Source organism: Saimiri boliviensis, chromosome 6, assembly GCF_048565385.1.
Source record: "Saimiri boliviensis isolate mSaiBol1 chromosome 6, mSaiBol1.pri, whole genome shotgun sequence".
NCBI lineage: Eukaryota > Metazoa > Chordata > Mammalia > Primates > Cebidae > Saimiri > Saimiri boliviensis.
In genome coordinates, this window is record NC_133454.1 from 54,630,918 (window position 1) to 54,753,100 (window position 122,183).

Below are 122,183 nucleotides of genomic sequence, written 5' to 3' on the forward strand. Positions count from 1 at the left end.
ATTACAGGCGTGAGCCACTGCGCCTGGTCCTAATTTTGGTATTTTTTTTGTAGAGATGGGATTTTGCCATGTTTCCCAGGCTGGTCTTGAACTCCAGAGCTCAAGCAATATGTCCATTTTGGCTTCCCAAAGTGATATATTTATATATACTTATAATTTTTCCCATTAAATTGAAACTGTTAATTTACTTATCCTCCCAACTACATAAATTCCCTGAGGAAGGACTATGTCCCCTTTACCACTGTACCCAGCTAGTGTTCGGTACAGAACAAATACTGTGATGCTGGCATGGTGGCTTATGCCTGTAATCCCAGCACTTTGGGAGGCTAAGGCAGGTGGATCACCTGAGGTCAGGGATTTGAGACCAGCATGGCAAACTTGGTGAAAACGCATTTCTACTAAAAATACAAAAATTAGCTGGACGTGGTGGTGCAGCCTGTAACCCCAGCTACTTGGGATTCTGAGGCAGGAGAATTGTTTGAACTGAGTAGGTGGAGGTTGCAGTGAGCCAAGACCACACCATTGGACTCCAGCCTGGGCAACAAGAGCAAAACTCTTGTCTTTTTTTTTTTTTTTTTTTTGAGACGGAGTTTTGCTCTTGTTACCCAGGCTGGAGTGCAATGGTGCGATCTCTGCTCACCACAACCTCCGCCTCCTGGGTTCAGGCAATTCTCCTGCCTCAGCCTCCTGAGTAGCTGGGATTACAGGCACGCGCCACCATGCCCAGCTAATTTTTTTGTATTTTTAGTAGAGACAGGGTTTCACCATGTTGACCATGATGGTCTCGATCTCTTGACCTCGTGATTCACACGCCTCGGCCTCCCAAAGTGCTGGGATTACAGGCTTGAGCCAGCACGCCTGGCTTTTTTTTTTTTTTTTTTTTTAAGATGGGGTTTCACCATGATGACCAGGCTGGTCTTGAACTCCTGACCTCAGGTGATCCACCCACGTCAGCCTCCCAAAGTACTAGGATTACCGGTGTGAGCCACTGCGCCCGGCCAAAACTCTGTCTTAAATAAATAAATAAATAAACAAATACTGTGGTGCTGTGCAAATTACTAGATGAACAATCATTCACACCTTCTAAACATTTTTACCTCTTGATTTTTTTTTTTTTGAGACAGAGTTTTGCTCTTGTTACCCAGGCTGGAGTGCAATGGCGCGATCTCGGCTCACCGCAACCTCCGCCTCCTGAGTTCAAGCAATTCTCTTGCCTCAGCCTCCTGAGTAGCTGGGATTACAGGCACGTGCCACCATGCCCAGCTAATTTTTTGTATTTTTAGTAGAGACGGGGTTTCACCATGTTGACCAGGATGGTCTCGATCTCTCGACCTCGTGATCCACCCGCCTCGGCCTCCCAAAGTGCTGGGATTACAGGCTTGAGCCACCGCGCCCAGCTGCATCTTGATTTTTTTTTTCTTGAGATGGAGTTTCACTCTTGTCACCCAGGCAGGAGTGCAGTGGTGTGATCTCTGCTCACTGCAACCTCCGCCTCCAGGTTTCAAATCGATTCTCCTGCCTTATCCTCCCGAGTAGCTAGGATTACAGACACCTACCACCATGCCTGGCTAATATTTTATGTTTTTAGTAGAGACAGGGTTTCACCATGTTGGGCAGGCTGGTCTCAAACTCCTGACCTCAGGTGATCTGCCCTCCTCAGCCTCCCAAAGTTTTAGGATTACAGGCATGAGCCTAATTTCTTTTTTGAGACGGAATTTCGCTCTTGTTGCCCAGGCTGCCATGCAATGGCATGATCTTGGCTCACCGCAACCTCTGCCTCCCAAGTTCAAGCAATTCTCCTGCCTCAGCCTCCAGGTAGTTGGGATTATAGGCATGTGCCATCACGCCTGGCTAATTATAATTTTGTATTTTTAGTAGAGATGGGATTTCTCCCCGTTGGTCAGGCTGATTTCAGACACTCGAGCTCAGGTGATCCACCCGCCTCGGTCTCCCGAAGTGCTGGGATTACAGGCATGAGCCCAGCCTATTCTTGTTTTTTGTACAGATAGGGTCTCACTATGTTGCCCAGGCTGGTCTTGAAGTCCTGGCCTCAATCAATCCTCTCCTCAGCCTCCCAAAGTGTCGTGATAACAGGCATGAGCCACTGCACCCATATGATTATTTTTTATTAAGGCATAAACTTTTTTTTTTTTTTTTTTTTTGAGACGGAGTTTTGCTCTTGTTACCCAGGCTGGAGTGCAATGGCTCGATCTCGGCTCACCGCAACCTCCGCCTCCTGGGTTCAGGCAATTCTCCTGCCTCAGCCTCCTGAGTGGCTGGGATTACAGGCACGCGCCACCATGCCCAGCTAATTTTTTGTATTTTTAGTTGAGACGGGGTTTCACTATGTTGACCGGGATGGTCTCGATCTCTTGACCTCGTGATCCACCCGCCTCAGCCCCCCAAAGTGCTGGGATTACAGGCTTGAGCCACCGCGCCCGGCTGGCATAAACGTTTTTTACCGAGTTAACAACTTGAAGTTCAGGGGAGTGAAACACTCGGAACGCTGTTTGCTAAGAATTTCTTTGCCATAGAGGAGGATTAGATGGAAGGGACAGAAACTAGACAGAACTGAAGCTCCATTGTGCAGTGCTAAGTGTTCCAACTGGAGGAGAAACAGTGGGAATATGTTGGCAGAGGTAGGTCACTGAGATCCTGCCTCAGCCACCAGTGATGTAGCTAGCTGGTTAGAAGGGGAAGGGCCTGCATCTCAGAGATCAGCCAGAGATAAAAGTCTGGGGAAGGTTTGCTCAGCCACATATATGAGGGCAAAGATACCTGCCGAAAGCCCTGAAAACATCCCAGAAATATAGTTCAACAGGGTTTCAGCACATGCAGCAGCTACTTAGGTGCAATCCTCAAACCCTTTCAGCCACAGCCATGCTGTTATTTCCCTATCTTGTCTCATTGCAGTTTTCTCAAAATGTGGACAATATAACCTACCTCAGTATGACTGCGGGAGTAATTTATTTATTTTTTGACAGAGTCTCGCTCTGTTGCCCCCAGGCTAGAGTGCAGTGGCCAGATTTCGCCTCAGTGAAGCTTCTGCCTCCCAGGTTCAAGTGATTCTCCTGTCTCAGCTTCCCAAGTAACTGGGATTATAGGTGCCCACAATCACGCCTGGCTAATTTTTTAATTTTAATTTTTAATTTATTTAATTTATTTATCTTCTTGTCTTCCTGCATTTTTATTTTTATTTTTTTTGAGACAGAGTCTCGTTCTTTTGCCCAGGCTGGAGTGCAGTGGTGCGATCCACCAAGAGGTGGAGCTGCAGGGGTGCACCTTCGCTCCTGGGTTCAAGCAATTCTCCTGCCTCAGCCTCCAGAGTAGCTGGGATTATAGGCGTGCACCACCATGCTCAGCTAATTTTTGTATTTTTAGTAGAGACGGGTTTTCAACATGTTATTTAGGCTGGTCTCAAATTCCTGGCCTCGTGATCCGCCTGCCTCAGCCTCCCAAAGTGCTGGGATTATAGGCATGAGCCACCACGGCCAGCCAATTTTTCTATTTTTAGTAGAGTTGGGGTTTCACCACGTTGGCCAGAATAGTCTCAAATTCCTGACCTTAGATGATCCATCTGCCTCAGCCTCCCAAAGTGCTGAGATTACAAGTTTGATCCACTGCACCAGCCAATGGGAATTAAATGAAAAATCATTTTAAAGTACTTTTTTTTTTTTTTTTTTTTGAGATGGAGTCTTGCCCTGTCACCAGGCTGGAGTGCAGTGGTGCAATCTCAGCTCTCTGCAACCTCTGTCTCCTGGGTTCAAGTGATTCTTCTGCCTTAGCCTCCCAAGTAGCTGGGACCACAGGGGCGTGCCACCACGCCCAGCTAATTTTTGTATTTTTAGTAGAGGTGGGATTTCACCATGTTGGCCATGATGGTCTCGATCTCTTGACCTTGTGGTCCACTCACCTCAGCCTCCCAAAGTGCTGGGATTACAGGTGTGAGCCACTGAGCCCGGCCCATTTTAAAGCACTTTATGATCAGGAGATAGCAGCGATTTAAATTATTGTTCACTCACTCTATTTCCCAAAAATGTTAAGAAATGAGAGATGACATCCCAATAAAGCACAAAGACTTTACTAAGGGATAATATAAGCTAATTTGAACAAACATAAATCATGCTACATGCCTGAGAAAAAGCTCTGATTTTGATACTGTCAAAATGTCAATCCATTCAAAATTCATTTGGCGGCCGGGCGCGGTGGCTCAAGCCTGTAATCCCAGCACTTTGGGAGGCCGAGGCGGGTGGATCACGAGGTCAAGAGATCGAGACCATCCTGGTCAACATGGTGAAACCCCGTCTCTACTAAAAATACAAAAAATTAGCTGGGCATGGTGGCGCGTGCCTGTAATCCCAGCTACTCAGGAGGCTGAGGCAGGAGAATTGCCTGAGCCCAGGAGGCGGAGGTTGCGGTGAGCCGAGATCGTGCCATTGCACTCCAGCCTGGGTAACAAGAGCGAAAATCCGATTTTTTTTTTTTTTTTTTTGAGACGGAGTTTCACTCTTGTTACCCAGGCTGGAGTGCAATGGCGCGATCTCGGCTCACCGCAACCTCCGCCTCCTGGGCTCAGGCAATTCTCCTGCCTCAGGCTCCTGAGTAGCTGGGATTACAGGCACGCGCCACCATGCCCAGCTAATTTTTTGTATTTTTAGTAGAGACGGGGTTTCACCATGTTGACCAGGATGGTCTCGATCTCTTGACCTCGTGATCCACCGGCCTCGGCCTCCCAAAGTGCTGGGATTACAGGCTTGAGCCACCGCGCCCGGCCTGCATGTACGATTTTAACTACGATAAAGAAGACATCCTGCCCAGATGCAGTGGCTCATGCCTATAATCCAACCACTTTGGGAGGCTGAGGGAGAGGGTTGATTGCGTCCAGCAGTTCAAGACCAGCCTGGGCAACATAGGGAGGCCCTCGTCTCTATAAAAATATAAAAAATTAGCCAGGGCCAGCCACGGTGGCTCACGCCTGTGAAGTGGATCACCTGAGGTCAGGAGTTTGAGGCCAACATGGTGAAACCTGTCTCTACTAACAATACAAAAATTAGCTGGGTGTGGTGACTCATGCCTGTAATCCCAGCTACTCCGGAGGCTGATGTAGAATTGCTTGAACCCTAAAGGCGGCGGTTGCAGTGAGCCGAGATTGCACCCCTGCACTCCAGCTTGGGCCACAGAGCAAGACTCCATCTCAAAAATAAATAAATAAATAAATAAATACATAAAGTATTAGCCAGGCGTAGTTGCATGCACCTGGTCCCAGATCCTTGAGAGACTAAGGTGGGAGGGTTGCTCAAGGCAAGGTGGTCAAGGCTGCGATAAACTGTGATTGCACCACTCTACTGTAGCCTGGGTGATAGCAAGACTCTGTCTCAAAAAAAAAACACTTTTTTTAAAATGACACCCCATCTCTACATAACATTTTTTTGGCCAGGCATGGTGGCTCATGCCTGTAATCCCAGCACTTTGGGAGGCTGAGGCAAGTGGATCACGAGGTCAGGAGTTCAAGACCAAGCTGGCTAACATCGTGAAACCCACATCTCTACCAAAGATACAAAAGATTAGCTGGGCATGGTGGTGGGCACCTATAATCAATCCCAAGTGCTCAGGAGGCTGAGGCAAAAGAATTGCTTGAACTGGGGATGCGGAAGTTGCAATGAGCTGAGATCATATCATTGCACTCCAGCCTGGGCAACAGGGCAAGATTCCATCTCAAAAAGAAAAAAAAATTAGCCAGGCTTGGTGGCTTACACCTGTAATGCCAGCTACTAGGGAAGCTGAGACAGGAGAATTGCTTGAACTGGGGATGTGGAGGTTGTAGTGAGCCAAGATTGTGCACTCCAGCCTGTGAGACAGAGCAAGATTCCATCTCAAAATTAAAAAAAAAAAAAAAAAATTTAATTAACCGGATGTGGTGGCTCCTGCTGATAGTCCCAACTACTCACGATGCTGAAGTGGGAAGCCTGGGTGGTCAAGGTTGCAGTCAGCAGTGATCATGCCACTGCACTCCTGCCTGGGCAACAGAGTGAGACCTTGTCTCAAAAAAAGAAAAAAAAAAAAAAGGAAGACATCCCAAATCAATTAAGTGGAATGGATTAACTAATAAATGAGGCCAGGCACTGTGGCTTATGCCTGTAATTTATTTACTTATTTTTATTTTATTTTATTTATTTATTTATTTTTGAGACAGAGTCTTGCTCTGTCACCTAGGCTGGAGTGCAATGTTGTGATCTTGGCTCACTGCAACCTCTGCCTCCCAGTTCAAACGATTCTCCTGCCTCAGCCTCCTGAGTAGCTGGGACTACAGGCACGTGCCACCACGCCCGGCTAATTTGTGTGTCTTTGTGTGTGTGTGTGTGTGTGTGTGTGTGTAGTTTTAGTAGAAACAGGATTTCACTGTGTTAGCCAGGACGGTCTTGATTTACTGACCTTGTGATCCGCCCACCTCAGCCTCCCAAAGTGCTGAGCTTACAGACGTGAGCCACGGCACCCGGCCTCATGGTCTGTACTTTAACACTTTGGGAAGTCAAGGCAGGAGGATTGCTTGAGTCCAGGAGGTTGAGGCTGCAATGAGCTGTGATCGTGCCCCTGCACTCCCACCTAGGAGACTGCCTCAAAATAAATAAATAAATAAATATTTCTAGCTGTTTACAAAACAATCAATTTATATCTCTAGATGGCGCCATTGCACTCCAGTCTGGGCAACAGAGTGCGGCTCCATCTTAAAAAAAAAAAAAAAAAAAAAAAGATGGGCTGGGCGTAGTGGCTCACACATGTAATCCAAACACTTTGGAGGCCAAGGCGGGCAGATCACCTGAGATCGGGAGTTCAAGACCAGCCTGACCAACATGGTGAAACCCCGTCTTTAAAAAAAAAAAAAAAGATGTTAAATAGCGTTGACTGGCGGCTTCTATCCCCAACCCAAGCCCGGAGTCATAAGTCGTAGGGAGGGTGATGAACCTGTCAAATTAATATCGAAATATGCAAGCACCACGTGCGGTGTCTCATCTGTAATCCCAGCACTTTGGGAGCCCGAGGCAAGTGAATCATGAGGTCAGGAGTTCGAGAAAAGCCTGGCTAACATGGTCTCTACTAAAAATACAAAAAATTAGCTGGATATGGCGGTGCATGCCTGTAATCCCAGCTATTCGGGAGGCTGAGGCAGCAGAATCGATTGAACCCAGGAGGTGGAGGTTGCAGCAAGCGGAGATCGCACCACTGCACAACAGCCTGGGTAACAAGGTGAGACTCCATCTCAAAAAAAAAAAAAAAAAAAAAAGCCAGGTGAGGTGGCTCACACCTGTAATCCCAGCACTTTGGGAGGCAGAGGTGGGCAGATCACAAGGTCAGGAGTTCAAGACCAACCTCACCGACATGATGAAACCCCATTTCTACTAAAAATACATTTTAAAAAATTAGGCTGGCGTGGTGGCATGTGCCTGTAATCCCAGCTACTCAGGAGGCTGAGGCAGGAGAATTGCTCGAACCTGGGAGGCAGAGGTTGAAGTGAGCTGAGATCACATCACTGCACTCCAGCCTGGGAGACAGAGTGAGACCTCATCTCAAAACAACAGCAACAACAACAACAACAAAAATCATGCAAGCATTCCTGGGAAACAGGTGATAGGTCCTGGCATGTGTTAGAGTAGTGGTGGAGGGTCATGGAAGGCAGCTTAGAGTGAGAAGGAACCATGGCCTGTGGGTAGGAGATAGGGCAGGGAAGAATGTTCAGGTCTGCAACTCATTCTCAGTGCTGCCTTGGACGTCTACCGCTTGCCCTTGTTACGACATCAGGGAAGAAAACAGCAGCCAACTGAATGGCAACAGATTGGGCTATAAGGATAACACAGGTATAACAAGCTGGCTGGATCCCAGTATTTACCGCACTACCTCAAAACTTGGAAGGCAAAGTGTTTCTAAGTGTGGAAGTGTTACAGGGCAGGGAAGCCCCCAAACTGGAGTTCAGCCCAGAAAGTTTCTTGGCTTCTCTCGGGAAATAATTCAAGAGTGAGCTGATGGTAGAAGAAAACAGCTTTATTGAGGTAGCAGTGTTACAGCTCGGTGCAGGCTTGTGCCTACTCCTGCACAGCAGGGCCACTCCACAGGCAGTGTGTTGAGAGGAGAAGCTCAGGGGCAGTTTTGTTTCTGTTTTTGTTTTTGTTTTAAGACGGAGTTTCGCTTTGTCACCCAGACTGGAATGCAGTGGTGCGATCTTAGCTCACTGCAACCTCTGTCTCCCAGGTTCAAGTGATCATCCAGCCTCAGCCTCCCAAGAAGCTGGGATTACAGGCATCCACCACCAAGCCCAGCTAATTTTTGTATTTTTAGTAGAGATGGGTTTTTGCTATGTTGGCCAGGCTGGTTTCGAACTCCTGACCTCAGGTGATCCACCTGCCTGGGCCTTCCAGGGTGCTGGGATTACAGGCGTGAACCACTGTGCCTGGCCTCAGGGGTGGTTTTGCAGTCATATTTATGCGCACTTAATTACATGCAAATTTTTTTTTTTTTTTTTTTTTGAGACAGAGTTTCGCTCTCGTTACCCAGGCTGGAGTGCAATGGCGCGATCTCGGCTCACCGCAACCTCTGCCTCCTGGGTTCAGGCAATTCTCCTGCCTCAGCCTCCTGAGTAGCTGGGATTACAGGCACATGCCACCATGCCCAGCTAATTTTTTTTTTTTTTTTGAGACGGAGTTTCGCTCTTGTTACCCAGGCTGGAGTGCAATGGCGCGTCTCGGCTCACCGCAACCTCCGCCTCCTGGGTTCAAGCAATTCTCCTGCCCCAGCCTCCTGAGTAGCTGGGATTACAGGCACGCACCACCATGCCCAGCTAATTTTTTTGTATTTTTAGTAGAGACGGGGTTTCACCATGTTGACCAGGATGGTCTCGATCTCTCAACCTTGTGATCCACCCGCCTCGGCCTCCCAAAGTGCTGGGATTACAGGCTTGAGCCACCGCGCCCGGCAATTACATGCAAATTAAGAGATAGGTTATTCAAAATTTTTAGTGAAGGGGTAGTAACTTCCGGATCAATGAGATGAAAAGGGGTGGCAATTTCTGGGTATTGCCATGGCAATGGTAAACTGTCTTGGCACTGGCAGTCATATCTTAGGGAGAGGTGCTTTCCGTGCCTCCTTCCTGTTTCAGTCAGTCTTCAATCCGGTCCAAAGGCGAGTCCCACCGCTTACCTCGGAAGACAGCTCCCCAAATGGGAGCCTGTGCTACCTTGAAGGATTTTAACATCAAAAAAAATCTCTGCTCACATATACTCAATGGAGTACTACTCAACCATGAAAAAAAGAGTGAGCTCCTGTCATTTGCAACAAAATGATACCCCAAAATAAAGGTGATATGGTTTAGATATTTGTCCCCTCCAAATTTCATACTGAAATGTGAACCTCAGTGCTGGAGGTGGGTGTAATGGGAGGTGTTTGGGTCATGGGGCCAGATCCCTCATGAATGCCTTGGTGCCATGTCCCAGTAATGAATGAGTTCTCACTCTATTAGTTCATGCAAGAGCTGGTTGTTTAAAGGAGCCTGGCAAGACATGCCTGCTCTCCCTTCACTTTCCACCGTGAATAAAAGCTTTTTTTTTTTTTTTTTTAAAGACAGAGTCTTCTTCTGTCCTTTAGGTTGGGGTGCAGTGGTGTGATCTTGGCTCACCGCAACCTCCGCCTCCCGGGTTCAGGCGATTCTCCTGCCTCAGCCTCCTGAGTAGCTAGGATTACAGGCACATGCCACCACGCCCAAATTTTTTTGTATTTTTAGTAGAGACAGAGTTTTACCATGTTAGCCAGGTTGGTCTTGAACTTCTGACCTCAGGTGATCCTCCTGCCTTAGCCTCCCAAAGTGCTGGGATTACAGTCATGAGCAGCCTTGCCTGGACGAATAAAACCTCCTTCTTTTTTTTTTAATTTTTATTTTTTTTTTTGAGATGGAGTCTTACTCTCTTGTCCAGCACCGTGGCCTGATCTTGGCTCACTGCAACCTTCACCTCCCAGGTTCAAGTGATTCTCCTGCCTCAGTCTCCCAAGTAGCTGGGACTACAGGTTTGTGCCACCATGCCTGGCTAATTTTGTATTTTTAGTAGAGACAGGGTTTCACCATGTTGGCCAGCTGGTCTTGAGCTCCTGACCTCATGATCTGCCCACCTTGGTCTCCCAAAGTGTTGGGATTACAGGTGCGAGCCACTGTGCCCGGCCTGAGTAAAAGCTTCTTGAAGCCTTACCAGAAGTCAAGCAGATGCTGGTGCTAAGCTTGTACAGCCTGCAAAACCACGAACCAAATAAATCCCTTTTCTTTATAAATTGCCCAGTCTCAAGTATTCCTTAATAGCAACACAAAACAGACAACCCAAAAGGCCTCAGAAGCAGCCTCAGATGCAAAGTCTGTCTCTGACCCTGCCCTGCCCTCCTACTTGTTGCTTCTCATTCTCCTCCAAAGCCAATCACAGAAACTAAAATCCTTCTTCCACAAGAAGGGCCATAAAAGCTAGAACTCCTTTCTGCTTTTTTTTCTTTCTTTTTTTTTTTTTTTGTTGAGACGGAGTTTTGCTCTTGTTACCCAGGCTGGAGTGCAATGGCGCAATCTCAGCTCACCCACCGCAACCTCCGCCTCCTGGGTTCAGGCAATTCTCCTGCCTCAGCCTCCTGAGTAGCTGAGATTACAGGCATGTGCCACCATGCCCAGCTAATTTTTTGTATTTTCAGTAGAGACGGGGTTTCACAGGATGGTCTCGATCTCTTGACCTCATGATCCACGTGCCTCGGCCTCCCAAAGCGCTGGGATTATATGCGTGAGCCACCGCTCCTGGTCTCCTTTCTGCTTTTTTAGAGTAAAAATATTACTCTTTCTTCCCACCCTTCTGTGTAACAGCTGGCCATAAAGGAATTAAGGCCTTCATTCCAGAGGGGTTCTACCCCATACCTGGGAGAAATAAATGCTGCAACAGAGAAGCCAAGAAGACTGAACAGACAGGTTTTGCTAGATTTCCCCACTCAGTCTGTTTCCATTAGCTTGCACCATTTTTGTCCAATTACATTTCTATGATGCTGTTCATTCTTCATTGAATCTAAGCATAAATATTGACAGTTTTCTCTAGATTTGGGGGCTCTCATTCTGAATGCTGTCATAAATTTAATTAAATAAATTTGTTATGCCTTAGTGTTGTGAACCAGTCTTTTGTTCTAGAAGTGTTAGCCATGATGCTTATGATGGGTGAGGAAAAGTATGACTCCATCCTTCCCTTGCATATCCATTCAAAGCGATTTTTACTTAACAGAATATTTAATTTCAGCGCTTTGGAAGGCCGAGGCGAGTGGATCACCTGAGGTTGGGAATTCGAGACCAACCTGACCAACATGGTGAAAACCCCGTCTCTATTAAAAATACAAAATTAACCGGACATGGTGGCGCAAGCCTGTAATCCCAGCTACTCAGGAGGCTGAGGCAGGAGAATCGCTTAAACCCAGAAGGCAGAGGTTGCAGTGAGCCAAGATCGTGCCATTGCACTCCAGCCTCGGCCACAGAGCAAAACTCTGTCTCAAAAAAGAAGAAGACAGCTGTATTTTTCATATCTGCTTCTGCATTCAAGCTGTTGCGTATGTTGTTTTGGCTGAAGTGTATGTGAACTTCCAGGCTCACACAGATCTGTAGTTGAACAAGAGTAGTTGGAAGGAGTAGTTTAGTAGTCTTTCAGATTTTTTTTTTTTTTCTTTTTGAGACAGAGTCCCTCTCTGTTGCTCAGGCTGGAGTGCAGTGGTACAATTTTGGCTCGCTGCAACCTCCATCTCCTGGGTTCAAGCAATTCTCCTGCTTCAGCCACCCAAGTAGCTGGGACTACAGGTGTGTGCCATCACGCCTGGCTAATTTTTGAATTTTTACTTGAGATGGGTTTTCACTATGCTGGCCAGGCTGGTCTCAAACTCCTGGCCTCAAGCGATCCTCCTGCTTCTGCCTCCCAAAGTGCTGGGATTACAGGCCTGAGCCATCGTGCCTGGCCTTAGAGCTGAATAGATTTTAAAATAACTGTAATTGAGGCCAGGAGTTAGAGACCAGCCTGGGCAATAAAACGTGATCTCATGTCTACAAAAAATTTTTAAAAATTGAATGGGTGTGGTGGCACATGCCTGTAGTCCCGGGAAGGTAGGAATCAGACTTGTTTTCCCAACACTAGTCATGACCCTGGCCAAGACCCTGCTGGCTGGAGCATGATCTGGCAGAAACAAGGTGCAGTGAAGAAACCCACCCAAACCAGCAGATGGTGACAAAAGCGATCTCTAGTTGCCCTCACCATTCATTAACATAAAGACACTCCCACCCGTGCCACAACAGTTTACAAATTCCATGGCAACACTCCATGGCAATGACTTGAAAGTTACTATATACGGTTTCACAAACTTCCTGCCCCTTTTCTAGAAAGCTCTAAATAACCCACCCCTAATTTACAAGTAATTAAACGTGGGTGTATATTAAACACACACACACACACACACACACACACACACACACACAGAGTGGGTAGAAATATAGCTGCCAACAGCCCATATGCTGCTACTCTGGACACACTGCCTATGGGTTAATTTTGCTCTGCCAGGAACAGCACCTCTGTTGCTGTTGTATTCTGCTGCTTTGATGAAGTTGCAAATTGCTTTCTTTTACCACCATATTGCCCTTGGATTCTTTCCTGGGAGAAACCAAGATTTCTTCTGGGCTAAGCTCCAATTTTGAGACTTGCCAGCTACTTAGTATCACCAGCTACTTGGAAGGCTGAGGCAGGAGGGTCACTTGAACTCAGGAGTTTGAGGCTGCAGTCAGCCATGATTGCAATTTTGCACTCCAGCCAGGCTACAGAGCAAGACACTGTCTTAAAAAAACCCCAAAAGGTGCAGTGGTTTATGCTGTAATCCCAGCACTTTGGGAGTCCTAGGCAGGTGTATCATCTGAGGTCAAGAGTTCAAAACCAGCCTGGTCAACATGGTGAAATCCCCTCTCTACTAAAAAAGTACAAAATTAGCTGAGCATTGTGTTACATGCCTGTAATCCCAGCTACTCAAGAGGCTGAGGCAGGAGAATCACTTGAACACGGGAGGCACAGGTTGCAGTGAGATGAGATTGTGCCATTGCACTCCAGCCTGGGCAACAAGAGTGAAACTCCATTAAAAAAAAAAAAAAATAGTCCGGGCTCGGTGGCTCATACCTGTAATCCTAGCACTTTGGGAGGCCGAGGCAGGTGAATCACAAGGTCAGGAGAACATCTTGGCTAACGTGGTGAAACCCTGTTTCTACTAAAAGTACAAAAATTAGCCTGTGTGGTGGTTACCCACCTGTTATCCCAGCTACTCTGGAGGCTGAGGCAGGAGAATCGCTTGAACTTGGGAGGTGGAGGTTGCGGTGAGCCGAGATCAAGCCGCTACACTCCAGCCTGGGCCACAAGAGCAAAACTCTGTCTCAAAAAACAAACAAACAAACAAACAAACAAAAAAAATAGGCCAGATGTGGTGGTTCATACCTGCAATTAGAATTTAATAGAAAATTAGCCGGGCGCGGTGGCTCAAGCCTGTAATCCCAGCACTTTGGGAGGCCGAGGTGGGTGGATCACAAGGTCAAGGGATCGAGACCATCCTGGTCAACATGGTGAAACCCCGTCTCTACTAAAAATACAAAAAATTAGCTGGGCATGGTGGCGTGTGCCTGTAATCCCAGCTACTCAGGAGGCTGAGGCAGGAGAATTGCCTGAACCCGGGAGGCGGAGGTTGCGGTGAGCCGAGATCACGCCATTGCACTCCAGCCTGGGTAACAAGAGCGAAAACTCCGTCTCAAAAAAAAAAAAAAAAAAAAGAATTTAATAGAAAATTAGAATTTAATAGATCAAACACAGATGAGGAAAGATTAGAAAATGGTTTACTTTTGTCTAGAAAAGCAGAGTCCCCAGAAAACTATATTCATAGTTGTGATGATTAATTTTTTGTTTTGTTTTATTTTTTTGTTTTCGGAGATGGGAGTCTTGCTCTGTCGCTCAGCCTGGAGTGCACTGGTGCAATCTCGGCTCACTGCAACCTCAGCCTCCCAGGTTCAAGCAATTCTCCTGCCTCAGCCTCCCAAGTAGCTGGGATTACTGGAGACTGCCACCACACCCAGCTAATTTTCTTCTTCTTCTTCTTTTTTTGAGATGGAGTCTCACTCTGTACCCAGGCTGGAGTGCAATGGCACAGTCTTGGCTCACTGCAACTTCCACCCCCTGGGTTCAAGCGATTCTCCTGCCTCAGCCTCCAGAGTAGCTGGGATCACAGGTGTACGCCACCACAGCCAGTTAATTTTTGTATTTTTTTTTTCAGTAGAGACAGGGTTTCACTATGTTGTCCAGACTGGTCTCAAACTCCTGACCTTGTGATATACCTACCTCAGCCTCCCAAAGTGCTGGGATTACAGGCATGAGCCACCACACCGGACTTTTTTTTTTGAGATGGAGTCTCACTCTGTCACCCAGGCTGGAGTGCAGTGGGCCAATCTCAGTTCACTGCAACCTCCCCTTCCCAGGTTCCAGTGATTCTCCTGCCTCAGCCTCCAAGCAGCTTCGACTACAGGCACACCACCATGCCCAGCTAATTTTCATATTTTTAGTAGAGACGGTGTTTCACCATATTGGTTGGCCAGGCTGGTCTTGAACTCCTGACCTCGTGATCCACCCACCTCAGCCAATCAAAGTGCTGAGATTACAGGCATGAGCCACCACGCCATTTTTAGTAGCGACAGGGTTTCACCATGTTGGCCAGGCTTGTCTTGAACTCCTGACCTTGTGATCCTCCTGCTTCGGCCTTTTAAAGTGCTGGAATTACAGGCGTGAGCTATCACATTTAGACATGTGAGAGTTTTAATTCCTCTACAGCTTAATCAACACTAGTTTTCTTTTTCTTTTTTTTTTGAGATGGAGTTTCGCTCTTGTTACCCAGGCTGGAGTGCAATGGCACGATCTCAGCTCACCCCAATCTCCGCCTCCTGGGTTCAGGCAATTCTCCTGTCTCAGTCTCCTGAGTAGCTGGGATTACAGGCACGCACCACCATGCCCAGCTAATTTTTTTGTATTTTTAGTAGAGATGGGGTTTCACCATGTTGAACGGAATGGTCTCGATCTCTTGACCTCGTGATCCACCCGCCTCGGCCTCCCAAAGTGCTGGAATTACAGGCTTGAGCCACCGCACCCGGCCCAACACTAGTTTTCTTTTCTTTTTCTTTTTCTTTTTCTTTTTTGTTTCTGAGATGCGGTCTCACTCTGTCACCCAGACTGGAGTGCAGTGGTGTAATCTTGGCTCACTGCAACCTCCACTCCCAGGTTCAGACGATTCTCCTGCTTCAGCCTCCCCACCAGCTGGGATTACAGGCCCATGCCCCCATGCCCTGCTAATTTTTGTATTTTTGGTAGAGACAGGGTTTCGCCATGTTGGCCAGGCTGGTCTCAAACTCCTGGCTTCAGGTGATCCACCCAGTTGGGATATGGCCAGACTTAATGCCTTTAAAAGACTGTTCTGGCCTTTGGGGCTCAGCAAAGGGATTTTAGAAGAAAAACTTGGTATGGAAAACATATGGGAGTGGTACAGGAGGGCATCTTTTAGTAGACTGTGTGTGTGTCTTGTTCTGATAGCTCTCTTGAGTCATTTCTTGCTGGGAAGCCCAGTCCGCATCATCTTGAATTTTACCTGGTGGTTTTGGATTAATTGTTCATGACTCCCTCTGAACAAGAGGATTTCGCCGGGCGCGGTGGCTCAAGCCTGTAATCCCAGCACTTTGGGAGGCTGAGGCGGGTGGATCACGAGGTCAAGAGATCGAGACCGTCCTGGTCTACATGGTGAAACCCCGTCTCTACTAAAAATACAAAAAATTAGCTGGGCATGGTGGCACGTGCCTGTAATCCCAGCTACTCCGGAGGCTGAGGCAGGAGAATTGCCTGAACCCTGGAGGCGGAGGTTTCGGTGAGCCGAGATGGCGCCGTTGCACTCCATCCTGGGTAACAAGAGCGAAACTCCATCTCAAAAAAAAACAAAAACAAAAACAAAAAAAACCAAGAGGATTTCGTAGCTGGGTCTTTATTCCTGGTTTGTTTCAAAATTAGCCCCTGGTGGAACAGGATGGCTCATGCTTGTAAATCCCAACACTGGGAGGCAGAGGTGGAAGGATTGCTTGAGCTCAGAAGTTTGAGACCAGCTTGGGCAGCATAGTGAGACCTTGTCTCTACTAAAAATTAAAAACATCAACTGGGCATGGTGGCACACATCTGTGGTTCCAGCTACTTTGGAGGCTGAGGTGGGAGGATTGCTTGAGCCCAGGAGGTCGAGGCTGCAGTGATGAGCACATCACTACACTCTAACCTGGGCGACAGTAAGACCTTAGTTCAAAAATAAATAAATAAATAAATAAAAGCCACTGGATTTTCTGAAGAAGCACATAATTAGAGAAGTGAGCACTGTGCTTGGGAGTGCCTGGTGGGAAAGGGAGGGAAACAAAGAGTTTTAAAGTATGTTTCCCATCTAAGTACTAACCAGGCCCGACCCTGCTCAGTGGCCCACGCCTGTAATCCCAGCACTTTAGGAAACTGAGGCAGGTGGCTCACGAGGTCAAGAAATCAAGACCATCCTGGCTAACATGGTGAAACCCTGTTTATACTAAAAATACAAAAATTAGCTGAGTGTGGTGGCAGGCTCCTATAATCCCAGCTACTCAGGAGGCTGAGGCAGGAGAATCACTTGAATCTGAGAGGTGAAAGTTGCAGTGAGTCGAGATCGTGCTACTGCACTCCAGCCTGGTCAACAGTGTCTCAAAAAAGAAATGAGTTTTAATTGGCTCACGGTTCTGCAGGCTTTACAGGAAGTTTGGTTCTGGCATCTGCTCCACTTCTGGTGAAGCCCCAGGGAACCTTCAATCACAGCAAAAGGCAAAGGGGGAATAGGTTTTTCACATGGCGAAAGTAGGAGCAAACAAGAGGTGAGAGGTTGGGATGGGGAGGCACGTCATATATTTTTAACCAGAATCTTGTGTGAACTCAGAGCAAGATCTCACTCATCACCAAGTGGATGGTGCCAAGCCATTCATGAGGGAGTCACTCTGATGATCCAAATACCTCCCACCAGGCCCCACCTCTAACCTTGGAGACTAGTTTTCAACATGAGATTTGGAAGGCACATGTATCCAAACCCATATCAATTGTCAAATCCAAATTCCCACATGGTTTCTTCTAAGAGTTTTATAGTTTAACTCTTAAATTTAGGTCTTTGATTAGTTTTGAGTTACTTTTTACATATCATGTAAGATAAAGGCCCAGGTTTATTTTATTTATTTTATTTATTTATTTATTTATTTATTTTTTTGAGACAGAGTTTCGCTCTTGTTACCCAGGCTGGAGTGCAATGGCGTGATCTCGGCTCACTGCAACCTCCACCTCCTGGGTTCAAGCAATTCTCCTGCCTCAGCCTCCCAAGTAGCTGGGACTACAGGCACGCGCCACCACAACCAGCTAATTTTTGTATTTTTAGTAGAGACGGGGTTTCACCTTGTTGACTAGGATGGTCTTGATCTCTTGACCTTGTGATCCACTGCCTCAGCCTCCGAAAGTGCTGGGATTATAGGCGTGAGCCACCGCGCCCGGCAGGCCCAGGTTTATTATTTTGCATGTGGATATAGTTTTCCCAGCAACATTTATTGAAAAGACTGTTCTTTCCCTTTGATACGTCTTGAACCCTTGTCAAAAATAAATTACTCATATATGTCAGGATTTATTTCTAGGCTCTCAGATCCTTTCCATTATCTTAATAGATATCTGTATGCCAGTACCATACTGGATTGATTACTATAGTTTTGTAGTAAGTTTTGAAATTGGGAAGTGTGAGTCATCCAACTTAGTTCTTTCTCAAGATTGCTTTGTCTATTTAGGATACCCTAAATTTCAACATGAATTTCAGGATCAGATAATTTCTGCAAAGGAGGCTGCTAGAATTTTGATAGGTATTGCATTAAATGTCTAAATCAATTTGGGGAATATTGTTATTTTAGCAATAAGTCTTCAAATCCATGAATATGGGGTGTCTTTCCATTTATTTAGGACTTCTTTAATTTTTTTTTTTTTTTTTAAGGTGAAGTCTCACTCTTGCCCAGGCCAGAGTGCAATGGTGCAACCTCAGCTCACTGCAATCTCCGCCTCCCAGGTTCAAGTGATTCTCCTGCCTCAGCCTCCTGAATAACTGGGATTACAGGCACACACTGCCATTCCTGGCTAATTTTTGTATTCTTAGTAGAGATGGGGGTTTCACCAAGTTGGCTAGGCTGGTCTTGAACTCCTGACCTTGTGATCCACCTACCTCAGCCTCCCAAAGTGCTGGGATTACAGGCATAAGCCACCACAACCCCTTTAATTTCTTTCAGCAATGTTGTTTTCTTTTGAGCAGGTGCATAGTGCTCACTTAATCTAATTATATGCTTGCTCATAAAGCCCAGGGGCTTTTTTTTTTTTTTTTTTTTTTTTTTTGAGTCAGGGTCTTGCTCTGTTGCCCAGGCTGGAGTGCAGTTGCAGAGTCAGAGTTCACTGCAGCCTTGACCTCCAGGGTTCAAACAATCCTTCCACCTCAGGCTCCTGAGTAATTGGGACTGCAGGTTACAACATCATGCTCAGCTAATTAACTTTTTTGAATTTTTTATTTTTTGAGACAGGTTCTCACTCTGTCACCCAGGCTGGAGTGCAGTGGTGTGATCTTGGCTCATTACAACCTCCGTTTCCTGGGTTCAAGCGACTTGTCTGCCTCAGCCTCCTAAGTATCTGAGATTAGTGGCATATGCCATCACAACTACTTTTATTTATTGTTTTATATTTTTAGTAGAGATGGGGTTTCACTATGTTGGCCAGGCTGGTTTCGAACTCCTGACCTCAAGTGATTCATGCTAATTTATTTTTATTTTTGTAGAGATGGGGTCTCACTATGTTGCCCAGGCTGATCTCTAACTCCTGGACTGAAGCAGTCCTCCCACCTCAGCTTTTCAAAGCTCTGGAATTACAGGCTGAGGCACTGTGGCTTGCCTCCTTCAGCAATGTTTTGTAGTTTTCAGTGCATGAGGCTTGTGTCTTCATGGTTGATTTTTTTTTCTATGTAGTTTATTCTTTTTGATGTTATTGTAAATAGAGTTCTTAATCTTTTTGGTTGTTCATACTACTATACAGAAATACAACTAATTTTTGGCTGGGTGTGGTGGCTCACATCTGTAATTCCAGCACATCGGTAGGCAAAGGCATGCGGATCACTTGAGATCAGGAGTTCAAGACCAGCCTGGCCAACACGGTGAATCCCTGTCTCTACTAAAAATATAAAAATTAGGCTGGGTGCAGTGGCTTACGCCTGTAATCTCAGCAGTTTGGGAGCCCGAGGCAGGCGGATCATGAGGTTAAGAGATCGAGACCATCCTGGCCAACATGATGAAACCCTGTCTCTACTAAAAAGTACAAAAATTAGCTGGCTGTGGTGGTACGTGCCTGTAGTCCCAGCTACTTGGGAGGCTGAGGCAGGAGAAAGGCTTGAACCTGGGAGGTGGAGGTTGCAGTGAGCCGAGATCATGCCACTGCACTCCAGCCTGGGGCCTGGCGACAAAATGAGACTGTCTCAAAAAAAAAAATAAACAAATAATAAAAATAAAAATTAGCTGAGCATAGTGGTGCACACCTGTAGTCCTAGCTACTCAGGAGGCTGAGGCAGAATTGTTTGAGTCAGGGAGGTGGAGGTCGCAGTGAGCCAAGATCCTGCCACTGCACTCCACCCTGAGCAACAGAGCAAGACTCTGTCTATAAATTAAAAAAAAAAACAAAACCCCACTAATTTTTGCATGTCAATTTTGTAACCTGCAACTTCATGCTGAGTTCATTTATTCGTTTTTTTTTTTTTTTTTTTTTTTTTTGAGACGGAGTTTCGCTCTTGTTACCCAGGCTGGAGTGCAATGGCGCGATCTTGGCTCACCGCAACCTCCGCCTCCTGGGTTCAGGCTATTCTCCTGTCTCAGCCTCCTGAGTAGCTGGGATTACAGGCACGCGCCACCATGCCAATTTTTTGTATTTTTAGTAGAGACGGGGTTTCACCATGTTGACCGGGATGGTCTCGATCTCTTGACCTCGTGATCCACCCGCCTCGGCCTCCCAAAGTGCTGGGATTACAGGCTTGAGCCACCGCGCCCGGCCATTTATTAGTTCTAATAATTTTTCATGGTTTTTAAAGGTTTCTACATATATCCAGTCATATGCAAACAGAGATAGTTGTACTTCTAATTTAGATGTATTTCTCTTGTCTAATTGATCTGGCTAGAACTTCCAGTACTATAATGAATATAACTGGTAAAAGTGACATCCTCCCTTATTTCTGATCTTAGAGGAAAAGTTTTCGGTATTTCACTACTGAGTATGATGTGAGCTGGTGGGGAGGGTTGTTTTGTTTTGTGAGGCAGGGTCTCACTCTGTCACCAGGCTGGAGTGCAGTGGTACAATTTGGGCTCACTTCAACCTCCGCTTCCTAGGTTCAAGCAATTCTCCTGCCTCAGCCTTTTCAGTAGCTGGGATTACAGATGCATGCCACCACACCCAGCTAATTTTTGATTTTTTTTTTTTTTTTTTTTTTAGGCGGAGTTTCACTTGTTACTCAGGCTGGAGTGCAATGGCTGAATCTTGGCTCACAGCAACCTCTGCCTCCAAGTTCAGGCAATTCTCCTGCCTCAGCCTCCTGAGTAGCTGGGATTACAGGCACGCACCACCATGCCCAGCTAATTTTTTGTATTTTCAGTAGAGACGGGGTCTCACCATGTTGACCAGAATGGTTTCCATCTCTTGACCTCGTGATCCACCCGCCTCGGCTTCCCCAAGTGCTGGGATTACAGGCTTGAGCCACCACGCCTGGCTGAAATTTTTTTTTTTTGAGATGGAGTTTCATTCTGTCACCCAGGCTGGAGTGCAACTGCGTGACACCATGCCCAACTAATTTCTGTATTTTTAGTAGTTACCGGTTTTCACTATATGTTGGCCAGGCTGGTCCTGAACTCCTGCAAGTGATCTGCCCACCTCGGCCTCCCAAAGTGCTGGGATTATGGGTGTGAGCCACCACACCCAGCCTGGTCTACGGTTTTCTTGCAGTGTCTGTCTGGCTTTGGTAACAGGGTAATTCTTGCTCATAGAGTTTTGAAGTACACCCTCTGTTCAGTTTTAGGGAAGAATTCAAGTACCAGTGTTAATTCTTTAAATAGCCTGGGTAAGGTCAGGTGTGGCTCATGCCTGTAATCCCAGCATTTTGGGAGGCCGAGGCAAGTGGATCGCTTGAGGTCAGGAGCTCAAGACCAGCTTGGCCAACGTGTTGAAACCCTCTCTCTACTAAAATATAAAAAAAACTTGGCCGGGCACGGTGGCTCAAGCCTGTAATCCCAGCACTTTGGGAGGCCAAGGCGGGTGGATCACGAGGTCAAGAGATCGAGACCATCCTGGTCAACATGATGAAACCCCGTCTCTACTAAAAATACAAAAAATCAGCTGGGCATGGTGGCGCGTGCCTGTAATCCCAGCTACTCAGGAGACTGAGGCAGGAGAATTGTCTGAACCCGGGAGGCGGAGGTTGCGGTGAACTGAGATCGTGCCATTGCACTCCAGCCTGGGTAACAAGAGCGAAACTCCGTCTCAAAAAAAAAAAAAAAACAAAAAAAAACTTAGCTGGGTGTGGTGGCGGTTGCCTGTAATCCCAGCTATTCAGGAGGCCGAGACAGTAGAATTGCTTGAACCCAGGAGGCAGAGATTGCAGTGAGCCTGGATTGCACCAGTCTGGATGACAGAGTAGGACTCCATCTAAAAAAAAAAGAAAAACCCGGGCATGGTGGCTCAAGCCTGTAATCCCAGCACTTTGGGAGGCTGAGGTGGGTGGATCACGAGGTCAAGAGATCGAGACCATCCTGGTCAACATGGTGAAACCCTGTCTCTACTAAAAATACAAAAAATTAGCTGGGCATGGTGGCATGTGCCTGTAATCCCAGCTACTCGGGAGGCTGAGGCAGGAGAATTGCCTGAACCCAGGAGGCGGAGGTTGCGGTGAGCCGAGATCGCGCCATTGCACTCCAGCCTGGGTAACAAGAGCGAAATTCCATCTCAAAAAAATTTCCTAAAAATGCCTGGGATATGGCCGGGCGCGGTGGCTCAAGCCTGTAATCCCAGCACTTTGGGAGGCCGAGGCGGGTGGATCACGAGGTCAAGAGATCGAGACCAGCCTGGTCAACATGGTGAAACCCCGTCTCTACTAAAAAAAAATACAAAAAATTAGCTGGGCATGGTGGCGTGTGCCTGTAATTCCAGCTACTCAGGAGGCTGAGGCAGGAGAATTGCCTGAACCCAGGAGGCGGAGGTTGCGGTGAGCCGAGATCGTGCCATTGCACTCCAGCCTGGGTTAACAAGAGCGAAACTCCGTATCAAAAAAAAAAAAAAAAAAAAAAAAAAAAATGCCTGGGATAAAGTCCAAATAATGTTAGCAGTAAAATAAAACCAATATTGTTTCCCATATGAAAAAAATACATATACAAATCTCAACTAAGTCCAGTGTTAATGTTTTGGTGATGTAATTATTCAACTTTTCTTTTTTTTTTTTTTGAGATTTTCATTGTCGCCCGTGCTGAAGTACAATGGCACAATCATAACTCACTGAACCATCAAAGTCCTGGGCCCAAGGGACACTCCAGCTTCAGTCTCCCAAGTAGCTGGGTCTACAGGCACATACCTCCACACTCAGCTTTTTTTTTTTTGAGACAGGGTCTCACTGTTGCCCAGGCTGTTCTGGCCTCAAGTGATTCTTCCATCTTGGCCTCCCAAAACGTTAAGATGACAGGTATGAGCCACCATGCCTGGCCCAAAGTTTCTATTTAAAAATTTTTCTATTTTTAAAAACTCACAACACAAAAAACTGTAGAAAAGAATATTTTATTGAAAGTTTCTCAATTAACAATGGAACGAAGTACAATCTGACTCAAACCTGTCCAATTAGCATCAACTGCTATTGAAAGAATTCAAACATACAGAAGAGGTGGGGGTGGGGCCCTTGGGTCCCATCTCTGCCAACGTGGGGAAGGGGAAAAAAAAGGAAAAGACAAAATGACTGCCTCAGCCAGGTTCGTTCTCGTCTTAGTGCTGGGGCAGCAGCCCTAGCTCCCGCTAGATGGAATACTGAGGACAGGCTCCCTAGGCGTCCTGGCCTTCCTCCTTCATCCACAGGCCTGCCTCAGAGAGAGGGAGGTGGCATCTCTACATTCACACCATGGTCTCTCCGTTCCCCAGGATATCTTGGGTAGGGGCTCACAGTAGAAAGCACATTTTGGTCAGCTCAGGGGAGGCAAGGGGTGAGAAAGGCTGTCTGGAAGGAGCAGAACAGGAGAGAGAAGGTGGCAGAGAGTCACAGGAACCTGGGGTACCAGGATCCTGGGAAGATTATGACAGAGCTTGCAGGATGCTGGCATCCCATACCAACCATTCTACCTGGCCTTCCTCCTTGGAGAGGTGGTGGGCTCCCTTCTTCACTATATCCCTGCCTCCTCTGGCCACTAGGAGTTGGAAATGCGAGTGACAATCCTAGATTTACTTTGGCCAATCTAGAGGTACGGGCTTTTAGGCAAGGGGCAGAGAACTGCCCAACTTGCAGCAGGAAGCCAAGGAAACCCAGGGGGACAGCTGGATGGGAATGGGGAAGGGGATTCAGGCAAAGAGAAGCCCAAAGAGGGAAGAAAGCACAGATACGCACTCAGAAACCAAACCTGGTAACTGAGGATCTGCAGACACTGGCCCAAAAGAACGCTGATCACATGGTGGGAGAGGGAGGTAGGGAAAGGATGACCAGAGAAGAGTGGAAACTCCCCAGTAACCCCAGATACCCCCTCCCCATCCCCAGGACCCATCAGCCACTGGCAACCATTCTCTCCTTACCCACAGGCAAAGAATTAAGACATAATAGTGATTTTTCCCAAATTTAGGGCCTATATGGGTAGGGAACAGAGAGTGGGACTGGGAAACTGAACAATTTCAGTTTTTAGTCACAGAGCTACTGCAGAAGGAACCAGTGAGCTGTCCCTCCCTTCTCCTTCTCCACATCTCCAATCACAGGTGTGAGAAAAGGAACTCTAGCCAAGGGCAGGACCAATCCCTCCCCTGACTCTCGATGTTTAATAAATAGAGGTGGTGGGAGAAGGGGGTAGAGATGAATGGGGAAAATGGAAGTGGGGGTTATAGTTCATCGTTCTTCAAAGGCCGCTTCTGTCCTGTCGATTGTTCTCTCTGCTCAGATTCTGCTGGGAGTTGAGGGGAGCAAAGGAATCACAGCAGGTGAAACAGAGGTAACCACCCCCAGTTCTTTGCAGGTTTTCCTGATACCCCACCAGGCTTCCCACTGTAGCCCCAGCTCCACCTTCACCTGCTCCACCCTTACCTGCTCCAGGACCTCCTAACTCCAGAGGCTCAGTGTCTCCTGGTTCAGATCCTGCTTTGGGAAGGAACAGGTTAGTCTCCTCAGAAGGGAGGAAGAGGCTAAGGGAGGGCTGGGCCACTTTTTCTATGAAGAGCCAGCCAGTAAATACTTTAGGATACATAAACCACATTTGGTCTCTTTGCCTACTGTTTATTTTTTTAAAACAACCCTTTTAAAATGCAGGCCGGGCGCGGTGGCTCAAGCCTGTAATCCCAGTACTTTGGGAGGCCGAGGCGGGTGGATCACGAGGTCGAGAGATCGAGACCATCCTGGTCAACATGGTGAAACCCCGTCTCTACTAAAAATACAAAAAACTAGCTGGGCGTGGTGGCGCGTGCCTGTAATCCCAGCTACTTAGGAGGCTGAGGCAGGAGAATTGCCTGAGCCCAGGAGGCGGAGGTTGCGGTGAGCCGAGATCGTGCCATTGCACTCCAGCCTGGGTAACAAGAGCGAAACTCCGTCTCAAAAAAAAAAAAAAAAAACAAAAACAAATAAAATGCAAAGGCCATTCAAACTCATGGGCTGTCTAGAAACAGGCTGTGCCTGCCAGTTTGCCTACCCCTGGGCTAATGCAACATCCACATGCCCAACCACAGTTGCCCCAACTCACCAGTCTCTACTTTCTCGGGTTCTGAAATGGGCTCTGCATCTTCAGTCTGGCCTGGAAGGAAATTAGGGGTGAGACATAGCCCCAGGAGGGAAAGGAGGCCATCTCCCTGTCCAGCAGAACATGCAGCCAGGTACCCTGCCCTCACCTGCTGGAGGGATGACCTTCTCCCCCTGGTCACTGGCACTGGCATTGAGGGTAGGCTCTGCCTGGGTCTCATTCTTGTCCTTGGGCCGGGGCCGGGGCTTAGTGAACTTGGCCTTATTGAGAAGATACTGCACCTCTCGGTCCAGGGCCATCATCTTGGCCTCAATGTCTTTTGAGAGCAACACAGGCTTCTCTGTGGCGGGTAGCTTGGCCTGCTCGGCCAGAGTTGCATTCTTCCAGGCCTGTGGGTGAGACCAGGAGAGGCTCCAAGCTAGCCATAGAGAGAGTAGACACCTCTGTCCCAGATGGAATCACACCCCCAACCAGCCTCTTCCCTCAGACTGCAAATCACTGCCACCCCTGGGCTCAGCCCCATGAGGCTAACATTAGAGGTTCTCCACAATGACCTGCATGTTTCTGGTTACATCCTACCACACTGGAGTGACTACAACTGAATAAACCCCTTGAATACTCTTTTTTTTTTTTTTTTTTTAAGATGGAGTCTGACTCTGTCACCAGGCTGGAGTACAGTGGCTTGATCTTGGCTCACTGCAACCTCTGCCTCCTGGGTTCAAGAGATTCTCCTGCCTCTTCCTCCAGAGTAGCTGGGACTATAGGCACATGAAACCATGCCCAGCTAATTTTTTGTATTTTTATTAGAGATGGGGTTTCACCATGTTGGCCAGGATAGTCTTGATCTCTTGACTTTGTGATCCGCCCACCTTGGCCTCCCAAAGTGCTGGGATTACAGGTGTGAACCACCGCACCTGGCCAAATACTCTCTTCTTGACTCTCCACTTCTGAGCTCTGGCTCAGGAGCCCCCACATATCCAAAAACAGTTTCTGCTTCATATGACGTCAGTTTCACAAAACCAAACCCTGGGACCATGTTCTGAATCTAGTTCAAATCCCAGCTCCTCAAAGCAGCTTTCTCTATCTTCATGGTTTTTTGCTCCTCCAGTCTGATGACTCTATGGCCATGGCCCTTGTTTGGGACTAATCAAATGTGGGCTCAAATACGGACATCTTTTGCCTTCAGATTAGATGGTAAGCCAGGTGGCAGGGGCTGCTGTGACTTCCTCTCTCCGCCTCTCCCACAGTACCTGGGATGGCAGCTAAGTATCTGGTTAAGTATTTACAAAGTGATTACCCAGGTCTCATTGATGACTTTCTCTAATGTTGTCATCTCCACCTCAGTGAAGATCTGGTCCATCTCTGGAATGAGCCGGGCCCCCCTGGAAGCCAAACAGGAGACCATTAGCCCCACAGGAAGAGGGGTTTGGGGTATAGGGAGTGGGAAACTGGTAGGAATGAAAACCAGTAGCCCTGGCAGGACTGCATAAAGAATTCAGGGGCTGCTCACTTGAGGAACATGCTGGAATGGTTGAGGAGATTATCGAGGGCAGACAGCCGTTCAGGCCACTTCTTGCGCTCTTCCACCCGAAAAAACAGCCCTTGGCACAGCTTCCTTAGCTCAGCCAGCTTCTCCTTCAACATCTGATGGATGTGGGATTGGGCAGAGGGGTGGAAGGGATGACAGCAGAGCTTGGAGTCAGCCCCATGTCCTTCTTTATGGGCTTAAGCCCCAGCTCTTCTCTCTCTCTGACCCTGGGAGAGGAAGGAGAGCTCCCATTCCACCTGCCATGTCCTGAGAGGCCCCTCACCACTGTGGTGGCTCCAAAACCCTCATCCTCCAGCCAGGTGGATGTGGCACTGAGTTTCCCAGAGATCTCCTCACGCTGCTCCTCTGTGGACACTTCTTGGTACTCGGGCTGGTACAGCTTGTCCTAGAGGGGACATGCAAACACATGCACCCACAAGCCCAGGGGCAAGTCCCACAGAGCCAGGTGTAACCCCGGGGGAGCTGCTGCCTCCTGCCTACTGACCTGGGTCTCAAAGATGAATGCTTCTAAGCTGTTGGCAGCTTTTTCTCGTTCCTGCTTCTCTAGGTCTCGGAGTGTCAAGTCCTGAAGTCTATGGGAAAAAGGAGGGGAAGGGATGAGGGAGAGGGTGGGTGAGAACCTGAGACTCTGGGTCAGATAGCCCTCCCTTAACCTGCCCACCCTGCGCACATGTATACACATACCAGCATCCTCACTTACTTCTGCACTGACCGAGCCAGCTTATCCTCTGGCAAGTCAGGCAGGTCCAGAACAACCAGCTCCACCCCGATCTCCTCTACCATTCGCTGCTTCCTGGCTGGCTTCTGCTTCTTCTCCCCTTCTGGGGCTGGAGGGGTGCCCTCAGGCCCTGCCTCTGCCTTCTCACTTGGCTTCTGGGTGGGAAGAGTAAGGGATGTCAGGAAAAGCCTCGGCCCTCCTACATTCTCCACGGGGCAGAAGCAAGGCAGGCACCCATTCCCTTAGCCTCTGGATCCACACTGGCCTCACTCTGCCACAGCTCACCTGGGCCTCAGACTTGTCTCCATTTTCTTTTTCTGTGGCCTTCTCTCCCTCAGGGGCTGCATCTCCCTTAGGTTCAGCGGGTGGGGGCTGAGAGGCATCCTTCACTGGGGCCTCAGCTTCCTCCTTGAACTCCACCTGCTCTCCAGGCTCGTCCTTGCTCCCCTCTGCAGGGCTCTCCTCCTCCTCCTAGAAACACCACAGGCGCCCCAGGGAATGATCAGGAACAGGGCCTCCAAGAAGGCCTAGCTCAGCACTGCCGACCTCCTGGGCTCTGCCTGGCAGGCGTTCACCACCAAAGATATAGCATGGGGGTGGACAGGTGACAGCTACATGGAAACGGTCAATGACCTGCTTGGACTGTGGCAATCTAGCTGGACAAAGGAAGAGCATCTGGAATGAGGGGAATGGGCCTTGGGAGCTCTGGTCAAGAAATAGCTCAGAGCTCAGAGGGTCCTGAGGAGTGAGTGGTTAATAGGGACAGAGGCAGCCCATCCTCAGCCCCTTCCCCTGCTGCTACTACTTGTACCCCGCATTGTCCTCCATGCTCCCTGGTTCCATCCTGAGCTCACCTGGACAGTATCAGTACCGTTCTCTTTGGCATCTGGTGTGGTACCACCTCCAAACAGGCTGGAAATGGTGTTGCCAAGTTCTAGGGGGAGGAAAACCCAAAGACTCAAAAGGGGCCCACAGCAGTAATTCCCAAGGGCCACGCCCTGTCCACCTCCCCAACCATCATGCAAATACATTCTCTCCCATACACACATGCATGCTCATCTTACTGGTGAGAGTAGATTCCTCTTCTGGGCTGTCCTCCACCAGTGTCTCAAATACAGACTCCACCTGAAAACAGTTTCAAAATGAAGAAACACACAGGTTAACCCACCCTTTCTCTGCAAACATCCTGCCAAATTGGGTGTCTGCTTATGCACACTCCATGCCGTTGCAGGTCTAGTCTCTCACTTGCCTTTTCTAAGGACTTGGAGATGGTCACCCAGCTCCTTTGATTAGGAGCCCTCCATGAACAGGGACCTAGTTCCTTTTTCCCCAAAAAGCCCCCCACTTAACAGTATGGGCTGTTACATCCATCTTACTCGCAGATTTGTTCTTCAAAAATGGATTCCTGGCCAGGCAGTGGCTCATGCCTGTAATCCTAACTCTTTAGAAGGCCAAGGTGGGTGGATCACTTGAGGTCAGGGGTTTGAAATCAGCCTGGCCAACATGGTGAAACTCCATCTCTATTCCAAATACAAAAATTAGTGGGGCGTGGTGGCAGGCACCTGTAATCCCAACTACTCAGGAGGCTGAGACAGGAGAATTGCTTGAAACCAGGAGGTGGAGGTTGCAGTGAGTGAAGATGCCACTGTACTCCAGCCTGGACAACACAGCGAGATTCTGTCTCAAAAAAGAAATAATAATAAGTGGATTCCTGAGGCCAGGCACAGTGGTCCCCACCTGTAATCCCTGTACTTTGGGAGGCTGAGGCAGGAGGATCACTTGATCCCAGGAGTTAGAGACCAGTCTGGACAAAATAGTGAGACCCTGTCTCTATAAAAAGTACAAAAAAAATCAGCAGGATGTGGTGGCACATGCCTATCCCAGCTACTCAGGAGGCTGAGGTGGGAGGATCATTTAAGCCCAGGTGTTCAAGGCTGGAATGAGCTATGACCATGCCACTATACTCCAGCCTAGGTGACAGAGCCAAGACCGTGTCTCCCCCCCCCAAAAAAAAAAAAAAAAAAAGTGTGGATTCTTCAAACCATTCAGTAGTTCCCTCTAAGAAATTTACAATTCCCATGAACATTTATAGGCTATAAAAGGGTCTGCACCAGATCACCGATTAGCTCTGTTTAAAGCCAACATTTTTCAGATTCCCAAATCTTTTTTTTTTTTCTTTTTTTTTTTGGGACGGAGTTTCGCTGTTGTTACCCAGGCTGGAGTGCAATGGCGCGATCTTGGCTCACCACAACCTCCGCCTCCTGGGTTCAAGCAATTCTCCTGCCTCAGCCTCCCGAGTAGCTGGGATTACAGGCACGCGCCACCAGGCCCAGCTAATTTTTGCATTTTTAGTAGAGACGGGGTTTCACCATATTGACCCGGATGGTCTCGATCTCTCGACCTCGTGATCCACCCGCCTTGGCCTCCCAAAGTGCTGGGATTACAGGCGTGAGCCACCGCGCCCGGCAAGATTCCCAAATCTTTTATGGTTATCATGTCCTAACACCATGTGGAACCTGCTTTGGAAATGGTAGGCACAGCTTGAGCCCCTGGCATGCACACGGGGTCTTCTTCAGCTCTCACCCTGTCTAGACTGAGCACACCACTCTCATCCAGGTTGAAGTGAGCCTTGATGCCCTTGGACTCATAGTCAGTATACTTCTTGAAGCTGTCACCCACCCCTTTTAGCTTCACCGTGGTCAGATTCTGGGAGCCGAATACCCTGGTTGGGGAGGAAAGAGGAGTTCAGGGGGACTCACCCCAGCCCACGTTTCCCATCTAGGCTACATGGCTTCCTGGCGCGAGGTGTCAGGGGCACTCCCCAAGGGCATATTCAGGAGGATGGATACATTCTCCAGAGGAGCGGCTTACAACCTAACCCCAACTCCACAGCCTGCTTCCCCTGCTTCAGCCCTGCAGGCCCACATTCTCTCACCCCCGTTCTCAGATTATCTAGCAGCCATGCCTCCTGCTCCCTGAAATTCCCATCTGGCACCCCCGCCTCTCACCGAAGATCTTCAGGCCCCAGGAAGCCCAGGTCACCGTAGTTGATGTGGAAGTTGAAATCATGGCTGTAGCGGTTAAAGGTGATGACTTTGCGTTGAGGGTAGGGCCCCATCCGAGAGAAGAGTATCCGTTTATTGTGCTTCAGGCTGTGAACCCCAGGCTCCTCTTCCACCTCTCTCGTGAACTCCACCTACAAATCATGCAGACAGAGGCACACTAGAGAACCCACGTAGGTTCTGGGCTAAGGATGGGGGTAGGGCGGGGGATACCTCTTAGTAGACAGATGAAGGGATGAGCTACAGCAGACAGAAGGGGGGATCACACTTGGGAGAGGTAAAGGGAACTTGTATCCTGCTCAGTCAGGCTCACTCACCAGGATGGGGTAGACCACTGCATCTCGGACAACAAATGGCTTCACCTTGAAGGCTTTACTGAGCACAGCTGCCTGGTACACTGCCCCCATGGCAGCTGCTTCATCTGCATTGATGTTCTTCCCCAGCTCATCCCTGTGAAAGTCCCAAGTCTCAGCATGGTCTAACCTGGAGCATGCAACTGGGACTTCCCTCCCCTCAGCCCTCCAGCTGCTCAGCCCAAAACCCTGCCACAGGCAGAACTCAGCCCAATGCCCTAGCCCCCACACTCACTTGCCCACGGCCTTCAGCAACACCTCCTGAACTTTGGGGACCCGAGTGGCCCCACCCACCAGGATCACCTGCTCAATTTCATCCTGCAGTGGGGAAGAATGAGGTGGAACAGCACGCAGTTAATGCTCCTCTTCAGCACTGACTCATCCCTTGATGTCCCAAGGATTTCCTATGCCCTTCCCTACGGGGCATTCCCGCCTTCCCCTATTCACTCACCAGACTCATCTCAGCACTCTGGAGGGCCTGCTGTACAGGCCCAGGCACTCGCTCAAACAAGTCTGCACACAACTCCTCAAATTCCACACGAGTCACTTTTGCCTTGAAGTCCACATCATCCATCAGGCCTTCGATCTGGGGGAGGACAGGCACTGTCAGGGGGTTCTTGCCCAGGTCCTGCTCTCTTGGTGAGTAGGACAGAAACAAAAAGAATAGGTCTTTGGGAAGATGGCAGAGGGAGGAACATGGGCGATGCCAGGCACAAGCAGCCCAGTTCAGTGGCAGGATCCCCCACTCTCAAAGTGGGATAAATACAGCCTCAACCAGCCACTTGTGGGTACCTGTGCCATGTGGTCAGCGTTGGCACTGAGGACAGTTTTGAGCCGATTAGCCTCACGCAGCAGCTTGGCCATGGCACGCGGGTTCTCCCGCACATCCTTTCCTCTCTGTCCCTTGCGCTGCTCATTGAAAAGCCCAGCCAGGTGTTCTCGAAGCCGGAGCTCCATCTCCAGGCCCCCCAGGGTACGGTCAAATCTGTTCAGAAAATGGAGCAGGGAAAAGAGTGAAGAACACAAGGGGTCCCTACATCTGCAGGGGGGCCTGACTCTCATCCCCACATGGCACCTTTCCTTCATCTCAGGGGACCTTGTTCATCTCCAGTGCCCCATGCGTGGACACACAGTCTGCCCTCAACTCTCTATATCACAGCTAACACCTCGCAGTGACACTTCTTCCACTCATTCATTTAACAGTGTTTACTGAGCATCACTTATGTACTTCACTCTGGGAATACAAAGTTGCAGAGGGGAGAGAGACATGGTTCCTGCTATGGAAAAGTTGAACAACCACATAAATATGAAATTATCATTACCCCACGTGTTGTAAAGGTCAGGGGACAATGCTCACAGAACATGCATGGGGCACATTCAAGCTAATGAGGGAGGCTCAAGGACCTGTCCCCTAAAAAGTGATGCTTGAACTGAAACCTGAAGGATGATGTCAGTGCAAGCATCACTTGAACTGAAGAGTTCAGAGTTCACTAGCTGGAGGGCAAAGAATGTTCTAGACAGAGGCAACAGTGTTCATAAAGACCCTGAAGCCGGGTGCGGTGGCTCAAGCCTGTAATCCCAGCACTTTGGGAGGCCAAGGCGGATGGATCACAAGGTCAAGAGATCGAGACCATCTCCTGGTCAACATGGTGAAACCCCGTCTCTACTCAAAATACAAAAGATTAGCTGGGCATGGTGGCACGTGCCTGTAATCCCAGCTACTCGGGAGGCTGAGGCAGGAGAATTGCCTGAACCCAGGAGGCGGAGGTTGCAGTGAGCTGAGATCGCACCATTGCACTCCAGCCTGGGTAACAAGAGCGAAACTCCGTCTCAAAAAAAAGAAAAAAAAAAAAAAGACCCTGAAGTGGGAGAGTGCATGGCAAGTTCCAGAGGAGGGCAAGCATCACTGGGGCTCAAAGTGCGAAAGGGCTCAGGGCTCAGACAGGCTGCGGAAAGCAGGGCTGAGACAGGCACAGGGAAAGTTTTGGAGCCAGTGACAGGTTTTTAAAGAAACAGGTGACAATCAGGTTGAATTTTAAGAGGAACCCTCTGGCTGCAATATGAAGAAAGAACTGAAAGAAGACATCACCAGAAACAGGGAGATTTTTTTTTTTTTTTTGAGACAGAGTTTCGTTCTTGTTACCCAGGCTGGAGTGCAATGGCGCAATCTCAGCTCACCGCAACCTCCGCCTCCTGGGTTCAGGCAATTCTCCTGCCTCAGCCTCCTGAGTAGCTGGGATTACAGGCACGCGCCACCATGCCCAGCTAATTTTTTGTATTTTGAGTAGAGACGGGGTTTCACCATGTTGACCAGGATGGTCTCGATCTCTTGACCTCGTGATCCACCCGCCTGGGCCTCCCAAAGTGCTGGGATTACAGGCTTGAGCCACCGTGCCCGGCCGGGAGATGTTTTAAATTCTGCAGATAAGAGGTGATGGTAACTTGGACTGGATGGTAATGGTCAAGACACAAAAAGATGGCTTCAAGAAATAAGACAACAGGGTACATGTTCTAAGGATCTCCTGTGGGCTATGTCACAGGCCATAAAAATAAAATTAAAAAAAAAAAAGAAATAATAAGAGTGGTAATTATTTAACTGGAAATGACAAAAGAACAAAAACAAGATTGAATCTGACACCCTACATATTGCCTGCAGCTCCGTGGAATTCCTCACAATGTCTAGAAAGTTCCATGTCTTCCAATTTTCCCAAACTGTCCTCCCCTGCTCCTCAGCTTCCCCTTACTCTTTGTGAGTGGTCCCCTACAATGACTCATGCCTCAGTCAGGAGAGCATTCCTGTAGTATGGAAGAAAGCAAAGCAGTTGCTCCTCCAAGAAGAAATCCCTGACTTGAAGGTCTTCACAAGAAGCCCCCTGCAAGCACCCACTTACCCTACTCCCCGGATCTGCAGCTGTGGCTGCATCCCAGCTTCCTTAGTCTTCACTGTCTGGTAGGTCACAATGGTACAGACGGTGCTGCCTGAGCCCATGTCATAGAACATGATATTCTGTAGAGATATCAAAGCAACTGTCACAGTAACCTTTTCAGACTCAGGGTACCTGCCCACCTGCCTGCTTCCAAGCAGCTGAGAGGAGGCTATAGGTGCATTTTGCCAAGGGCCAGCCCCACCATGCAAACAAGAAGCAAAAGGGGCCAAGTGGCCTCTATCCTTAGATTCAGCCACCCTGCTTGTCTGGTCAGGTCTCCCTGGCTCACCTGGGCAGTAGTGTTGATATCTTTCCGGCGGAAGACACCGTAGCTGAGGGCGGTGGCGGTGTTGTCATTGATGAGCTGCAGCACTTTGAGGCCAGCCATGCGAGCAGCCTGCAGCACAGCTCGGCGCTCAGCCTGGTTGAAGAAGACTGGCACGGTGATCACTGCATCCTTGATGGGCTGCTCTACAGATGACAACAGAAAAGGCTCCTGCTGGCTCCACACCTTAGATGAGGGCTTCTAACCTTGTCACTAGTGACATTTTGGAGTAGGTAATTATTTGTTGTGGGTGCTGTCCTGTGCATTGTAGGATGATTAGAGCATCCCTGACCTCTACCCACTAGATGTCAGTTGCACCCCTTAGATGTGACAACCAAAATCTAGCTTCAAATATTGCTAAATGTTCCCTGTTTGGCAAAACTGCCCCTTTTTTCGAGAATCACTGCCTTAGATCCTAGGGAGCCTGGCCACCATGGGCTACACCTGGACCACTCACCTGCAAAATCTTCAGCCAGAGAACGAGAGTAATTGAGAACCATGCCCAACACTTCCTCAGGTGAGAACTGCAGCTGCCTGAGGGGAGGAGGGAAGGTAGTTTCAGCCATGGAAAACCAGGCATTAAGGTGGGACAATCAGGAACACACACCAATGAGGAGCCCAGCAGGGATGCTGAGACCACCTTCCTCAACAGAACACTCACGGGCTGATCTGGAAGTGTACAGTCTGCCTCTGTGGGTCGAAGGTCAGCTCATGCTCTGGGAAGCGGGCCTGATAAAGAGCTACATGGGGGTTATCTGCCTGCTTTCCCAGGAGGTGCTGGAAGTAACGCAGTGTAGCCTTTGGATTCTTGATGGCCTGACGGGTGAAGAAGGAGCAGAGTATGAGGCTCCCAAGTCCACCATCACCTGCCTCTTACATCACAGAGACTAATCAGGAAACAGACTCTGGGGGCTGCCATCTCCTCTCCTCTGCCCACCACTCTGGGAAAGGGGGACTGCTAGCTCACCATGCTTGCTGCACTATCTCCAAAGAATCTTTCATTTTCTTTCAGGGTCACAATCACCGGGGTTTTCCTCCGGGATTCCCTGAGGAAAAGACATGTTGGGCCCAGGTAGCTGAAGCAGAAGGACTCAGAAGCCTTGACACTCACACACATCTAACCACTCAGACTCCAAAGTCTGCTGTGGGCACTAGGAAGAACACATTCACACTTGGAGCCCAGACTCCCTCGTTCCCCACCCTTAACACGGGGGCCACCCTCACTTGTTCAAGACAATTTCCATGGGCACTCCAGGTTTGACGATGGCCACCTTCATGGACTCACTGCCCAGGTCCACAGACATCACTGCCAGTGTATCTGAAGGAGAGAGAGGTTTGTCAATTAGCTCTCCCTTCCCCCACCTTCTTGAGGCCCCCCTCTAATCAAAGCGTAACACCTTCTGTGGGAAAACTAAGATAGCAAAAGACAAAAACGCTGGACCTAATAAGAGACTTCTGACAGAGAGCCCCATGCCCGCTTCCCACCACGCATCGTTCAGTCACCATTTATCCTTTTGCTCCCTCTACTGGGGTACATACCACTCAGTGCCAACAGGTCTGCCAAGAGCACAGCCACCAAGGCCCAACAGACTCGCCTCTTCTGCCTCTGCCTCCTGACTGTGGCTGCCATTGTGCCCCTGGGGGAAGGGAAGAAAGAAAACACCTGAAACTGGATGCCCGCATAGGAGACAGAACCACATCCCGGAACGGAGAAGCTCCAAGATTCATACCTACTCCATTCTCACCCAGGGCAGAGACGCCTACTTCTCCCCATCTCCCTCCTGATGGGTACCAACCACTCTAATCATCCCAGCAGCGCCCACACAAAGGCCCAAGCGAAAGACCATGGGTCCTCGGCTCTGCCACATCCTTAAACAGAGAAGCTAACAGGACAAGAGGAAGGAGACTCGAGCCTTGCGTCCACCACACAGGCAGTGAGTGCAGCACCGTAGCACTGTGGCTGTGGTCAGACACCTGGGGTGCGGCCAGGGATCCCCGCCCAGGGCTCAACCACGTCCCCACACCTGGGGCTCCCCCGCCGGCGGGGAAAGCCAGGCTGGGCCTGGACGGGAACAGAGAGGTAATGACGTTGGGGGTGGCTGGGATGGAAGAAAGGCCGGTCTCCTCCTCGGCATCCCTGCGGGTGGTCCTGCCCCCTCCCCTTCCCCAGCCCTCTCCCTGGCCCCGCTGTGCACACAGACCCCGTGCCACGGTCCGTAAGGTTCACTGGCCGGCGGGTATCCGGTACCCGGTGTTCACCTCAGCTTCACCTGACGAGGGCGGCGGCTCCTACTCCCGGAAACGGATCCCGGCCTGCCCCAGCGCGTGACGGCAGACCCGGGGCCGAGCTGCTGGGCCCTGGGTGCGAGGCCAAGCGCCCGGCGTCCGCGAGGCCCTCCCTCGCGCTCGCGACCCGCCCCCGGAGCTCGCACGCTGTCTCCTCTAGGAAGGGTGGCCGGCCTGCAGCTCCGAACACCCCCGCTACCTCTTGCCTCCGCTCCTGAAACCCCAGCTCACGGACAGACGCGGCACGGACGTACCCACGAGGCCGGCAGTGCCCCCAGCCCGCGCCCTTCACAACTCCCGGCGGTTTGCAAACTGTTACATTAGCCACCAACCTCTCGGCGGCGTCTCGCGCACCAGCCGGCCCCGGACGCGGCGCGCGCTCATTGGAGCCTCCGCCGCCCGGCCCTGCGCCTCGCGCCAGGCCCCGCCCCCGCCGCCCGGCGCGCGTGCCCATTGGACCACGTACCCGGCCCGCCCCCTCCGCTTTACCAGCCTTGTCCTGGAGGTGGCAGAGGGGACCAGCCCCCGGTTGGGGAGAAACTGCTGGCGTCGGCCCGGGATTGGACCACGTCACGGGGCCAGCGCGCTCCACTCCTACCTCCCCAACGCCGGCCCCTGGGTGACCGCGGGACCTTTTCCGGCGCTGGACGTATCGCTGCCAGCGTTCGGGAGCGACCCGCGTCTGGAGCCGGTCGAGCGCACTGCAGTCCCGCACTAGGGGTTCTTCTTCCGGTCACCTGGAGAGCCCGGCAGAGGAATGGGAATCACTGACGTCCAGTCCGCAGCCCCGCGGAGTAGGCGCTTGCCTGCCGGTTGGTATTGAGCCGCCCTAGGCTTTGGATAGATGTCGGAGAAAGGCTGTGTTTCGGGCTGAGTCCGCCGCATCCCCCTCTTTTATTGAGGAAACTGAAGCCAGAAAAAAAGATGTTAGCTGACGGGTCAGAGATAGATGCATTCGTCGCAGAATTTAGCCTGTATTTCTTAGGTTAAGCGCCACTCATTTGTATAAGAAAGAATATTTCAAACTTAAGTACTACACACACAAGACGTATTTGTGACGCTGTAGTCACAAATAAAAGAGCATGCGTACACTTCTCCTATTTCTGTTCCATTAAATCTTGTGAACAGCTTCTCTTTAGCTGTTTCTGTCGCAGATTGACAGAAGCACCTCGCTGTCTTCTTTTTTAACTTACAGCTCGGTAGAAATGTGCTCATAGAAATGTGGCTCACGCCTGTAATTCCAACACTTTGGGAGGCCGAGGCAGGCGGATCACTTGAGGTCAGGAGTTCGAGACCAGCCTGACCAACATGGTGAAACCCTCGTCTCACACCAAAACTACAAACATTAGCCAGTCGTGGTGGCGGGCGCCTGCAATCCCAGCTACTCAGGAGGCTGAGGCAGGAGAATTTCTTGGAACCCGGAGGCGGAGGTTACAGTGAGACTAGGTCAGGCCACTGCATTTCCAGTCTGGGCTACAAGAGTGAGACTCTGTCTCAAAAAAAGAAAAGAAAAAAACGTGTGCAGTCCTTGGAGAGTGCACTTTCCCTACGTGTGGATGGAAATAAGTCATCTGTTTTCTCTCCTACTAAATTGATGCCTGGCCACCCTTCTCAGAAAGGCCCGCTTGAAGGCCCTGGCGGTCAGGGCCAGGGCTGTGTCAAACCTCAGCTTGTTTAAGGAGCTCTTAGCTCTTCCTTTCTCTATATTTTTCATGATGCTTAGGTGGGGAGTAGTCAGGTGTCTATCCTTAGAAGGAAATATCATTGGCAGTCCCAGAGAGAGTCTATTCTTCCTTTTAAGAATAGTTACGAGGCCAGGCGCGGTGGCTCACGCCTGTAATCCCAGCACTTTGGGAGGCCGAGGCGGGCAGATTACATGAGGTCAGGAGTTTAAGTCCAGCCTGGCCAACATGGGGAAACCCCATCTCTATAAAAAAAAAATAAATAAAGGAAAAAAAAAACCACCTTTTGGGTGCCAGGCATAGTGGCTCATGCTTGTAATTCTAGCACTTTGAAAGGCTAAGGCAGGCAGATTGCCTGGGCTTAGGAGTTTAAGACCAGCTTGGACAACATGGTAAACCCCCCCCCATCTCTACCAGAATACAAAAAAAATTAGCCAGATATGGTGGTGCGTGCCTGTAATCCCAGCTTCTCAGGAGGCTGAGGCAGGAGAATTGCTTGAACCTGGGTGGTAGAGGCTGCAGTGAGCTGAGATTGCAGTGAGACCGTGTCTCAAGGAAAAAGAAAAGAAAAGCTCCTGAATCTCCTAAGAAAGCTCCAACCATGAATACCCCTGGTGGGAGCACAGTTCTGCCACAGCTACAGTTCTCAACCTGGGTATTAGTCCTGGGAAGTGAAGCAGGTGCAAGTGCTCTGATGAGTCAGCTGTTTTGTTCTGGGACCAGAGGGGAGAATAGTATTTCACAAGAACAAGCTGAAAAACATTGGAAAATTTTTAATGTAAAACATCTGATTTAGATTGACCTAGGCAGGTGAACTCATTGGTTCTTGTCCAGAATAACTTGTTAACATTTGAGGACTATATCCCTTCGCCAACACTGCAGAAACCCAAGGGAAGAAAGTTGCCATCTTGTAGAACATGTACCAAACTGACAAAAGTGTAAAATTGACACATTGGTGAGGGCATATGTGTGCATAACCATGCAAATTACATGATAGGCTGAGGGCAATGTTGATCAGAAAGAACATCCTATACCAGAAGAATTTTTAGAAATTACTTGTCACCTAGCAACCTCATTCTTATGTTTATATCTAACAAATACAGGCCGGGCACAGTGGCTCATGCCTGTAATCCCAGCACTTTGAGAGGCCGAGGTGGGCAGATCACCCAAGTTTGAGTTCAAGACCAGCCTGGCCAACATGTCGAAACCCTGTCTCTACTAAAAGTAAAAAAATGAGCCCCATGTGGTGGTGTGTACCTGTAATTCTAGCTACTGGGGAGGCTGAAGCAGGAAAATTGCTTGAACCCGAACCCAAGAGGCAGAGGTGGTAGTGAGCTGAGATCCCACCACTGCACTCTAGCCTGGGCGACAGAGTAAGACTCTGTCTCCAAAACAAAACAAATGCATACATATGTTCACCAAGAGGCTGTTGGTAATAGCTTTATTTATAACAGCCCTGGGCTGAAAACTATCCAAATGACCATCAACAATTGGATAGATAAATGAATCACAGATTAACATGTAATTCTATACAGCAATAAGAATGGGTGGACTATTATATACATAGGACAACTTAGATGAATTCTACAAACAATACTGAGTAAAAGAAGCCCAAGTACACACTGTATGATTTAACCTACATCGAATTTTTGGCAAAACTAAGCTACAGGGATAAAAGCCAGGATGCTGCTGTCCTTTAGATACAGGGTCATGCTCTGTTGCCCAAGTTGGAGAGTTTAGAAGAGGACATAAGGCAGGCTTCTAGGGGTGCTAGCTATGTTCCCCGTTTTTTTGTTTTGTTTTTGAGACAGAGTCTGATTCTGTCACCTAGGCTTGAGTGCAGTGGCACAATCTCAGCTTACGACAGCCTCCGCCTCTGGGGTTCAAGCCATTCTCCAGCCTCAGCCTCTCCAGTATCTGGGACTGTAGGTGTTCAACACCACGCCCAGCTAATTTTTGCATTTTTAGTAGAGACAGGGTTTCACCATGTTGGCCAGGTTGGTCTCAAACTCCTGACCTCAGGTGATCTGCCTGCTTCAACCTCCCAAAATACTGGGATTACATGCGTGAGTCACCGCATGTGGCCACTAGCTATATTCTCATTGCTGGTTACAATGGGAGTGTCCAGTTACTTTGTGGAATTTCAGTAGGCTGTACTATACAACTTTTTTGCATGTTGTTATACTTCAATAAAACATTTAAAAATTACTTCGTCTCGGCCGGGCGCGGTGGCTCAAGCCTGTAATCCCAGCACTTTGGGAGGCCGAGGCGGGTGGATCACGAGGTCAAGAGATCGAGACCATCCTGGTCAACGTGGTGAAACCCCGTCTCTACTAAAAATACAAAAAATTAGCTGGGCATGGTGGCGCGTGCCTGTAGTCCCAGCTACTCAGGAGGCTGAGGCAGGAGAATTGCTTGAACCCAGGAGGCGGAGGTTGCGGTGAGCCGAGATCGTGCCATTGCACTCCAGCCTGGGTAACAAGAGCGACACTCTGTCTCAAAAAAAAAAAAGAAAAGAAAAAGAAAAAAGAAAAAAAGGCTGGGTGCCCGTGGCTCACACCTGTAACCCCAGCACTTTGGGAAACTGAGGTGGGCAGATCAAGACCATCATGACCAACATGGTGAAACCCTATCTCTACTAAAAATACAAAAATTAGCTAGGTGTGGTGGTGCATGCCTCTAGTCCCAAGCTACTCAGGAGGCTGAGGCAGGAGAATTGCTTGAACTTAGGAGGTGGAGGTTGCAGTGAGCCGAGATTGCGCCACTGCACTCCAGCCTGGCGACACAGTGAGACTCCATCTCCAAAAAAGAAAAGAAAAGAAAGGGCTGGGCGCGGTGGCTCAAGCCTGTAATCCCAGCACTTTGGGAGGCCGAGGCGGGTGGATCACCAGGTCGAGAGATCGAGACCAACCTGGTCAACATGGTGAAACCCCGTCTCTACTAAAAATACAAAAAAAAAAAAAAAAAATTAGCTGGGCATGGTGGCATGTGCCTATAATCCCAGCTACTCAGGAGGCTGAGGCAGGAGAATTGCCTGAACCCAGGAGGCGGAGGTTGCGGTGAGCCGAGATCGCGCCATTGCACTCCAGCCTGGGTAACAAGAGCGAAACTCCGTCTAAAAAAAAGAAATATGTGGCCAGGCACGGCGGGTCACATCTGTAATCCTTTAGGGGGCTGAGACGTGTGAATTGCTTGAGTACAACAGAGACCAGCCTGGGTAACATGGTGAAACACTCTCTGCTAAAAATACAACAACAAAAAATTTAACTGAGCATGGTGGCATGAACCTATAGTCCCAGCTACTGGGGAGGCTGAGATGGGAGAATCACCTGAGCTTAGGAGGTGGAGACTGCAACGAGCAGTGATTGTGCCACTGCACTCTAGCCTAGGCGACAGAGAACCCTAACCCTAACCCTAACCCTTAACTCCATTTCTCATCAGGGATAATGAAACCTCTTCTGCAGATGGTTGCTATGAAGATTCCGTAAGAAGTGAAGGCACTTTATTAGCTATAATTTACTACATGAAATTAAGGGCTTCTTACTATCAGTTCTTTTTATGCCTGTCCTAGCTATAATTTACTACATGAAATTAAGGGCTTCTTACTATCGGTTCTTTTTATGCCTGTCCCTAGAGTGGTGGTTGAGGACCGCGTCTTGTTCATTTATTTCTGGGCATTTGGTACAATTCCTGGACTAGGAGTGCTCAATACATATTTGTCAAAAGGAGGACAGAAAAGAACGTAGTAAGTCTGAAGAAGTGCTGTGGGTCTCTCTGGCAGGCCAATCTCAGCCTTTGTATCCCTCATCAATAAGAGGATCCAATGGGCACAGGTAGAGCCAGATTCAGCCCTCAGAGGAAGACGTGGAGCCTCTGCCATTGGACAGCAGGGGGAGCACCCAAGCAACAAAGATGCACTCTGTCTCCTGTTCACATCCCTGCTTTTACGTTGCTTCTTCTTTTTTTTTTTTTTTTTTTTTTTTTTTGAGACGGAGTTTCGCTCTTGTTACCCAGGCTGGAGTGCAATGGCGCGATCTCGGCTCACCGCAACCTCTGCCTCCTGGGTTCAGGCAATTCTCTTGCCTCAGCCTCCTGAGTAGCTGGGATTATAGGCACGCGCCACCATGCCCAGCTAATTTTTTGTATTTTTAGTAGAGACGGGGTTTCACCATGTTGACCAGGTTGGTCTCGATCTCTCGACCTTGTGATCCACCCACCTCGGCCTCCCAAAGTGCTGGGATTACAGGCTTGAGCCACCGCGCCCGGCCTTATGTTGCTTCTTTTTTGAAGCCTGTTGCCCATGCTGGTCTTGAACTCCTGGCCTCAAGGGATCCTTCTGCCTCAGCCTCTTAAAGTGTTGAGACTACAAGCATGAGCTAGCTTGCCTGGCCATATTGCTTCTTTTTTTTTTTTTTTTTTTTTTGAGACGGAGTTTCGCTCTTGTTGCCCAGGCTGGAGTGCAATGGCGCGATCTCGGCTCACCGCAACCTCCGCCTCCTGGGTTCAGGCAATTCTCCTGCCTCAGCCTCCTGAGTAGCTGGGATTACAGGCACACGCCACCATGCCCAGCTAATTTCTAGTATTTTTAGTAGAGACGGGGTTTCACCATGTTGACCAGGATAGTCTTGATCTCTTGACCTCGTGATCCACCCGCCTCGGCCTCCCAAAGTGCTGGGATTACAGGCTTGAGCCACCGCGCCCGGCCCATATTGCTTCTTTTAACATATGTTCTTCATAGGCTTAACAACTGGCATATTAACATATTAACATATCTAAACAGTCTGATGACTAGTGTGGAATATGCTCAGTAGTTGAAAGTGGGTCCAATCTATTCCCGTTTGTGCTTCCGCCCAAGAGTTGGTATCCTGAAACAGTTCCAGTGAATTGGAGATATCCTGTGTGATGAAGAGGAAAGAAAATTGAGTTGGAAGTCAGGAAATTTATGTGCATGGTGGTGGCTAGAGTTTCTTCCTATCATTTACTTCTTCAGACAAATGGACGCCACCTGCCCATCAACCAGATTGAGGAGAGGAGTGGATAAGAGGAAAGTCATCCACATTCATTCCTTCAACCAAACATGGGACTTCCACCGGCTCTGCTAGGCCTCATTCACAGTAAACAAGACGTAGTTCCCCGGCTGTCAGGGAACTCTGATGGAAATACAGCATCAAATATTCTGAAATAAGAGGTTGGGGGAGTTGTAATCCCAGCACTTTGGGAGGCCAAGGCAGGTGGATCACCTGAGGTCAGGAGTTCGAGACCAGCCTGTCCAAAATGGCAAAACCCCTTCTCTACCAAAAATACAAAAATTAGCTGGGCATGGTGGCAGGCTCCTGTAGTCCCAGCTACTTGGGAGGCTGAGGCACGAGAATCACTTGAACCCAGCAGGTGGTGGTTGCAGTGAGCCAAGATTGCACCACTGCACTCCAGCCTGGGGCATAGAGAGAGATTCTGTCTCAAAATAAATAAATAAATTAAATAAATAAATAAAAAGAAGTTGGGGGAGTGCAAAAAATAAACTTCACAGGCCGGGCGCGGTGGCTCAAGCCTGTAATCCCAGCACGTTGGGAGGCCGAGGCGGGTGGATCACGAGGTCAAGAGATCGAGACCATCCTGGTCAACATGGTGAAACCCCGTCTCTACTAAAAATACAAAAAACTAGCTGGGCATGGTGGCGCGTGCCTGTAATCCCAGCTACTCAGGAGGCTGAGGCAGGAGAATTGCCTGAACCCAGGAGGCAGAGGTTGCGGTGAGCCGAGATCGCGCCATTGCACTCCAGCCTGGGTAACAAGAGCGAAACTCCCTCTCATAAAATAAATAAATAAATAAATAAATAAAATAAACTTCACAAATACCCCAGGGTCACTTTTTCATATGACCCTACCATGGTAAAATGATGCTATGTCACTTCTGTACATAGCTCCTCATGGCACACAAAAAGTAAACCTACAGTTGTCCAGGATAGCTCTTGCTTGCATTCAAAGTTGGTTTAACCAGAGTTGGGAGTGGAGAGTGGCCATGTAATATCTTGGACACCTGCCATTCATTGTTAAAAGACTCAGCTCTCGGCCAAGCGTGGTGGCTCATGCCTGTAATCCCAGCACTTTGGGAGGCTGAGGTGGGCAGATCATGAGGTCAAGAGATGGAGACTATCCTGGCTAACATGGTGAAACCTGTCTCTACTAAAAATACAAAAATAAGCTGGGCATGATTGCACGCATCTGTACTCCTAGCTACTTGAGAGGCTGAGGCAGGACAATCACTTGAACCTGGTAGGCAGAGATTGCAGTGAGCAGAGGTTGTGCCACTGCACTCCAGTCTGGCGACAGAGAGAGACTGCGTCTCAAAACAAAATAAAAACAAAACAACCCACCCAGCTCTCAAAGCTGCCACTTCCAGGTTTTTTGTTTTTTTGTTTTTTTGTGTTTTTTTTGAGACGGAGTTTCGCTCTTGTTACCCAGGCTGGATTGCAATGGCGCGATCTCGGCTCACCGCAACCTCCGCCTCCTGGGTTCAGGCAATTCTCCTGTCTCAGCCTCCTGAGTAGCTGGGATTACAGGCACGCACCACCATGCCTAGCTAACTTTTTGTATTTTTAATAGAGACGGGGTTTCACCATGTTGACCAGGATGGTCTCGATCTCTTGACCTCGTGATCCACCCGCCTCGGCCTCCCAAAGTGCTGGGATTACAGGCTTGAGCCACCGCGCCCGGCCCACTTCCAGGTTTTTGCCCAGTTTATGTCCCATACCCTGCCACTATGGAAAGGGGGAGAAAGCCCAGTGTCTTGGGAGTCCCTGCCCCATCAGTACTTCAGTTTCCGGTTTTTTTTTCAAGACAAGTTCTCCAGCGTCGCCCAGGCTGGAGTGCAGTGGCACAATCACACCTCACTACAGCTTCCACCTCTGGGGCTCAACTGATCCTCCCATCTCAGCCTCCCAAGTAGCTGGGACCACAGGTGTGCACCACCATGCCTGGCTCATTTTTGTATTTTTTGTAGAGATAGGGTTTCACCATGTTGCCCGGTCTGGTCTCAAATACCTGGGCTCAAGCGATCCCCCCACCTCGACCTCCCAAAATGCTGGAATTACAGACAGGCATGAGCCATCGCGCCCAGCTCGTTTCCTTAGGCAACGTTTTGAGTGTCTGTTAGGTGTCATGCGCGCTGACAGGGGGAAACAAAAACGACTATGAGACACTGACTGTGTTTCACAATCTGTCTGGTGGCAGACACAAACTTCTAATTTTATTTCTCTTCCCATACAACCGAAAAACTGGTTTAACATGCACTATTTCATTTATGCCCCAAAACATCAAACATCAAAACATCATTCACTTAGGCATAGCTGGTTACAGTTCACAAGGCGCAGGACATCGCTCATCTTGATCCCCCAGTACACGCGCATTTTAGGAAGAAACTGATCCTCAAAGAGATGAAAAGTCCGTTCTCAAGCATTTTAGCCAGCGAAGTTACAGTTAGATCCAGCAAACTCGCACACTGCAGAACTAGCAGTACCACGCGCGGCCCCGCCCACTCTCCCAGCAGCCGGAAGGTGTCACCCGGACTCCAGAGCGCCTCGGCCCGCGAGCACCCGGAAGCTATCGACCACGTGATTTGCTGGTTCAGCTCACGTGACATAGCTCCCGGAGGTGGGGTCCCTTGGCCAAAATGGCAGCCTACCTGCAGTGGCGGCGCTTTGTCTTTTTCGACAAGGAGCTGGTGAAGGAGCCGCTGGGCAATGATGGGGCTGCTCCCGGGGCCGCACCTGCTTCTGGATCCGCTGCTTCCAAGTTCCTTTGCCTGCCTCCTGGCATCACTGTCTGCGACTCAGGCCGAGGGAGCCTGGTCTTTGGAGATATCCTTCATTTGGAGCTGTCTTTTCCCTCCCGGGATCCCGAAGAGATACAGTTAGGATGAAATCTGTTTGTCAGAGGGGTCCGTGCTGCACGCCTATTTCCTTTAGCTGGTCGTCCGGAGTTTTCTATAGTCTACGGGAAGAAAGAAGGAAGTCCGTTTCCTAACTTGTTATCAACTGAGCAATCCTGGGCAAGTCGTTTAACCTCTCTGGGTTTTAGTTTCCCTATCTGTAACAGGAGTGTACACGCCAATTTGACAAGATTGAGATCAATTTTTTAAAAATGCAAGTTGGCTTTAAAACATTAATATGTAAGATGACATGATCTCCCCTGCCCATTATCATTGGTGAGGAGGTAAATGAGGCTAACAGTTTGCTGCTTTCGTCTTCATGCTGCTGCTACTAAACTCTGGCCTCTTACACTTTTTTTTTGAGACAGAGTCTCGCTCTGCCACCCATGCTGGAGCGCAGTGGCCTGATCTCCATTCACTGCACCCTCTGCCTCCCAGGTTCAAGCGATTCTCCTGCCTAAGCCTCCCAAGCAGCTGGGATTACAGGTGCCTGCCACCACGCCTGGCTATTTTTGTTATTTTTAGTGATAGGGGTTTTTGCCGTGTTGGCCAGGCTGGTCTCCGTCTCTTGACCTCATGATCTGCCAGCCTCGGCCTCCCAAAGTACTGGGATTACAGGCATGTGCCACTGCTCCCGGCCTGGCCTCACTCTTTTTAAGATAGTGAGTTCTATGAGGTGATATGTGGGAAAATCCATGAAAATTTTAGAGTTATATGCATGTAATTGTTACCTGAATTCTGGTCTGAATATAAGTATCTCTCCTTGGAAAGGAGGCTCTTTGACTACTCTGCACATATGGAAGGCCAGATCTGGTTCTTGCCACGTTCCCTACAGCTTACAGGCTTCCAGGCCTATAAACTACGGGTGACACACCTGTACCAACTGAAACAACACAATATTCTGGCATCTGTTGGAGAAGATGAAGAGGGCATCAACCCCCTGGTGAGTCCCAGTCAAGAAATGGGAAAGATCTAGAAGCTTGGGAATGATTTTTTGTTGGAGGGTGACTAGCATTTACACTTCTGACGTCTGTCCACAGGTTAAGATCTGGAACCTGGAGAAGAGAGATGGCGGCAATCCACTCTGCACTCGAATCTTCCCTGCTATTCCAGGAACAGAGCCAACTGTTGTATCTTGTTTGACTGTCCATGAAAATCTCAACTTCATGGCCATTGGTAAACAGAAGGCAAAGCTAACACTCCTAGATTCATTATAGATTTTCTTCAAAATTGCTTCTGCATCTCATCTTTAATGTTTTTGCGAGACCACTTTGCATTAAACAGAAGCCTTTGAGATGTTAAAGTTTGGAATGGAGCCAGGCACGGTGGCTCACACCTGTAATCCCAGCACTTTGGGAGGCCGAGGCGGGTGGATCACGAGGTCAAGAGATCGAGACCATCCTGGTCAACATGGTGAAACCCCGTCTCTACTAAAAATACAAAAAATTAGCTGGGCATGGTGGCACGTGCCTGTAATCCCAGCTACTCAGGAGGCTGAGGCAGGAGAATTGCCTGAACCCAGGAGGCGGAGTTTGCGGTGAGCCGAGATCGTGCCATTGCACTCCAGCCTGGGTAACAAGCGCGAAACTCCGTCTCCAAAAAAAAAAAAAAAAAAAAAAAAGTTTGGAATGGGAAGGTTTTTAATTTTGTTCTTTGAAAATGAGTCAGTGAGTATCAATATTCGGGTTAACCCTTAGAAAGGTTGGGTATACAGAGAAAACTTGTCACTTCTGAGTGCCTCAAGTGGTCTTTTTTCCCCTCTCCCCTTCCTGATCTTTTCAGCCTCACTGAACTAATTTTCTTGTTCTCCCACAGGTTTCACAGATGGCAGTGTTACATTGAACAAAGGAGACATAACCCGGGACCGGCATAGCAAGACCCAGATTTTGCACAAGGGCAACTATCCTGTTACTGGATTGGCCTTTCGCCAAGCAGGAAAGACCACTCACTTGTTTGTTGTGACAACAGAGAATGTGCAGGTATGACCAAGGCCTCCACTCTTAGGAGCAGGCAGGAAGGGCTTTTCCATTGCTCAGGGGGATAGGGTAAGGAACTGACAGGGAAGGTGGGATAGTTAAATATTAATCATATAATTTGAATCATTTTCCTAGCTTTGTATTTTATTTCTTTGCCTAGGAAACTGGGAAGAGTTAGACTCTGGGCTTGTGCTAAAAAGATGTGTATTTTATTTCCTTTTTTTTTTGAGACAGAGTCTCACTGTGTAGCTCAGGCTGGAGTGCACTGGCGAGATCTTGACTCACAGCAGCCTCCGTCTCCCAGGACATAAGCCACCGTGCCTGGCCGTGAATTGTATTTCTAACTACCTTTTTTTTTTTTTCCTTGAGACAGGTCATGTTGTGTCACCCAGGCTGGAGTGCAGTGGTACTGTCTCAGCTCACTGCAACCTCTGCCTCCTGAGCTCAAGCAATCCTCCTGCCTCAGCATCCTGAGTAGCTGGGATTACAGGCACATACCATCATGCCTGGCTAATTTTTGTATTTTTTGTGGTTACGGGGTTTCACCGTGTTGCCCAGACTGGTCTTGAATTCCTGGGCCCAAGCAATCTACCTGCCTCAGCCTCCCAAAGTGCTGGGATTACAGACATGAGCCACTGTACCAGCCTATTTCTAACTAACTTTTTTTTTTTTTTTTTGAGACAGAGTTTTGCTCTTGTTACCCAGGCTGGAGTGCAATGGCGCGATCTCGGCTCACCGCAACCTCCCCTCCTGGGTTCAGGCAATTCTCCTGCCTCAGCCTCCTGAGTAGCTGGGACTACAGGCACGCACCACCATGCCCAGCTAATTTTTGTATTTCTAGTAGAGACGGGATTTCACCATGTTGACCAGGATGGTCTCCATCTCTTGACCTCGTGATCCACCCGCCTTGGCCTCCCAAAGTGCTGGGATTACAGGCTTGAGCCACCGCGCCCGGCTCTAACTTTTAAAAGTTGTTCCTGGGGCCCAAGATTTACAATAGTCTACTCTCTCAGGGATACTCTTTTTTTTTTTTTTTTTTTTTTTCCTTTAAAAAAGACAGGGTTTCACCATGTTGGTCAGGCTGGTCTTGAACTCCTGACCTCAGGTGATCCGCCTGCCTTGGCCTCTGAAGTGCTCGGATTACAGGTGTGAGCCACCGCACCCAGCTCAGGAATACTCTTGATAAAACAGTAGAAGATTATTGCATTTCTCTTACTTGTAGAATTTCTGTACTAGGTAGTGATAATATAAACAGAAAGAAAATGTGGTCCCTGGTTATCTATTTAGTAGATGGGTGATGGTTAATGGAGAAGGCCAGCAGCCAAGAGAAAGTCTTAGAATGCTAAGAGGGAAAAAAGAGAGAGAGCCAGTATGGAGATGGGAATACCTTTGTGAAGCCTTAGTGCTACCTCCTCAAAGGAGCCTGTTAACCCCTTTCTTACTTTTGACAGTCCTATATAGTTTCTGGAAAAGACTACCCTCGTGTGGAGTTGGACACCCATGGTTGTGGCCTGCGCTGCTCAGCCCTAAGTGACCCTTCTCAGGACCTGCAGTTTATTGTGGCTGGGGATGAGTGTGTCTACTTGTACCAGCCTGATGAACGTGGGCCCTGCTTTGCCTTTGAGGGCCATAAACTCATTGCCCACTGGTTTAGAGGCTACCTTGTCATCGTCTCCCGTGACCGGAAGGTTTCTCCCAAGTAAGCACTCCAGCGAGAAGGGACAGGGAGAGGGCTGGACTTGTTCCCTTCAATCTGCCCGATTTTAAAATCCTAACGCCTGGATCCTGCCAATCTCCTGCTTTGGTGTTATGTAGATGTCACTTCCTTTTTTTTTTTTTAGACGGAGTTTCGCTCTTGTTACCCAGGCTGGAGTGCAATGGCACGATCTCAGCTCACCGCCACCTCTGCCTCCTGGGTTCAAGCAATTCTCCTGCCTCAGCCTCCTGAGTAGTGGGGACTATAGGCACGTGCCACCATGCCCAGCTAATTTTTGTATTTTTAGTAAAGACAGGGTTTCACCTTGTTGACCAGTATGGTCTCCATTTCTTGACCTCATGATCCACCCGCTTCGGCCTCCCAAAGTACTGGGATTATAGGTGTGAGCCACTGCGCCCTGCAACACTTCCTTTTTTTTGAGATGGAGTCTCGCTCTGTCACCCAGGCTGGAGTGCAGTGGTGTGATCATTGCAACCTCCACCTCCTGGGTTCAAGTGAGTCTTCTGCCTCAGGCTCTTGAGTAGCTGGGATTACAGGCATGTGCCACCGTGCCCGGCTACTTTTTGTATTTTTAGTAGAGGCAGGATTTCACCATGTTGGTCGGACTTGTCTTGAACTCCTGACCTCAAGTAATCTGCCCACCTCAGCCTCCCAGTGCTGGGATTACAGGCATAAGCCACTGTGCCCGGCCAATGACACTTATATCTAGAGTAGCTTATAACATTTTTACTGAAAAATGGGTGTTTTTAGGCCGGGCGCGGTGGCTCAAGCCTGTAATCCCAGCACTTTGGGAGGCCGAGGCGGGTGGATCACGAGGTCAAGAGATCGAGACCATCCTGGTCAACATGGTGAAACCCCGTCTCTACTAAAAATACAAAAAAAATTAGCTGGGCATGGTGGCACGTGCCTGTAATCCCAGCTACTCAGGAGGCTGAGGCAGGAGAATTGCCTGAACCCAGGAGGCGGAGGTTGCGGTGAGCTGAGATCGCGCCATTGCACTCCAGCCTGGGTAACAAGCGCGAAACTCCATCTCAAAAAAAAAAAAAAAAAAATGGGTGTTTTTGCTGCAGATGTTTGCTACATTGCCTTAGTATACTAGAATGCCCCAGGGAATTTGGACCTTTTTTTTTTTTTTTAAACTCTTTTGTCAAAATAAGTTGGGCAGAGGAACAAAGAATTCAGTAGTAGAGAAATTAGAATATGCTGGGAAATGTAGGACACAGGTTTTTTGTTTTGTTTTGGCTTTGTTTTGTTTTTTTAAGGGGTAGGTTGGGTGTTCTGCATGATGGAAGAACTCCCTGTTGGATGCTGGTTTGTTTTGCTTTCGTTCAGTTGCAGGCACAATGTTTTACATATACCATGTATTAGATGATTATTTTCTAAATGAATGGATATCTGAATGTACTTAATTTTCTAATCTGTTGCTTGGGTTAATTATAGGATCCTAAAGGGTAATATCAGTTCTGTATGTTCTCTTTCTGCAGCTACTGGCACAATGCTGCATGTTATGGGATGAGAGGGATCAAAGAGGTGACTTGTGCTGGGTGGAATGGGCACCAAAGTTACCATGGGAAAGGAACTCAAGGGAACATAAGACAGAGATGGTCCAAATAACTGGTGATTTTTCTTTCCTATACAGGTCAGAGTTTACTAGCAGGGACTCGCAGAGCTCCGACAAGCAGATTCTAAACATCTATGACCTGTGCAACAAGTTCATAGCCTATAGCGCTGTCTTTGAGGATGTAGTGGATGTGCTTGCTGAGTGGGGCTCCCTGTATGTGCTGACGCGGGATGGGCGGGTCCACGCACTGCAGGAGAAGGACACACAGACCAAACTGGAGGCAAGGCCACCAGCCTCCCAGAGCTGGCCATAGGCACTTAGAAACAGCTACAGGAGCAGGTTTCCCAAGTCATATTGGCCAGGGTGTTTCCCTCCCTGTGGGTCACAACCTTACTCAGCTTCCTTAGGGTAGGATTATAAGGAAAATGTCCTGGGATGGAGCTTGAGGGAAGTAATGGCTGGAAGCCTGAGCCCACTCTAAGGATTCACTTTGTTTCCTGAGAACCTTAAGAAATAAGGTGATGCTGATCTTGGGAGTATCTGGGAGCTCTTGCTTCGTCTAGGATCTAGGCAGATCAGAAATGTAGGACGTTCTGTTTTGTGTGTTGTGGGCATATTTTTGGAAAGTGTCTTCTGAGGACTGCTTCTACCAACTTTCTAATCTCTCTTCCCTTCTAGATGCTGTTTAAGAAGAACCTATTTGAGATGGCAATTAACCTGGCCAAGAGCCAACATCTGGACAGTGATGGGCTGGCCCAGATTTTCATGCAGTATGGAGACCATCTCTACAGCAAGGGCAACCACGATGGGGCTGTCCAGCAGTATATCCGGTCAGTCTGGAGGCGCTTTGGGATATAGCTGTGAATGCAGGGACAAACAGCTAGATAGCTAAAGCCCATCCATGCTCCAGGTAGGGGCTAGAACTCTACCAGGAACTGTTTTTGTTTTTGATTTTTTTTTTTAATTTTTTTTTTTTTTTTTTTTTTTTTTTGAGATGGAGCCTTGCTCCGTCACCCAGGCTGGAGTGCAGTGGTACAATCTTGGCTCACTGCAACTTCCACCTCTCGGGTTCAAGTGATTCTCCCGTCTCAACCTCCTGAGTAGCTGGGATTACAGGCACAGGCCACCACAGCTGGCTAATTTTTTGTATTTTTAGTAGAGACAAGGTTTCACTGTGTTGTCTGTGCTGGTCTCAAACTCCTGAGCTCAGATAATCCACCTGGCTCAGCCTCCCAAAGTGCTAGGATTACAGGCATGAGCCACTGTGTTTGGCCTTTTAAAATTTTATTTGCAGGAACTATGATGCCTTAAATGAGAGGACAAGATTCCTTGTTAAAAAGGCAATCTTAGGGTCAAATACTATATGACCACTATGCAGCTGAGCTGATGATTACCTCTTCTTTTAAACTTTAGGTTGGCTTTTTAAAATATTCATTTCGACTTGGTTCTTTAAGGGGGAAAAGGTATTCATCTCTTGCTTCCATAATTCCTTCCCTCAGTACTAATACTTTGAATTTTCTGCCTTGAGAAGGGGTTTTAGAAACCTGTCTAAGACTGGGGTGCAGTGGCATGTGCCTGTGATCCTGTCTCTTGGGAGACTGAGGTGGGAGGATTACTTGAGACCAGGTGTTCAAGACCCGTATGAGCAACATAGCAAGACTCCATCTCTATCAATAAATAAATAAAGTTTAAAAATATGGCCAGGCGCAGTGGCTCATGCCTGTAATCCCAGCACTTTGGGAGGTGGGGTTAGGTGGATCACTTGAGGTCAGGAGTTCGAGACTAGCCTGGCCAACATGGTGAAACCCTGTCTCCACTAAAAATAATAATAGTAATAATAATAATAATAGGCCGGGCATGGTGGCTCATGCCTATAATCTCAGGACTTTGGGAGGCCGAGGCAGGTGGATCACCTGAGGTCATGAGTTCAAGACCATCCTGCCCAACATGATGAAACCCTGTCTCTATTAAAAATACAAAAATTAGCCAGGTATGGTGGCGGGTGCCTGTAATCCCAGCTACCCAGGAAGCTGAGGCAGGAGAATCACTTAAACCTGGGAAGGAGAGGCTGCAGTGAGCCAAGATTGCGCCATTGCACTCCAGCCTGGGCAACAGAGCGAGACTCCATCTCACACAAACAATAATAATAATAATAACAGTAATAAAAAATTAATTAAACTAAAAAATAATAGGAAAATTAACAAAAATACAAAACAAAACAATAAATAATAATATAAAAAGAGACCTGTCTAGGCCAGGTGTGGTGGCTCACAACTGTAATCCCAGCACTTTGGAAGTTTGAGGGTGGTGGACCATGAGGTCAGGAGATCGAGACCATTCTGGCCAACGTGGTGAAACCCCGTCTCTACCAAAAATACAAAAATTAGCTGGGTGTGGTGGTGCGTGCCTATAATCCCAACTACTTGGGAGGCTGAGGCACACTTGAACCCAGGAGGTGGAGGTTGCAGTAAGCCAAGATTGCACCACTGCACTCCAGCCTGGCAACAGACTCTGTCTCAAAAAAAAAAAAAAAAGAAAGAAAGAAAGAAAGAAAGAAACGTGTCTAGCCTCTTCCCCTTCTCTTTAGAATTCCTATTTTTAGCCAAATTTAAGAACCAGTGCTCTGGAGCCTTGCTACTCAGTGTGGTCCACAGTCTAGTAGCACTGATATTACCTGGGACTTTGTGGGAATGTAGGATCTCAGGCCCCACTCCAGACCCACTAAAATAGAATTTGCATTTTGAGAAGATCTGCAAGTGATTCCTGTGTTGGAGAAGTACATAAGTCGGAGAAGTACACTGATTCAGATGCTATCTGGTGCACTTGTCTCCCTAGAACCATTGGAAAGTTGGAGCCATCCTATGTGATCCGCAAGTTTCTAGATGCCCAGCGCATTCACAACCTGACTGCCTATCTGCAGACCCTGCACCGACAATCCCTGGCCAATGCTGACCATACCACCCTGCTCCTCAACTGCTATACCAAGCTCAAGGACAGCTCAAAGCTGGAGGAGTTCATCAAGGTGCAAGATGGTGTTGGTGGGGAGTCCTGGAGGCACCACTGGGCATGAGGTGTCTCCAATGGGACTTGTTCTACTTCAGCAAGACACAGGGAGAGGAAAGGGCTGACCTTATTTGGGCATCAGCATGCTTTACCCTATAAATGGGGAAGAGGAGTGGCCGTTCCTGTTAGTTCTGTGCCATCTCCCCTTGTGTTTCATGATTCTAGAACTTCCCCCAGTATCTAAACCCTGGGTAGTGGCATTGGGGAAGCCCTGTCCCTAGCGGTATCTCTCTAATGGTAGGGGCAGAGGAAATCTTTAGTCAGAAACTCTCACAGGCGGGCCAGGTGCAGTGGCTCATGCCTGTAATCCCAGCACTTTGGGAGGCTGAGATGGGCAGATCATGAGGTCAAAAGATCAAGACTGTCCTGGCCAACATGGTGAAACCCCATCTACTAAAAAATACAAAAATTAGCTGGGCATGGTGGTGCGCACCTGTAGTCCCAGCTATTCGGGAGGCTGAGACGGGAGAATCGCTTGAATCTAGGAGGCAGAGGTTGCAGTGAGCCGAGATCGCGCCACTGTCCTCCAGCCTAGTGACAGAGTGAGACTCTGTCTCAAAAAAAGAAAAAAAAAGAAAAAAAAAAAGAAACTCCCACAGGCTGGCTAGCATAATATTTTCAAAGCATGTTATCACTTTATGATACCACCTTAGGAATATGTCTGAAAGTCCGATGACTGTTTCCTCTCCCTTCTCTAGTCACCTCTAGTAATTTTGTCTCATGTCTCCCTGGCAGACAAAGAGTGAGAGTGAAGTCCACTTTGATGTGGAGACAGCCATCAAGGTTCTCCGGCAGGCTGGCTACTACTCCCATGCCCTGTATCTGGCAGAGAACCATGCACATCATGAGTGGTACCTGAAGATCCAGCTAGAGGACATTAAGGTAGGTGAGACTCTGTCTTTTTTTCCCCAACAGACAGGGTCTCACTATGTTGCCCAGGCTGGACTTGAATTCCTGGGCTCAGGTGATCCTCCCACTCCATCCTCCTGAGTAGAGATGAGACTCTAAACTTGGGCAGAGCCCTGTTTTTGAAGACATCCCCAGAATGATGAAAGTCCTTCCTGGTGGCTGAGGCAGGGGTATGCACTACTCTGCCCTTTTCCTTTCCACAGAATTATCAGGAAGCCCTTCGGTACATTGGCAAGCTGCCTTTTGAGCAGGCAGAGAGCAACATGAAGCGCTATGGCAAGATCCTCATGCACCACATACCAGAGCAGACAACTCAGTTGCTGAAGGGACTTTGTACTGATTATCGGTCCAGCCTTGAAGGCCGCTGCGATAGGGAGGCCCCAGGATGCAGGGTGAGGCTGCAAGGAAGAGCTTCAGATAGTGGAGATCATCTTAGGGGCTTCCTGTATACCTTGCCCACTGATTCAGCCTCCTCTCTCCTCCCTTGCCATCCTAGGCCAACTCTGAGGAGTTCATCCCCATCTTTGCCAATAACCCGCGAGAGCTGAAAGCCTTTCTAGAGCACATGAGCGAAGTGCAGCCAGACTCACCCCAGGGCATCTACGACACACTCCTTGAGCTGCGACTGCAGAACTGGGCCCATGAGAAGGATCCACAGGTGAGGCCTGGTCAGGGTTGTGGGAGAAAAGACAGTTCATGTCGTCTCCATTCTTCATTTTTGGTAGCTGCCTTTTGCTGCATTCCTTAGACCACTAACACCTTACCTTGGAGCTCAGCGGTCCTCTGTGAAGAGGAAATTGACTGAGGAAGAGTTGACTGGCCTTGTCCCAAGAGATCTTGTTATTTTCCCTTTTTGTCCAGCAGCTCTGCCCTCCTTCCTCTCTAGGTCAAAGAGAAGCTTCATGCAGAGGCCATTTCCCTGCTGAAGAGTGGTCGCTTCTGTGACGTCTTTGACAAGGCCCTGGTCCTATGCCAGATGCACGACTTTCAGGATGGTGTCCTTTACCTCTATGAGCAGGGGAAGCTGTAAGAGTTTGGGGAATTTCAGGGAAAGGGGAAGAATCCAAGTCATTTTCCAGACACAGCCACTGAGGTGTGCCCTCGCCCCGGCCGCAGGTTCCAGCAGATCATGCACTACCACATGCAGCACGAGCAGTACCGGCAGGTCATCACTGTGTGTGAGCGCCACGGGGAGCAGGACCCCTCCTTGTGGGAGCAGGCCCTCAGCTACTTTGCTCGTAAGGAGGAGGACTGCAAGGAGTACGTGGCAGCTGTCCTCAAGCATATCGAGAACAAGAACCTCATGCCACCTCTTCTAGGTACTTGGGAAGACAGAATGGGTGGATGACGAGCTGCTGACAGCTGGGCTGTGTAGCAGGGGCCCTTCAACTCTGTTCAGAGTGTGCTGCACACGGTTCACTGTCTTGTTTCCTCTTGGACCCCAATCTCAGTGGTGCAGACCCTGGCCCACAACTCCACAGCCACACTGTCCGTCATCAGGGACTACCTGGTCCAAAAACTACAGAAACAGAGCCAGCAGATTGCACAGGATGAGCTGCGGGTGCGGCGGTACCGAGAGGAGACCACCCGCATCCGCCAGGAGATCCAGGAGCTCAAGGCCAGGTACCCGGGGCATGGCTATGTGGAGGAGTCCAGGGTATAACTTGCTCTTCAAAGGGTGTTTCTAAGTACTTTCCATAGAGGATTCTGTGGAGTACTTTTGAGCATTTTGATTCTTCAAGATGTGTTTTAATGGAGGAATTCCAAAAAATGGTTTATTATGTAGATCATTATACTGGGCTTTGAAGGATATTATTTTGTAGCAGGTACTTTTCGTTCTTTCTATGCCCGTATTTTGCCTTTTCTAAACACATCCATGTTGTTGTTGGAAGCCATTCTATTTGTTTTCTTTTTTGAGACAGGATCTTACTCTTGTCACTGAGGCTGGAGTGCAGAGGCATGATCACAGCTCACTACAGCCTTAACCTCCCTGGGCTCAAGTGATCCTCTCACCTCAGCATCCCAAGTAGCTGGGATTACAGGTGTGCACCACCACACGCAGCCTATTTTTGTATTTTTAGTAGAGATGGGGTTTACAATGTTGGCCAGGCTAGTCTCGAACTCCTGGCCTCAAGTGATCTCCCCGCCTCAACCTCCCAAAATGCTTGGATTACAGGCATGAGCCACTGTGCCCAGCCATAATCCCAACTCTTAAATCTTACCTGCCCTTAATATTCTGTAAAATATTTATGAGAGAACAATTTCTTCATTCTATAAATACCGAGCCTTTATGATATCCCAAGCACTGTTCTGAACAGCACAGACAAAAAGCCCTGCCTTCATGGAACTTTACGTTTTAGAAGAGACAGACAGCAAACATGTTAAATAGGCAAACTTTTTTTTTTTGAGATGGGAGTCTTGCTCCGTCTCCCAGACTGGAGTGCAATGGCGTGATCTCGGCTCATAGCAACCTTCTTCTCCCAGGTTCAATTGATTCTCCTGCCTCAGCCTCCCGAGTAGCTGGGATTACAGGTGTCCGCCAACATGCCCAGCTAATTTTTGTATTTTTGTAGAGACAGGGTTTCACCATGTTGGCCAGGCTGGTCTCGAACTCCTGATCTCATGTGATCCACCCGCCTTGGCCTCCCAAAGTGCTGGGATTACAGGTGTGAGCCACTGGGCCTGGCCAAATAGGCAAACTTTTGTAGTATGTTAGGTGGTGATTGAGGAAAGGGAGTGGGAGAAGGAGTGTGTTAACAAGTCTAGAGAAGGTGGCCGGGAAAGGCCTCACTGAAAGGGGCACATCTGAGTACAGACCTGAAAGATAATTTAGTGGCAGTTGTGAAAATGGAGAGAGGAAACGATCCCTGAGCTGAGTTGGCCTTGTTGGGAGCATGCTGAGACTCACTGCAGATCCAGGGCTGTTGTAATCATTTGACTCCCTCAAGGCAGTAAGAAGAGCAGGGCAGGGCCTGGCGACCTTACCAGGAACCTTGCCGCATCCACTTCAGCTGCCTTTCTCATCCTCGACTCTTGACCTTGCCCTCACTTTTGCCACTCATCTCCGGTCTTTCTTGCCTGTAGTCCTAAGATTTTCCAAAAGACCAAGTGCAGCATCTGTAACAGTGCCTTGGAGTTGCCCTCAGTCCACTTCCTGTGTGGCCACTCCTTCCACCAACACTGCTTTGAGAGTTACTCCGAAAGTGATGCTGACTGCCCCACCTGCCTCCCTGAAAACCGGAAGGTCATGGATATGATCCGGGCCCAGGAACAGAAACGAGATCTCCATGATCAATTCCAGCATCAGGTGAGAATGAGTGGGCTAGATGGACCAGGGGATTCCCACCAGTGTTACAGTCACTGGAGGGCTGGTTTCCTTATCTCCTCCTCATTTAAGAAATAAGCACTTTGGTTCTGATTCTTAATCCTTCCCTCCTCTTCTGCAGCTCAAGTGTTCCAATGACAGCTTCTCCGTGATTGCTGACTACTTTGGCAGAGGTGTTTTCAACAAATTGACTCTGCTGACCGACCCTCCCACAGCCAGACTGACCCCCAGCCTAGAAGCTGGGCTGCAGCGTGACCTGCTTATGCACTCCAGGAGGGGCACTTAAACAGCTTGGAGGAAGGCGTGGGCAACAGTGGAGAACCGAACGGACAGATACAAGGGGACCTGGGCAGACGTGACACAGAAGGCTGGCTGACATGCCCAGGGCTCTGCTCTCATCTAATGCCACAGCCCTCAGAACTACAGGAGAGTTCTTTCCCTGCCTTCTTACTTAGCTAGCCTGCCATCCCTCCTCTTGACTAGCAGTTTAGATCATTCCAGATCAGTGGGGGAGGGCACCTCAGCAACCTCCAAGTGTGGACAATAGCTGCTTTATTCTCTATCTAAGAGCACCAGGCTGTGCTTGGGTCCTTGCTCTCAGAGTCTATAAATAAAAGAATATAATGATTTGGGAGCTTATGGACTTTTTTCTGGGGACTTCCTGGTGATTCTTAACTGCATGATGGACTTCCTTCCCTCTGCACTCCTAGAGTTCCACTTCCCTCCTATGGTGATCTTAGAGATCAGTCTCCTTCTGGTAATGGGTGGGGCCTGTGGCATCGAGTACAGTTCAATTTACTGAAGAACGTCAGCAAAAGACCTAATGACTGAGCTCCAGCAGCACCCTGGACTGAGACCCCCAAAACAGCTCTTGCTGGTCTCTATGGCTCTAGTTTGGGCAAAATACTCAAGCAGGAGGCAGATTCTGGTAGGAAGCTTTGGGCTTAACCTACGTTAATAATGGGTAGGTTGGTGTCTTACTGTACTTAGTACCAGATGATAAACAGGATAAAAGGTCCTTTCTGGAAACATCTTTCCTTCTTTGAAATTGTCAGCTAAAGTTTATGTTGCTAGGTGTCCCTGTGTAATTTGGGTGGCGCTGGCTGTCAGAAAATTGCTCCTATTGTTTTTTTCCCCACAACCTCACCTAATTTTGTCTCCTGTGTTGTTTAATTGGAGGATATAAATTTGATATTGTGGTTTAGGTGGTATTTAGGATTGGCATGGGCTGGGCACGGTGGTTCATGCCTGTAATCCCAACACTTTGCAGGGCTGAGGTGAGAGGATCGCTTGAGCCCAGGAGTTCAAGACCAGCCCAGGCAACATAGTTGAGACCCTGTCTGTGCAAGAAATAAAAATATATTGGCCCAGCCTGGTGGCACTTGCCTATGGTCCCAGCTACTCAGGAGGCTGAGAGGAGGTGGGAGAATTGCTTCAGCCCAGGAAGTTGAGGCTACAGTGAGCCTTGATCACGCCACTGCACTCCAGCCTGGGTGACAGAGACCCTGTGTCCGAAAGGAAAAATCACTGGCAGTATTGTAGCTGCTCAGTAGACTTTGGATCTACTGACCTGGGTTCAAATCCTAATGGTGCTGTTTGCCTTAGGGTACATCTTACCTTCTCAACCTGTTTTTTCATTTTTAAATGTATTTTTTTATTTCAGTGGGTTTGGGGGGAACAGGTGGTGGTTGGTTATGTGAGTAAGTTCTTTAGCAGTGATTTCTGAGATTTGGTGCCCATCACCCAAGCAGCGTACACCATCTCCAATGTGTAGTCTCTTATCCCTCATCCGACTCCCACCCTTTCCCCCTCAACCTTTCTTCATCTGTACATTAGGAATTGTAACACCTACCCTGTATGGCTATTATGAAAGCCTAAAGAGCAAATAGGTATTAGTTTTTTATACAGTGCTCAGCACATAGGTGATTTTTTTTTTCCCCCTTAAGACATTGTCTCAGCTGGGCACGGTGGCTCATGCCTGTAATCCCAGCACTTTGGGAGGCTGAGGTGGGTGGGTGGATTGCCTGAGGTCAGAAGTTCGAGACCATCCTGACCAAAATGGTGAAACCTCGTCTCTACTAACAATACAAAAACTAGCCGGGAGTGATGGCGGGTGCCTGTAATCCTAGCTACTCAGGAGGCTGAGGTGGGAGAATCGCTTGAACCTGGGAGTTGGAGGCTGCAGTGAGCCAAGATTGCACCATTGCACTCCACCCTGGGCAACAAGAGTGAAACATCTCAAAAAAAAAAAGGTCTCACTGTCATTCAGGCTAGATAGTGCAGTGGCACCATCACAGCTCACAGCTGCCTCGACCTACTGGGCTCATGCAGTCTTCCCACGTCAGCTTCCCGAGTAGCTGGGACTACAGGCATGTGTCACTACATCTGGCTCTTGTATTTTTTGTAGAGATGAGGTTTTCACCATGTTGCCCAGGTTGGTCTCAAACTCCTGGGCTGAAGCAATCCTCCTGCCTTGGCCTCCCAAGGTGCTGGGATTATAGGTGAAAGCCATTACACCCAGCTAGGTGATTATTAATAATCATGACTGTTAATTAAGTTCATGGGAAAGCGCTTTTCCTATTAAGCCCTGTTCTCATTAAGCCCTGTTCTCACTAACACGTATGTAGCATTTGTGCTGCCACTCCAGTTACTTTTAGGCATGACCTTTAATCTCTCTGAACCAGTTTCCTCATTTTAAGAATTGAAATGTTGGCTGAGCCAGTGGCTCACACCCGTAATCCCAGTACTTTGGGAGGCCAAGGCGAGATGATCACTTGAGTCCAGGAGTTTGAGACCAGCCTGGGCAACACAGTGAGACCACCTCTCTGCTGTCTCTACAAAACATTTAAAAATTAGCCCGACGTGGTGGTGCCCACCTGTAGTCCTAGCTGCCTGGGAGGCTGAGGTGGGAGGATAGCTGGAGCCTGGGAGGTCAAGTCTGCAGCGACCCATGATCATGTCACCGCACTCCAGTCTGGGGACACAGTGAAACCCTGTATAAAAAAAAGAGGCCTGTAATCCCAGCACTTTGGGAGGCCGAGGTGGGCGGATCACCTGAGGTCAGGAGTTCGAGAACAGCTTGGCCAACATGGTAAAACCCCGTCTCTACTAAAAATATAGAATTTCCCAGCACTTTGGGAGGCCGAGGTGGGTGGATCACAAGGTCAAGAGATTGAGACCATCCTGGTCAACATGGTGAAACCCCGTCTCTACTAAAAATACAAAAAATTAGCTGGGCATGGTGGCACATGCCTGTAATCCCAGCTACTCAGGAGGCTGAGGCAGGAGAATTGCCTGAATCCAGGAGGTGGAGGTTGTGGCGAGCCGAGATCGCGCCATTGTACTCCAGCCTGGGTAACAAAAGTGAAACTCCGTCTCAAAAAAAATAAAATAAAATAAAATAATAGAATTAACCGGGTGTGGTGGTGCATGCCTGTAATCCTAGCTACTCAGGAGGCTGAGGCAGGACAGTCGCTTGAACCCGGGAGGTGAAGGTTGCGTTGAGGTGAGATCGCGCCACTGCACTCCAGCCTGGGCAAGGAGAGTGAAACTCTGTCTCAAAACAACAACAACAACAACAACAGAAAAATACAGCCTGCTTCAGGGTTATAGCAAAGCTAAGTTTGAACAGAGCAAAGGAATCGCCATAGAAGCTGTACTACTTGCTCACGCCACAGCTGGGGAATGGAGAGGTCGAATGGGAAGGTCCACTCTGCAGCAAAGTTCCAATTCCCGCCCAGAGGGAGGCACCTCCCCTTCGAGGGAGGGCGCCGGAAGTGACGCGAAGCCCTGCGGAGACCAGGAGTTCGACTGTAGGACGAGCTCGGGCCCCACGTGTTCCCGGTGCTCGCTGGCCGGAGCCCCCGGCTTCCCAGGGCCGGGGGACCTTAGCGGCACCCGCACGTAGCCTACTTCCCGAGCGGAGCCATGTCTGGTAACGGCAACGCGGCTGTAACAGCGGTGAGTGCTGAGCCGGTGACCAACACACTTTGGGCTTCTGAACGAGCCTTGCAGCGATTGGCCCCAGGTTGCCATCCTCCGTCGTCTATTGGTCGGAACGGCTATCCATTTTTTTTTTTTTTTTTGTCCGAATAGTTTTTAAAGGGCCGGTTGCCCTTCGAAAGGAATAGGGAAATCAGAGAACGGTGGTGCTAGGTTAAGAGTGAAAGGATTGTCTGGAACAGAACGGCGTTCCTGCGGGCATCTGGGTGGGATTCCTGTCAGGTCTGGGATGCATGGCTGTAGATTTAGTGACCCAGACCACGAATGTTCGTCTACACAGACGGGGCCCTTTCACTTGAGGCTGGGCCGAGGCGGTTGCAGAGGCGGCATCTTTGGGAAGACACGTTCCACTTTTGATTCAGAGGAGAGAGTATAAGCCAAGCCTCCGAACTGCAGACAAACGTCTTGGAAGTGTGCCTTCTCTCTTTTTCTATTGTAGTGGTCTCCCAACTACAGCCAACTCTCCAATCCCCAGCTGAGATGCACCCACTGAAATACTACCGTGGGTGGGCCTTCCCATTACGAGCCTGTCTGCCAAGCTCTCGGCTTGTGCACAGGCAAACTGCAGAGTTGGTGGAAGCCACTGCCAGCCTGAGATAAGAAAGAGATGGGGAGCTGCTTATCTCCCCCTGTCCAGCCAATTGGTGAGGGTTGGGATTCTTTGCTCGTGCAGTCATTCCAGAGCCCTGGACTAGGAGTAGGAAGATCTGAATTGTAGCCCCAACTCTCTACCCATTATTAACTATGTGACCCTCGGCAAGTCACGTCACCCCTCGGTGCCACTCTTTGCTTCTGTAACATGGTACCAAAGGTGCCTGTCTTGTCTACTTGATAGGATTGTTGAGAAGACAACAATATGCAAAAGCAATAGCTTTAACAAAGAAGTGCTCAGTGTTTTATTTTTTAATGAAATGGTTTGACTTGAATATGCTGTGCACATTCAATGATCTTAAGGAATTATTTGAACCTAGTAGTTCTGGGACCTTAGATTCCTTTCTGTAGGCTCCCTGTGGTCCAGAATTTTGGTGGCCACATTTAGTATTTGAAGCCTAGCCTAATTTGCAAAGGGTCTCCCAGGGTTGATTTATTGGAGTGACTGCATGGAGTAGACCAGAGTCTAAGGGCAACAAGCTGTCACCTGCTCCAGCGATAGAGGCCCCAGATGTCTGGGTGCAAAAGAACTCCACAGCACCCTGGCCAACATGGTGAAACCCCATCTCTACTAAAAATATAAAAATTAGGCCAGGCATGGTGGCTCATGCCTCTAATCCTTGCACTTTGTGAGGTCGAGGCAGGTGGATTGCCTGAGCTCAGGAGTTCAAGAACAGCCTGAGGAACACGATGAAACCCCGTTTCTACTAAAAATACCAAAAATTAGCTGGGCTTGGTGGCATACACCTGTAATCCCAGGTACTTGGGAGGCTGAGACAGAAGAATCGCTTGAACGTGGGAGGTAGCGATTGCAGTGAGCCGAGTTCACACCACTGCACTCCAGCCTGGGCAACAGAGCAAGACTCAGTCTCAAAAAAATAAAAAAAAAATAAAAAAATTGGCCGGGCCTGGTGGCTCACGCCTGTAATCCAAGCACTTTGGAGGCCAAGGCGGGCGGATCACCTGAGGTCGGGAGTTCAAGACCAGCCTGACCAACATGGTGAAACCTCATCTTGAAAAAAGAAAAAGAAAAATTAGCCAGGTATAGTGGCATGCATCTCTAGTCCCAGCTTCTTGGGAGGCTGAGTCAGGAGAATTACTTGAACCTGTGAAGCAGTGGTTGCAATTAGCTGAGATTGTGCCACTGCACTCCAGCCTGGGCAACAGAGCAAGACTCTGTCTCCAAAAAAAAGAAAAAAAAGGGGTGGTGGAGGGGAGAAAAATAAACAGATGCATAAATAAAAAGGAACTCCATAGGATGAACATCCCAGATCAGGGAATGTCAGCAGTATCAGTATCTACGGTGGCCACTGTCTGATGTAGAAAGAAATGGGACCTCCGTCTCAGACTGAAGAATTCAGTTCTACCTACTTGGCAGTGAATACTTTTGTCCAAGGTACTCTGGCAGGAGGAAGAGGTGTGTCCTTTTGAGTTCTTGGCTTGGGCTCTTGCCTCCCAATATTTCCTTCTTGGAAACCAGAGGCAGCACTCCAGGTGAATGAATGTTAGGCAGCGCGGCCTCATATGGAATATCTGAGGCAGAAGAAACCTGAGTCCAAACCTCTTCATTTTATAGATGAACAAACAGATCCTGATGGGACAGTGTAGCCAAGGTCACCCAGCCTCTGAGCAGGACTGTACATCAGATCTGTTTACGTCAGTCTTAATGTATGCAGTCCAGCCAGATTAAGGAACCCTTAATACTGTCCGCTTTCCCTACTCTGAAATTCTTCATCTTCTTGAGTTATTTTACAGCCAGACATCTGGGCCTCTTGCTGGAGAAGGTGGCAGCTTGCTGTTTTTAGACGCTAGTCTACTCCATGTGGCATCTCGATGGCAATGAAATGTTCTCAAGTGCCTCGTCTGTTGTAGATAATGAATCTGTCCTCCAGTGACTCAGCACTGGTTCCCCAGTGTGGTCCTGGCTGCCCTGCCCCTGCCAGCTGCAGGTCCCACCCTCCCTGTGGCCAGACTGATGGGCCTTATCGCTTTACCCACCTGCTGTGCACCACACTCCCTCTGACAACTGCCTTGGCTTCAGGGCTCAGTGTCCTGGTTACTGCAGTGACAGCAACAGCAGATCCTACTATCGCCTTCCTCTGGTCTCTGCTTCTGTGGGTCCCTGAGGAAGGCAGAAGGAACTGAGAAAGGTTAAAGGGACCAGCCTTGGAGTATTTCCCCACTCTGAGACTCAGCTGGCCACAGACTGAGTTCTTTTCTTCCAAGCCAGTGATTCTGGTTCTTGGACAAGGTGGTGAGGAACACAAGGAACAGAGGGAACTGTGACCTGGGAACTTTTTCTGCAGGAAGAAAACAGCCCAAAGATGAGAGTGATTCGTGTGGGTACCCGCAAGAGCCAGGTGAGTGCAGGAGCCAGGGTGGAGGAAGTTTGTCGGAACAGTTGTGATGCTCACAGCATCACAAATTGGGGGACTCAGAGGGTTGGTTCCTAGCATGGAGGAGGTGGGGTGGCTGGGTGAAGAAATGGCAGATTATATTCTATGGCAAGATCATCCCTAGGCTGGGAAAATTGTTGGAGTGCAGATGATTCCTGAGCCCCTTCTCATTCCCAGATGGAAATTCCAGTCCCTTCAGCATCTGCCTAACCTATGAGAGTCTGAGCAGTGGCTGGGAAGGGCAGGACTAATTGAAATCTCTACCCCCAGCTTGCTCGCATACAGACGGACAGTGTGGTGGCAACACTGAAAGCCTTGCACCCTGACCTGCAGTTTGAAATCAGTGAGTTTTCTGGAAAGGAGTGGAAGCTAATGGGAAGCCCAGTATCCCAAGAGGGGAGAAAACAGCATTTCTGGCTTTGCCTATGACTAAAGCCTGTCCCGCTGCCCCGAGAATCCCTCTTGGCTGCTCCCAGCTCCAAAGGTGCTTTCCTCTGAATACCTCCAGCTCTGACTACCTGGGTTAGCCTGGCATTTAACATCTTGAGCTTTGGGTCTTTTTTATGAGTGTTTCTGTCTTCTGCTCAATTGTACATACTCAGAGGGCAGGGATCAGGGCTTACATGCCTCTGTCCCTATCATGAATTGTAGCACAGTGCTGGCCTCAGTAAATGTTGATCAATGAGCACCTGATTGATTGACTCTCTCCTCAGTTGCTATGTCCACCACAGGGGACAAGATCCTTGATACTGCACTCTCTAAGGTAACATATCTTCCCCCCAATTCTGGTCCCCACTCTTCTTTCCTTCCCTCAAGGGATTCACCCAGGCTCCTTCTTGCCCAACAGATTGGAGAGAAGAGCTTATTTACTAAGGAGCTTGAACATGCCCTGGAGAGGAATGAGTAAGTAAAGATAGGAGTGTGGTGCCACCTCCCCCACTCCCCACCCTGGTCTCTTTCTGGGACCCTAGTATGTTAGGTCTCTTGCAGGGACCCCAGATGTCAGCTAGGCTGCTGGGCTTAAACCCTCAGAGAGGCTGAAGGCGGCTCATAGATGGGTTTTTTCAGCCTTCAGAAAAGGAGAGTGTCTTAGTTCTGAGCCATCTGGCTGCCTGGAATGCAAGAATGGCCGGGGGAAGGAGGGTAGGAGGGAGGGTAAGAGGAGCAGGTTTCAGGCTCCTGAGGTCTTGGGAAGGCACGCTTCCTGAACTGCCCTAGGCTCCGCCACTGAAGTAGACCCAGGGATGGGTAGAGAAGGGGTGAAGGCTGGCTGCTCATACCCTTTCTCCTTGCCCCCCTCTCCCATCTTTGCAGAGTGGACCTGGTTGTTCACTCCCTGAAGGACCTGCCCACTGTGCTTCCTCCTGGCTTCACCATAGGAGCCATCTGCAAGTAAGAGTCTTGCAAGTAAGGGGGCTTGGGCAGTGGTAGGCATCATGTGAACCTTTGCCTTTCCCTTTGGGACCTGACCCTCTGCTTCGGGGTTATCTCCTCTGCCCTGAAGAGTGCTGATTGGTGGCAGAAAACTCAGGAAATACCAGTGAGTTGGCAATCGAGAGAGAGTAGAGGTGATCTGAACTGAAATCTCTTCCCTCATTTTATGCCCTTCCCTCATCCCCCAGGCGGGAAAACCCCCATGATGCTGTTGTCTTTCACCCAAAATTTGTTGGGAAGACCCTAGAAACTTTGCCAGAAAAGAGGTAAGTGGGGCCTGGATAGGCAGCTCGGTGGGATGTGCCCAAAAGATGGAGGGATGGGAGGAGGAGAGGAAAGGAACAGTGACAGCCTAGTGTTAAAATCTCATTGTAACCTCTCTCTTGGCAGTGTGGTGGGAACCAGCTCCCTGCGGAGAGCGGCCCAGCTGCAGAGAAAGTTCCCACATCTGGAGTTCAGGAGCATTGTATCCTTTTAGAAGAGGGATGTGGGCAGCAGCCAAGGAAAAAGACAAAGTCTAGAGGACTCTGGAAGTCCTGAGAGTGGAAGGGGCTTCCACCTAGCAGCACATGGGGTCAGTGGCCTGTCTTTCCTTCCATCCACTCATCTGTTCACTCATTTATAGTCTAATGTTTTCTTAGCCCCCAGGCAAGTGCTTGGAATGCAAGGCACTGGGGATAATGGTGAGCAGCATAAACACTGCCCCTGCATATTAAGAGTTTACTTTTTATTTAGGGATAATGCAGTTATACTGAACAGTGACTGCTTCTGAAGGGATAGAGAGTACCTCTTTTTTTTTTTTTTTTTTTTTTTTTTTTTTTTTCTGAGATGGAGTTTCACTCTTGTTACCCAGGTTGGAGTACAATGGCGCAATCTCGGCTCACCGCAACCTCTGCCTCCTGGGTTCAGGCAATTCTCCTGCCTCAGCCTCCTGAGTAGCTGGGATTATAGGCACGTGCAACATGCCCAGCTGATTTTTTGTATTTTTAGTGGAGATGGGGTTTCACCATGTTGACCAGGATGGTCTTGATCTCTTGACTTCGTGATCCACCCTCCTCGGCCTCCCAAAGTGCTGGGATTACAGACTTGAGCCACCGCGCCCAGCTTTTTTTTTTTTTTAGACAGAGTCTTGGCTCTGTCACCCAGGCTGGAATGCAGTGGCGTGATCTCGGCAACCTCTGCTTCCTGGGTTCAAGCAATCCTCCAAACTCCTGACCTTTGGTGATCCACCAGCCTCCGCCTCCCAAAGTGCTGGGATTACAGGCTAGAGCCACCACACCCGGCCAGTACTTCCATTTTTATATGCTATTATATTGTTTTGACTTTTACAGTGAATATGTAGTACATTTCATAAAACTAAACTTAAAAATAGTATGTGCTAAGTGAAGTTGTGAATTTTTTGGAAACTTCTAGTTGGAATATCTAAACACAGAAATCTGGGGGTCAGGGAAGGTTTCTCAGAGGTCTTGTAAACTTGGGCAAGTTATTTAGCCTTCCTATGTCATTTTCCTCATCTATAAATTGGGAATAATAATACTACCTTCCTCACAGGGCTGTTGTGAAGATGAAATGAGCTGACATATGGAAAGCACATTTAGAGCAGTGTCTGGCATGTAGTAAGTATGATATAAGTGTTAGCTGTTACCATTAAGTTGACAGCTGGAAGATGAATGAAAGTCAGCCAGCTAGAGAGGTTAAGACTCAGGCAGAGGGAACCGCATGAAGCCCCAGATTGCCCGACACTATGGTCCTTAGCAACTCTCCACAGCGGGGAAACCTCAACACCCGGCTTCGGAAGCTGGATGAGCAGCAGGAGTTCAGTGCAATCATCCTGGCAACAGCTGGCCTGCAGCGCATGGGCTGGCACAACCGGGTGGGGCAGGTAGGGGCTGCCCCATCCTCTCCCCAGTTTGTCTGCATCTCCTTTCTGCCTCACATCATACCCAGTTTAGGATTTTTAGACTTTATGATTGTGTGAAAGCCATACACATTCAGTAGAAACTGTACTTTGAGTACCCATACAGCCATTCTGTTTTTTACTTTCAGTATTCAATAAATTACATGAGATTCAACACTTTATTGTAAAATAGGCTTTGTGTTAGATGATTTTGCCCAACTACAATAGGCTACTGTTAAGTGTTCTAAAAACATATAAGGTAGGCTAGGTGTATTAAATGCATTTTCAGCTTATGTTTGCAACTAACAATGGGTTTATCATGATGTAACACCACTGTAAGTTGAGGACCATCTGTCTTCACTTCTTGACCACCCCACCTCTAACACAAGCTGGGAAATTGCGAATCAGAGGCCAGACTCTAGGCCTTCATGGAGAAAATGTACAAAAAAAAAAAAAAAAAAAAAGACAGACTCACACTTAGGTCTACCCAGGCTTTCTAGATTATAGGGAACCCCCAACTCACTGCCAGGTGTTTTAGACATCCCCATGTCCACCCTTCTGACTACCTGTTCTGCCTCCACAGATCCTGCGCCCTGAAGAATGCATGTATGCTGTGGGCCAGGTATACTTGACCAGGGAAGCCACATGTTGACATACCCCTTCCTTTTGTTCTCAGCCAAGAAGTTGGTCTGACAACCTTCTGCATCTGCCTTCCCAGAATAGCATTCTCAGGGAGGGGCAGGCCTTGGGATTCTACCAGTCCAGAAGATCCTGGGGAGCGAGTAGATAGAGGTGTTCCCATGCTTGGTGCCATTGGTTGGGGAAAATCAGGCCTGATGTCCTAGGGTGTTTTTTCATCAGGGGGCCTTGGGTGTGGAAGTCCGAGCCAAGGACCAGGCCATCTTGGATTTGGTGGGTGTGCTGCATGATCCCGAAACTCTGCTTCGCTGCATCGCGGAAAGGGCCTTCCTGAGGCACCTGGTAGGTAGAACCTGTGCTCCACCTGTGGAGGGCTGGGGACTTGGAGAGCTGGGAAGGGTGGTAGGGAGATTTTTCACATGAGTGCTTTGTATATAGTGCTAACTCATTCTTGTTGAATGTTGTGCATGGAGAGGACCAGGTATGGGCCCACAGTTGCCTTTTCAGTGGTGTCCTCAGGTCTGTGGTCACAGGGTGGTATTAAGAGCCCTTGGAGCTCATAGCAACTTCTCATTGCAGGAAGGAGGCTGCAGTGTGCCAGTAGCTGTGCATACAGCTATGAAGGATGGGCAAGTAAGCAGGGGAAAATGGGTGAAAAGGCAGGAAAGGGAGGACTGTGGCATTTCTTCCTGTGCATCCAGGCTTCTAAGCAGACCCCTCTCATACTATGTTGAGGCAACTGTTTTCATCCCCAGCTGTACCTGACTGGAGGAGTCTGGAGTCTAGATGGTTCAGATAGCATACAGGACACCATGCAGGCTACAATCCATGTCCCTGCCCAGGTACCAAAGCTGAAGGGTGAAGGGGGTAGTAAACAAGAGTGCATATAATCTCTCTTGTTCTCACCAAATCCCACCTCCACTCACACAGCATGAAGATGGCCCTGAGGACGACCCACAGCTAGTAGGCATCACTGCTCGGAACATTCCGCGAGGACCCCAGTTGGCTGCCCAGAACTTGGGCATCAGCCTGGCCAACTTGTTGCTGAGCAAAGGAGCCAAAAACATCCTGGATGTTGCACGGCAGCTTAATGATGCCCATTAACTGGTCTGTGGGGCAGATGCCTGGGTTGCTGCTGTCCAGTACCGATTCTCATGCTAGCTGAGGAGCAATTACCCCAGGAGACTGAACAGCAGGGTCCAAGCCTTCCAGGGATTTGCCTCACCATGAGGCCTTGATGACTGCCTTGACTCCTAAGAATGTGGGGGCTTCATCTCTTTAGAGAAATCCAAGCCACAGCCTTTGAATGTAACCAACTCTACTAATAAACCAGCTCTGAAGGTGCTTTTTGTTGTTTTTCTTTCGTGGGGTGGGTGGGCAGGAAGATATGAACAAACACAAAGCCCTTTCATCCTCACTTCTGAGGTTGGGACTTTTGCCCAAAGTTCTCCTGGAACATCCTTTCTGCTTCTGCCTCGATAGTTTTCATTTCACACAGAATAAACTGTCTCCCAGAAACACTGAGAAACAGAGCCATAATCTTACATTCCTATGGTTTGTCCCTTCTCTAGTTAACAGTAGAGCCTATTTTATTGCATGGGCCCTCCCACCCCCACTATCTCGGCAAGGTACACAAAGTCACTAATTCTACACCCTCTCGCAAAATGAAAACAAACGCTCCATTTAAAAAAGAAACAATCCTTTAATAAAATTAGTCCATCTAAAACTCCCCAATGCCTCAGGTTCTAGTCTTGGAAGGGTTAGCTGCAAAATTCCAGTTCGGAAGCCAACAGAGGCTCAGTCCAGACAGGGATTAACCAACTTGTGCTGGTATCTAGGTGCTTGGATTGCCGAGGAGAGTTTGCTGGAAGGGAAATGGGGCAGCGTGGGGAGGCCCGACAGGCCTGGCTGCCAGTTGGCTTCCGCGAAAACGACTCTTGCTGTCCACATAGCCAGCCGTGAAGCTGAACTACAGGCCTCTACCCTCCCCCAAATGTCCTCCTAGGAGGCAGTCACTCGGGAGGAAGATGTGCCTGTTACCAAGTGCTTCGTCCCGGCCCCAGCGCAGACCTATGAATGAAGATGGAGATCTGACGTGAAAGGCCTGAGTCCTGGCCACAGAGGGGGCGCCAGACGGAAATCGGCGAGCGTGTATCTCCCTCCAAAGCCTCCAGCCAAGCGGCCACGTCTGAAAGTCCTGGGCTAAGCACCACGACGGGGGAGGACCAGACGGCGCGGCTGCCGCTGCCGAGGGACTCTCACTCACCTTCAGGGCCGCGGCCTCTCGGCCTGGGCTGCCCACCCCGGCCCTGCGTCAGAGCGGAGGCCAAGTCTTCCAGAAGGTGCGGCGGCCTCCCCGCAGCCCCTCGGCGACTCAGGATGGGGCGGCTGAGTCACGAGCGCCGGGGCGGGCAGGTGCTGCGTCGCCGGGCTCCCCCCGGCAGGCTCGGGTCCTCCGCGCCACGGCGGCCACCGAAGAGCGCCCGGCGGACGTGGCAGGGCCCGAGGCCGACGCGGCAGGGGGTGCGGGCCGGGAGCGGGGGCGGACGGGGACTCCAGGCCGGGCGGCGGGCGAGTGGAGGGGAAGGGAGGCGGGAGCCGCGGCCCGCTCGCTCCGCGGTCTGAAGTGGCTCAGCTCTTTCCGTGAGGGCGGTGGTGGCCCTTAAAAGGGCCTTTGTGGTGGCATGGGGAGGCCTGGCGGCCGGCCGCGACGCGGGCCCTCTTAGTACTCCTGGGAGGCCTGGGTGGCCTTCTTGCCGCCCGAGGGCGCCTTCGGCCCCACGGTGGCGCTGGTCTTCTTGGGCAGCAGCACGGCCTGGATGTTGGGCAGAACGCCTCCCTGGGCGATCGTTACGCCGCCCAGCAGTTTGTTGAGCTCCTCGTCGTTGCGGATGGCCAGCTGCAGGTGACGGGGGATGATCCGCGTCTTCTTGTTGTCGCGGGCCGCGTTGCCCGCCAGCTCCAGGATCTCAGCGGTGAGGTACTCCAGCACTGCCGCCAGGTACACCGGCGCGCCGGCGCCAACGCGCTCGGCGTAGTGGCCCTTCCGCAGCAGCCGGTGTACGCGGCCCACGGGGAACTGGAGGCCAGCGCGCGACGAGCGCGACTTGGCTTTGGCGCGGGCCTTGCCGCCAGTCTTGCCGCGGCCCGACATGCTAGCGAGGTAGACCGGTGAAGCTCAACGGCTCAGTGATAGCAGGACAAACGCCCTCCGCAGTCCAACTGCTGTCGCGCGCGCGCGCGCCGAGAGGCCGTCTTTATAGGCCCCCAGGACACACCTCCGCACCCTTCTGATTGGCTCTTTTTTCCAGTACCTTCCTCCGATTGGTTGCGGTTAACCCTTGAGTGTCGCGCTTCTGCTGAGGTAGCGCGCCCGTTGATTGGTCGAATTTGAAAACCTTTTGCCCGGGGAGAAAAGGCGAGAAGGAGGGGTAGCGCGCAGACGGAAAACCACCCGCGAATGTAGCCAATCCTTGTAAAGCGCGCGAGATTTAAACGGTACGGTCGGAAACCAGAAGCTGAAGACAAAAGGGGTGAAGTCTCAGGCTACCAGAAAGCTTCTGGGAAATTGTGCTGGCGTAGGAATTTGAAAGGACTGGGGTCAATACTACAGCTACCGCTGCCTCCCTTTCCAGGCCAGGTCACTCTCTATACCTTTCTCCTACCTGGCAAAGGGAGAATAAGAAAGGGAAGAAATTAGACCCCTTAACGTTTTTTTCTTTCTTTTTTTTTTTTCTTGAGACGGAGTTTCGCTCTTGTTACCCAGGCTGGAGTGCAATGGCGCGATCTCGGCTCACCGCAACCTCCGCCTCCTGGGTTCAGGCAATTCTCCTGCCTCAGCCTCCTGAGTAGCTGGGATTACAGGCATGCGCCACCACGCCCAGCTAATTTTTTGTACTTTTAGTAGAGATGGGGTTTCACCTTGTTGACCAGGATGGTCTCGATCTCTCGACCTTGTGATCCACCCGCCTCGGCCTCCCAAAGTGCTGGGATTACAGGCGTGAGCCACCGCGACCGGTCTTTTTTTTTTTTTTTTTTTTTTTAAAAAAAGACCGGGTCTCGCTCTGTCACCCAGGCGGGAGTGCAGTGGTGTGGTCTCGGCTCACTGCAGCCTCGAACTCCTGGGCTCAAGGGATCTTCCCTGGTCAACCTCCCTAGTAGCTAGTACTCCAAGCGTGCCCCACCACATTTGGCTAATTATTTTTGTAGAGACAGCGTCTCATTTTGTTGCCTAGGCTGTCTTGAATTCCTGGGCTCAAGCAATCCTGCCTCAGCCTCCTAAAGTGTTGGGATTACAGGTGTGAGCCACCACACCCAGTGACTCTCTGAAAGCTTGATCCCCTTCCAGGAAACAGGATAACTTCAATCTTGTGGCCCTCCAAGCCACCTGAAGTATCAGGATTTCTTTCTTTTTTTCTTTTTTCTTTTTTTTTTTTTTTGAGACAGAGTCCGGCTCTGTTGCCCAGGCTGGAGTCAGTGGCACATCTTGGCTCACTGCAACATCCGCCTCCCAGGTTCAAGCAATTCTCCTGCCTCGGCCTCCAGAGTAGCTGGGACTACAGGCACACACCACCACATCCGGCTAATTTTTGTATTTTTCGTAGACACAGGGTTTCACCATATTGGCCAGGCTGGTCTCGAACTCCTGACCTCATGATCCATCTGCCTCAGCCTCCCAAAGTGCTGGGATTACAGGCGTGAGCCACCATGCCCATCCAGGATTTCAGTATTTATTTAACATGTTCTGTTTGGTCTCAGTTCTGTTCGTTTCTTGCTAGAAGAAGAAAGAAGAGAGGAGACCACTATTTGAACCCTCCTCTGTGGCTAATTAATAGGAAGAGCACTGAAGGTGGAGTCAACCTGAGATCTGTTTCTGGCTCTGCTGCTTACTGCTATCAGAACCACTGTGAGTCTCAGATTATGCAAGGGAGAGAGATGGGCATCCTGTTGGAGGAAGTACCCCACCAACCCTCTCAATCTACCCAAAAATGCCCATATAGGAAATATACCTACAGGAACAATAAGAAAAATACAACGCTTTATTGTCTCCATTGGGAGCATGTGGCCCCCTGCTCAGCTCTTACTAATCAGAACACTTCATTTACAATCAAATGACATGTCACCTTGGAGCCTGTGTCCCTAGCCCTGGCCTAAGTTCTATCCCAAAGACCAGCAGTTCCTTGAGTCGGGACTCTGAAATTTGAGTGTGGATAACTGCAAAAAACAAACAACAACAACAAAAACTGCTGTATCCCACCCTGTGAGGCTGCAAAGATGGGATGGAGAGGGAGAGAGTGGCAAGTTGCAGGAGGCCATAGGCAAAGTCCAATCAGTCGTCAGTAGAGGACAAGAAACGCCCAGGATGCCAGTGATCACAGGGAAAGGAAAATGCTGAGAACAAAATCTGGAGGAGTATGAAAAGTGAGAGGCCTGGGCCAGGAGGCAGTCTTGGTCCAGAGAGAGGTCAGCCTGAGTCAGGAATCCTAGAGGCTGTGAGGTAAAGGACAATGGTCAAGGGACTCAGACATCATAGAAGAGTCGGACAAGCTGGTATCGAATGGAGAAGGTGATGGCACTGCCCAGGATCTGCAAGAAGAAATAGGCTGGAGTAAGAATCAGGAAGAAAGGGAGACAAGGAGATGTAAACCCTATCCCAATCCTCACCTGCAACAACAGCAGGAGCAATGTGAGGTTTCTCTCATGTATGGGCCCAAAGATTTTCAGTAGCAAGTTGATGAGGGTCATGTTGTTGCATTCAGTGAATTCACCATCCTCAGTCTGACTCTGGTGGACTGTCACGAGCCGGAGGCTATCTGCCACCTGGAGGGGCCAGAGGTGCAGAGAACTTCAGCTAATACCTATGCTTCAGGAATGTGGTTCTGTTGAATGCTTCCGAGTTCCCCTTGGATCTGATGCAGGCCTAGGTTCCCCATTCCTCGAGGTCAGGATGGCGACCTAGGGCCTTACCTCTTTGTTACCCTGTTACCTTTAAAATAAAGGTGCCCAAGAAAGAGAGGCTCTTGGTCTTGAACTTGGAATAGCTCATCTCCAGTTTGCCTGTCTTGATATTGAGTCTGCGGGGGGAAGATAGCTTCATGTGACTGGGCCACTATTTGAACCCTCCTCCCTGTGGCTAACCAATCGGAAGAGTATCGAAGGTGGAGTCAACCTGAGATCTATTTCTGGCTCTGCTGCTTACTGCTGTCAGAACCACTGTGAGTATCAGATGATGCAAGTAAATGTGCTTTGTAAGTTATAAAGGGCTACTCACATGGAAATAGTCCTTGTTTGGGCCTACTCCCTTTGCACAGCAAATGTATAGGCTTGCATTAGATATCCCAAGTGAAAAGGCTATGATGTCCATTTCAAGCCCCAAAGCAGCTACCTGGGTATGCGGTGGCGAGGGCAGGGGATGATATGCAGGAGCTGAGGCAGTGAGTAGAGGAAGTTGAACACCTGGGGCATGAAGAATAGTAGCATGGTCTTGCTGAAGTGTCCCAAGATGCCCACCACGGCAAAGGTCATGCCAGCAAAGTAACAGAAGGTATCTCCCACAAACACCCGTGATGGGTACCTGTGTGGGGGAGAGGATCTGAGCCAGTGGCAAGAGGCACTACCAACCCTTTCTTTCACATCACACCCTATGGGCACTGGACTGGCCCTGACCCTAGTTCTGACTCAGAGGAGGCTCCAGTTGCGCAGCAATTCTGCAGGATCCAAGGCCCTGAATTCATCTGTTCCTGGGGCCTCCACGCACTCATCCCAACTACTGCTGGGTAGAGAGAAATTTCAGAATACGACCAACTGAAGATGCAGAAAACTCCACAGAGGTATGCACAGGTTTAGCCTCTCCACCACAAGGTGGGTTATGATAAGGACCATCTTTACCATGTGTTCAGGTAGTTGCCCCCCTAATCCAAAGCCTACTTACCAGTTGTGGTAGAGCAATCCCAAAGTGGTGAAAAAAAAGGGTATCATGAAGTAGAGGGAAAAGACATGATCATCTCGACAGTCACCTTTGGAAGCAAGGAAGAAAGAGGAAAAGTTAATACCCACTTCCCCTGAATACCTTGATCCTATTTTTGTCTAAGTTCTGTTTATAGCTGTATCATCTACCTCACCCAAGTCACTTTCAAGAACTCAATACCCCTTTTATGTCACCCAAGGCAACTCCCAATATTCTACCTCTTTCATGAAGCCTTCCTAAACTAGTTAATGTCTTAAATTTGGTTTAGACCATTCTGACGTAAGTTTGGATACCAACTTAACTTCTTAGCTGTATGACGTTGATCTTGATCATCACATATTTAACTTCTCTAAGCCTGTTTTCTCATCTATAAAATAGGGCTGATTATAACATCTGCCACATAGAACCATTACAAGATTTAAATAAGATAGTGTTTAAAAAGTACTTAGCTTTAATAAACACTTGTTGATGTTCATCAGCCAAAGACCACTAGAAACACATCTATAGTTCAAAGCTAGGTTTAATGACTTGTAAAAAGGGAGACTTCAGAAACCACATACCACTGAGAACCACAGAATGTCTCAGTAAGACAGTGTTAGGAGAGGCTTGTAGTAGGATTTGTTTTGAGTATTTTGGGAGAGGATGAAAGAAAGCGTTTTGCTCTAGACTGGATGCTGTTAGAAAGCAGAAGTAATTCTATGATCAAGCATTTTGATGTTTAAGAAGTGGCAGGAGCCGGGCGCGGTGGCTCAAGCCTGTAATCCCAGCACTTTGGGAGGCTGAGGCGGGTGGATCACGAGGTCAAGAGATCAAGACCATCCTGGTCAACATGGTGAAACCCCATCTCTACTAAAAATACAAAAAATTAGCTGGGCATGGTGGTGCGTGCCTGTAATCCCAGCTACTCAGGAGGCTGAGGCAGGAGAATTGCCTGAACCCAGGAGGCGGAGGTTGTGGTGAGCCGAGATCGCACCATTGCACTCCAGCCTGGGTAACAAGAGTGAAACTCCGTCTCAAAAAAAAAAAAAAAAAAAAAAAAAAAGTGGCAGGAACTGGCTGGGCAGAGGAGCTCAAAAGTGTAATCCCAGCACTTTGGGAGGCCAAGGCTGGCAGATCAGTTGAGCCCAGGAGTTCAAGACCAGCCTAGGTAACATGGTGAAACCCTGTCTCTACAAAAAACACAAAAATTTGTCAGGTGTGGTGGCACATGTCTGTAGTCCCAGCTACTCGGGAGGCTGACGCAGGAGGATCATTTGAGTCAGAGGATACAGTGAGCTAAGATCACGCCACCACACTCTAGCCTGGGCAACAGAGGGAGCCCTTGTCTCAAAAAAAAAAAAAAATGTCGGCCGGGCGCGGTGGCTCAAGCCTGTAATCCCAGCACTTTGGGAGGCCGAGGCGGGTGGATCACGAGGTCGAAAGATCGAGACCATCCTGGTCAACATGGTGAAACCCTGTCTCTACTAAAAATACAAAAAATTAGCTGGGCATCGTGGTGCATGCCTGTAATCCCAGCTACTCAGGAGGCTGAGGCAGGAGAATTGCCTGAGCCCAGGAGGCGGAGGTTGCGGTGAGCCGAGATCGCGCCATTGCACTCCAGCCTGGGTAACAAGAGCGAAACTCTGTCTCAAAAAAAAAAAAAAAATGTGGTAGGAACTGAGTTGTTATTGGAAAGCAGCAGCAGTTGCTAATGTTAGCCAAGAGAAGGGATCTTGGCCATTTTGTGGGTTGCTCAGTGTTCTTGTGATTTTGTCTGTACTCAAACATGATTATAGAGGGAGGGGTCTAGTTTTGGTCTCACTCCATCATTGTTGCAGAGTGACCCTGTGTAATGTTGGGGTTCTGTGAAACTTTATATTCAATGGGAGAAGATCATAATCAAGCTATTAGTACCAATCCAGCTATAAATGATGGGGCTGCTATTTTTCCTTCTCGCTTTTAATAAATCTGCATTGTTATTTGCAAAGTAAGTAGCTTCCTTTATCTTCTATAATTACTAAACATATTTTTTTTCCTGAGTTTCTCAAAGCTATATATCAGGCCATACCTTTAACACTCAGACTTCTCTCTCCCCACCCTCAATTCCACCTACCTTCCAACTCTACCAGGTTGAAGACAATGATGGAAGCAGAAATGACTAGTGACTGGCCAGCCTCTAGGCCATTAATTCCTGCTAGGATATTGATGGCATTGGTACAGAACACTGCCAGCAGCCCCATGTAGACATAGTACAGGATTCCTGGGGGGAGATATGGTAGGAAAAGAAGTAGTGCCACCTAGGGGAAGAGGATTTAAGAATTTGAGAAAATGGTGAGGACAGAGGATAAGATGAAGGGTCACCAAAAAGGATCTGGGCAGGCACAAAGAAAAGGAACACTTGGAGGAGAACGTGAAGCACCAGGAAGGGTGCCCTGAAGTAGGTGCCATAGGAGCAGCGGTGGCAGGACTACTTACCCAAGTCCAGATGCAGGCCAAGAATCGGGCGGAAGGGCTTGGGCACCACGATGGTCGTGTTGCCAAAGTTGGTGAAATAGACCATGAGGAGAGGTAGTGAGGCAGCTGTGGGTAGCAGCAGCTTATGGCGCCAGCGCAGATTCAGTACATCATCCGCAAAGCCCAGGAAGATCATGCAGCAGATGGCAAGGAGGGCACCTATCAGGGCCACAAACTGGGGGAGGCTTGGGCAGGTCCATGACTCAAGCCTGCTCCCATTCTACCTTTTAAGAATTCCTGTCTTTTCTGATCATTTCTTAGCTCCTCCCCCCAAGCCCAAATAACCCCAATTCTTTCAGGTACCTCCCAGATCCCAGCCACAAGCAACCACCCCGATGAACCCACTTACTTCATGGTGGGGGAATGCCTTACACTGCTCCTTCACAAAACAGTTCAGGAAAGGGAAAGGAATGAAGCAGAAGAGGATGATAAGGAAAACTGCACCGCTGATCACTCCCTGGGATTCTGGGCTGTGGCCCAGCAGCAAGGAGGCGAGGGGAGGCAGGGAGGAAAGGGGGCGTGGTCACTCACTAGTGCAGGTATTACAATAACCCAAAGTGATCTTCTCATTCCCAGTTCTTTATTTTGGGAAGTGGTGAGGGGGGCGGAGGGAGGAGAGCACCACTCTTAGAGTCCCTAAACACCCAAGGGTCCCTACCCATCCCTTCCCCAATGCGAGTAAGTTCTGCCCATCATCTCTCTGAGTCCCAGGCTGTCTGGGTTAGTTCTGAGTCCCCACGAATGGTCTAGCACCCCGGTCCCCGCCCCCTCCCTGGTTACTCCTTCCTTAGCCCTTGCCCCCTGCCCAGACCCGTGTACGGCTGCTCACATCTGCTGTCGGCTGGATTTGTTGAGGTCCTGACCACAGAGGCGCGCAGCGATAAAGTGGCCCCGGAAGGCCGGGATGAGGGTGACTGTGGCCACAAATCCCAGCAACGAGACGATCAAATTCACCAGCAGCGGCATGGGCAATTCCGATAAGGCCCACATGGTGACCGGTCAGCGGCCCGGCTCCGCCGCCTCTTCAGGTAACTGGCAAGCTGAGCAGCAGTCCTGAGGCCTCAGCGGTATGGCGTGGCCGCTCCACACAGGCAGGCTCTTTCCACACCAATCTGAGCAAAACCCAACAACTCTGACTTGAGCCGCCTTCGGGACCCCCGAAAACCTCTCTAAAGCAACCTAGGTTCTGCCTCGCTGCCCCTGCCTACCTACTGTTTCCGCCCGGATCTTATTCGCTGAACAACTATCACTGCGGAAGGCGGAGGCCGCCATTTTTAATATGGGCACTACAGTGTGGAGGTGGGGGTGGAAGAGAAGTATGATTCTATAATTTCATCCTTTGTTCGAGAGTGGAATCATCGCGAGAGTATTGGAAAAGCAATTAAAGAAAAGCAGCCAACAACGGATGCTTCGCTAACATTATGTTAAAGATACTTCCAGAGCGGAAAGGCCAGTTGCCCGGTTCCAAGATGAATGCCTCCTTGTACCACGTGTCACACCGCTCACATACCGGTTGACGTCAGTTTTAGCTCCGTCCGCCTCCGTAGGTCAAGTTTAAAGGGCCCGTACCCCGCCTTAATCTGGGAGGCCTCGGGCTCCAGGAAGATGGCTATTGAAAGGCAGTGGGTGGGGAGCAGGTTCGAGGGTGTGGAGCCGCGCCTGTTCCTTGCAGGAAACTTGTTGCCAAGGTAATCGGAAGCCAAGGTAAACACAGCTCAGTTCCTGGAAACGCAGCTAAGATTTGGAAGGATGAGGCCAGGCGCGGTGGCTCAAGTCTGTAATCCCAGCAACTTTGGGAGGCCAAGGCGGGCGGATCCCCTGAGGTCGGGAGTCCAAGACCAGCTTGACCAACATGGTGTAACCCCGTCTATATAAAATAATGATAGTAATAATAATAATAATAATAAAAGGCCGGGCGCGGTGGCTCACGCCTATAATCCCAGCACTTTGGGGGGCCGAGGCGGGTGGATCACGAGGTCAAGAGATCGAGACCATCCTGGTCAACATGGTGAAACCCCGTCTCTACTAAAAATACAAAAATTAGCCGGGCATGGTGGTGAGTGCCTGTAATCCCAGCTACTCGGGAGACTGAGGCAGGAGAATTGCTTGAACCCAGGAGGCGGAGGTTGCGGTGAGCCGAGATCGCGCCACTGCACTCCAGCCTGGGTAACAAGAGCGAAACTCTGTCTCAAAAAAAGAAGAAAAAAGCCCCTCCCACTCTGTTTTTCTTGTCCTCTATCCTGGTATTTTTTCTCAACAGCTCACCCACCTTCTGCCCCAACTGTAGCAGTTAGTTGCCGGGCAACCGAGCTCAGCACTTCAGTGAGGGATTGGGAATACCCTCAGGTCTTGGGTAATTCGAGACTTCTGCTTGGTCCTGGATCACTGCATTGTACCAAGCTCCCATAAGGAGGAGATGGAGATTTCAAGGCTCTGGAAAGAGCTGAGGAGGCAGAGGAATCAGACTCACAACTGGCTTCCTGTGAGCCTGAGGAACTCACAGTCAGTTTTTTTTCCTGCAGGTCACTATGCATTTTGCTTGGCCTGTGCCCCTGTAAACAATTCACCAGTATCTTTTTTTTTTTTTTTTTTGAGACGGAGTTTCGCTCTTATTGCCCAGGCTGGAGTGCAATGGCGCCATCTTGGCTCACTGCAACGTGTGCCTCCCGGGTTCAAGAGATTCTCCTGCCTCAGCCTCCCAAGTGGCTGGGATTACAGGCATGCACCACCACACCCAGCTAACTTTGTATTTTTGGTAGAGATGGGGTTTCTCCATATTGGTCAGGCTGGTCTTGAACTCTTGACCTCAGGTGATTCGCACACCTTGGCCTCCCAAAGCATTGGGATTACAGTCGTGAACCACCCCGTCCAGCCAATTCACCAGCATCTTTATTACCTTTCATTCCTGCACAGGCTCTTAGGCAGCACACATTGTCAGAGATGAAATCACCACTACTGAGTTAGGGAAAGGACTCCAATAGCTGAGCACTTTGTCCACTCTTCCCTCTACAGCATGTTCCAGAAGTCAGGGTCATGTTGACTCTTTTTAAGCCGAAAATAGTTTCTTCTTTCCCTCAAAACCAGATGTGAGGCTGGGTATGGTGGCTCACGTCTGTAATCCCAGCACTTTGGGAGGCCAAGGTGGGTAGCTTACTTGAAGTCAGTAGTTCAAGACCAGCCTGGCCAACATGGTGAAACCCTGTCTCTACTGAACATACAAAAATTAGCCGGATGTGGAGGCACATGCCTATAATCCCAGCTATTCAGGAGGATGAGGTGGGAGGATTGCTTGAACGCGGGATGTGGAGGTTGCAGTGAGCAGAGATGGTGTCACTGCACCCCAGCCTGGACAACAGAGGGAAACTCTGTCTCAAAACAAACACACAAACAAAAAACCCAGATGTGAATTGGCTTTTCTACTTGAAAATGGCTCTAATTAACAATAACAAAAACACAGATATGAATAAAACACATAAATTTCTGTAATTTCCTTGCTAGTATTCTACTAAATTTTCAGTACTTAACACTGCTATTGTTTTTCTGTGTGTGTGTTGTGTGTATGCACATGTGCCCCTGTTAAACTAGAAACTCCCAGGAGGCAAGTGTTTTCCATAGGGTGTTCCCATGGGGCTGAGAACACAGACATCTGTGTACAAGGAAGGCATCATCACACATAATGAGGCTGAGTCTGAAAGAAGCACTGAGGGCAATCGGTGCCTATGGAGGGAGCGATCAGTTGTGACCAGGGTAAGTGGTCTTGAGGAAGGGAAGTATCATTTCGGCAGATTAGAGTAGAAGTGCCTTTCAAAGGTGGCGACAGTGAGACGCCAGAAGCAGGTGGAAAGGAGGAGCTTGTGGGATCCCAGAGGAGGCAGCATTCAGTTATCTTGTTGATGATGAGTATGCTGAGACTCCCTGGAGGTCTGAGAGCCAGTCTGTATCTATTTCCTTTTTTATTAGGAAGCCAAGCCTAATACATCTTCCTTCCCAGTCTGATATTGGGAAGCTTTGTCTCTTTCTTCTCCAGAGATCATTAGCTCTCCCTACCACCACCCTCCTGGGGAGGGCAGGAGGACGTAATCAAGAGAAGAGACACTAAGGATTAATCACCCACATACACATGTGACCATCAGAAAATGGTTACTAAGATACTTGTCATATAATCTGAGTATTTTTGTTCCCATGGTGGTAAAGGCCCCGTTGATTATCAGACTAATCAGAAGGAGAAACAAACACGTGACTTTTGGCGTCACCTGAAATTGTGTGCCTTTCCTCATAAAAATTCAAAGCATTTGCCTGAATGCTGAAGCAGGCCCTAGGATTCACAGACCAGCTGACTTGTCAGCAGCCATGGACTGAACAGTTTGAGATGTGCATCTCTTCTAAGTAGCCCTGAGTGCCTCCCAATGAGCAAGGCCAATCCACTAAATCTGATTGCTAGACAAAGCCTGTTCCAAAAATGTTTCATAGTGCCCAAAAGACAATGAGACCCCGCTGGATAGTCTGGGGCTGTGACATCTGCAGGACCCTATCTGTGGCTCTGTCCAGGCAGCTAAATTACTCTTTTTCCCCTTTTCCTCCTACCTCTCCCCTTTTAGTCTAGAAAAAAAAAGTTGTTAACTAAAATCAAGCCCTAGGATTTGCCATTCCACTGGCATGACATGAATGATGTTTCAAAAGATAGAAATGGTATCGAAATTCTCAAAGTATATTTGAGGATTTTCTGTTAGACTTCTTAACATGACAAAGTTTGGGCTGGGCGCAGTGGCTCACGCCTGTAATCCCAGCACTTTGGGAGGCTGGGGCAGACAGATTAGCTGAGGTCGGAAGTTTGAGACCAGCCTGGCCAATATGGTGAAACCCCATCTCAAAAAAAAAAATTACAAAGTTTGTTAATCCCTACTATGTGCATAGGAAGCTCTTCAGTACTGTGGAGGATGAACTGATATCAATGCAGTTGCTTGTCCCCAAGGAGCCTACTTCAGCATATTTAGAGCATCTTGGTTGAATTTGAGGGAAGAGAGATGACTAAGACATGGTTCCCACCCCTAGGCAGCTTCCTGATGAATGGAAGAAGCAGACATAGAAACAATCAGCAAGGCAGAATTAAGTAAGTGCTAGAGGTCTAAGTAATGAGTGAAAGAGGGAGGACTAGGCTGAGTGTGGTGGCTCACGCCTATAATCCCGGGATTTTGGAAGGCGGAGGTGGGAGGATCACCTGAGGTTAGGAGTTTGAGACAAGCCTGGCCAACATGGTGAAACCCCATCTCTACTAAAAATAACAAAAATTAGCCAGGCGTGTTGGTGCACGCCTGTAGTCTCAGCTACTTGGGAAGCTGAGGTAGGAGAATTGCTTGAACCCAGGAGGTGGAGGTTGCCATGAGCTGAGATTGTGCCACTGTACTCCAGCCTGGGTGACAGTGACTCTCTGTCTCAAAAAAAAAAAAGAGGGAGGAGTAACTAGGGAGACTCATGTAAGACTGAATTGTGAAGCAGTATCTGGCAGCATAGGACCAAGTACTCAGTGGAGGAGTTGAGGGAATAAATAAAAGAAGTCAGAGAACGGAGATTATTGGGAGATCCGAGGGTTCCTGAAGGATTCTTCTGGGAAGAGGGTCTTCATAGAGAAACTTTCTAGCTAGACAACTTCCTGCATAACCTGCTCCCCTAACCCTAGCTGCTTTGCCCGACAGCTTCCTCCTGCATCCCTGGGTTCTGGCCCTGAGTTCTCCTCTCCCTTGATTTCATGTCTTCTCCCTTTGAGATTAGAAACCCAGATTCTAGGAATTTCTACTGTTATGGCAGTCCAGTGACAATGCATGGGCAGGGCCACAGGAGGTTACCTCATTCACCCCCACCTTTCCCCATCATTCCTTACAGAGAAATAAATCCAGGGAGCCCCAGGCTACCCCACCACCTCCTGTGGCTCAGACAAACCTGTTGCTGACCTGTCAGGTTCTGTCTAGCCCTGCAGCCCTACACTTTAGAAGTCATTATTTCTCTTATTGTCATGTGCTCATTCCTCAGAAAATGACTTGGACTGGGGAGAAAGACACTTAACACCTTTCCATCCTACCTCTTTAAGAAAGGGACTGTGTGCCAAAGACACTCTCACATGTGTGAAGAAGGGGCTCTCGGGAGAATGTGAATTCCCCAGGATTCCTTTGAATACCTTTGTTGGCATTTCCTTCCCCTGTCCTCAGCAAGCACTGAAGAGCCCCAGTCCTGCAGAGGTTGAATCAATTCCTTGCGTCTAGGAAAAGATGGCTCCTGAGGTCAGAGGTTGGGCAGTGTACCTACAACACCAGTTCTTGGGATATCACATACTTGGAATGGCAAGGTCTTGTGTCTGAATCTATTGATAGTCCAGTGCTACACTGCCAGCTCCCCTGTCATTACCACCCCCTCTACACGTGCTCCATAGGCAGGAGCTGTTACTATGGAAATACATTATTTTTAAAAACAGACACACAGCCTGGGCTTGGGAATCTCCGGAACAAACCTACACGAGGAAGGAGGTTAATGGGGCTGTTTCTGGGTCCAAGCTCCAAGAGAAGGAGGGTGATGGTGGTGGAGGGAATTCAATATTCCCTGTTCTGTTCTCAACCTCTCCCAGCTTCAGGTTCTGCTTTCTCTCTGTTGACATCAGCTGGACCTCTGCCAGACACTTCTGTCTGGGAGGGATGCTCTGCACCTCCTTACCCTGGGCCTAGCTTTCCCCGGGAAATGAGAAGCTAGCAGTCGCTGAGTCTGGGGGTGTTGGGAGAAAGAGGCGGTGATTTCCAAAGGGGTCACCTCCTTCGTAACCTCACAGGCGTCCGACCTGTAGAAACTTAACAATTAACAGGGGAAAGCAAAGGCAGCATCTTAGGTAAGTGAAGTTACTCTTGCCGTGAGCTGAGAGCTGTGTGGGAGCACCGCGATTGCAAGATGGGGCGAGGTGATCAAAGATCCCGCCTATTTTCAACCCCGGAACCTCCTCCGCTCGCAGCTCGCCCTCCCGCGCTCCTCCAGCGAGGGAACGCCAGGCTGGCCTGGCCCCACCCGGCCCGGGTGCGGCTCCTTTAAGGGCGGGTGGGGGCGGGGCGCCGGCGATGTTGTCAGTGTCAGCTCTGCGCACGCAGCCCTCCCGGAGCCGGTGCCGGCCCGCGAGCCCCCGCGTCCCTGCAGACCAGTCCCCTCCTGGGTCTGGCGGGGCCCGCGCCGTAGGAGGAATCGGGCACTCGCCGGCGACTAACTGGGGTCTGGCTGCAGACCAAGCTAGGAGGACCACCGACCATTCAGAGACCCCGACGTCGCGACCCCCGAGGACCTCCTCTCCTCGCTCTGGGGCACCCACTAGTCCTGGGCACTCAGCCGCGGAGAGCCCCCGACCCCGCACCCCCAGCCCCGGGGGAGCCCGCCCCCGTCCCGCGGCCAGCCCGGGCCATGCTCCCCCGGGGCAGCGACTGAGCCCCAGCCGGGACCGGGACCGGGACCGGAGCCCGCGCGGAGCATGGATCTGGGCTGGGCGCAGCGGGACGTGGGCTGGGCGGCCCTGCTGATCCTCTTCGCCGCCTCGCTGCTCACGGTGTTCGCCTGGCTGCTGCAGTATACCCGAGGCTTGTGGCTGGCGCGGGCCCGGAGGGACAGGGGCCGGGGACCCGCCTTAGCCGGGGAACCCGTGGGTTCCCTGCGGGAGCTGGGCGTGTGGCGCTCGTTGCTGCGGCTGCGGGCGACTCGGGCTGGCGCCCCCGAAGAGCCTGGAGTCCGAGGCCTCCTGGCGTCACTCTTCGCCTTCAAGTCTTTCCGGGAGAACTGGCAGCGGGCTTGGGTGCGAGCGCTGAACGAACAGGCCTGCAGGGACGGGGTGAGTTGGACCAAGCGCCTGGGTGGTCCCTTCAGCTTTTCCTTTCAGGGTAGAGACTTACTGCTCATGCTAGGAGGCCGGATGGGGGTGGGCATCAACTGAGGAACCCTATGGCTTCTCTTCCCCTCCCAGAACAGAGAAAAGGGTGCCGCTGAGGCTGGAGGTTGTAGAAATCCAACTGGGTCCCCAAACCTCCATTTCTGTGGGCAAAGTACTCTTTGGCTGCAAACCCATGCACAAGTTGCTGTTCTCATAGCAACGCTAATCCCTGTGCCTGAGGGCACTTCCGCCTTGTCTGGGTGCTGGTTGTGTTGGGGCGTGGGAGACAGATGCACCTGCAGAAGGAATTTGCCTGCTTCTCATGCCACCACACCCATTTAACATTTCATGCCTCAAATCCCTGGTGTGGTCAGGCAGATCCCCAAGGAGTCTGAATCACCCCCCTACCCCACAGTAATTTCACTGCCACAGTCAAAAACATCCTTCATGCTGGCCTGCGGTTCATTGTGGGTGGGGGAGTGTTCAGGTGGAGAGCAGATTGACAGCACCCTTACCAGTAGATGAGCTTGGAGCTGTCCCTTGAGGGTCAGTTACAAACCAGCCCAGCCTACTTCCTCCCATTGCACCATGGGCATCTGGCCTCCCAGGAAGTGGGGCAGGAAGCGTGGTCATGAGACGGAGATAAGGTGGGAGGTAGAAGTCTTTTCTGGAGCTTCCTCCCATCCTGGCCCAGCAATCTCTCTTTGCTCTCACAGTCCATCAGCTCCCTGCTCAGAGGGTTCCCTATGCCAGCCACCATGAGTTTGGAGGCTTTACTTTGCTAGTTCCCTAGATGCCTGGAAACAGAAATGGCCACAAGAAATTGCTCTATTTCCTCTGCCCAGCTGGCCAACTGAAAGCCAGATGGCATCTTTTAATTTTATACCTTGAACCCACCTCTTCATCCAACTCTCCCTGTACCTTGTCCCTGGGTCAGAAGCAACTCCGCAGGATAGCTGACTCAGCTGGACATTGGCCTCCCTTGCAGGGGATGGGGAGATTGAGGTTTCAAGCATCCACCTCCCTATCTTCCTTGGCCTAGCCTTTGAATGAGACAGCTACCAGAGCAAAGAAGTTGGCTTCCCATGGTTTGCTAGGCAAATGAACCCTGTGGATTTGTTTTCTCCATCTCAAGACCCCAGGAAGAGTTGCCAGCCCATTCTGTGCCCCTTCCTCAATTCTGTCCTGGTGGGGCTGGAGTAGGTTGCTTCTATTACTGTGGAAGAATTAGGGAGCAGCTCTTTTGAGTTCTAAGCAGCTTTCTGCTCTCTAATACCATCCTGCTATCTGCCTTGAGGAATTAGCCAGGCCCCTGGACTCTTGAGTCCTCTGAGTTTGTATCTCTTCCCCGTCCCCCTGGTACAGATCCCCAAGGCCATGCTAGTCTTCATCTCCAAGAATACAAAGAGTCATACTCTTGAGCTTCCATATCCCATTTATTTGGAAGAAGGCTCAGCTTCATTTCTCTAGCCCTTATCTTGGACAAGTTGGCTCTACCACCTTTAACCATGACTTACCCTTTCCCACTCTGCCCAACTAGTATATGTAGGTGGCAACTAGCACCTTAACTTTTTTTTATGTACAACTTTTTTAGGGGGTAGGGTGGGAGATAAAAGGGATGGTGGGAAGAAGAAGGAAGCTCCTGGTGTTCCAGGGTCTTCAGCCAAGGTGATCTATTCTCTGAGGTGGACTAGCTCCCCATTGCTTAGTGGCTCCCAGCAGCCGCAGGTCCCTGGAGAGGCAGGCTTTGAGGGAACTACCTCCTGTCCTAAAGCCCTGAGCCAAGGAGGGGCCAGAAGCCAGCCTGCAGCTGAGGCCTCTGCAGTGGCAGAGTCCAGCCAGCAACTTAGCAGGCCAGCTCTATGGGGGGAAGCTCCAAAGACCTGATCCTGTGCCCACATTACTCCCTCAGAGCTCCATCCAAATCGCCTTTGAGGAGGTGCCCCAACTCCCACCCAGAGCCAGCATCAGTCATGTGACCTGCGTAGACCAATCCGAGCATACCATGGTAAGGGTCTGATGGGCACTGCCCTCTCTGGGGTCCAAGAAGGACTGACCCCAAGGGTTCCCTTTAGTCCAGAGGGTCTTAACCTGGAGTCTGTGAATGCCTTATGGATCGAAGGATTGGCTTCAGAAGTCTGAGAGTACCATTGAAGTTATGTGCAAAATGTTAGAGGTGTGTATATCTGCATTTTTCTGGGGAGAGGAGTCTTTGGCATTTATCTGATTCTTTTTTTTTTTTTTTTTTTTTGAGACGGAGTTTCGCTCTTGTTACCCAGGCTGGAGTGCAATGGCGCGATCTCGGCTCACCGCAACCTCCGCCTCCTGGGTTCAAGCAATTCTCCTGCCTCAGCCTCCTGAGTAGCTGGGATTACAGGCACGTGCCACCATGCCCAGCTAATTTTTTGTATTTTTAGTAGAGACGGGGTTTCACCATGTTGACCAGGATGGTCTCAATCTCTCGACCTCGTGATCCACCCGCCTCGGCCTCCCAAAGTGCTGGGATTACAGGCTTGAGCCACCGTGCCCGGCTTATCTGATTCTTTTAGGGATTTATGATCCTGAAAACATGAAGTCCCTAGGAAAATGGAAGGTGGGAAGGGTCTCTGCTGGACTACTATAGGGCAGGACAAAGCAGGGTGAGCACCCTTTCCCCACATCTGACCCACCTCGCCGGTCTCAGGTGCTGCATTGCCAGCTCTCTGCTGAGGAGGTGCGGTTCCCAGTCTCTGTGACCCAGCAGTCCCCCGCTGCCATCTCCATGGAGACCTACCACGTCACTCTGACACTGCCACCAACACAGGTAGAAGGGGATGTGGGAAACTGAGTTGGGCAGGGGGCGGTTCCATTGGCTCGGCTTCTTCCATTTGTTTCCTCTCTGGGATGGAATTCAGGAAGGGTGGGTCCTCAGGAATTAGGAGTCCTTGGGGAAATGGGACAAGTCAGCCCAGTCACTTTGTTCCTGTCCGTAGTTGGAAGTCAACCTGGAGGAAATCCCTGGTGAGGGGCTGCTCATATCCTGGGCCTTCACTGATCATCCAGATCTCAGCCTGACGGTGCTTCCCAAGCTGCAGGCCAGGGAGGTAAGGAGGGAGGGCTGATAGAGAAGAGGCAAAACAGGGAAGGGAGGCACAGCTGGGGTATCCACCTCCTTGTTCTCTTCTCCTCTCTGCAGAGAGGTGAGGAACAAGTAGAGCTCTCCACAATTGAGGAGCTGATCAAGGATGCCATAGTCAGCACCCAGCCAGCCATGATGGTCAACCTCAGGGCTTGCTCTGCCCCCGGCGGCCTGGTGAGTTGGCACCCAAAGCAAAAGATTTGTATGCACCTTGTTCCCAGGGTGCTATGTCAGGATTCTTGCTCTTTGGACCTTCTTCTGGTCTTAGGTACCCAGTGAGAAGCCACCCATGATGCCCCAGACCCAACCAACCATTCCCAGACCTACCCGGTTACTCCTACGGCAGCTTCGGGCATCTCACTTGGGAAATGAGCTGGAAGGTGAGAGCTAGAAGTGGCTGTGGGACTGCCAAGGCTATGGTTGGTTGCAGGTGCTCTCTGCTCCTCTGCCAAGGGTACAGCCTCTGTATTCTGCAGTGACTTCCCATCTTTGATCTGAGTGTCTCTTCTAACTTCTGGTTCCTCACAGGCACCAAGGAACTGTGCTGTGTTGCTGAACTTGACAACCCCATGCAGCAGAAGTGGACCAAGCCCGCAAGGGCTGGACCCGAGGTGGAGTGGACAGAAGACCTGGCACTGTAAGGAATAACCCTGCCCCAACCCCATGCTCCAGAGCAGAGAGGATCAAACCCTTCCAGCACAGTCCTTGCAGGAATCAGCTCTGTTTTCCATAGCCTTTGGTGTGAGCCCCTATTGTATGCCAGGCCTTGGCTTGGGTCTTAGGGTTACAGACATGACCAAGATACAGCTCCCATCCCTGGGTCAACGACAAGCTTCAGGCAGAGACAGGTGTACATAAAGAAGATGGTAAAACCTTGCCAGCTGAGGTTTATATAATGTACTGTTGGAGTGCCTGGGTGGGGGAGGGATTAATTCCCGTGAGAGAATAAGGATCAGAGTTGGCTTCATGGAGGAGATGGCATTTAAACCACACCTTAGAACAAGAGTAGGATTTCATCAGAGTGAGAAAGTATTCTCGGCAGAGGAAAGAGCTCGAGCAAATGAAAGAGGGTGGCTTGCAGCTGAGAGACTGGCAGGACAGGAGAAGCAGGGCCAGGGAGGATTTGAATGGGCAGCTGAGGAGCATGGTTTTCACTCGGGCCCTGTCCCTTTCTCTTGGGACAAGAGAGAGTTTGGAGGGTAGGAGAGTCTGATTGGAGCACTTGTACCATTTTATTTATGTACACAACTCTCTGCCTCTGGCCTGTGATCCACTCAAGGGTGGGTTCAGCTTGCAAATCTTCCCCTTCCTACCCCATCTCCTCTTGTCCCACAGGGATCTGGGCCCCCAGAGCCGGGAGCTGACCCTCAAAGTGCTGAGGAGCAGCAGCTGTGGAGACAGTGAGTGTGAGGCAGAAGGGATACCCCTGGGTGGGTGCAGAGTGGTGCCTGGCCATGGCCCAGCTCACAGTGCCATCCCTTTCCCCAGCCGAACTCCTAGGCCAGGCCACACTGCCTGTGGGCTCCCCCTCCAGACCACTGTCTCGAAAACAGGTGTGCCCACTCACCCCAGGGCCAGGGAAAGCCCTGGGACCAGCAGCCACCATGGCAGTGGAGGTGAGAAGCTGAGCCCTGGGGGAGGTGGGAGGACACAGGGGATGGGCAGCCTCTGAGGCCCTGCCTCTTCTCTCTCCCACCTGTGGGCAGCTTCAGTACGAGGAAGGCTCTCCCCGGAACCTGGGTACTCCCACCTCCTCCACTCCACGCCCCAGCATCACACCTACCAAGAAGATTGAGCTTGATCGGACCATCATGCCTGATGGCACCATTGTCACCACAGTCACCACCGTCCAGTCCCGGCCCCGTATAGATGGCAAATTAGGTAAAGAGAAGGAGCCTGGGATCCTAGCTCTAGCCAGGGGCCGGGGACTGCAGACCCAAGGTGGGACAGTGAAAGAAGAGAGAAAGCCTTAATTCCAACTCCCCCAGTCCATTCCAATCCTACCGCATCTTCCTCCCAATCTTTGTCTCTCTCAAACTTTCCCCTACCTCCTGCCATTTCCACAACAATTTCTCTCACTCTGCCACCCTTCTGGATCCTCTTGCCCCTCCTCACACAGGACTCTTGCACTCCCACCTTCCATCTTTCCCTCTGGCTTTTCACAGGTCTCTTTCCTTCCCTGTCCTTAGCCCCAGCTGACCATAATTGTCCATCCCTCTGCCCTCAGCCTTCCAGCACCCCTTGGGGTCCTCCAACAAACCCAGAGGCCTCTGTGGCATTTCTGCCCCACTCAGTGGGCCCCCATGACACTTCTGCCATCATAGGGGCCACGGAATTGCCCCTACCTTAGGGGACCCCAGTACCCCCCATCCCCTCTATATTTTCAGAGCATCTCCCCACACCCTCAGCAGATCCCGAGGCACTTTCCTACACTCCCATTGGCTCCTGGGGTGTCTTTTAGTCCCCTGGTATCCTCTTAATCACCTATTAATCATTCTTCCCCTCTGAGTCACCCAAAGTCTGCGTCTCAACAAAGACAGTAGGGGTGGGGGCCACTCTGAAGCACCTCCCAGCTCACTGACCCTCCCCCACCCACCAGACTCCCCCTCCCGCTCCCCGTCCAAGGTGGAGGTGACCGAGAAGACGACAACTGTGCTGAGTGAGAGCAGTGGCCCCAGCAATACCTCCCACAGCAGCAGCCGTGAGTGGGGAATGGGGTGCATGAGTGTGGGTTGGCCCTGGTGCCCCAGCATCAGAAAGTACTCTGGGTGGGACAGGAGGAGTTTGAATCCAAGAAAGAGCCAGGGAGAAGTCAGGTTATCCATCCTCTGCACCCCCCCACAGGGGACAGCCATCTTTCCAACGGCTTGGACCCTGTAGCAGAGACAGCGATTCGCCAGCTGACGGAGCCCAGTGGGCGGGCGGCCAAGAAGACACCCACCAAGCGCAGCACTCTCATCATCTCTGGTGTTTCCAAGGTAACAGGGCTCTGGGGAGAGGAGCTGAGATGGGGAGAAAGCCCTAATGGGTCACTCCTGCCCATTAAAACTTGTCCCTCCTGCCAGGTGCCCATTGCTCAGGACGAGTTGGCACTATCCCTGGGCTATGCGGCATCCCTGGAAGCCTCAATGCAGGATGATGCAGGGACCAGCGGAGGTCCCTCTTCACCTCCCTCAGACCCACCAGCCATGTCCCCAGGACCCCTAGATGCCCTCTCCAGTCCCACGAGTATCCAGGAAGCAGATGAGACAACCCGTTCGGATATTTCTGAGAGACCGTCTGTGGATGATGTTGAGTCGGAAACGGGGTCCACTGGTGCCTTGGAGACCCGCAGCCTGAAGGATCACAAAGGTAGCGGGACACTGGCAGGGTGCCCCCATCTCTTTTTTTTTTTTTTTTTTTCCTTCCTCTTCTCTATTATTGACACAGGTGCTAGAGCCCATCTCTTCTTTTATATACATATCATGACCTGGGGTACCTTAAGCCAGCATGCCTTCTCCTTCCTCCCCTAAGAGATAGCTGGAGTAGCCAGCCTAATTCGGCCAAGCTAGCCTCGGGGGGACCTTGTTGCCTTGGTTCCTGGCCTGGATCTGACAGGCTTGTGATAGGAAGGGATGCCAAGTTATTTCCCTTTACTTCCATTTTTCTTTCTTCCTGAGTCTAAGTGCCAGTTTTCCTGCCCTTTAAAAAAAAAATTATAAAAATTTATTCCCAAGCTGGGCATGGTGGCTCATGCCAGCACTTTAGGAGGCCAAGGTAGGCGGATTACTTGAGTCCAGGAGTTTGAGACCAGCCTGGGCAACATGGCAAGACCCTGTCTCTACTAAAAATACAATAAATTGGCTGGGCATGGTGGCACACACCTGTAATCTCAGCTACCCAGGGGGCTAAGGTGGGAGGGTTCCTTGGGCCTGGGAGGTTGAGGCTGCAGTGAGCCGTGATTGTGCCACTGCACTCCAGCCTGGGTGACAGAGTGAGACTCTGTCTCAAAAGGAAAAATTCTTCCCTTCCATTCTGCACCCTCTCCCCCATGAGTATAAGAAATCCTATCCCAGGCCAACGCTAGGATTGTCCCTCTGGCAGCAAGACAGGCTGTGACCAGTGGTGGTAGTTCTTCTAACTTTAAAAGATGAGAGGCTTACCCTGAAACATTTTCATTCCCCTACCAGTGAGTCTGTCAACCATGGATCTATCTATTTTTTAAGTCTGCATCACTTCTTGAGATAATGAGTTTTCTACCTCCAAAGCCTGCTGCGTGAGCACCTTGCTCATTATACTGGTTCTGAATTTACCTCTTTGAAGTTTCCAGACGCATCACCTCCTGCTCACAGCCTGGAATTCGGTTAACAAGTCAGTGTTAACCCACTTTTCCCCTCATGATTTATAGGCTTGTGGGAGGACCCTCTGGTAGCTTGTGTCTTCCCGTAAGAAAGAGGCCCAATCCCAGGCTGTCCTCACAAAGCAGCCAGCCCCGTGACATTTTGTTTGCGGGCGGAGTTAGGAGTGCACACAGATCCCCGCAAGTATCAGGACTTTTGCCTCAGGAAGGATAAAGCACGTGTTTGTTTCTGCTTTCGTTTTCTTTTTTCTTTTTTTTCACGAAGCCTTATGGAGGAGTATGTTTCTGCTTTCTTTCCTGAGGAAGCCTGGCTTCAGGGCCACTGAACTGATCCTGTTCCGCATCCTCCATGCCTCCATTCTCGGCCGTGCCTCTGACCCACGTCTCACCCTACCCCGTGCCCCTCTGCCTCAGCTTCCCCTCTTCCCCTGCAGTGAGTTTCCTGCGCAGCGGCACCAAGCTCATCTTCCGCCGGAGGCCTCGACAGAAGGAAGCTGGCCTGAGCCAATCCCACGATGACCTCTCCAACGCGACAGCCACGCCCAGTGTCCGAAAGAAGGCCGGCAGCTTTTCTCGCCGCCTTATCAAGCGCTTTTCCTTCAAATCCAAACCCAAGGCCAATGGCAACCCCAGTCCCCAGCTCTGAGGACCCTCTTCACCTCCTGCGCAAGGAAAGGGCACGAATTCTGAGCCCATTCCCCACCTCCCCTTCCGTTCCCCTTCCTGGATCCCAAGCGCCTGGGCCGGGAAAGCCCTCTGGGTTCCAGGAAGCCCTGACCACCCTGGGCCGCGGGGCCGGTTGGAAGGATACTTGCAACGGGAAGCCCATGAGAGGTGGCCACCCGTTGCCAAGGACATGGACGAGGGACTAGTGGCTGGGGGGAGAGGAGGGCCCTGTCCGGCATGTGTAGGCATTCCCCAGAAGCCTTTGCCTCCTGCTGAGCCTGGTCCCTGAGCAGAGTCCCAGGGTGCTCAGCTCTTCAGCTGACCCTTCCTCCCTTATTTATTCTCTTTTCTATTTATATGTGTGGCTTAGGACCCTCCGTGAACAGAGGCTAGAGGGCATCTCTCCCAGGTGACCCTTCTTTTCTGTCCTAGGAGGGTGGGTAGTTCCCTTTGGGATGGGGCTCCCACACCTCCCTCAGGTCCCCACTCAGGCCAGCACCAGTGTCTGCCTCTGAGAATGTTGGCAGCTCACAGAGAGCAGGGCCGGCTCGGGATGGGGGGCAGGTACTCCCCACCACCCTGCCTCCCCTCCTGCTCCTCATTCCTCCCTCCCCGTTTATTACCGTTTTTTGTACTTGATGCCTTCTCTGTGAGCAGTGGCTCTGTGGGAAGGAGGGAGCCTGGAGCCTGGTGGGAAGCCTTCCCCAGAGAGATGGCTTTAGGGGCTTTATCGAAAGACCGATGATGAAGCCATGCAAGGCTGCACTTCTGTGTGTTGGGAGACGATGATGATGTCCATTGCTGTGTGATGGCTTGGAATTTAATTTATTAAAGTCAAATTGAAGTTTATAAACTGGACAACTGGTTATGCTTTGAAAGGCAGTAGGCAGCCAGGCTGTGACAGAGATGGAGTGGGAAGATGAGAGACAGGGGCCCAGATAATGAGGTTGGGTAGATGACATACATTGTGGATCTGCTGAGAAGTTCCTGCAGAGAAGAAGGGATGGAAGAGACGGGAGGCTCTGGAGTGTGAAGTTGTAGCAAAAAAGTCAATAGACTAGGACAGGTAAGTCTTCATTCCCCCTTCTGGAACAGGCTTCTCCTAGGATATAATGGAGTTCAGAGCTTGGACTCTGTAACTAGACTGCCTGCCTTGGTTTGCGTCCAGCTCCTCTAATTACCTGTGTGATCTTGGGCAAGTTAGGTAACCTCTGAGTGCCTCAGTTTTCTCATCTGTAAAATGGGAACTTCAATCATCATAGCTATCATTTGGTTGTGGTGAGAAGTAAATGAAGTGCTGAGTAAGTGTTTACTGTTGCCCCAGAAGAAATAGTGGGAGGGGGAAGTCTTAGAAGTGTTTCAACAACAACAAAAATTCTCTCATTCTGAAGTGTGGGCACATTTCAGGGATTTGTAGATCCTAGCAAACTCTATGTCACTGGTTCCTGTGCTCTAGGATCTTATACAGAACTTGAACCAGGTAAGCTGCTACAGGATATTAGACAGAAGGCAAGACCAGGAACAAGAAAACTGAGTCTGTCACAAACCAAGTGATCTTGAGCAGGCAACTTCTCCTTTGTGGACCTGAACTTCCTCATCTCTAAAATAAGGGTGACCTGGATAATCATTCAGGTTATATCCCGCCTTGACATTCTATGACTTACTACACATCTCAAGGTGTTTAGGGCACATGCCTTTGGGTAGATAGCACATGGAAATTGTTACTATTCCTCATGCTGCTGTCCACACTACTCACCAAATATGAGATATCTGGGAAGAACGGAGGGTATAGATGTTTGGCTATTTTTTTTTTCAATTAAGTAATTTGGTTGGGGCCAGGTGCAGTGGCTTACGCCTGTAATCCTAGCACTTTGGGAGGCCGAGGTGGGTGAATCATGAGGTCAGGAGATCAAGACCATCCTGGCCAACAGGTGAAACCCTGTCTCTACTAAAAACAAAAAAATTAGCTAGGCATGGTGGTGGACGCTTGTAGTCCCAGCTACTTGGGAGGCTGAGGCAGGAGAATTGCTTGAACCCAGGAGGCAGGGATTGCAGTGACCCAAGGTCGCGCCACTGCACACCACAGCCTGGGTGACAGTGCAAGACTCCACTTCAAAAAACAAAAAGAAAGAATTTAGTTTTATATATATGGGGGGACAAGTGCAAGTGCCTTTTTTTTTAATGATGTTTTTATTGAGACAGGTCACTCCCATCACCTAGGCAGTGAATTCATTTATTTATTTATTTATTTATTTTTTTTTTTGAGACGGAGTTTCGCTCTTGTTACCCAGGCTGGAGTGCAATGGCACGATCTCGGCTCACCGCAACCTCCGCCTCCTGGGCTCAGGCAATTCTCCTGCCTCAGCCTCCTAAGTATCCGGGATTACAGGCACACGCCACCATGCCCAGCTAGTTTTATTGTATTTTTAGTAGAGACGGGGTTTCACCATGTTGACCAGGATGGTCTCGATCTTTCGACCTCGTGATCCACCCGCCTCGGCCTCCCAAAGTGCTGGGATTACAGGCTTGAGCCACCGCGCCCGGCTGAATTCATTTATTAAATAACAATGAGCCGGGCGCGGTGGCTCAAGCCTGTAATCCCAGCACTTTGGGAGGCCGAGGCGGGTGGATCCCGAGGTCAAGAGATTGAGACCATCCTGGTCAACATGGTGAAACCCCATCTCTACTAAAAATACAAAAAGTTAGCTGGGCATGGTGGTGCGTGCCTGTAATCCCAGCTACTCAGGAGGCTGAGGCAGGAGAATTGCCTGAACCCAGGAGGCGGAGGTTGCGGTGAGCTGAGATCGCGCCATTGCACTCCAGCCTGGGTAACAAGAGCGAAACTCCATCTAAAAAAAAAAAAACAATGAAAAGTCATTTGGATAATAATTTTGCAAAAGGTAATCAATTTATAAGTCCTTTTCCATTCACTCTGGAGACTTATTTACAGGCTATTTCTTCCAGGCTACTGAAAACATGGTGGACATTTCTGTGCCACTCAAGGTATAAACAATTCTTTTTTTTTTTTTTTTTAATAGTTTAAGTTCTGGGGTACATGTGCAGATCTTGCAGGAAGTGCAGGTTTCTTACATGCATATATTGCATGCATTGGGATGAACTCTGGGCTTTTTTTTTAGTGTATGCATTGCCCGAATAGTGAACATCATACCTAATAGATAGTTTTTCAACCCTCACCCTCCTCCTACCTTCTCACCTTTTATAGTCTCCAATGTCTATTATGCCACTCTGTATGTCCATGTATACCCACTATTTAGCTCCACTTATAAGTGAGAATATGCCATATTTATTGTTTCTGAGTTACCTCACCAAGGATAATAGCCTCCAGTTCCATCCATGTTGCTGGAAAACACATGATTTCATTCTTTTTTATGGCTGAGTAGTATTTCACTGTGTGTGTGTGCATACACACACACACACACACACATTTTTTTTTTATCCAATCCTCCATTGCTAGACACGTTGATTTGGCTGATTTTTTTATAGTGAAATAGTTTAACTCTATGTCATGAAAATTCAAAGAGATTTTTCAAGCTGTTTCCCCTAATCTAAGAAATGTAACTCTTAGTGGTTCACAGAGGAACAGTTTGTTTACCAGTATGACACGACAACCAAACACAGTGAACTTGTGGTTGCACAAGAAACTTGTTGATGAAAGAGCAGGTATTCAGATTTCTACTGGACCTGGGAATTGAGTAGATGGTAACTGGAATCTGTACTGAGCTTCCAGTGCTGAGCTGCCCAGAGTTCCGTGGAATCACATAATTTAGTGAAGAACAGCCTGACCACGTTTCAAAAATAGGGAAATTTTAGATGAATGAAGAAAATATGAAACATACTTTCATCAACTTAATCCATTTCACACTTTCAGAAGAGATCCACAGCTTTTAATGAGTATGAATTACGCTTTCAGTTTTTATGGCAGCTTTTAAAGAACAAATCTCAGGATATGTCTCAATTACCCAGCCAAAACTGTGGCTTGTTTTCAAGAGAAGCAGATTGAGATAGAAGTAAACTATGCTAGACAGCATGACACCGCTTTAAAATTTGGAAACATATATATAGATCCCAGAGCAATCCTGAAATTTTTGCTCTGTAACCTATGTTTGAGTTTACATAGCTCTGTGAATGAACTTTTTCTTCATGAAACTGCTAAATAAAGCTAAAAGCTATTTTCATTTTCAGTGGTGTAAATCTGAATTAAAATGAGGTTGGCATTTCATGACGTACTACTATAACCATGCATTTTTGAATGAATAAAGTTGGTAAGATATATTTTATTACTTTTGAATTACATATATATATATATTTTGAGATGGAGTCTCGCCCTGTCGCCCAGGGTGGAGTGCAATGGCGCAATCTCAGCTAACTGCAACCTCTGCCTCCGGCGTTCAAATGATTCTCCTGCCTCAGCTTCCCTCGAAACTGGGATTACAGGTGCCCACCACCATGCTGAGCTAATATTTGTATTTTTAATAGAGATGGGGTTTCACCATGTTGGCCAGGCTGGTCTCGAGCTCCTAACCTTGTGATCTGCCCGCCTCAACCTCCCAAAGTGCTGGGATTACAGACATGAGCCCCTGCGCCTGGCCCTGAATAAAAAAAAATTTTTTTTAGACAATGTCCCACACTGTTGCCAGGCTGGAGTGCAGTGGCGTGATCTCTGCTCACTGCAACCTCTGCCTTCTGGGTTCAAGTGATTCTCCTGCCACAGGCTCCTGAGTACCTGGGACTATAGGTGCCTGCCACCATGCCCGGCTAATTTTTGTATTTTTAGTAGAGATGGGTTTTTGCCATGTTGGCCAGGCTGGTTTCAAACTCCTGACCTCATGATCCGCCCGCCTTGGCCTCCCAAAGTGCTGGGATTACAGGCATGAGCCACAATGACTGCAAAACCCTATTTTTTTTTTTTTTTTTTTTTTTTTTTTTGAGACAGAGTTTCGCTCTTGTTACCTAGGCTGGAGTGCAATGGCGCGATCTCGGCTCACCGCAACCTCCGCCTCCTGGTTTCAGGCAATTCTCCTGTCTCAGCCTCCTGAGTAGCTGGGATTACAGGCACGGGCCACCATGCCCAGCTAATTTTTTTTTTGTATTTTTAGTAGAGGTGGGGTTTCACCATGTTGACCAGGACGGTCTTGACCTCGTGATCCACCCACCTTGGCCTCCCAAAGTGCTGGGATTACAGGCATGAGCCACCGCGCCCAGCCACAAAACCCTATTTTAAAATAGGGACCAAGTTATAGCTCACTGTTGTTAAAACCAAACTTTATGCACAAGTGTGACCTTACTATCTTTTTTTTTTTTTTTTTTTTTGAGACGGAGTTTCGCTCTTGTTACCCAGGCTGGAGTGCAATGGCACGATCTCGGCTCACCGCAACCTCCGCCTCCTGGGTTCAGGCAATTCTCCTGCCTCAGCCTCCTGAGTAGCTGGGATTACAGGCACGTGCCACCATGCCCAGCTAATTTTTTGTATTTTTAGTAGAGACGGGGTTTCACCATGTTGACCAGGATGGTCTCGATCTCTCGACCTTGTGATCCACCCGCCTCGGCCTCCCAAAGTGCTGGGATTACAAGCTTGAGCCACCGCACCCGGCCGACCTTACTATCTTAATGGCATTTTAAAATTTATTTCAGGGCCGGGCACGGTGGCTCACGCCTGTAATCCCAGCACTGTGGGAGGCTAAGGTGGGTGGATCACGAGGTCAGGAGTTTGAGACCAGCCTGACCAATATGGTGAAACCTCATCTTTAAAAAAATAAATAAATGGCCGGGTGCGGTGGCTCAGGCCTGTAATCCCAGCACTTTGGGAGGCCGAGGCGGGTGGATCACGAGGTCGAGAGATCGAGACCATCTTGGTCAACATAGTGAAACCCCGTCTCTACTAAAAATACAAAAAACTAGCTGGGCGTGGTGGCGCGTGCCTGTAATCCCAGCTACTTAGGAGGCTGAGGCAGGAGAATTGCCTGAACCCAGGAGGCGGAGGTTGCGGTGAGCTGAGATCGCGCCATTGCACTCCAGCCTGGGTAACGAGAGCGAAACTCCGTCTCAAAAAAAAAAAAAAAAAAAAAAAAAAAGAATTAATAGGAATCGGGGAAGGAGCAAGAAAAAAAAAACTATCAGTCAAATAAATGTGAGAGGGGGATAAAGGGATTATTCCAGGTAAAGAAAGCAAGTTCAAGGCTTAAGAGGCAAAAGGTGGCTTGGTGTGGTGGAAAAGGTGAAAGAAATTTGCGACTGGAAAGCAAGAAATACGATCGAGAAGGGCCGAAAATAAAAAGCAGACAGGGAGAGCCCAGATACTGAAGGTTCTAGACAGCCTCAGTAAGGTTTTGGAGCTTTGCCCTGAAGGCGTAGAATGCCTTTGAATTGTCTGAAGTAGGTGGTAACTTGATCAGGTCTGATTTTGGCAATGATCACTTTTTTTTTTTTTTTTTTTTTAATACGGAGCCTTGCCCTGTCACCAGGCTGGAGTGCAAATGGCACGATCTCCGTTCACTGCAGCCTCCTCTCGGGTTCAAGCGATTCTCCTGCCTCAGCCTCCCTAGTAGCTGGGACTACAGGCGCTTGCCACCACGCCCAGCTAATTTTTGTATTTTTAGTGGAGATGGACTTCACCATGTTGGCCAGGATGGTCTCAATCTCCTGACCTCATGATCCGCTTGTCTTTACGGGCGTAAGCCACCGCGCCTGGCCTGCAAAGATCCCTTTGAGTGATCCCTGGAGAATGCTTTGGAAGGAAGCAAGTGTGCACGCAGCAGGACCTGTTAATGTATAAATCCTACCTGGACCTCATCATTGGACAGGGGAGGTGGGGAAGACAGTGAAGATAAAGAAAAGGCGATGAACTTGAAAGACTCTGTTTTTTTTTTGAGATGGAGTTTCACTCTTGTTACCCAGGCTGGAGTGCAATGGCGCGATCTCAGCTCACCGCAACCTCCGCTTCCTGGGTTCAGGCAATTCTCCTGCCTCAGCCTCCTGAGTAGCTGGGATTACAGGCACGCGCCACCATGCCCAGCTAATTTTTTGTGTTTTTAGTAGAGACGGGGTTTCACCATGTTGACCAGGATGGTCTCGATCTCTCGACCTCGTGATCCACCCGCCTCGGCTTCCCAAAGTGCTGGGATTACAGGCTTGAGCCACCGTGCCCGGCAAGACTCTGTTTTTAAAAAAGGTAGAATCCATAGAACTTGGCAATGGATTGGATGTGATAAGTGAGAGAGAGGAATCAGTGATGACTGCCAGGTTTCTGACCTGAACGAATGGATGGATGAAGAGAAGCTGAGTTTTTGGGAAAAGAGAACCAAACATATAATACCAACATTTAAGACATAAGACTAAGAAGCTTAAGGAAAGCGTAGAACCTTCAGTCTGCGACTAGCGGGGCAGACATTGCTGGGCAGCCTCCCACGCCTTTTCCTTCGGGAGACCCAAGCAAACAGCGAACTAAGGCAAAGAACCACGCGAAGGAGACCCCACTGAGAACAAGGCGCGAGCCCTGCGCATGCCCACTGAGTCCCGGAAGCCGAGTCTGCGCAGTTAGGGGAACTCTGACCCGTAGGCGGCCTGTGCGTCTCCCCGAGCGCCTAGGCGCTGTCGAGCGCTACCTTTTTCACGTATCCGGTCGCCCCTCCTTCCGCCCGGGACGCCAAGCCCCACCCACCGTTCCCGCCCCTTCCGTGTTTTGGTGCACACGGGTTCCGTCAGGCCCAGCTGCCATTGGCTGTCAGTCGAATCCGAGAGCGACGATTGGCTTTCCTTGACCGTCCCTCAAGAGCCTCCCCGGAGATTGTCTGAGGTGGGAGAATAGCTGAGGGGACCCGGAGCCGACGGACGGTAAGCTGAGACGTGTGCTCTGCGGGAGGCCAAGCTCTTCCCGAGCCACCTCGGCGAGTCTTGCCGCTTGGCCACGCTGGTCTGCCCTGGTCCGGTCCCCTCACCCCGGCTCCAGCCTCCCTGCTTTCTAGTGTAGGGGCTTCGCTGCGGCTGAGACTCGGTCGCCGTCACGCCTTAGAGGGAAGGATTCCGGGAAGCCTGCGGGACTGCGAGTGAGAGGTTTTGCCCAACGAGACAGTCTCCTTCCTTCTGTCCGAATTCTACCTTTCCTTCGAGGCGTGGTGCGGGACCCACAGCGTAGGGGAGCTTTCCTTTTCGCCTGACCGGGGGTAGGGGGGTGTCGGGGGGCGGGTTTCTCTCTGTCCTGGTCTCCCTCAACGGGTACTTTGCTTTAGTCGCGGTCTTCACATATCGGCCTTATCTTTTTGGCCAAATTGTGAGTTCTTAGGCGTTTAGGACCTGAGCCCTCTTTTTCTTGAATACTAGAGTTCATTCATTGTCTTGCGTTACAGTATATGCTCTGTTAAGTGGTGATCATGCCCCTATCTCCTCAGAGTAGAAACAAACGACGCAGAGAGATATTAAAGAAGACAGGGGGACAGTGAGAGAGAGTTAGGGAGCTTTGCCTAGGTTTCATATCATTCTATATCGCCAGGTAGCTTGCCTCCGTGGTCTTACCCACCAGTCTAACAGCAAGTGTGTGTTTAGAATATTTGCGCTCAGCACTGCGCTCGGCACATTGTAGGGACACAGGGAGTTCTGATATGGTTTCTTCTGAGAAGCTTCTGGTTGTCCAATTGGGTAAATGAGACTACAGTACATAAAACGACGTGGCAATATAAAAATAGGGTTGAGGTTTTATGGTGTCACCTGTGCCAGCCATAGAACCAAGGAGCAAGAGTAGATTCAGGGATAGGGTAGCTTAGAAAGGCTTCCTGGAATGTGATTATCTCCTGATGTTTATTGAGCACCTGGGGTGTACAAAGCTCTGTGCTGAATCTGAGAATGAGAAGTGAATAAGTGATGGCCACTGTCCTGAGAAACTCCTAGTCTAGGGGAAACAAATTTCATTTCATTGATAGCGAAAATGTGTATAGATGCTGTGGGCAGTAGATGGGATGTGCCAGCTGTACCTGGATGCATTGGGAAAGGGGTCATCAGAGAGGACTTTTGGGTTTGAAGAGTGAATAGAAGTTGCGCAGGTAGGCCTGGCACGGTGGCTCATGCCTGTAATCCCAGCACTTTGGGAGGCCGAGGTGGGCGGATCACTTGAGGTCAGGAGTTCGAGACCAGCCTGGCTAACATGGTGAGACCCCCCCATCTCTATTAATATTACAAAAACTAGCTGGGCATGATGGCATGTGCCTGTAGTCCCCGCTGTAATACTTCGGAGACTAAGTCACGGGAATCACTTGAACATTGGGAGACGGAGTTTGCATTGATCCCAGATCGCACTACTGCACTCTAGCCTGGGGGACAGAGCAAGACTCTGTCTCAAAAAAAAAAAAAAAAAAAAAAAAAAAAAAAAAAAAAAAAAGTTGCATAGGCAGAGAGTTTTAGGGGAATGTAGAGTATTCAGAGACAAAGATGACTGAATCAGAGGAAGAGGGAATGAAGTATGGATGAGGAAGCCAGAGAACATCATCGTGTGGGAGAAAGAGCCTGATCTTTGGATTGGAATGAGGGTGCTCTTACATCAGATGAAGTGTAGAGAGGACTCACCACAGGGCTGACACACCATAGCCTCTCAATAGATGTTCGTTTTTCTACCTATACCTGGAGAAGTAAAATTGATACACCTTTGAGAAGGGGTTTCATACTGTAGGTTGTATACAGTCAGAGGAGTTGTGGAATTTTATGTCTTTTATTTTTTTTTTTTGAGATGGAGTTTTGCTCTCCTTTCCCAGGCTGGAATGCAATGGCACCATCTCGGCTCACTGCAACCTCCACCTCCTGGGTTCAAGCAATTCTCCTGCCTCAGCATCCTGAGTAGTTGGGATTACAGGTGTGTGCCACCACACTTGGCTAATTTTGTATTTTTAGTAGAGATGAGATTTCTCCATGTTAGTCAGGCTGGTCTTGAACTCCCGACCTCAGGTGATCTGCCCACCTCGGCCTCCCAAAGTGCTGAGATTACAGGCATGAGCTACTGTCCCTGTTTTTTGGTTTTTGTTTTTGTTTTTTTTTTAGACAGGGTCTGGCTCTGCCATTCAGGATGGAATACAATGTCGTGATCTTGGCTCACTACAACATTTGCCTCCTGGGCTCTAGCCATCCTCCCACATCGGCCTCCCAAGTAGCTGGGACTATAGGTGCATGCTACCATACCTGACTGATTTTTATATTTTTACTAAAGACAGAGTTTCGCCATGTTGTCCAGGCTGGCACAAACTCCTGAGCTCAAGCCCTCTGCTCGCCTTGGCCTCCGAAAGTGCTGGGATTGTGAGCCACTGCGCTCTGCCCAGCAGTCAATATTTGTAATAGGATTCACTGTTAGTCTGTGAGCAGCTCAGCAACCCCATGTACACCCCAGAGTGGTAAGGGTGGCTGGATTCTTCTCTGAGGAGGAGAAAAGACTATGTAGGCATAATAGGTATAGTAGCTTCAGAAAAGCCTGTATTGGAGAAATGAAAGATCTTCTGGTTTTTTATATTTTCTGTTTTTTTCCTTTTAGTATTCAATAAGGCCTTTTTCAGAGTTCCCACCTCTCTCAGTTCGGCTAGAGAGAGCAACTTGGTGGGGTCAGCAAGAATCAGTGAGAATTTCTGAGAAGTGACACTCAGGAGACAGAGCCAAAGCATTCATTTGTCCTCTTTCTACCAGAAGTTTTGCTTGCAATGTCACCTTCTGTTCTGTGTTTTGTTTATTCTTTTATTGTTACTCAAAGTATGCTTCTGAAACTGCTTGTATCAGAACTGGGGTGCTGACTAAAAAGGGCAGATTTCTAGGTTTAACCGCTGCCTTCCTAAATCCGAACTTCTCTGGCAGGTGCTGGATAACTCTACATTTGTCTGCAGATCTGTAATCCCAGCACTGTGGGAGGCCGAGGTGGGTGGATCACCTGAGGTCAGGAGTTTGAGACCACCCTGGCCATCTTGATGAAATCCCATCTCTACTAAAAATAAAAGAATTAGCTAGGTGTGGTGGCATGCCTGTAATCCCAGCTACTCAGGGGGCTGAGGCAGGAGAGTCGGTTGAACCCGGGAGGAGGAGATTGCAGTGAGCCGAGATTGCACCCATGCACTCTAGCCTGGGTGACAGAGGGAGACGCTGTCTCAAAAAATAAAAATAAAATAAAATTGAGAACCTTTAGGTTTTGTTTATTTTGTTTTGAGACAAAATCTCACTCTGTCGCCCAGACTGGTGTACAGTGGCACGATCTCGACTCATTGCAGCCTCTGCCTCCCAGGTTCAAGTGATTCTCCTGCCTCAGCCTCCCAAGTAGCTGGGATTACAGGCTTATGCCACCATGCCTGGCTAATTTTTTGTATTTTTAGTAGAGATGAGGTGGGGTTTCACCATGTTGGCCAGGCTGGTCTCAAACTCCTAACCTCAGATGACCCACCCACCTTGGCCTCCCAGAGTGCTGGGCTTATAGGTGTGCACCACTGTTCCTGGCCAAGAACCTTCAGTTTTGTATTTATCTTTTTCAATAAATATCCATTACAGACTGGATGCAGTGGCTTATGCCTGTAACTCTGACCCTTTGGGAGGCTAAGGCAGGTGGATTCCTTGAGTCCAGGAATTCGAGACCAGCCCGGCAACATGACAAAACCCTGTCACTACAAAAAAAAAAAAATACAAAAATTAGACAGATGTGGTGGTTCATGTTTGTGGTCCCAGTTACTCTGGAGGCTGAGGTGGGAGGATCTCCTGAGCCTGGGGAGGTCGAAGCTTAGTGAGCTGTGATTGTGCCACTGCATTCCAGCCTGGGTGACAGAGTCAGACTCTGTCTCAAGGAAAAAAGAATATTTATTACATGCCTAAGCATTCCTAGCACTGTATAGACACCCAAGGTGCGGTATAAACTAGACAGATACGACTGTTTTTTTTTTTTTTTTTGAGACGGAGTTTCGCTCTTGTTACCCAGGCTGGAGTGCAATGGCATGATCTCGGCTCATGGCAACCTCCGCCTCCTGGGTTCAGGCAATTCTCCTGCCTCAACCTCCTGAGTAGCTGGGATTACAGGCACGCACCACCATGCCCAGCTAATTTTTTGTATTTTTAGTAGAGACTGGGTTTCACCATGTTGACCAGGATGGTCTCGATCTCTTGACCTCGTGATCCACCCGCCTCGGCCTCCCAAAGTGCTGGGATTACAGGCTTGAGCCACCGCACCCGGCCTAGATACGACTTTTTATATTCAAATGGAGTCTGCATTTTGACAGACGATATTACCAGAGTAGTGGAGTAAACCATTGGATAGGTTAGGTAAAGGCAGATTGTATGACACTTTGAAAGTCTTGTCAGGGGACTTATGATTCAATAAGAAATAAGGAGCTTCTGGGCTCATCTACAGGCTATATGGAGTAGAAAGAGTATAAACTCTAGAGTCAACCCAGCATGACCCTACCATTACCACTAGTGTGGCCATGAGCAAGTCAGTTGATCTCTGGAACTTCAGGTGTTTATCTATAAATGATGTTAAAAATAGCACCTACTGGCCGGGCGCGGTGGCTCAAGCCTGTAATCCCAGCACTTTGGGAGGCCGAGGCGGGTGGATCACGAGGTCGAGAGATCGAGACCATCCTGGTCAACAAGGTGAAACCCCGTCTCTACTAAAAATACAAAAAGTTAGCTGGGCATGGTGGTGCGTGCCTGTAATCCCAGCTACTTAGGAGGCTGAGGCAGGAGAATTGCCTGAGCCCAGGAGGCGGAGGTTGCGGTGAGCCGAGATCGCGCCATTGCACTCCAGCCTGGGTAACAAGAGCGAAACTCCGTCTCAAAAAAAAAAAAAAAAAAAAAAAAAATAGCACCTACCAGCTGGGCGAGGTGGCTCACGACTGTAATCTCAGCACTTTGGGAGGCCGAGGCGGGTGAATCACCTGAGGTCAGTCAGGAGTTCGAGACTAGCCTGGCCAACATGAGGAAACCCTGTCTCTACTGAAAATACAAAAATTAGTGTGGCTTGGTGGCGAGTACCTGTAATCCCAGCTGCTTGAGAGGCTGAGGCAGGAGAATTGCTTGAACCCAGGAGGCGGAGGTTGCAGTGAGCCGAGATCGAGCCATTACACTCCAGCCTGGGAGATAAGAGCAAAACTCAGTCTCAAAAAAAAGCAAAATAAATAAATAAATAAAAGCACCTACCTCAAGAGGATGGTGTTGGTAACTAAATGGCATAATCCAAATAAAATGCTTACTGTGGTGCTTGATATATAGTAAATGTGAAATTAAAAACAAAAAGTTGTATCATCTTCAGAATGTTCAGACGTTAAGAGTTAAGTTCTTGACCAAGGTCATACTGCTAGTAGGTAGTAGACAGTAGAGCCAGGATTTGAACTTTGATCCTTCTCAAAAGCCATCTGTTTGAACCTGAGCATTGTTCTGTCTCACATAGGAATAATGCCTTCTTGGTAGATTGCTCTGAAGCTTCATGGGAAAATGTCTGTTAAAGCGTTTAGCTTAGTGTCTGACACACACTCAATAGTGTTAGTTTTGTTTTCTCTTCCACAAACACCTGACATCTTCCAGGGATTTAAAGAATTACTTCATCCTTACTGAAAAAGCACAGGGTTCCTCATGGGTCACTTGGAACAATACCTGCTGATTCTAGGGATGCTGCCTGCCCAGCTTTTTGCACCCAGCAGCACTTGGGGGCAATTCCTGCAGCTGTGGATTTCTTCCTCTTCCTCTAGGGTGAAGGCCATGCCACCTCCTGGGAAAGTTCCCCGGAAGGAGAATCTGTGGCTACAGTGTGAGTGGGGTTCCTGCTCCTTTGTGTGCTCAGCCATGGAAAAGTTCTTTGAGCATGTCACTCAGCACCTACAGCAGCATCTGCACAGCTCTGGAGAGGAGGAGGAAGAGGAAGAGGAGGATGACCCCCTTGGTAAGAGAGCAGGACACAGGAAGGGGAGGAGCTCAAGGAAAGGTGGAAAATCTGACTTTCCTTTCCTTACGGGGAGAAGGCAGCCTGAGAGAATGGTAGTTTATTTTTTTAACTGTGTTCTTGTGTATAAAAACATTGTAAACTCATTTACAGAAAACTCAGTCAACAAGGATATAAGGAGTAAATTTGCTATCAAGAAGTAATTGCTGACAGTACTTTAGTGAACATTATTTTTGACATCTCTCTGAATATGCTTTTTTTTTAAAAAAAATCATTCTGTACAAACTGTTAGCAATGTGTGTGTGTGTGTCTTGTTTGTTTGTTTTTACTCTGCTAGTATTCCCAGTTTTTTTCTTCTTTTACTGCAACCATCAGTCAGGAATACATCTTATTTTTGGGAGACAGGGCTACACCCTGTCACTGAGGATGTAGTGCAGTGTCACAATTGTAGCTCACTGCAGCCTTCAACTCTCAAGGGATCCTCCTGCCTCAGCCTCCTAAGTAGGTAGCTAGGACTGCAGGCATTTATCACCACAACAAGCCAATTTTTAAAAATTTTTGTTTTTTTAGAGACAGGGTCTTTCTTATGTTGCCCACTGATCTCAAACTCCTGGCCTCGAGCAGTCCTGCCACCTCAGCCTTCTGAATAGCTGGGACTGTTAGCTTGCACCACCAAGTCCAAGTCCAACCCCACTCCCACCTCCCACTTTTTTTTTTTTTTTTGGAGGCGGAGTCTTGCTCTGTTGCCATGCTGGAATGCATGCTTGATCTCAGCTCACTGCAACCTCTGCCTCCTGGGTTTAAGCAATTCTTCTGCCTTAGCTTCCTGAGTAGCTGGGACTTGAGGTATGCCACCACGCCCAGCTAATTTTTTTTATTTTTAGTAGAGACCAGGTTTCACCGTGTTAGCCAGGATGATCTCAATCTCTTGACCTTGTGATCTGCCCACCTCAGCCTCCCAAAGTGCTGGGATTACAGGTGTGAGCCACTTTACCTGGCCTCACCGCTTACTTTTTTAACCTTTCTCTGACTTATGTTTTAGGTATGCCTTTTATCAATATCAAATAACTGGGATTTTAATAAAATCCAATCGGAAAACAATAACAATGGTGAACTCTTCTATAGTACCTACTGTGTGTCAAGTATTGCTGAGTACTTTTTTAAACCAACATTAAAGCATTATTTTCCACAGATCTATGAAATAGGCACTATCGTTATACCCATTTTACAAATAAGGAAACCAGAAGCACAGAGGAATAAAATAACTTGCCCAAGGTCATGGTACTAATAAGTGGCAGGATTTAAAAAAAACAAACAAACAAAAAAAAAAAACGCTGTTTTTTAGAGACAGAGTCTCCTTACGTTGCCCAGGTTGATTTCGGACTCTTGGCCTCAAGTGATCCTCCTGCCTCAGCATGCTGAGCAGCTAGGACTATAGACATAGGCCATGACAGCTGGCAGGAATACGTTTTTCTTTTACTTTTTAGTATATTTTTATTTTGCCTGTGGCACAGCCTTCAGGAGGTTCTGAGAACATGTCTCAGGAATACATTTTGTATCATAACCTTGTACACAAAAGTTATTGAAATACTTTCTTTTTACTAGATGCTTTCTGCGATGTTCTATTTGATTTAAAAAGAAAATGTGGCTTGCAGTTCACTAAACTGATTTCATCACCACTAGTGGGTCACAACACTGTCTGAAAAACTATTCTACAGAAAATATGGAGGCAGCTCTCCTTCTCACACCAAATTTTGTTTTAAGTCTGGTGACTATGAACCATAACTGATAGTTTCAAAAGTCAAGTCATATTTATACAAAAGAAAAATTGGGGAATGATTATATTTTCTAAAACATGTATGTTTCAAAACAAGTTAATTCCTATAAAGCACTGAAAATAAAGTGCTTAGAGATGCTAGAGAGATAGGAAATGGATTGGAAGAGTTGATGGGGCCTTCTTGGAGCAAGCAGATCTTGAGCAAAACATGAGGGGAAGGAGGATTGGTGGTTTTATAAGAAGTGGGAGGTGTCTGAGATCGAGAGGTCTTTAGGAACTGCAGAAACTCAAGTCAGAGGTCTTGCATGCCAGGCATTTCTGCTGTCTGTTTCTGGCATAGGCCTTGTGTATACTCTTACCTCTCCCTAGACCACACATCTTCACCTATTTACAGATACTCGTCCTTCATCCTTCAGAGTTCAACATGTGGACACTTCTCAGAACACCCATGTCTACATCAAATTACCTCTGTTTAATACTTTCATAGCACCACATATATCCCCCCCTTTGTAACACTCATCATTGGTCGCAGTTTTATAGTTATAGATGTGATTATTTGATGATTATGTTTTCTACCTGACTGAAAGCTATGTGAGGGCAAGGAGTGGGATAGTTTTTACTCGTTATAGTCCCTAAACCTGGCACACAATTTATGGTCATTAAATACTGGTATTTGCTAAATGAACTCCTGGTAATTTGGTTAGAGTCCAGCCTCCTCACTCTCTGCTTAGTGCTGTAGGTGGAAGGTGACTTGAGCCTTGGAAAGTGTCAGACTCTTCCTTTTAAACCCCTTTCTACAGAGGAAGAATTCTCCTGCTTGTGGCAGGAATGTGGCTTTTGTTCTCTGGACAATTCTGCTGACCTCATCCGCCATGTCTACTTCCACTGCTACCACACCAAGCTGAAACAGTGGGGGCTGCAGGCCTTGCAAAGCCAGGCTGACCTCGGCCCCTGCATCCTGGACTTCCAGAGCCGGAACGTCATCCCTGACATCCCTGACCACTTCCTGTGTCTGTGGGAGCACTGTGAGGTCAGCAGGCAGTGCCAGTAGTCGGGGTGGAAGGAAGCTGGGGATATTAACTCTGATGCCTTGTCCCTTTCAGGGATGCTTTACATTTCCAAGATTCCTGCTAGTATCTCTTCTCCATTTCTTTTTTTTTTTTTTTTTTTTTTTTTTTTTGAGACGGAGTTTCGCTCTTGTTACCCAGGCTGGAGTGCAATGGCACGATCTCGGCTCACCGCAGCCTCCGCCTCCTGGGTTCAGGCAATTCTCCTGCCTCAGCCTCCTGAGTAGCTGGGATTACAGGCACGCGCCACCATGCCCAGCTAATTTTTTGTATTTTTAGTAGAGACGGGGTTTCACCATGTTGACCAGGATGGTCTCGATCTCTTGACCTCGTGATCCACCCGCCTCAGCCTCCCAAAGTGCTGGGATTACAGGCTTGAGCCACCGCGCCCGGCTCTCTTCTCCATTTCCTTTGCTCTCTTTAAAATTTATTTATTTTTTATATACAGGCTCTTTGTCTGAAGCCCAGGCTAGAGTGCAGTGGTACAATCATAGCTCACTGTTACCTTGAACTCCTGGGCTCAAGCAATCTTCCCACCTCAGCCTCCCAAGCAGCTAGGACCATAGGCATGTGCCACCGTACCCAGCTAATTTCTAAATTTTTTGTAGAGACAGGGTCTGGGTATGTTTCCCAGGCTGGTCTCAAACTCTCGGCCTCAGGTGATTCTCCTGCCTCAGCCTCTCAAAAGTACTGGAATTACAGGGTTGAGCCACCATGCCCGGCCACTCCATTTCTGTGTAGCTCCTTTCCTCAAACTTTCCCATCCCCATCAAGTTAATTTGGGAGAGAGCCAAGAATTATTTGGGCACATAGGGGTGATTTCCTCCACCCACCCTCAGTCCTCACCCCAAGTTGCCCCTGGCACAGAGTTCCTTCGACAATCCTGAGTGGTTTTATCGCCATGTGGAAGCCCACAGTCTCTGCTGTGAATACGAAGCAGTCGGCAAGGACAACCCTGTGGTGCTGTGTGGCTGGAAAGGTAGGGCTACTCCTTAACTTCTGGTCTCTGGAAAAAACTTTGGGGTTGCTGAAGAGCTAGGACAGGAAGGGATGGAAGTCCTACGGGACAAAGTTGGCTACTGGTTGGAGAGACTCAGGGGTACTAGATCCTAGCCCAAACTGGGATTTTGTGGCTGGAGACTGACAGGGTTCCTTCCCAGGCTGTACCTGCACCTTCAAGGACCGCAGTAAACTTCGGGAGCATCTCCGCAGCCATACCCAGGAGAAAGTGGTAGCCTGCCCCACCTGTGGGGGCATGTTTGCCAACAATACCAAGTTCTTGGATCACATCCGTCGCCAGACCTCATTGGATCGTAAGTAGTCAAGAGGAAGTGGGATGGATGCAGGCTGTCCTGCTTGGAATGGGTTAGGGGCATGTGTCTCGTGGGGTGGCTGCTGAAGAGACCTGCCTCTTGGCTCCCTCTTCTTTTTGGGCTCAGGTACCTCCCATAGTCTCTTTGCTGATTCAGATTTATAGACATTGTTATTCAGTACTTACTGTGTGTCATATCAGTTATATTAGGGAATCCTCACAACAGCCCCATGAGGTAGGCTTCTTATCCCCCTTTTTGCAGATGAGGAAACTGAGGCTCAGAAAGGTTAAATCACTTACCTGAGATCACACAGCTAGTAAGTGGTGAAGCTGGAATTCTAACTCAGGTTCTCCAAGTCCCATGCTCTTTCCATGATACTGTGTCCATGCATAGCTCCCTAAGCTCCCCTTTTCTCCTTGGGTGGTTCCCTTCTGCCTGGGATGGTTCTCCTTTCCTTTCTGTGTCTCTCCACTACCCCCTACAGCCCTTCTTTCTTCTGCCTGCCCCACCCCAGAGCAGCACTTCCAGTGTTCTCACTGTTCCAAGAGATTTGCCACAGAGCGGCTGTTGCGGGACCACATGCGCAACCATGGTGAGTGCCTGCAGTCCCCAGCCTCCCTGCTGCCCTCCAACGTTCTGCAAGTTCTCACATCACAGCCTCCTCTCTGCTCCTCTCAGTGAATCACTATAAGTGCCCTCTGTGTGACATGACTTGTCCGCTGCCTTCCTCTCTCCGCAACCACATGCGCTTTCGTCATAGTGAGGACCGGCCCTTTAAATGTGACTGTTGTGACTACAGGTAAGGGGAACCAGGGACCAGAAAACAGTTTGTGTTCCAGAGTTCCCCATGTCCTCCAATCCCTCCTGATTTCTCATGGCAGCTGCAAGAATCTTATTGACCTCCAGAAGCACCTGGATACCCACAGCGAGGAGCCAGCCTACAGGTGTGATTTTGAGAACTGCACCTTCAGTGCCCGTTCCCTCTGCTCTATCAAGTCCCATTACCGCAAAGTACATGAAGTGAGTGAGGCTGTTGGTGGGAAGGGCTAATGGAGGTATGGGGGACCCGGGGTGAAAAGTTGGTCTCATTTCTCCCTTCCCCATCAGGGAGACTCTGAGCCAAGGTACAAATGTCATGTGTGTGACAAATGCTTCACACGGGGTAACAACCTCACCGTGCACCTTCGTAAGAAGCACCAGTTCAAGTGGCCTTCAGGGCATCCCCGTTTTCGGTATGTCTCTCAACCCTCCTTCCCAGATCAACACACTTGTTTTTATACCTTTTTAACAAGTTTTAAAAACCTTAATTTGATGATGGTTTTATGTCTACCATCTCCATTTAGATTCAGAGAACCCTAAGAATAGTGGGATAGGAAAGCTTATTTTTCTGGTTTTTGAATCTTGTAGGCATGGTGCCAAACCCAATAAATGGTCCCCAAAAGTCCTGCAGCCAGAACTAGAGGGTTCTGATCCTTGGCTCCAATGCCTTCTCATAAATCCTTTGACACTCTCATCCTCTAACACAGTCAGTCAGTCTGTCTGTTTCTCTGATTGGGTTTCTACATAAAACTTTCTATTTTAAGTAATGATCTTTCTGTCTTGCCTTTTCTTCTACGTATTCTAATAATTAAAGAACTTTTTTGTCTTCAACTGCTGTCACTTGGAATTCAGGACTTCTTCCATCCCTCATGTTTGTTCCTTACTTTGCCAGCCTCCAGGCCATTTCTGTATCCCCCTGCCTGGGTTTGCTGCCCTTTATGCTCCTACCTCACCAGGTACAAGGAACATGAAGATGGCTACATGCGGCTGCAGCTGGTTCGCTATGAGAGTGTAGAGCTGACACAGCAACTGCTGCAGCAACCACAAGAGGGATCGGGCCTGGAAGCGTCACTGAATGAGAGCAGCCTGCAGGGCATTATTCTAGAAACAGTGCCAGAGGAGTCAGGACGTAAAGAAGAGGAAGAGGGCAAGGGCAGCGAAGGGACAGCCCTCTCAGCCTCTCAGGACAACCCCAGTTCTGTCATCCATGTGGTAAATCAGACCAGTGCCGAAGGCCAGCAAGAGATTGTCTACTATGTGCTCTCTGAAGCCCCGAGAGAGCCTCCCCCAGCCCCCGAGCCACCCTCAAGGGATATCATGGAAAAGTTTCAAGGAATAGCTGAGGAGCCGGAGATCCAGATGGTGTGAAGGCCGCAGAGCCAGACCACTTCTTCCCCAGGCCCTGGAGTTTGAGCTAGGCAAGTGGCAGTGTCCCTAGTGGGCAGCCGTTGCCAATGGATGCCTTTAGGAGTGGTACTGAGAGGAGTGTGGTTTACTCTGGCTCAAGTTTGCATCATTCTGCAGACTCTAAAGACTTCCCGTTTCTGCCAGACTTCATTTTGTGGGGAGCCTGAGGACTTTGGATTCTTGAGGGGCTCCTGGATTTGTGTGTTCTTGTTAAAGGGGCTGTTATCAGACTTAACCATAACCCTCAAGACATGCTTGACAGTGATTAAATCCTTAGCTCACATCCATTCCCATCTTTAGGGGTCCTTAGGCCCAAGGGTGGCATGTGAATGGTCCCTACAAGGGTCCTTTCTTCATCACCAACCAAGGCATTGAGAACTAATTAGCCATTTACTCTTAAGGTTTTCTCTACAACCCCAAGGACTTTCATGGTTATCCTCAGGGACAGGATTGGAGGCATTGAGTGTGTTTGTTAACGATTGTTTTTGGTAATAAAAGAAATGCTTGAACTCTTACTCATTTCTTCTTACATTTGGTGGCAGTTTATTAGGTAATGAGGAGATACAGCTATTCAGAAGAGGCGCTGAATGGTTAGGCTTGTTCCCCTTCTGGTGACTCAGGTGGTTTGTTTTTTGTTTGCTTAACTGTCCTGTTGTCCTTTCCTCCTCCCCTTGGTGAAACTTCTCTATTTCTACTCAGACTATATACCATTTCCGTGGAGGCCCCAGATCTTTGGCCATGAGTGGGCAGTAGTGGTGTTACAGAATTTTAGAATGAACAAGAATGGGCTCATCAGGATAGGGCGGCTGACCATGGCCTCACTCTCAATACTGATTAGAACTCAGTGCCTCTAAGGTGGGGGTTTATTTATTTATTTATTTATTTATTTATTTTGAGACAAAGTCTCGCTCTGTTGCCCAGGCTGGAGTGCAATGGCATGGGGTAGGGGTTCTTTACCTGTGGGAGTGGGAAGGAAGCTGGGGGTGGAGAGTGGATTGGGAAGCCTCTCAGGGAAGAGGAGCAATCAAGTGGTCCAGGAACCAAACTAGAAAATTGTGTGAATGCATTTTCCTGGGGAAAGGATCTGTTTTTCACTAGATTTTCAAAGAGATTGAAACCTCCCAAAATAACCATTCTTTTTTTTTTTTTTTTTTTTTGAGATGGAGTCTCGCTCTGTAGCCCAGGCTGGAGTATAGTGGCATGATCTTGACTCACTGCAACCTCTGCCTCCCAGGTCCCAGTTCAAGCAGTTCTTCCTCAGCCTCCCAAGTAGCTGGGATTACAGATATGAGCCACCATGCCCAGCTAATTTTTGTATTTTTTAGTAGAGATGGGGTTTTACCATATTGGCCAGTCTGGTCTTGAACTTGTGACCTCGTGATCCGCCCACCTTGGCTTCCCAAAGTGCTGGGATTATAGGTGTGAGCCACCGCACCTGGCCATAAGAACCATTCTTAAGGCTGTTTCAGCTACTTCTCAGCATGCTATGTCCATTTTTATGGTCTGCTGCTACGCTGGAGAGGTCAAGGAAATAGTCTTGGGTGGTTAGGAAGCTACCCAAAAAGGATCTCAGGGCCTTTTTTTTTTTTTTTTTTTTTAATGACCGAATTCTATTATTAGAAAACCTGTGTGTGTCTATTTGTGGAAAGGAAAAAAAACAATCTCTTCATCAATCTCATCAGCCATTTATTGAGTTCCTACTATATAGTCCAGGCACAGGTGCTAATAAAACCCAGGATCTTCCCTGGAGGGACTTGCAATGTAGAAGCAAGGAAAGACTAGGCAAGCTGAGTGATAGAAGTTTAGAATAGGGTACATTTAGAAGGCTCCAAATAGGAGTAGGTGATATTACCTGGGGAAGGAGTCAGGAAAGGTTTCATCCAGGAAGAGACCTTCCACCTAACCAAGACTACATACAGACTTTAAGGTTCTAAACTCTGAAAAGATTGTCATGTCCCATTTTTCATATGTAATCAGAATGAAAATATTCTGAAACATTAAAGAAAGTTCAACATCATTATACTTAAGACATATACTGTATATAGATTATCAAATTCTGTTTCTAATTTTTTCTTTCATTTTTCAGTTCCCTTGTTTTACTGGTGTTCTAAGCACTAGCTTGGGCTGCCCCTTGAGTAATGCAGCACGAATGACTTTATCCATTCTTCCATGAGCAGTGCCTTTGGGAACAGGCCAGCATTCTATGAAAAGGGCCTTCCCTGGCCGGGCACGGTGGCTCACACCTGTAATCTCAGCACTTCGGGAGGCCAAGGCGGGTGGATCATGAGTTCAGGAGATTGAGACCATCTTGCCTAACAAGGTGAAACCCTGTCTTTACTGAAAATACAAAAAATTAGCTGGATGTGGTGGCACATGCCTGTGGTCCCAGCTACTTGGGAGGCCGAGGCAGGAGAATCGCTTGAACCTGGAGCAGAGGTTACAGTGAGCTGAGATCGTGCCACTGCACTCCAGCCTGGGCAACAGAGCAAGACTCCATCTCAAAAAGAAAAAAGGACCTTCCCTACTAGTCTCAGTCAGGCCCACACCAAATCCCATTGCTCTATTTGGACCATGGAGACAGCAGAAGAGATTCTGGTCTGGTAGCATATGATCCCATTCCCTAGGAGAAGGGGTGACTTGAGATTCTGGGCTCAGTATGCATGACTTAGAAAGTAGTGGACTGGGAGTGAGGAGTCATTGTTAAGTAGCCTAGGCAGCCAGAGGCCTCTGGAAGGATACTGAAGGCTGCAGTGGATGACAGTGGGCTCCCACCAGGAGTGAGGGAGGAGGGTGACTATCCTAATTTGGTTACCTTAGAGTTTCTTCTAGAGTCAACCCTGGTCCCAGCATCATGGTGTCTGAAGATTAAGGAAACACCCTGTCTTAGTCTTCCTTAAAGGGAGTAGGGACAGGAGAGAAGGCAGGTGGCCCAGGAGTTGGAAGCAGATACTTGTTTTCTCTTATTTGGGGCAAGTCCACAACCACAAAGGACTTAGAAGAACTGGGTGGATATAAAAAGTGTCAACTATGGCCAGGCGCAGTGGCTCATGCCTGTAATCCTAGCAATCTGGAAGGCTGAGGTGGGCAGACTACTTGAGGTCAGGCATTCGAGACCAGCGTAGCCAACATTGGGAAATTAGTAAAAATACAAAAATTAGTCGGTGTGGTGGCATGTGCCTGTAGTCTCAGCTACTTGGGAGGCTGAGGCAGGAGAATTGCTTGAGCTTGGGAGGCAGAGGTTGGAGTGAGCTGAGATCATGTCACTGCACTCCAGCCTGGGTGACAGAGCAAGACTCTGTCTCAAAAAAAAAAAAAAAAGTGTCAACTAAAAATAAAGGAAAATTGAAAAAGAGGCCGGGTACAGTGGCTCATGCCTGTAATCCCAGCACTTTGGGAGGCCAAGGTAGGTGTATCGCTTGAGTCCAGGAGTTCAGAACTAGCCTGAGTGACATGACAAAACTCCATCTCTACAAAAAATACAAAAATTAGCCCAGGCATGGTGGTGCATTCCTGTAGTGCCAGCTACTTGGAAGGCTGAGGTGAGAGAACTGCCTGAGCCCAGGGAAGTTTAGGCTGCAGTGAGCTGTGATTGCACCACTGCACTCCAGCCTGGGTGATGGAACGCTGTCTCAAAAAAAAAAAAAAAAAGAAAAGAAAAAAGAAAATACAGGCGTTGAGGATATTTCTAGATTTTGGGTGGGAAGAACATAGAGAACAAGTAGATAAATAAAACTTGGAAAGGAATGGAGTAGAGAGAAGGAGGTAGGAATGGGAGTGAATGTGGGTTTTGTTTATAGGCGTGAGGGGGATTTCATGCTTGGTGGTCTCTATTATTTCATTGATAAAGTAGGAATTAAAGTTATTGAGGATAACTTGTTGGATTAAGGGTTTATAGGAATTGACACATTTTAGAAATGCCATTAACAGATATAGGAGTGAGATAGAAGACCTGAAGACCCAGCTAAGGTTGAAGACCAAGATCAGGCAGTGACAACTTCAATACAACCATACAATTTTGATACATGCATACAATGTGTAATCAGGATAATTAGGCTATCCATCACCTCAAACATTTATCATTTCTTTTCTTTCTTTTTTTTTATTTTTATTTTTTTATTTTTTTTTGAGACGGAGTCTTGCTGTGTTGCCCAGGCTGGAGTGCAGTGGCACCATCTCAGCTCACTGCAACCTCTGCCTCCTGGGTTCAAGCAATTTTCCTGCCTCAGCCTCCTGGGTAGTTAGAATTAGAGGCTCGCACCATCACACCCAGCTAATTTTTGTATTTTTAGTAGAGATGGGATTTCACCATTTTGGCCAGGCTGGTGGTGAACTCCTGACCTCAGGTGATCCACCCGTCTCAGCCTCCCAAAGTGCTGGGATTACAGGCATGAGCCACGGCATCTGGCCTATCGTTTTTTAAAAAATCAACAGCAACAGCAGAGACTCTGCCTAGTCTCTGAGCGGTCAGGAGAGGCAATCAGGTTACCCTTCCATGGCCCCCACTCCAGTGCCTATGCATATTTTTCCTTCCTGCCTTGGGGAGCTGTGGGAGGACTGGAGGGCTTTGCTGCTGCATACTGGCAGGAACCCGGAAGCCAGCTGAGTGGGCGGGGCAGGGTGGGGTTTGCCTTCAGTCTCCTCTTTATCTACTCCTCCTTCCTGGTCCTGGGCTGCATCTCTCCAAGTGACCAGCAGAGGGGCCTTCATTAACAAATACACTTCAAAAGCATTCTGTCTAGAGGTGACAGACTGTCATGGTGGGCGAGGGAGGCACAGTGGAAGAGGGACCTGGGATGGTGGAAACAGAACTGGTCAGTTTCAATGTCCCACCAGTCGAATTCCTTTCTGCCCCCATAGGACCCTGCTAACCCTCCTTTTTTTACATAGGCCCACAAAGCTGCTTACCAACTGCTTCTCCCACAAATCCCTGCCCAGAGCAGCCTGTGTCTGTTAGATTAGCTCCTGGCACTAAGCTGAGACGGGAATTTTCTGCTTCTGCCTTGTTCCTCTTAAGCCAATTATCATCAACCCTTACATGTCTAGGCATAGGGAAACATGCCCTGGATGGAGGCTTTGTCCTGGTGGTGGGGGTGAGGGGTCTGGGGTAGGAGTTGGGAGGATCCTAGAGAAAGGGGAGAATCCATCTCAGGGAATGGGAGGAGGTCTGTTTGGAGGAATAGGGGAGGAACCACTTAGACATTGAGAGAAAGTCTGGTGGGAAGTAGGATGTTTGTTCTGGGGATGGGAGGGCTAGACCAAGGAAAGAAGGTTCTTTTAGGCAATGGTTCTCAAAAGGTGGTCCCTGGACTAGCAGCATCAGCATCACCTGAGAACTAATTATTAGAGATGTAAATTCTCTGGCTCCACCCCAGATACTGAATAATCAGAAACTCTAACTCTGGGAGTGGAGTCCAGTAATCTAATCTGTTGGTTTTTTTTTTTTTTTTTTTTTTTTTGTTTTTGTTTTTTTTTTTTTTGAGACAGAGTCTTGCTCTGTCGCCCAGGCTGGAGTGCAGTTACAAGGTCTGCTTTAGAAGTTGGAAGTGTGTGTCCTCAGGAATCACAGGTCCATCCTGGGGGGTATGTGGTGGGAGTGGGGAGTATCTAGGATGGAGAGGGTCTGTGCTAGTGGACCTGTGGAAGGCTGGAAAAATTCTGTATCCTAGACTACAACCTTTCTATTATCTGTTAAGGGGAATTGAGAAAATCTGCTTTATAAAGTGGGAAGGTGACAATAGGTAATGAGGAAGTTTTTAATTTTTCTTTTCTTTTTTTGAGACAGGGTCTTATTCCCTCACCAGGCACCAGGCTGGAGTACAGTGGCACGACCTTGGCTCACTGCAACCTCCACCTCCCGGGTTCAAGCAATTCTCCGCCTCAGCCTCCCGAGTAGCTGGGACTACAGGCACACACCACCATGCCCAGCTAATTTTTTTGTACTTTTAGTAGAGACGGGGTTTCACCATATTTGCCAGGATGGTCTCGATCTCTTGACCTCATGATCTGCCTGCCTTGGCCTCCCAAAGTGGTGGGATTACAGGTGTGAGCCACCGCGCCCGGCCTTTATTTTTATTTTAATGAGGAAGTTTGATGTCGTAGATAAAGCCATGGTTTAGAATCACTGAGACTTGTATTTGAATCCCTATATCCATCACACTAGCTATGTAACTTCTTACTTGCACTTAACATTTCTGAGCTTCAGTTCCTTATCTAAAACGTGGAAGAATAATGCTGACTTCATAACATTGTTATAAGGACTGGTTAGACTGTTCAGTCAATGAGTATTTATGGAGTGCATTTTCTTTCTTTCTTTTTTTTTTTTTTTTGAGATGTTGTCTCGCTCTGTCACCAGGCTGGAGTGCAGTGGCACGATCTCAGCTCACTGCAACCTCCACCTCCCAGGTTAAAGTGATTCTCCCGCCTCAGCCTTCCAAGAAGCTGGGACTACAGGTGTATGCCACCATGCCTGGCTCATTTTTGCATTTTTAGTGGACACAAAGTTTCACCATGTTGGCCAGACTGGTCTCAAACTTCTGACCTCGTGATCCACCTGTCTCAGCCTCCCAAAGTGCTGGGATTGCAAGCATGAGCCACCACAACCAGTTTTGAGTGCAAATTCTGTGACCAAGTTCTAGGAATATAGTGGAGAAAGAGACTGGCCTAGCCCCTTACTCAGGGACCAACCCTATCTCTATGCTATGTGCCTAGCATGTAGTAGGCATTTAATAAATGTAGTTTCCCCTCCTTTGCTAAGGAAATGGGAGATTCATCTGGGGGAAGGAAATGAGCCTAAACCATGGTGTGACCTGGGGAGTAAGAATGTATGGTCTATGCAGTGGCATGATTATGGCTCACTGCAGCCTTAATATTCCAGGCTCAAATGATTCTCCTGCCTCAACTCCTTGAGTAGCTGGGACTACAGGCAC

The 122,183-nt window shown here is 49.1% G+C and overlaps 7 protein-coding genes across 29 annotated transcripts; 4 read left to right on the top strand and 3 right to left on the bottom strand.

Annotated features, from left to right (window-relative positions):
- Window positions 1-22,951: 22,951 nt before the first annotated feature.
- On the bottom strand, window positions 22,952-36,737 carry HYOU1 (hypoxia up-regulated 1). 7 transcript variants are annotated; one of them, XM_010334451.3, is made up of 26 exons: window positions 36,661-36,737; window positions 35,582-35,679; window positions 35,267-35,360; window positions 35,010-35,088; window positions 34,704-34,858; window positions 34,500-34,576; window positions 34,007-34,188; window positions 33,682-33,797; window positions 31,583-31,775; window positions 31,242-31,376; window positions 31,026-31,108; window positions 30,755-30,887; window positions 30,384-30,571; window positions 29,959-30,097; window positions 28,440-28,500; window positions 28,230-28,309; window positions 27,661-27,846; window positions 27,358-27,530; window positions 27,142-27,229; window positions 26,920-27,042; window positions 26,619-26,752; window positions 26,406-26,490; window positions 25,257-25,497; window positions 25,112-25,162; window positions 24,463-24,516; window positions 22,952-24,325 (listed from the first exon to the last, which is right to left on the bottom strand). In XM_010334451.3, the coding sequence occupies exons 2-26, from the start codon at window positions 35,670-35,672 to the stop codon at window positions 24,261-24,263; spliced, it is 3,006 nt and encodes a 1,001-aa protein (XP_010332753.1). In that variant the 5' UTR covers window positions 35,673-35,679; window positions 36,661-36,737; the 3' UTR covers window positions 22,952-24,260. The 7 variants fall into 7 exon arrangements, with proteins under 7 accessions (XP_010332753.1, XP_010332755.1, XP_074256803.1 ...); XM_010334453.3 differs by having other exon boundaries at window positions 36,583-36,688; XM_074400702.1 differs by lacking the exon at window positions 36,661-36,737 and adding an exon at window positions 36,528-36,654.
- An 8,900-nt stretch (window positions 36,738-45,637) lies between these two features.
- VPS11 (VPS11 core subunit of CORVET and HOPS complexes) lies at window positions 45,638-59,114 on the top strand. Of its 2 annotated transcripts, XM_039471154.2 has the most exons (16): window positions 45,638-45,865; window positions 46,731-46,879; window positions 46,977-47,112; window positions 47,752-47,915; window positions 49,364-49,611; window positions 51,269-51,470; window positions 51,869-52,020; window positions 54,026-54,212; window positions 54,989-55,135; window positions 55,366-55,554; window positions 55,659-55,820; window positions 56,049-56,188; window positions 56,279-56,481; window positions 56,614-56,785; window positions 58,247-58,469; window positions 58,609-59,114. In XM_039471154.2, the coding sequence occupies exons 1-16, from the start codon at window positions 45,679-45,681 to the stop codon at window positions 58,771-58,773; spliced, it is 2,826 nt and encodes a 941-aa protein (XP_039327088.1). In that variant the 5' UTR covers window positions 45,638-45,678; the 3' UTR covers window positions 58,774-59,114. The 2 variants fall into 2 exon arrangements, with proteins under 2 accessions (XP_039327088.1, XP_074256807.1); XM_074400706.1 differs by lacking the exon at window positions 55,366-55,554.
- Window positions 59,115-62,254: 3,140 nt separating this feature from the next.
- Window positions 62,255-70,850, top strand: HMBS (hydroxymethylbilane synthase). 4 transcript variants are annotated; one of them, XM_003923606.3, is made up of 14 exons: window positions 62,255-62,447; window positions 65,447-65,500; window positions 65,807-65,879; window positions 66,250-66,299; window positions 66,384-66,439; window positions 66,851-66,928; window positions 67,159-67,236; window positions 67,361-67,436; window positions 68,739-68,852; window positions 69,451-69,489; window positions 69,729-69,848; window positions 70,086-70,139; window positions 70,262-70,348; window positions 70,437-70,850. In XM_003923606.3, exons 1-14 carry the CDS (start codon window positions 62,415-62,417, stop codon window positions 70,608-70,610), a joined length of 1,086 nt encoding a protein of 361 aa, XP_003923655.1. In that variant the 5' UTR covers window positions 62,255-62,414; the 3' UTR covers window positions 70,611-70,850. The 4 variants fall into 4 exon arrangements, with proteins under 4 accessions (XP_003923655.1, XP_010332752.1, XP_074256810.1 ...); XM_074400709.1 differs by lacking the exon at window positions 62,255-62,447 and adding an exon at window positions 64,056-65,290; XM_010334450.2 differs by lacking the exon at window positions 69,451-69,489.
- Window positions 70,851-71,188: 338 nt separating this feature from the next.
- H2AX (H2A.X variant histone) lies at window positions 71,189-72,764 on the bottom strand. Its single transcript, XM_003923612.4, has one exon. The coding sequence runs from the start codon at window positions 72,658-72,660 to the stop codon at window positions 72,229-72,231; it is 432 nt and encodes a 143-aa protein (XP_003923661.1). The 5' UTR covers window positions 72,661-72,764; the 3' UTR covers window positions 71,189-72,228.
- A 1,763-nt stretch (window positions 72,765-74,527) lies between these two features.
- Window positions 74,528-80,418, bottom strand: DPAGT1 (dolichyl-phosphate N-acetylglucosaminephosphotransferase 1). 4 transcript variants are annotated; one of them, XM_003923611.4, is made up of 9 exons: window positions 79,796-80,406; window positions 79,316-79,436; window positions 78,928-79,141; window positions 78,566-78,712; window positions 76,438-76,522; window positions 75,892-76,080; window positions 75,493-75,580; window positions 75,171-75,326; window positions 74,528-75,092 (listed from the first exon to the last, which is right to left on the bottom strand). In XM_003923611.4, the coding sequence occupies exons 1-9, from the start codon at window positions 79,954-79,956 to the stop codon at window positions 75,027-75,029; spliced, it is 1,227 nt and encodes a 408-aa protein (XP_003923660.1). In that variant the 5' UTR covers window positions 79,957-80,406; the 3' UTR covers window positions 74,528-75,026. The 4 variants fall into 4 exon arrangements, with proteins under 4 accessions (XP_003923660.1, XP_010332751.1, XP_074256809.1 ...); XM_010334449.3 differs by having other exon boundaries at window positions 74,528-75,326; window positions 79,796-80,418; XM_074400708.1 differs by lacking the exon at window positions 79,316-79,436 and having other exon boundaries at window positions 74,528-75,326; window positions 78,928-79,125; window positions 79,796-79,871.
- A 5,630-nt stretch (window positions 80,419-86,048) lies between these two features.
- On the top strand, window positions 86,049-95,830 carry C2CD2L (C2CD2 like). The gene is made up of 14 exons (XM_010334448.3): window positions 86,049-86,815; window positions 88,767-88,862; window positions 89,538-89,657; window positions 89,827-89,937; window positions 90,030-90,146; window positions 90,241-90,352; window positions 90,501-90,609; window positions 91,308-91,372; window positions 91,461-91,588; window positions 91,679-91,853; window positions 92,572-92,673; window positions 92,817-92,950; window positions 93,038-93,323; window positions 94,746-95,830. Exons 1-14 carry the CDS (start codon window positions 86,462-86,464, stop codon window positions 94,955-94,957), a joined length of 2,121 nt encoding a protein of 706 aa, XP_010332750.1. The 5' UTR covers window positions 86,049-86,461; the 3' UTR covers window positions 94,958-95,830.
- Window positions 95,831-102,756: 6,926 nt separating this feature from the next.
- HINFP (histone H4 transcription factor) lies at window positions 102,757-115,772 on the top strand. Of its 10 annotated transcripts, none has more exons than XM_074400712.1 (10): window positions 102,757-102,828; window positions 108,684-108,874; window positions 111,452-111,681; window positions 112,586-112,697; window positions 112,879-113,031; window positions 113,516-113,623; window positions 113,710-113,830; window positions 113,913-114,051; window positions 114,139-114,263; window positions 114,807-115,772. In XM_074400712.1, exons 2-10 carry the CDS (start codon window positions 108,694-108,696, stop codon window positions 115,216-115,218), a joined length of 1,581 nt encoding a protein of 526 aa, XP_074256813.1. In that variant the 5' UTR covers window positions 102,757-102,828; window positions 108,684-108,693; the 3' UTR covers window positions 115,219-115,772. The 10 variants fall into 10 exon arrangements, with proteins under 10 accessions (XP_074256813.1, XP_003923658.1, XP_074256820.1 ...); XM_003923609.3 differs by having other exon boundaries at window positions 113,546-113,623; XM_074400719.1 differs by having other exon boundaries at window positions 113,546-113,623; window positions 114,139-114,267; window positions 114,743-114,966.
- The last annotated feature ends 6,411 nt before the right edge of the window (window positions 115,773-122,183 follow it).

What these genes read in the sequence shown, in the direction of transcription:
- HYOU1 (XM_010334451.3), bottom strand. Translation starts at nt 35,672, where the DNA reads ATGGCAGCCACAGTCAGGAGGCAGAGGCAGAAGAGGCGAGTCTGTTGG. An exon ending in AGAGGAATCTACTCTCACCA is followed by an intron (nt 28,310 to 28,439) that starts GTAAGATGAGCA and finishes TCCTCCCCCTAG; the next exon opens with AACTTGGCAACACCATTTCC. An exon ending in ACGGTACTGATACTGTCCAG is followed by an intron (nt 27,847 to 28,229) that starts GTGAGCTCAGGA and finishes TGGTGTTTCTAG; the next exon opens with GAGGAGGAGGAGAGCCCTGC.
- VPS11 (XM_039471154.2), top strand. Translation starts at nt 45,679, where the DNA reads ATGGCAGCCTACCTGCAGTGGCGGCGCTTTGTCTTTTTCGACAAGGAG. An exon ending in AGGGAGCCTGGTCTTTGGAG is followed by an intron (nt 45,866 to 46,730) that starts ATATCCTTCATT and finishes ACTACTCTGCAC; the next exon opens with ATATGGAAGGCCAGATCTGG. An exon ending in TGACAACAGAGAATGTGCAG is followed by an intron (nt 47,916 to 49,363) that starts GTATGACCAAGG and finishes TACTTTTGACAG; the next exon opens with TCCTATATAGTTTCTGGAAA.
- HMBS (XM_003923606.3), top strand. Translation starts at nt 62,415, where the DNA reads ATGTCTGGTAACGGCAACGCGGCTGTAACAGCG. An exon ending in TGACCTGCAGTTTGAAATCA is followed by an intron (nt 65,880 to 66,249) that starts GTGAGTTTTCTG and finishes CTCTCTCCTCAG; the next exon opens with TTGCTATGTCCACCACAGGG. An exon ending in CAGCTATGAAGGATGGGCAA is followed by an intron (nt 70,140 to 70,261) that starts GTAAGCAGGGGA and finishes TTTCATCCCCAG; the next exon opens with CTGTACCTGACTGGAGGAGT.
- H2AX (XM_003923612.4), bottom strand. Translation starts at nt 72,660, where the DNA reads ATGTCGGGCCGCGGCAAGACTGGCGGCAAGGCCCGCGCCAAAGCCAAG.
- DPAGT1 (XM_010334449.3), bottom strand. Translation starts at nt 79,956, where the DNA reads ATGTGGGCCTTATCGGAATTGCCCATGCCGCTGCTGGTGAATTTGATC. An exon ending in TGGCCTGCATCTGGACTTGG is followed by an intron (nt 78,713 to 78,927) that starts GTAAGTAGTCCT and finishes ATCTCCCCCCAG; the next exon opens with GAATCCTGTACTATGTCTAC. An exon ending in GGATTGCTCTACCACAACTG is followed by an intron (nt 76,081 to 76,437) that starts GTAAGTAGGCTT and finishes TCCCCCACACAG; the next exon opens with GTACCCATCACGGGTGTTTG.
- C2CD2L (XM_010334448.3), top strand. Translation starts at nt 86,462, where the DNA reads ATGGATCTGGGCTGGGCGCAGCGGGACGTGGGCTGGGCGGCCCTGCTG. An exon ending in TGGACAGAAGACCTGGCACT is followed by an intron (nt 90,610 to 91,307) that starts GTAAGGAATAAC and finishes CTTGTCCCACAG; the next exon opens with GGATCTGGGCCCCCAGAGCC. An exon ending in TACCTCCCACAGCAGCAGCC is followed by an intron (nt 92,674 to 92,816) that starts GTGAGTGGGGAA and finishes ACCCCCCCACAG; the next exon opens with GGGACAGCCATCTTTCCAAC.
- HINFP (XM_074400712.1), top strand. Translation starts at nt 108,694, where the DNA reads ATGCCACCTCCTGGGAAAGTTCCCCGGAAGGAGAATCTGTGGCTACAG. An exon ending in GGACCACATGCGCAACCATG is followed by an intron (nt 113,624 to 113,709) that starts GTGAGTGCCTGC and finishes TGCTCCTCTCAG; the next exon opens with TGAATCACTATAAGTGCCCT. An exon ending in TCAGGGCATCCCCGTTTTCG is followed by an intron (nt 114,264 to 114,806) that starts GTATGTCTCTCA and finishes CTACCTCACCAG; the next exon opens with GTACAAGGAACATGAAGATG.